This window comes from Patiria miniata, unplaced genomic scaffold (assembly GCF_015706575.1).
Source record: "Patiria miniata isolate m_02_andy unplaced genomic scaffold, ASM1570657v1 HiC_scaffold_1, whole genome shotgun sequence".
NCBI classification, from domain to species: domain Eukaryota; kingdom Metazoa; phylum Echinodermata; class Asteroidea; order Valvatida; family Asterinidae; genus Patiria; species Patiria miniata.
Window position 1 is genome coordinate 10989614 of NW_024037047.1, and position 124167 is coordinate 11113780.

The 124167-nt window shown below is 41.3% G+C and overlaps 2 protein-coding genes across 4 annotated transcripts; one reads left to right on the top strand and one right to left on the bottom strand.

The window, feature by feature from the left end:
• Positions 1 to 1986: 1986 nt before the first annotated feature.
• On the bottom strand, positions 1987 to 39064 carry LOC119723070. Its single transcript, XM_038193573.1, is given in 14 exon segments — positions 1987 to 3214; positions 3789 to 5744; positions 5747 to 6468; positions 7511 to 7571; positions 8870 to 9027; positions 12205 to 12330; positions 13405 to 13522; positions 15133 to 15222; positions 16490 to 17522; positions 19750 to 19902; positions 20052 to 20194; positions 20642 to 20828; positions 28067 to 28173; positions 38786 to 39064. Coding segments are annotated over 14 exon segments (5103 nt in total). The 5' UTR covers positions 38921 to 39064; the 3' UTR covers positions 1987 to 3100.
• A 72-nt stretch (positions 39065 to 39136) lies between these two features.
• Positions 39137 to 120722, top strand: LOC119723080 (adenosine deaminase 2-like). Of its 3 annotated transcripts, XM_038193604.1 has the most exons (10): positions 39137 to 39342; positions 56010 to 56099; positions 63837 to 64074; positions 83664 to 83892; positions 90208 to 90421; positions 91041 to 91171; positions 92222 to 92421; positions 100441 to 100598; positions 103202 to 103404; positions 120458 to 120722. In XM_038193604.1, exons 1-10 carry the CDS (start codon positions 39307 to 39309, stop codon positions 120555 to 120557), a joined length of 1599 nt encoding a protein of 532 aa, XP_038049532.1. In that variant the 5' UTR covers positions 39137 to 39306; the 3' UTR covers positions 120558 to 120722. The 3 variants fall into 3 exon arrangements, with proteins under 3 accessions (XP_038049532.1, XP_038049514.1, XP_038049523.1); XM_038193586.1 differs by lacking the exons at positions 39137 to 39342; positions 56010 to 56099; positions 83664 to 83892; ... (4 more) ...; positions 103202 to 103404; positions 120458 to 120722 and adding exons at positions 65692 to 66708; positions 68118 to 68614; positions 71157 to 71479; ... (3 more) ...; positions 74883 to 75066; positions 75980 to 76629 and having other exon boundaries at positions 63987 to 64074; XM_038193595.1 differs by lacking the exons at positions 39137 to 39342; positions 56010 to 56099; positions 83664 to 83892; ... (4 more) ...; positions 103202 to 103404; positions 120458 to 120722 and adding exons at positions 65928 to 66708; positions 68118 to 68614; positions 71157 to 71479; ... (3 more) ...; positions 74883 to 75066; positions 75980 to 76629 and having other exon boundaries at positions 63994 to 64074.
• The last annotated feature ends 3445 nt before the right edge of the window (positions 120723 to 124167 follow it).

Consider the following 124167-nt stretch of genomic DNA (forward strand, 5'->3'; position numbering starts at 1 on the left):
ACAAGCTCTACCTGTATCCCTCAAAATCAGAGTAAATAAGGGTTCATTTTGCATATCATTTGATTCTGTGTCACAACTGAAACCACTTTATTTCAGCAATGATCGCAACTACTATAAGAAATAGATAGTGTCATTTTTGGACTGGGAGTGGCACTTATTATTACTATACCTCATACATATTCATGATCGAGAGCCGAACGTTCACTGGTCAATTCACCATCACGTGCCAGATGTTATTCTTGCTGTTTACCAAACGCGCGCGCGAGGATTCACGCACATTGTAAATACGCATGCGTAGTAGACTGTCGCATGGGTTACCCGTGCGACAGTCTACTACGCATGCGCTTTACAGAGCAATCGAGGAACTGTCGCACGGGTGCAGTACGCACGCGCGAACATCGCACAGGAGAGATGCATGGTTGCACGGTTCGCGTAAATGTTAATTTCCAGAGCTCAATGATGCCGTACTGGAGAAAATGTATAGACCGTGTAAAGATGTCTCCTGTACAAAAGAAAGTTGTACACATTGCAAACAAATGTATTTACAACTGTAGTAACTGTATTATATTGCAAACAAACAGTACTAGTAATTGAAGTTGAATCTTTTGGTGAGCTGTACTTTGTAAGTTTCCCCGAATTTTGTTTTAGGTGCATAATAATAAAACAACATTCGGCAACTGATTATGTATGAGGTATAGTAAAACAAATATAACATGGTTTATTTCGGGTGGACAGTCGATATTAGCTCCCCTCGGTATTGGAAGTTGACAAACTAGTTCCCTCAGCTTCGCCTCGGGAACTAGTTTGTCAACTTCCAATACCTCGGGGAGCGAATATCGACTGTCCACCCTCAAACCATGTTATATTTGTATACTGCAGTTTAATATTGATTTACACAGTACATTTCATGAGAGAACACAAATACAAAATATAGAATTAACATGGCCTAATCACGTGGTTATGTAAAACGTCAATGGAATTTATCAAGTATTGCAGTCCAAGAAGGTTGGAAATTGCAGGTTAAGTGGATATAAAAGTTGTAAATATTTTGAAAAAATTGCTTAATCCTTGCATTCAAACAGTAAATGTTTTATAAACAGTACAAAGAAGCTACAATTGGGTCTAAGAAACAACTTTCCCATTCCTGATCCATTTCCAGCCTCATTCATTTTAATCAATTATCTTTGTTTTTGTTTTAATCTGTGTCGGGGATGGGGTACTTGGCAAAAGCATTGTATGGAAGGTACCCTTCCCAATTACTATATCAGACTATTTCTGTAATAAACACAACTACATGTACTCAAACAAGAATCATTACATTGATATACATGTAGTGATGCACAATGGTCACATTATGAGTCTCTTATGTGATAACTTATGCATAAAGAACCTATCGACGAACGACGAACGCCTTGACCAAGGCTATATCATTACCTATCTAACGTGCTTTATCATCAAACAACTGTCAAAAAGCAAAAAATGGAAATGAAAAAGAATACTGCACTTCACATTTACAACCATAACACATAAAAAAATATGAGAGAAATCAAGGAAGTTCCATTTTTTTTTAAAAAGTAGTATTTAAAGATATAGTTCATCATTTGTAATTTGTGCATTTTGTTCGTTTGAAGCAACAAAAGTGTTCAAAATCTAATGAAAGATACTGAACAACTAACCTGATGAAGTTTCAGCTAAGCTTCAGCTGTATATTCCGAGAAAAACAGCATTCTAGGATCTCAATTTCAAATCAAAACTTACTGAATCATGTTTTGAATTGTTTTGAATTGCAGCTATACGCGACGTCGCGCACTGATCCGACGATTTATAGCAACCGCGCGCGCGCGTGTGCGTCGTGCCAATGCTTGCGCGCGCTTCGCCGAATAACAAAACGAACTGCTAATTTAAATTTTCCTACGGTACGTCTTAAGACGCACCGTTGGAAAGGCCTTCTTTCGTTGATTACTTCAAAATGACAGCTTCCCAGAAAGAATAATTTCACAGGGAGTTTAGTTCCCTTACTATCTTTCAACCAAGTTTGTTTTTCAACAATAATTAGGCCAGTTACTTTTCGGATGGCTGCAAATAATGGACTATAGCAAGTTCATGGACATTTGCTCTGATTTTCGAATAAAGAAATATTAAAAAAATACTTCTGTGCACTTTGGCCATTGGTGGTTACAGTGACATGTTGCTATAGACACTGTACTCTATTTCATATAACAGAGTGAATATTCATTTCTGTGACATAAGTAATGACCACACACTTGTTATTACAGGATGAGTGCCTGCTGCCATAACTTGGGGAAAATATATTCCTTTTTTTCCCCAAACATCAATATTAACATTGCAAGGGAAATAGCAAACTGAAATAATCATTCATTACTTGATTAAAAAAAATGATCTCTCTGGTTTAAATTGCTCTTTAAAAATTAACAGTGTACGGTAGAAAAAGTATGATCAAGTTTTAAATATTCACAGTACAAAACTGGTATCATGTTTTCACAAAATTGCCAGCAATGTTTGTATTGAGAATATTGATCTAATACAAACCATATACACAATATAAGACTAAAAGTTAGCTACATGAAAGGTGCATTCTATTAATACGATTGTGACAAACATATTGAAAACCATTTGTATTAATTGCCACCATCTTATTCACATTAAAGAAACATCAGTACTTCAAAATATAAGGAGCACATTTATGTTGTAGGATCTTTCTATCATGAAAAGAGGTATGTTTCCTTGTCTACATCACCTAAAATCACCTTTCTGTATCATCTTAAGTATGGCCTATACATGTACATGTCTACACACATGCATACATGTGTGCAATATAAACTACACAAATTATGATTGGCTGACTTGTTCCCTAGGCAGATATTCACTGGTTATTTGATGAGCAACTTGGGATTTAAAACTTCAGTTGATCCCAAAGAAAAATTATCAAAATGAAATATTAAACAAAGATTTGTGAAAAAAAGATACCCGCCAACATCCCCCCCCCCCCAAAAAAAACCCACCCCACCAACTTCAAACTATGTGTTTGTGTGTACATGTACACCTACTCAGTAAGGCTGCCAGAGGTAAAAATGTGATGTCACTTGTATCCTTGCATGTGAGATGGATGTGATAACAAGGTAGGATCAAAAGGAACAGGCGCTCCTACTCCCCCAACAGGCTGGTTACCTAGTAATGGACTGCCAACACCATGCTAGAAAAGAAATGGATTAAAACAAATCAATACATACAATTTACACAACAGGATTACAAAAACGAGTAATTGAGTAAATGTACATGCATATTAGAATAGGAAATCGTTATATCCTGTCTTTGATACTTTTTTTGTAGTTTCATTGGTCTAGAACAGCCACGTTTCTAGTCCATAAAAATAACCGTTTACTTCATATACACTGCTTTGCATATACATGTAAATAACTTCATGTACACCACGTTGCACCTAATTTAACTCAAATTAACTATGTTGCGCACACTACCTCAGTGTTGCCTGCGCTTTTAGGGCCTGTCCACGCGCCTCATGACGGAGAACTACAAGCGCTCAGTCTCATGTCTGGTAGGAAAACTCGCAGTTATCAAAGATTACACTGCAGTGATTTAATTTATGTTTTGCATATATAGTAAGTTACAAGTCTTTATCATTTTGACTTATGGCACGATATAACACAACAATTGTTGACTGCTGTGATTTGAGATATGCCATTGTTTAACCCCCTCGGGGTGCATAGCGCCTTTCAGATGTTCAAAACACTGTATCTCACATCCATTACCTGTGTGTAGTAGGCCATGTCTGGATACGTGTGGGAAGGCTGGGGTCTGTAAGCTGTAAGCCCTGTACCCACACCAGCTCTGTGATGCATGTGCTGTTGATACTGTTGTCTTGCAAATTGTTCAGCCTCTTGCTGACCAATATACTGTGGGAACAGAGCATGACTTGGTCTCTGCATCCTAAAAACTGAGTGGCTGGAATATGGATGTGGTGTGAATGCAGAACTTGTTTGGCCGTCTGATTTCTGTCTAGTTGGAAGAAGATGATTTAAATGTGACCCTGATGGATACCCATGAGAGACTACACTGGCTTGACCTGCATGCACCGGGTGGTCAGTATACAGTGACGAATGTGCTTGGTTATATGCAGGTCTAGGCCCAGCATATCCCCTCGCAGCAAAATGATCTTTGTATCCTTTCATGCTTCTAGAGTCAGTTGTCAGCATAGAAAGAAAACTCTCAGATTTTCCAACTGGCATCATTGTTCCAATACCTCCACCTTTGTCTGCATGTCTCATTTGCACCTGAGACATGTTATCCTTTCCATGATCTGCGCGACCGGCTACATTACTCTGGTCTGAAGAGGAATGTGGGTACTGTGGAATAGATGCCACTTTCTGTTGTCTGGCAATAGATGTCTCTGCACCTTGCATGACATTCTCTGGTTGTCTTATTACTGACTGACTAGAGTTGGAAGCAGCAGCTTCAACTGTTTGATTAGGTAGTTGGACACTTCCCTGAAGAGAAGAGCAGTACACTGGGGGTACATATCTCAATCCCAGATGAGCTGGTGAATGATTAGACATTGGTTGCCTTGATCTGTTGGGTTGTTCCTTTTTGTCTGTATGACAATGTCCAGGAGCATCTCGATAATGGACATTTCCACTTGATGACAAGTTAAACTGCCTCATATCAATAGAAGCAATGCTATCATCTTTAGCAATGAAGTCAGGGTTATCCTGTCTGGCGTTCTTTTTGGATGACATGGACAACATATACAGATTTTTGGAGGCATAATTTGATTGCTGGTTTTCTGATGTACATATATTAGACTTTCCATGAAGTAGTGACTCAAGTATATTGCGACTTTGTGAATTGCTTTGGGCTGCCTTTGTGGTACCTTCTTGGGATAATTTCTTGTGATCTGGATGCATCTCATTATGATTTGCCATTGTGTGCATATACAAAGCTGACTTATCAGCCGCAGGATAGCCAGATGCACTTTTATCTTCAAAACCCAGTGGATGCCATAATTTCTGTGTCAGCTCACTTACATTAGTTCCTCTAGAGCTCTGGGATGATGGGGGTGGAAAATGTCCAGAATATTGGAAGGGATTGCTTGTTATATTTGTCGACTGTTGTTCGTTCCAGTGTGATGCTTGAAAGGAGTTGGATGAAGGCAACAAAGGCTGCACGGCTGGAACATGATGCACTGCAGTTTCTTGGATTGGTAACACTGTCAATGGTGCTGGCAGGTCAGGTAGATTTTCTGACTTAATGTTTGTAATTTGAGGATGACTTTTGGTCCCTGAGTGTGCAGATTGCTTGGAATGCTGAAAACCTTGATTCTGACTGGAAGGTACAAACAAATTTCCCCGAGGTACAGCTTGATTCAAGCCAAAGGAATTTTCACTGTGAAAAGGTATGTCTCTTTCACTTGGTGATGATGTCATTGGATTCAAAACATCAAGACGTCTGGAATTCAAATCTATCATTGCTGGTGGACCCTGAGATGTTAGTGTTGCTCTGTGCTGATCACGTGGTAAAGATTGCATTGCATTACCATCTTCAGAATGACTGTCGGGTACATATGGACGTACATTTTGGACAGGCTTGACACGGTTTGCCTTTGAGGTACTGGAAGCCTGCAAGGGAGCATTTGACATCTGACCCTGATTCTCTTTACAACCTAATTCAGTTGTAACAGCACCCAGAACATCTTTCCCACATTGTTCGAAACTTCTTTTTTATCATCATTGCATGGTTGTGTCTGTTGCTGATGTATATCTTTAACGGGAATATCGTCAACAGCTTGCTCTTTCGATAATAAACAAGGTGCAAATGCAATAACACCTCTTGGTTTGAAAGCACTGGCATCATTTTGGTAATCTTTTCTGGAAGTAGTACAGGTGGGGGATTTATCAGCATTCAGTTTATTTGTTTGATCATCATTCTCAGAGTAGTTTATTGTACATGTAGACAATATGGATGTTTCTTGTTTCATGTGACTATTTATAGTGGGCACGTCATCAGTGTCAGTGAGTGAGGAGACCTTGATATCATTCTGGTTGCCTTCATCATTGCCATGATCTTGCCTATCTTCATGCTGCTCCAATTTAACTTGGTGTTCACTCTTGACAGTTTCTTCCTTTATTTTATTCACATCTGTATCATCCTCCTCATCACTAGCAACTCTTGAACTATCCTGGCTTTCAACAATGCTAGACTCACTACTGCTTAGACCCCTTAGTCTAGCATACACCTTATCATCCATTTTTTCCAGTCGTGTATTGGCATTTCTTGCAGATTGACGCTGTGGAGGTCTTTGATGTACATAGTGGTCCAGAACACTTGAGCTACCATCACTGTCAATCCCATCACTGTCAACTTCCTCTTTTGGGAATATCTTGTCCATGTTGTACTCCAAACAAGATTTAAGATTCTCAGCCATCAAGGTGTATTCTGTTTTTAAATAATAATGAATACAACAAAGAAAGAGATGGATATAAAAATGTTTGGAAGACTTCCTACCTGAACCAAATGTTTACCTTACATTAACCCAAGTGATAAAGATTGCATATTATGTTGCTCCATACAGTATGTCCCCAAAAAAGTGACCGTCTGCCTTTTTTTAAACCCTAACCGTCCCGAATCCTTCAAAATCCTCTTTGACAAAATGGAGGAATTTGGAGGATTGAGGTTACATGGCAAAAGTGCGTTACTGATTTCATAGGATGTACTTTGTCAAGGTCTTGGGCCGGACATTGTGTTGTTTTTTGCTCGGCCATGCATAATTATAGGCATGGATTATGCTTGAAATCCTCCATACTGCTCCAGGATGTCACTGGCCAAGCCTCAACATATTGACAGTCACTGCCGCAGGATTTTGCAGGATTCAGGCAGTGGTCACCCCTCCACATACCATATTCAGGAAATAATGGAGGAATTTGCAGGATTGAGGCTATATGCTATATTTCCATGAGGCCAATTGGAGAATTTTGCAAGATTGAGGCTACATTCTTGCAAAAAGGCCTAGGGAGTTAGGGTACAACTACAAAACCATGAAGTCAATTTTGAAACTGTTTTGATTGTGCAGATACCGCTTATCCTTGGCCTAAACCCCACTGAGTGTTATTCAATTTCCATCACGCCTCAGTGCACAATGGTCAATTGATCACAACAACATGTGTAAACACTTTTCCCAAGTTCCTTGCCTTAATCAATTCCAGTACTGTGTTATGCAAGCTTTGTAAAATCCTGCCTGTTGTGAAAAAGGGCTGAATGTGGTTGGGGATTGGAATTATTTGCCCTTGAGCATTAAACTTAGGTCTTGTCATGATGACTGAAAGCCAGCCGAATGATTTCAAGAATTCAGAGTTACTACTTGTTTAAGTTTGTAGAAATGTTCAAGGTTAGGGTTTTTTATTCAGAAAGGAAGGGGGGTTGATGAATAACATTACTAACTGGCAGCCTGATGTATTTTTCTCTAATCACCAATACTTACCATTTCCAGGACCGTTGTATTCCAGACAGTTCGTAAATAGTTGGTTCATGTCTCTTTCAAACTATAGAAAGGGCCATGTGAAAGTAAATAAAGAATTAAATAAACATGAAATATAACTGTTACAGATGTGCTATTACGGCCAACAGCTTGTCTATGTAACCTGTACCCAAAAAAGTGACCGTCTGCCTTTTGACTTGTCTATGTAACCTGTACCGTAGTCATGGTATCTAAGATAATGCAGACTGTCCTCCCAAGCTAACTTCGAAACACACGTAGATTAGGAAACAGTCTAAGCACAGTCATAACTACAAAAAGCATTCTTTCATACTCAGTATTCACTGCTCAGAGAGTAGACTGCAATCAAAAATGAGAATTTAATGACCAGATCTACTGCCAAGCTCTAATTCAAAACCTTATGTAGTTATTATTCCAGTGCCATTTCAGAATGCTTATAATTCACTTCCCGTACCTAGCACGGGTTTATGTTCTACATACACAATTGTTACTTTCAATCATTTTATATACGCATGTAAATGCTAAGATATAAGTGGACACTATACAATTGTTGCCTGCTGTGGCAGGGTCCATTGTGTTTTGTACACCCGAGGGGGCAAATGGCACCCGAGGTGAAGCCGAGGGTACCATTTGCCCCCTCGGGTGTACAAAAGCCATGGACACCGTCACAGCAGGCAACAATTGTTTTGTTATACCACAGTAATAGATTACAGCTGTCCAATTCTGTCACTGATAACATGTGAAACTGTGGGGTCTCTTCCTGTTGCCGTGCAGAATTGGCAAACTTTTCGTACAAAATTGTCTGTAAAATATTTTTTGTCTTCATGCTGATGCTGTCCTGATCGAAAATCAAATTTCTGATCTCAACCTTTGAAACAAGAGAGAAACCCCTTATTGGAGGCGACCTGTTGTCATCTGCCGACATTATTACCGTGAAATTATGGTGAAATTGGCACAGTTAAAAAAAGCAGACGAACAGTAATGAATGATAACAATGGCAGTTTTAGCTAGCACAAATAGTGCTTCACTGTCCCCGGTGGCACATCTCACAGGAACATACATCAATGTACGTTGTACCAGTGTAGCTACAACCTTGTACCCGAGGTCACACAAATTTAATACAACGTGGTAGAAACGACACTTTTAACACTGCGGGAAAGATCAAGGTAATGAACCCCGTGGGGTAAATCTACTCATGTATCACAGAGTACAACGCTCATGTGTTTTTTGGGGCATGTCACGTGATCCACTCTCGACCAATAAAAATTCACAATCTATTACCGTGGTATAACAATATTTATTGGTCAACTGATTGAAACTAAAATGAAACATGACTACATGTACCTCATCTTTAGTCTTGTAGTCCCCTTTCTTGAGCTTCTCTTGTATGAAGCCGAGACACATTGGTTTGATGACAATTTGATAGTATGCAGGTGCATATGCTTCATCTACAGGATCTAAAAACGGCCAGGAATCTTCATGTTTACTGACTGCATCATACACTATTGAGGGTAAAACAAAAGGCATTACAAAATGTACTAAAATAAAGATCACATGCTAAAATCCGTAGTAGTACATGCAAGTCCAAAATGGAAAACAAAATAAACATGTCACCGGCAGGAGCGTATCCAACTTTGGATGGGGGGGGGGGGGGGGGGGGCAACCGCACATCTACGCCCAAATGTGGAAATGTTTGTTTTCTCCGGACACTTGACCTCCGTAAAATGAACAAGCGTTGGGGGGGGGGGGGGGGGGGAACTGGTACCCACCTTCAAAATGGGGGCGCTCTTCAAAACTGACCATTATTATGCATACCGCAAATTATACCCATTTTCACAGTGCATTGTAATGGCTTTTTAGCGGGTTTTTTTTGGAATTGATGTCAGAACTCTCTAACCATTTATTAAAATAATTGCTGAACACAAAAAATTGTGACAAAAATCTGCCGGGGGGGGGGGGGGGGGGGTGGGGGCAGAGTGCCCCCTCTGGATATGCCACTGGTCACTGGTTAATCATGGAGAAGAGGGCAACTTCATGTATAATGAAAACAAACATGGAAAGCTCCTCCAATAAGGCCCATAAAATACGTCTGCTTCCGGTTACCCGACCAACCCTATTTTTAGGCCGTGACCCTAAAAATTTTATCGGCAAGTACAAAAAAAACAAAACCAATCAATCAATAAATAAATAAAAACATTCTGTTGTCTTCTCTGTCTTCACAAAACACCTCTCAACAACCCTTTTGCATAAAAAATGCCTGTATTTATTTGTTTGCCTACTTACATTCACTATTTTTTTAGAAGAAACCTCCGTTGCTTTGCGATAACTAGTTTGCAATTCGATGTCGCGGTGACGATATAAAAACACGTGCGTAATGCTCAATGCAGCAATGACTGGTTCCGGCCGCGCACTAAAAGGGCTAAAAAAAGGCATGATGGAAATTTGGTAACCAGTTTATGCATTGCTGCAGTGCACTGCAGTGCACTGAAGTTGCAGGTCGGATTAGACATCGTAAAAATGCCAAGAAAACACCGATGGAGAAGGAACATTTTTGCACGTTAATTCATAGAACCTGATCTCTGTTGTCGGTGTATGTATGTGTTCATGAATTTGTTTTAAGGTCGTACTACACGTACGGTATTTGGAGTGATACGATGCAGCGTGTTTCCCCAAAATTTCCTACCATAAAAAAAAGGTTTGTCACCCGCCACACACGGTGTACCACACACGCTTATACTGCGCGATGTACGGCCAGTGTTGGCCAGTTTCCCGTCGCGTCTTGACTAGCGTTGTGCATAAGGTGTGCACGACCTGAATTTTCCATTATTTTTTTATAGCTTTTATAGTGCAATGGAAATAGTTCAGGCTGAAATTCGCATATAATTGAATACCCATTCAATCTGCACAAAAAAAAATGGTCCCCCCCCCAAAAAAAATGTCTGACCTACTGACCCTATTTTTGAAAGGTATGTAATCGGAAGCAGAAATATTTTTTTCTTGGCCTAATCTAATGTTCTTCTTCTTATTAATGAACAGAGAGTATGTGGATGCAATTTCCACACAAGCTTTTTCTTAATGTTAAGATATATAAAACCCAGGGGCAGTAAGTGAGCTTTCCATTGATATCTTGGAGGCATTTTTCTGTGAAAACCTTCTTTGGAAATTTTGGGTAAAACATCGTGAACACACACAGACATAAAAAAAAAATAGGTTCAAGGGATATTCAAGAAAACATGAAAGCAAGATTTCCATCAATTGATGATCTTGTGCCGCAGCGCTAGTTGCACTTTCGACCACAAAGAAAATGATACATTTTTCTTCCAACATCATTGGCGGGCACAAGATGGTGCCCCAGCCCGCTGACTCATTGGACAGAGTCATCGCACTGAATCATGCTGTGCAATGACCTCCAAGGCCACTGGATTTGACCTTGTGATTTTTGCTGTTGTGGATTTTGTTGTTAAGTTTTTTTTTGGGGGGGGGGGGTGGTATTTACAGTAAAATGTTTTCAGCAGTCCATCTCACAACCTGCTGCATTTACCACAAGGTGGACAATTTGCATGATCAATGTGCAATGGTGAGATAGGCCATGGAAGATTTGTGCCACCGATAAAGAACTTTATGTTAAAAGGGTAGGTGGACATGTGGAGGGTCATAAATGTAAGGTATGGAATCCTGAATGACTATGATTGTCAACTGATAGTAATTCTGTTTTGTTCATGTTTTCATGAAGTTGAATGTGTCTTGAACCTACTTGTCTAATGTCTGGATGTGCGCATACTGTTTTACCCCAAACTTCCTGAGAAGGTTTTCACATATTATTTTCAAGGCAACGAACCTTAATCCAGAAAAATGCATCCAAGATATATTTTCATGACCAGAAAAATGCATCCAAGATATCAATGATTAGATTAGATTAGATTTCTTTATTGTCATGCTCAAAATGGAAAGCCAACTGCCCCTATGCTCAATGGAAAGCTAACTGCCCCTAGTTTATGGAAAGCTAACTGCCCCTAGTTTATGATACAACCATAATGTATCCCACATAAAACCATAATGTATCCTACATAAAACCATAATGTATCCTACATAAAACCATAATGTATCCTACATGAAACCATAATTGGAACCATTTCACAGCTCAACAGTTTAAAGACTGCACCAGCCCCCAGGCCCCCAAAATTAAATGAAACAAAGGAACAAACCACAATGTTGGCGTATAGGACAGCTGGAATTTTCAAGAGTAGTAACATGCCTCAAAATCCTAATAATTACTCCAAAAGAGTAATGGTTGGCATCTCTGGTATTGGAGCCCAGAGAGGCCACATAAAGCTTATACTCGATCGTAACCCCATCTAAAAACACGCTAACATTGTGCAGCAGCAGGATTCCAGTCAAACCAGTGAGTTTGGCGGTTTTGAGACATCATCTTATATTGAACAAATTTCATGTTGCCGATGCGCATGGCTACAGCAACGCGCGCATACCAGAAACTGAGACTTTTTGGGGGGGGCCTAATATAAGTTAATACATGTTTATATATGTTTCAAGACAAAATATCTAGGGAGTGAGACAAGAATATTTCTTCTTGAACTAAGAATCTTTCTAATTTTAAAAGTGCACAAATCAAGAATCTGATTTGACAACTTCTTTATATCCAATTATTTAAATACACTTACCTTGCTGCAATGGTGCATGGATGCTTTCACTCGAGGCATTTACTTTCTTTACTTTCTTGGAGTCTGTTTGCTTTTTGTGGACAGAGCTCTGTGATGTTTTTAACGATTTGTCACCATCTACGTGCTCTAAATGAATCAAAAGCATTTCAGCAAAATCAAATAAGTATTGTTACTACTAAACATGATCTCTAAGAGTGCAATCACAGGTGTGTTACAGTGCCTGGAACATAGCTGTACACTAGAGGAGATTGACAATGAAAGATTGATCATTGAAATGTACAGTGCGTGGACAATGTATTCAAATTCACAAAAACACACCAGGGGCCATATTCACATGCTCAGTGATTACATATTCTTATCACTTGTGAACTGAATTATATCGGAAATTAGTTTTATTTATTGTCTTTTAAAATTGTTTAAATGAAAGTTGCCCATCACAATGCCCACGAGGGCTACACAGTAGGCCTGGGCAAGTAGTGGATTTTTCTACTTGAGTTCTCGCAAAAAAATTACTTGCGAGTACATGTAGTCCAGTACTTGCGAGTAGTTAACCAAATTTCCACGAAAGCAGAAAAATGACATACATGTATACGTTAGTGTGACAGGAAGTAACTACAAGCAAATAGCATGCAAGTCACACCACATTCTTCAGCACTGAGCTATCCTTACTGTGCGACGTTTTGGGTCATGTACTTGAATTTTGTTTGTTTTGGACGAATGGAATTCTAGCGAGAGGGGCGGAAGGAGTGATTCCCTGTTTGCAGGGGACGTATTAAGCTGTGAACCCTAAACCCTCAATTGCTACTCGCAAGTTCCTGCTTCTACTCGCGCCAGGACAAGTACTCGAGTCGATGAAAAACTACGAGTAGAACGAGTAACATAAACTACTCGCAAGTACTCGATTACTACTTGAGTACTACACATAGAGAAGAGAAAGAAAAACAAAGTTCAGAAATCAAATCAACAAAGGGGAAAGGTAGCTATGTAAATGTACAAGTACATGTATATTGCACTTCAGAAATTCCAAATTGAGGTAGTGCATGGAAAGTAACTGCATAAGAATATTTCACAGAATTTTTTTCAGCACAAGAAATATACAGGCCCGGGTGCAAAATCTTTCTGTAACTGGTGTTTTTACTTTATACAATGGACTATGAATATCTTCCTGTATTTCACATTGGTAATCTAACAGATAATTACCATGTTGATTTGGATGTTGCTGTAACTTGTTGCGTAGTTTCATCTTCTCCCGCTTCTCTTCTTCAATCTGCTGTCTTCTACTGGACTGCTCTGCCTCCTCAATGGATTTCAATCGTTCCTTTCAAAATATAATTAAAATGTGAGAATCACATCAACAACATATGTACAACATAGTACATCAGTGTTGAACCTTTCAAGTCTCTGGCACACACATACAGGGTGAGTAAAAGTAAAAAACAAAAAAAAAACGAAACCCAAATGTCAGGACTATTGTTTTATTGAAGTTCTGCATGTAGCACTTTCAAAATCTAGGACATTAAAGCCCAATTCATAAGCTTTTTTTTGTACAAGAATCATTCAAATTACTCATGTACTTTTTAAGTTACGGAATTTTAAACACAACCACCGTTTTAAAGTTCTGTCCATGGATCACAAAAAAGGTTTGCGTTCTTTCAGCAAAACGAAAACAATTCACACACATCCCTATGTGATTTGTTTTTATTTTGCTGAAACACTGCCTTTTTTTGTGATCCGTGGACAGAACCTTAAAATGGTGGTTGTGTTTAAAATTCCGTAACTTGAAAAGTACATGAGTGATTCGAATGATTTTTGTACTAAAAGAAAGCTTAGGAATTGGGATTTTATATCCTAGATTTTGAAAGTGCTACATGCAGAACTTAACTAAAACAATGGTCCCAACATTTGGGTTTCGTTTTTTTTTACTCACCCTGTACTTTGCACCTGATTCTGTTTTAAAATATTGAATTTAGAACTACATGTACAAATAGAATTTAATCAAAATAATTTTTTACAAAATAGCAATGAACAATGAACTTTGTGAATTAGCAGAGCTCAAACACACAACATGAAAGTTTGGAATCTCCTCCCACACAAAATGAAAGTAAAATAACTTAAAATAAAATCACCGCACGAAAAAACATCTTTACATAAAACACGACAGTCATCACACAATGTCAGGGTGCAGGGCTTGAAATCTCCCCCACTTACATTGTAGCTAACGCTAATGGCAACTTGTGCAACCATATATATTGGAATGTGTGTACATGTAGTTTCATTCAAAATAAAGTGTTACGTAACCTTTAGAAATCGCCCTTTGCAACCATATGGCTGGAAAGGGCATTGCACAGGCATGCCTGCTTCTACATTGAAACATTTATTCTATTTTTCCCAATATCTTTAGCTATCAAACTTGTCAGGTAGTGTTGTGATTTTTTTTATAACCACAGGGTTATATAAAATGATAGGGACTGAGGATTTACAAATATGTAAATCAACAGTACCTTTAGTAGCTTTACAAATATGCAACTGATGCTGTGATTGCTTATGTAACATGCTTGACATACGTAATCTGAGTAGTTTGACCCATTTTCTATTTTGCTTTTAATCCTAATCGTATTTCTTTTTCAGCTTTGTTCACAAACCTGATTTTAATCAAGTCGCTGCAGTTTTGATTGGTTAATCATCTACGTTCTGCACTTTGTAGAATAAAATGATTTTTTTGGGACTTATTTTGTTTTTAATCCATCTCATGTTTGAAATATGGGGAAAAGTTATTAGCAATGGAAAAGAATTGCGCATACATGTAAATGTTTACAACAGAATGCTGCTATAATGAATATCACTACATTTGTGTATCAACGTATCTCACTAGGTTCTTATCAGGGGCAACACAAAAGTGATGCTGATATGTCAAACAAGGCAAATTACCTCCTCTTCCCGTTTGAGCTGCATGATGACAACTCGGGATGATGCTCTTCTTGGAGCTAATTCTTGAAGTTTCTTACGCAGTGCTTTTTCCTAAATTGGGGTAAAATTATAAGCAATGGAAAAAAATAGAGTACTGCCAAAAATATGTTCTCATTGAATATAGATGTTTACCATAGAGTACTGTTATAATGGACATCACTACACATGAACATCAAACATTTGGCTATAACAAACACTGAGTAACTTCCAAATGTTATGCATCAGTTTACTGAGCATTGGCATTATTGTAAATGTACAAATATAAATGTTTCCTTATATCTCTAATGGATTCAGAAATTTAAAATTATTAGTTAGGGGGGCAAGATGCAGTCGAAAAATAATTATAAAAGTTTTGGGGAAATTATCTCAGACCAAAATAGTGCAGGCCAAGTAAAAGTGTGTGTGAAAGGCATTGGAGCACTTAAGGCACTTTTGACAATGGAGTACCGAAGTGTGACGTCATTTAGAAACAGAAAGTGTAGTACAAACGAATGGAGTACGCGCGCGTGTTGGTTCTCAAGCTGAATCACGCACTTTATGTCTTTCACACACATTTTGTGCGCGTGACGTATTCACTTCGGTACTCCATATAGTTAACACATTGCTTACAACCTGGACTATTCGTAGGGTAATATTCACCAACTAAATGTATGCATTTTATGTACGCCAATTGTTAACCCTCATGTCTTGGTTTCAACTCAGTTCTACATTGTAAACATAGTGTCTTCTTCATGTATTTTGTCCTCTCCTGTATCGAGAAAATTGCTCAATACACTTGCTATTCAGGCAAACTGTGGTGACAAACGTCAGTCTATTTCATTTGGAGTTCACTTGAATTTCTTAATAATGGTCAAGTTAAAAATTGTGCTTTCTTTAACCCCTTGCCACCGGGTTTTTACACTTCACTGCACAGTCTTACAAGCATCACTGCACAGTAGCCTCTGCGCAGTAGCTGCAGTAGCTGCCCACAGACGGCATTAACAAGGCATAGCCGTCAGCCGGCGTGAAGGGGTTAATGCTGCTCTCCTATTGACATATATATGTATTTACTTTAAATTGGACACTCTCCTCATGCCAAGTTCAGCCAACCACATGAATTGTGGGGAGAATAAATTTTAAGTAAAAGAGGAATTCACATGGAGCAATCACAAACCTTAACCTTCCTAATTTTTCACCACATACAATTTTACATCACATCAAATTTTTAATGCGTCTTTATTTTTTTAATTTAGGATACTCATTCTATCAAGTTTAATTCACTTAGAAAAGATACATAAACTTGTGGTCATACAATGCATATGATATTTTAATTCTTTACCTTAGCGGCAAACAGGCTGTGTATTTCTGGAAGGAAATCATTGGCAAGAGTCTTGTACAATTCTTTCTCACATTGCACTTTGCTCTTCTTGAAGAAATCTGTAAGTTGCTGCCAATCTTCTTGTGAATGGCAGACCAAATGCCATCGTGGTGGTTCCATATCATCTTCACTGTCAGTATCTGTGTCACTTGACTGTGGAACACTCGCACTAGATGACACGTCCTCTTCACTACTCCATGTAGTCATCTCACACACCTTATTGCAAGTTGTGGGAAGCCTGTTTGTTTTGGGGACTGTTTTGTTGGTTTGTGCATGAATTTGATCCTGTTTGATGTGATCTTTTGACTCAGAGCTAGCTGCTTTTTTTGGCTTTGTCTTCATCACTGTCTGATATTTACATGCTGAACGACTTTTGCTTGATTTCTTTTGATTTGCTTTGAACTTTTGAACATCCATATGAGATCTTTGAACTTTTGCAATTTTTGTCAATGGCTGTTCATCATCACTATCCTCTTCACTTTCACTGATTATTGCTTTTGACTTGATAACTTTGCGCTTTCTTGATTTACCGGGACCAGCCTGTAGAGACCTTGTTTCGTTGGCTTTATTCCGTCCTTTTTTAGAGGTAGATGCTTTTGTATCATTGTGGCTTTTGGCTGCTCTCTTGGCACTCTGCTGTATTTCTGTTTTTGAGGATTTACATTTTGAAGGAATGGCTCTCTCGCGTTTATTTGTACTACTCTTTTTAGAAGTTGTTATTTTGTGTTTCTTTTCATTTTCTGCTTTCTTCAGGCTTTGTTTCTTTGCTCCAGATTTCTTGGATTTGTCTACATTTTTCATCCCATTTTGATTAGGCGTGTTGTTATTGTTGAGTCTTTGTTTACTCTTTGTGTTTTTCTGTAGTTTGCTTGAGGGTGCTGATGTGATCTCACTGTTACTGGTCTTCCTCCTCTGTCCTTTCTTGACATTGCTACTATCTGTCAGGTTCTGGAGACGTTGCACAGTTACCAGTTCATGACTGCCTTCATCGTCACTGTCAACAAATAACAAAGCCAAACCAACAATCACTAAAATGAGAACTTGATCCATTCAATAACACACTACATGTAAAATGGCATTGTGTTCACATAAATATGCATGGCTGCTGCACATCTCTTAAAATGAACCAAAATTGAAACTGACATACATGTACACATATTTAGACATGTATGTATACGAAGACATCTGTATACAGGGTGAGTAAAAAAAAGCGGAACCCAAACCCCCAAAAATATATATCATATTTAAGAGAAAATGTAGCACCAAACATAATAATAACTGAAAAGCCAATTTCATAAGCTACTTTTACATGAAAAAAATTACAGAAATTGCTCAATCCGTTCAAAGAATATCACAATTTAAACACAATGACCCTAAAACCTCTTTCGTCCAAAACTGCGATTTCAAGAATTGTTGTCACATTTGTCTTCAAACAAAACATCACCAGCGATAAAACCTCAGTTTTAGAGTTCTTTTGGAGGCCTGTCTTAAAAAAAAAGGGTTTTATGAACCCCACTGTTTGCCTAACCAGGGTTGTTAATAAAGATATTGTGTACTACAGTTGTTGAAACAAGTATTCTGTGTCATTTTCTTTGTTGTTTCAAACAGTCAGAACACACAAAAACTGCTCTTTTTTTGAGGGAACAGATTTTAGGGTCATTGCGTTTAAATGGTGATATTCTTTGAACGGATGGGCAATTGCAGTAATTTTTTCATCTAAAAGTAGCGTATGCAATTGGCTTTCCAGTCATTATTATGTTTGGTGCTACCTATTTTTTAAATATGAAATATATATTGGGGGGTTGGGGTTCCGCTTTTTTTTATTCACCCTGTACATCTGTTTGGAATAAATCAAGTTATTTATCAGGAATACTCTACAGTCTTTGTTACTTATTGTTGATCAACTGGCTCAAACAATGTGCTGCTCTTGAATAAGGACCTTTCTCCAAGACTTTGTGCTAACATTAAAGACCTTTTGTTCATCTTGATGTAGTCTTACCCTTAGTGTTGCCCTACTGCCCCTACTGCCCCTACGCCACTCTTTGCTGCGTCACCCTTGAGAATTGCCACAAATTGTCACACTAAGCCTTCGAACAAACCTCTTCATTGGAGTCTGTGGTATATGTTTGATGCAGACTACCAAGAGTGGACTTCATGCAAGGTTTCATATTCCACATCCAGGACAGCAATCAATTCATGCTGCCTGGGTAGAAATCCTTGATACAATTGGTATATGTAAGTGAAGGATTGAAGGTGTTTTTTGTAATGGTTCTTGGTGTCTAAGTTTCGTTACTGATTTCTCCAATGTGATATTGCCACGTGCGTAGGTAGTCACACCATGGCTATCTGCTCCGTTCACAAGCACCCCATCACCGGCAAAGAAAGTACAGGTGGGGGCGACGACCGACGCCATCTTGCCTGACTGCAATTTTGCCGCGACGCGCGGCCACCACAAGCACTGCGTGTACATAGTACAACTGAATCCCCTGGTGTACAAAATGTACGTGCGTCGCACACAAGGAACGGTGCGCGTCAACCAGCAAAATGTCCCGCCCATGGGATGTCGTTGCTAGGTAAAGGGCGCCCTCTTTCCTTAGCGCACGGAGCCCATACATGTATGTGTTCTTGTTTATTACCATAATGATTATCCAATTGCAAATGATTATCCAACCAACTTGATTTGGTCTTTAGTTGGTTACATAATTTGGATGTCAGCTTTAAATTCACGTATGGTACTGTGATTACAATTTTGTAATGGTCAAATTTTTTTTTGTAATCACTTTGTTCTCTGCAGAGAAAATCTATGCACTGCTTAGCGTCAGTGCATAGCTTCAACAGTTATTCAGTGGACTAGCATTCCAGAGTCACACCCTAATACGCTGTACAACTACAGCTACTTGGGTCAACCAAAAGACATTTGCTTACAGAAAGGCAAACCTTACTGTTCAATTGATTAGAGTCTTAATTCTATATATCAATTGTCCCATTGAGCAAGCTCTGGAGTAGTTCCAAACAATGACTACCACTGATATTTCATGTAGCTCCAACACTGTTCCAAATTTCAACTATCATGTACGTAATTCAAATTCTTAGAATAGTTTGGTTCAGTGTGACTCTCAAATGCCAGTCTGAAATAGGTGAAAAGGACAAAGTATGTGGGCAACGTTCTGTTATGTCAATCTGTGTAATGAATTATTATTCACTTTCAAACAAGGTTTTACCTTAATTTGGAAGATTTCTTCTTCTTTTTCTTATCTCTGCCACTTCCCTTGCTCTTTCCCTTCTTTATCTTCTGTTTGTGTTTTCTCCTTGCTTCTTTCATACTTTTTATGGCTTTCAAACGGTCCTTTTTTTGCCTGCGCTTCTCTTTTAGCCTCCAGAGAGAAATAAAAACGAACAAATAGTTATGAAAAGCACACAGGTGATATCTACATTTTCTATGAATACAGTAGACAGGTAGAGCTAATGTATGTACATGTATCACTACAGACAATGTTTGGATAAACCTAAGTAGTAGGATTACTTTTGTTTGTGCTTTGCATTTCTTTCCTCTTGTGTCAGTTGTCTGTCCTCTTTATAAAGACGAGTACCATAGAAGTACCAATAGGTAGCACCTGCGCGGTCTGTTCCTAGTGGCTCTACACGCAGATTGTCACCATCATAGTCCTACAAAAAGTACAAAATATACAACCTCAATTTAAAAAAACAAGAACAGTATTTTTCAAAGGGTGGGATGGAATAGGGTGGATAGAGTAATAGACCTGTGGAATTATGTGTGCCTAGATGACTGCACTTTTAGGGAGTTGTGGTGGGTTTCTGGAGTGCATGGGTGGATGGGAAGCGACATTGGTAATGGAGGGAGGGGAAGGACGTTGAGATGGGTGCCAGGAGTGGATTAGGGCACTACAAGACAGTATACATGTAAACACACCTTTCTGAATTTCAAATGAACAAGTGGAAATTTTTCAGGATTTTACCCACAAAAAACATCAAAAGTTCACTGGGGGTGTTTATGATTCAAGCTTAGGATTCAATTTTTTTTGGACGTTTAAGTCAAAAGAAATCTTAATCACAGCAAATTGAATTTGATGTAATTATAATGTAAAAATGTACCTTAAGAACAGTAACATCTGCAGCATCAAGTCGATAGTCACACAGCGCATGTAGGATTTCTACTTTAGTTAGAGTAGGAAGCATCTTGAAAGTCACATCTTGACTGTTGAGTGGGTTGACCCGCTTCTCTCCCAGTTCCCACTGTTCTTTCATGACAGATCGTAGATATTCTAGGTGATCCTCGGACCTTGTACATATAGATAACAACATACAGGGGCTGTACCATCAATACACAGTAACGTACAGTATTTTATGCATATTTAAACAAAATATCCATTCACACTTACATTGTATATTATCAGAGGTGTTCAAGACCCCCTTATTAAAAATTAGTTTAATAGAAGGGCAATTCCATACTAATGGGCCCAAAAGTGTGACACTTGAGAAGACTTAAGTTTTGATGATAAAACTACGACCTTGGTCTCTCAATTTTTGCTGTACATGTACAATGTACATGTAAACATTGCAAGCTTTGAACAGATATCCTCACCTGCAAACGATATAACTGGTTTTGTATTTTAGAAATATAGTGGAACTGGATATTGTTTTAAAAAGTGTTAACGAAGGACAGACATTTTAGATTAAGTCACGAAGTAAGCATAACATTTAATGATCCCCTAATGTTGACTTATTTAAGAAGATGTACCCTGGAGGAATGCTATCAGTCAAAACCTAGAAAACTCAGAGTCAATGTGAAGAATTATTTGATATTTTATATTCAGGATTTATATGTACGAACAGACTGGACATTTGTCACAAAATGTCTGTCCCAGCTCGTATGTAACCCTTATCACATCATCAATTTGAAGCCAGTGTGAAAACTGTTATATTTTGGTTTGATAACAATGAAAAATGGCTTAATAATGTCACTGAAAATGCCTTTTTAGAAACTGAATTTGTCCTAAGCATACTTTTCCTTGCAGTGTGTCTGTCCAAGTTACATACACAGAAAAGATGCCTGTAATTTTTTCAAATAAAAAAGATATCATCTTTTGTCTTATCTTGTCCTAGTCACTTTGAACTTAGCAAGGTATAGGAAAAAAATGAAGAATACATGTATGTTGTAGCTCATCTTTCACCCTTCTTATGCCATGTATGCAACTTCAATAAAGTTATCTAATTGGCCCATTAGTGTGGAATTGCCCATAACCAAGTTTTCACAGCCGCTATTTGCTGACAGCAGCCTGGTTTTCAGACATGCCAATTAGCTGTGAAAAAAAAAGGACTTTTGCTGTCTTCATAGCTCTCATTGGCTCAGAAGCGGCCATTTATGACTGGTGTTGGTCGCTGAATGCATCAAAGTGCACCAGACTTGCTTGCTCAGTCCCTCACTACACTAATCCCTATATACAACATGTATACCGTAATTTTTGGAAGATAAGCCGCGCAGAGTATATGCCGCAGCACGCAAAAATCTGCAAATTAAGTTTTGAAGTCGGCGTATAAGCCGCACCGGCATATAAGCCGCACCGACTGCAGCGGTTTCAATTTTGTAAGGCCTCCAAATTCTAGTCAAAATGCAAAACCAGTTCCATTTACACTAAAGAAGCTATAAAAAGGGCCACAAAAGTTATATCAAATCATTTACAATCGATACTTTTACAAACAAATATGGAAATTGATGAGAAATAAACACCGGGAATTGCTGCCGGCTGCCCGGTCCGGTCCCCAGTCTTAAAAGTTAGTGCATGGCCCGACAGCCTGCGCCGCGCTGGTGAATGACAACATTTTCCTGCAGCACGTGAGAGAGTATGCAACCCAACGTGTGTTGTCTGACTGGAGCGCTACAAATCTTGCTTTGTGGCAACAGATGCTGATTTGTTTTGTCCAAAGAATAAACAGGTCCGTTTTTATCTCAAAACTTATCAAATTTTTGTGATTACTAACAAGTAGCATCGTTAAAAATTCCAGTTTCGATCATAACTTTCTTCGAAAATAGTCAAAACGATGCTAAAAATTTTATGGACGATTCCATTAATTTCGTAAGGGGGGATGTAGCCCCTGTTTTGAGTTTTACATCGTTTCTTGAATACACTTCAAGAAAAAAATTATATTGTGATGTTGAACAACTAATTATTGAATAAATAAAAAGTTTCAAACACCATAAATATTATTAGTCGTCTTTTTTTCTTTTTTTAAACAGTGGAAACATTGGTAATGATTGTTCCCAAGAAAGTACACCCCTTTATTACCACAAATGGTGTGGTCGGCTAACGCATATGGATATGGGGGGAAAGCATGCTGCATGGCATGCAGCACTTGTATCACGTACGGCGCGGCGTTGAAGATAGACTTGGCCAAGTCTGGGTTGCGCTCGGTCTGTGCCTAAATCATAGAGCTATAGCTCTATGGCCTAAATCCACTCCCAGTGCATATCGCATACGTCCTTATAGTACATAACGCGCGCCCTCATGCGTCAAATCCAGACCATCATGTTAAAAACGCACATGTTATTTTCAAGTGATGCAGCAACCCAGACTTGGTCAATCTGCCAAGATACACGCTGGTTTGTTCCACGTTTGTACACAGTCTGTGGAAATTAGTTTTTGCTGTGATTGGCTTCTACCGATTTCGGTAGAAGCCAATCAATCATATCACAGTATTTCAGGTAATGAGCATTTTTATTCTTAAAAACGCGCGCAGATTGTTTTGATAATATTCCTAACACGCAATCAGCGTTGTCTGCGTATTCGGGCATCCAAAGTTTCGCGGAGAACGCACACGCATCCCATTGTGAGGAGTAGAAACAGATATATGTACACGTACGTTTGAATGCTTTGAAACGGATCTGGGTACGCACAACACGAAGCGGTATCAATGGATCTCAACACCTTTTACAGGTTAACCCCAATAAAATTCCCTTTTGTTTTGAATAACATTTGAATGTCGTATTCTTTATTAATTCAATCCAAGAGCAGCTGATCTTAGCATTATCATCCCAATATAATGTGTTTGAAATCTACAAATTAAGATTACGTTTTTAAACTTTTGCAGATTGTTATCCAGCCTTCCATACCTACTGAAAATAATAAACGAGTCTTCGAAAAACGGTTACTTTGATTGGTCAAGCGATGTTGCTGCATATGCATAGAGATGGTGTTGCATATATGCATTGATGAATACAGGCGCGTGCACGCGAGGGGGGGTGCTGATGGCAGATTGATCAAGTCGGAATTGCTAACTTTTGTACTGGTATGCACATGCTCTGCAATACATGCACACACGTGTACGTGTAATACGCGTGTTGTACAATGTACATACAGTGTGTGCGCATTGTTATACGGCACTGAAGTGGAACGCACGCTGAAGTGTACCTTGTCGGGCATCTGGAAAGGCGTAAACTAAGTGATTTTCGCTACTTTTTAAAGATACCGACTTACATGTAAAGCAATTCCGACTTGAGTCAAGTCTACGTCGAAGACAGCTTTCACCGTACTTTTTACCGCTCAGTACCTTTACGTGGGACGCGGTTTCGGTTTGTTAATGACTTTCTTAATTGATAATTCATTGAGCAACAGATCTCTTTTTATACCAATACATTAAATACACATTTGAATTTCAAAGGTTCAAGGCTCAGTGTATAAGCCGCCATGTGTATAAGCCGCACTAAACATTTTCATGGGTAAAATCGACGTAAAAGCTGTGGCTTACATTCCGAAAATTACGGTAATAGAGATCCGTGCTTACTAATGCTAGAAGAAAGACCTTGTGTTGCTTTGTGGATAGCTCCATGGTAATGCGCATGCGCAGTTGTCATACATCGCCAAAAATGAATGATTTTGAAGTGTTTGTTCGGAGTTTGCTAATGCTGGCCAACAATGTGGTCAACACCACTGAAAAAATCATTTCATGACGAACAAAATACTCTATACCTTCAGTATGAAAGTTTATGAAATTTCCCAAGATATCACATTTCATAAAGGATGATTGAAAATTAAAATTTCTGAAAAGGCATGATAACATATTGGGAAAAAAATAAATAAATTCATCTTCAAATTACAGGAACAGATAGCGACTTTCAAGGACTAACAACTGCACACAGATAACTTGAATTTATAACTCACATCTAACAACTGCGCATTTGTTAAAACCTGTCTTGCCGTAATATATATTTTTCAAAAAATAGCAACGACGTGACATGACATAACAGTATAATGCAGCATATAGGGAGGTTGTTAGTTACCAACTAAAAAGACGGTGACGATCATCGTGTTCAAAGCCCGCTTGCATTCACATTTTGAAAGGTCCAGGCTTGCGGTCACAGTGCTATAGGGCGATTCCAAGCAAACACAGACATGACCCCAAAAAATTGAAATTCATTCCTGAGCTTGTTTTTTACTTTTAAGTTATTGCTAACACATGTAAGGATCAGGATATAAACTTTTTTCGCCAATCCTTCATCATTTTCTGTGAAAAAAATTCAGATTACTAAAGTTGTTCTTTGGTTGGAAAATATCAGCCTTTCAATATTCAAATGTCAAATGGTTGATTATTTTCACACAATACTAGCCTAACTATATTTTACTTTGATACTTTGACTTCAGATCTTCTCAAAACATTAACAAATTTTGGACCATAGCTCCTTGTATAGCAGTGTGGATGCAAGTTTGTTGCATTGGTTTGGGTGTGTAATGCGAGTAACCAAAAGATCAAGTTTTTGATATTGCTGCTGAATGATATTTGCCATTTCATATTTTGCTTCTTCCTTTAGTAACAACTATTGAATTGATAAAAGAAATGAAAATGATACCAAGCATGATGTTATCAGGAGGTGTTAAAAATTGAAAGGCGAGTAACCGGTAATATGAGTAATCACTGGAATGCGAGTAACCATATAACTTTCCATGATGATAATGAATAAAAACTATGACTTTTGATTTCTGATTTACTGGGTTTTTTTATAAGAAGAAATAATGTAAGTCCCTTGAAAATGTAAATTGATGCAGACTAGGATTTGTGGTACACATGTCTGAACAGTATTAGAATTCATAAGGCCTACAATGTACATCAGAAGTTTCTCACAAGTTGCATAAAATCACATTGTGTACAGTCACTCTAATGTTGATGTACAAACAGTTATAGAGCAAATTTGAGAGTTGATGAGGGAATGTTATCAGTAAATATATGCATAAATGACATTTTTAGAGTTATTATATTGTCATGTACATGTACAGTATCGTTCAGCATGTTCAATGGGCCTGTGCTGGGCACCATCAAACTTTTCTAACAAACTAAAATTAAGATTGAGTGGTAATCTTTTAATTATACTGATACTTAAAGAATGTATTAATTGATTTAATTGTATAGCCTAGCCATTTGTTTGTTTGATAAAATGATTTAGGTTGAATTAGACCTTTCCTGATTAAGATTTGATTTTGTTTCCAACCAAATGAACCAAATTGTAATGCGAGTAACCATAATGCGAGTAACCAAAATCCTTCTTTGGTTATCTTTTACTCCTTTACATTTTGTTGGTTTTATTTTGGTTTCAGTCCATACGTTTAGGGTTGTGCAACTCCATGCAGTTAAAATCTGATCAAAATTGTGGGGGTAAAATTTGTATTTAACCCCAGCCAAAGTGTCAGACAAACTGTAATGTGAGTAACTGTAATGCGAGTAACCAACCTTTCTCGCTGTATAATTTATATCTGATTTGGGTCTTCATTTAACCATTTAAGTTAAGTACTATGGTAGGCGTCCTGTAAATATATTAATTTGGTCATTGCACTTTCAGTTTAAGCAGACAGGGGAATCAAAACAGAGCCAATTTTTGACATGTCCTTTTTGTGTAATGCGAGTAACCGTTTTTTTTAGAAGAGTGCCATGATCTTGTCATGGTACGAACATACTTTTTTGCCATCAGGGTGAAGCCTTGAATATAGGTATATTTATGCAGCATAAGAGATAGATAGTCAGACTACTGCTAAAACCACAGCAATCGGAACACGAAAGGGTGCAAAAATGGTAATGCGAGTAACCGTGGAATCGCCCTATAGCTATGGACATTCCCGAGGGATTGGAATGTTAATGGTCAAAATGTAAGTCACCCAGACTCCGTTCATATGTCCATGCCAATACTATATTTGGAAATTTGAGATTTTTAAAAATTTATGCAAAACACTTTTGGCAAAAAAGTATTATCAGTGGGAAGTTATCTTTTGAACATATTTTGATTCAAAGCAGGGTACAACAAAGCACAAGGGAAATCAGTTTCAACACCATATATGTTTATTTATGCTTGGTCTTGGTCTCGGTCTCAGAAGTCTTGGTCTCTGTCTCGGTCTTCAAAAGTCTCGGTCTCGGAAGTCCTGGTCTCCGTTTCGAAAGAGCTGGTCTTGGTCTTGGTCTGGAATACCTCAGTCTTGGTCTCGGTCTCAGGAAATGGAGGTATCGACTACAACACTGTGCTGCACACTTACAAACTATCTTGGGATACTGTTTAGCTTCAGCACAAAGCACTGTGCAAATTTATGAAGCGTTTGCTGACTAGTGGTACAACTACAACACACGGTGTGCATGTACAATGTTGTGTTTATCAAGTCTATGGTATGTATGCACTTGCAATAAGCTTTTCATTCCATAACATCATATACATGTACTGGTACACTGCATTCTGTGAGCGTAGGGTGCATGTATACATGGTGTAGGGCCCACGTGCCTCACGACAGAACTGTAACCTCTCAATCTCATGTCTGGCAGGAAATCACTGTCATACCATAAAGAGCAAGGTGTATGTGTGGCTATTGTTTTAGGATTTAGTTGTTTGGTAATATCAAAAATAAAAGTATAACAGTTATCAATAAGTCATGTTTTTAGATCATTCCATTTACTCATATCATGTACAAAATATGCAAAAGGAAAAGAGGAAAGTAAAATATAACCAAAGAAGTTTTAAGTTTCCGATGTGTCTCAATTTAGATTAAATGCCAGCAAAGCAAGTTTTAAAACTGAAAACAATATTACCTCATAAAATGAGAGTAAAATCCTGATTGTAAATGCAGTGATGTGATGGGTTTGTTTTCTTTTTTTAATTACACTTTTTGAATAATACTTACACACCATCATTTTTCAATGAGCTACTGAACTTGGAGGATCAGAATCATTTTCCTACTGGCCCTGTTGACTACCACTAAATCACAGTCAAACCCATCGGCAGGCATGTAACTTTTTATTTTAAGGCCTAAAAATATTTGCACAAGTTTTGGGTACAAGTGTCATTGTTAGGTTTCCAAAAAATTCCCCTACCCATCCACTGTTTTCACTGAACATTCGGCTTGGATTGTCCATTGTTTTTTTTTCAACATGTATATGATGTACCAAGTCTCAGAGTGTCAAGTATGAATGCTACAACTAACATGAATGTACATGTACATGTACAAGGAAGATAGTCAACTGACTTAGTCCAAACAGTCCCTTTTCACTTACCTCATGCTTTTAATTCCATGTATGCCGCGAAGAAGTTGTACGACCAGATTGACGATAAAGTCGCTTTCCTCCACCCCTGCATCCAGGAAAAGGGCTTCCTCTAATTCCTAAGAAACAAAAGGCCCAAAGGGTTTATAATACAAAATGAAGACATGTTTCACTTCATTAACATACATACTGTACATACATACACGTAAACCTCTTTTCCTGGCTTTCAGCAACATATTTTAAATTTTTACTGTAAAGTCACCATGGCCGAGGACAACTGCCTTTTAAGCTAAGGTTAAAATAGTTGATTCTCCATTAGTTTTTACTTGCGTCTGTCTTAAACCACCAGTTTACAAAGGTTTTCGTCTGTATAATGTATTTGTTCAGCATGTTTTGTCCTCTATTGTGCCATGCCCATCCACACAGTTGTAATGCCCTAACTATAGTTGGGCCAGTCCAACTGCAACACTTTAGTTGGGATTGTTGGGGCATAACATCTCTACTGATATCTGAGAGTTTGGGTGTGAAATCTGATGGTTTTGGTAGGCAACATTTTTTGCCTCACCAATCATGAATCGTCCATACAAATATTGTACAATGTACACAAGGTACATGTACATTGTATTTTCCTTGAAATGGTACAGTGTGTATTGCTTTCTAAAATATTCTTACGTGTACCATATGTATGTGAGATATATACATGTAACACTAACATGTATGAACATTGGAGGATTCAGGACTATTCAGGATTAATAAATAAACATGCAAATGTGATAATAAAACTTGTACCGTAATAAAAAAGAAATAACAGCGTTGCTGTTGAAACCCCTCAGCCAGAGTCAACTTATCATTCGGAAACCATTAACCTTTAACTCAACATGGTGACCTTGACCTTTGACCCCAGAACCAGTCCCAACATGCCTGTACCAATGGGAAACCCCCTACCAAACTTAGACACCAAAATTTCATTTCTAACTCAAGTTATCATCCAGAAACCATTTACCTTAAACTGACCACAGTGACCTTAACCTTTGACCTTTTGACCCCAAAACCAATCCCAACTTGCCTGTACCTAGGGGCAACCCCCTACCTAAGTCAGGCACCAAAATCTCATTTCCAACTAAAGTTATCATCCGGAAACCATTTACCTTTAACTCACCACGGTGACCTTGACCTTTGACCTTTTGACCCCAAAACCAATCCCAACTTGCCTTCTCCCAAGGGCAGCCCCCTACCAAAGTTAGACAGCAAAATCTCATTTCTAACTCAAGTTATCATCCGGAAACCATTTACCTTTAACTCACCACGGTGACCTTGACCTTTGACCCCAAAACCAATCCTGACTTGCCTACTCCCAAGGGCAACCCCCTACCGAAGTTACAACCCCAAACAACATTTGTAACTCAAGTTATCATCCGGAAACTAAGCTGCCCGGACAGACGGACGCCCTAGGCGATGACAATACCCCTCGAGCCTCTCGGCTGAGGGGTAAAAAGTAATCAAACTGACTGACAATGGGACCACAGGCATGACAGGGCAAGGGACTCTCCACGCAATATTGGAGCGATCCTTGTCAATGATATGAGTGCGTCAAGCTGATTACCGAACACTACTGCTTGAAAGTCACCTCTGTTTTTAGGGCGACATTAGGTTTGTGCGCATGTCTGTGCTTTAGCTCGTATAAAAACCCCTCTTGTGGCCGAATTGTATCCAGTCTCGCTTTGCGTAAAAACAGCTCACCGGAGGACGTCTTTTCAATCACTTTTTTATATTACAAATAAGTTTTTGATATGCGAGATACATGTACAACAATAAATCGACAGAAATAGGACTATACTTTTTTTATCACATACCGGTAGGGCTGTGAATTTTTCGGCAAGACACTTGATGAGAAAACACCTCCGAAAAAAATACCTTTGATTCAACGTTTATCAGTGTGTCAATCGAAATGAAAATAACGTTCACGTTTCTTGGGATTTTTCACCATCTTGGAAAGTTTACTCCGAATCAAGAGAACTACCTGTACATGTACCATTGGAAAGACTAATTAAAGGAGAATACCACTGTGGAAGACTTATGAGAGAAAACCCCGAAGGAAGCACATACAAAGCTATTTAATACATACACTGAATGTAAACAAACGGCGCCATTTGTGCACAAATCCAAATAGCAGGCACACTACGCGTATGCCTGTCCCTGTGAAATGTATACATGCAGGGCACGGGCCAATCACGCGTCGGCGTGGTAGGCCTACTTGTTTGAATTGCAAACCCAGCTTGTTCAACTTGTTCGCGTTCACATTTTGAGTGGATCCAGTGCTTCATGATTGACTGCTAATAAAGGCTAAATGATTTTTGATGTTTCCTATATAGGCCTATATGGTGATGAAAATGGTAAATTTTGGCCGTTAAAATTTAAACCTGCATCTACATGTAGGCTGATGTAGCTCAGGTATAATTCACCCAAACTCCAATTGGCAAATTTTTAATGTCATTTTTTTTTTAAAGTGGGCCCAAAACACGGGGGAGGTGGGGTGTCATACCCCTTCACTAGTCAGTTTTGTCAGCCAAATCGTGGTGCTGTCGGCAAAATAGGAGAAAATGGAGAATGTAAATATTAAACACAGCTGCTCAAAACCCATGCATTTCAGTGAAACACTGTGCTCAGTGTCAGCTGTATTCCTCAGAACCCAGCCTGAGGAAAAGTAAAGCACAGCGGATACATGAGCATGTGACTGTAACCATTGCTCTACATGCTGTAAAGTGCTCAATCATCCGCTGAATCCGCCCGGAGAAGTTAGAAAGAGAAGGAAAACAACCGAGAATCTGTTCATAGTCAAATATACACTGGTTGCCTTCTGTTTCTGAGAAATCTGACCCTCTAATTGTGGGTGCTTCTAAAGGAAAGTTTTTCCAAAGAAAAAAAAGGGGCTAGGAGACTGGAATTGGAAAGAATGTAGTATCCTGACGCCACTTCCGTGGTTGTATACAAAGTCTATGGAGAGTTGATTGCATTTTCAAAGTGTTTTCTAACAAAACTGGAAATCAAATTAGGTTTTGCCCTTCACCAACGTTTAAACACTGTATACTCATTGTGTTACCTCCCGAGTGATTTTCTGCTCCCCTGGCAAAGGGACCTTCCACGCACTCGAGTATGTAGGTTTTGTGGCTGATAATATGGAGGTAGTCCAGTATTTCAGCCACATTTATGGGGCTATCTCATGAGATACATGTACAATGTACATGTAGGTGTACACGCTATTCACGCGGCTACAGGTCTTGCACAAACGATGATGGTTACTGAATACTTTAACCCTTACTCTCTGAGGGTAGTTTACTGCATGTCAGTTGGTTATGCCAATGCCCTCCAGCTGCAGTTTATTGGAGGATACTTCTATGTAGCAGTGAAGGCTCCAATTGGCAGGAGTTGGAGGCCCTGGAGGGTGCCTGATACTGACCAGCTGGGGGCACTCACTTTGTTATCAGAGGACTCTCATTGTTCTCTGTGGCATGTATTGGAATGCCTGTCCAGTTACCCTTGAAATGACATGGCAGATATTGGAGGGCCATGCAAAAAACATAGGAGATTTTCTTGAGGCACATATTGGCATGCATTGGAGGGTCAAGTAGGGTAAGGGTTAATGTACGTTTACTCGTTACACCAGGTTGGACGACGTCTTCATTGCATTACAACTGTCATCCAGGGTATTAATTCTACTACCAAAGCGAAAAAATTAAAACACATTTTTGTCATATTTTTACCTGATGCAGGAAGCTGAAATTTCGTTTACATCTTTTTGTCTCCAGAATAATGCAAACACTTGGTTTAACCCTTACCCTACTAGACCCTCCAACGCATGCCAATATGTGCCTCAAGAAAATCTCCTATGTTTTTTGCATGGCCCTCCAATATCTGCCATGTCATTTCAAGGGTAACTGGACAGGCACTCCAATACATGCCACAGAGAACAATGAGAGTCCTCTGATAACAAAGTGAGTGCCCCCAGCTGGTCAGTATCAGGCACCCTCCAGGGCCTCCAACTCCTGCCAATTGGAGCCTTCACAGTCAAGATAGTTTATCCTCCAATTAACTTCAGCTGGAGGGCATTGGCATAACCAACTGACATGCAGTAAACTACCCTCAGAGAGTAAGGGTTAAAAAACGTAAATATATCAATGGGCGATGTGTTTACCGAAAATTAACCGCAGATCACGCTTTCGTCTAAAACATTCTCAGTACGAACTCCCCGTTTGAAGACTTATGAGCATGTGCAACGCAGTTTAGGCCTTCTATGCAACGTGTATGCAGGCTGTGCATGCACGTGCGTTCTTATGCATTTGTAGTCTTCACACGACATGTTCGTGCTCAGGACATACATGCACTCACGTATTATGCACCAAAAAATCACTGGTGGATTTGGTCCTGATTTTTGCAAAAAATGATAAATACGCATTTCGTACTGAGCAACATGGAGAAGTTACACTTTCATGAAGATCGCTTGCGATTGACTTGCGCGCTTGCGCACACGGGTAGCATCAGATGGGCCAATCACAGTTAGTCTGGTTCCCTGACTCCATTGTCCTTTGGACTTCAAATATGGGGAAACAGTCTAAATCACAGTGCGCTCTGATTGGGCACCATCGAGGCACCCAATCAGGGAGCACTGTGATTGGCCCATCTGATGCTAGCCATGCGCGCACACGCACAAGTCAATCGTAAACGATCTTAATGAACGTATAACTTTTCCATGTTGCTCAGTACGGAACGCGGATTTTTTTCATTATTTTTTGCAAAGATCAGGACTGAATCCACCCATGATTTTTCGGTGCATAATACTTGAGTATGTCAAGAAGGGATTACAGGCAACTCGACCGTTTGCCATCTCGACCGTTGTACCAACTCGACTGTTGACCCAACTCGTCCGTTGACCAACTCGACTTCACTTTCGAACCAACTCGACCGTCGTACCAACTCGACCGTTGACCCAACTCGTCCGTTGACCAACTCGACTTCACTTTCGAACCAACTCGACCGTCGTACCAACTCGACTGTTGACCCAACTCGTCCGTTGACCAACTCGACTTCACTTTCGAACCAACTCGACCGTCGTACCAACTCGACCGTTGACCCAACTCGTCCGTTGACCAACTCGACTTCACTTTCAAGTCAACTTGACTGTTTGCCAACTCGACCGTCGGCCAACTCGTCTGTTATACATGTATGTACAACTCGACATAAACCTTGGGTTGCGTGATTTGATTTTTAGTGTGCATACTAAAAAATAAAAAGATGGACACTGAATCTGTGTAACAATTTTGTTTCGTTATAAAAATTACACACAATCTAACTGTTCTCACTTCAATGTGCCCTGTGATTGGTCAGGTGACCAATCAAAGTGCCCTGTGATTGGTCTGTCTGATGCTTGCCAGGAAACAGTCTAGCCAGAGCCATGCACAACTCTACATTTCCTGAATTCAAAATGGCAGCCGCAAACAAGGTGTTTGTGGCAAGGATGTTTCCCAAATTGAAGGTGAAATCCCTCTTTTTTTCCCAAAGGTATGTAAACCTAACCACCACCATTTGTATTTAAATTCCCACTGAAGCCTACAGGGGCGCATAAGGCAGTTTGAAGACTGTTTTGGGGTGAAATCTGAAGATTTTGATTGGTGGTACGAATGAATATGGTAAAAAAACATTATTAGTAACGCAATACGGCTATGTACCTAGGACTCTACTATCGCCCGACCATGTCCAAATGTTAAAAAAGGTGATTCGTAGAGTCCTAGTTACTCAGACTATCTGGAGCCCATATGCGCACAAAAATCATCTGTTGGTGGCAGCCATTTTAAATGTAAGAAGCGAAGACCGAGCATGACGTTGCGCTTATGCAAATCGATGTCACTCAAGCGCGCAAGTTGCGATGCGATGGCTGTTTCTTGTACAATTGATTCACCCATACTGTATGGCTGCGTGCTATAATACTATAGGTTGAGAGATTGTACAAGAAACAGCCGTCACATCGCAACTCGCGCGCCTGAGCGACAAGATCGATTTATATAAGTGCGACGTCACAGCTTTGTGGTCATCGCTTCTTACATTTAAAATGGCTGCCATCAACAGACGATTTACGTGCGCATATGGACTCCAGAAAGATTAAAAAATTTCTCGAAAAATTGGATTACACCTACCGTAAGCATCCCAGAAGTGAACAGCTGAGACATCATTATATAAGCACCTATCAAAGGGTCCCCCCCCCCCCCCTGCGCAGCCCCAGGTCCGATGTCGGGATTTGGTCACGTTTTTCAGGCCCCGGGGTGGGGATTTTGGTCACTCAAATTACATTGTTACCATTGCCGGGCTACATGGAAATGCATGTACTAGTGCACCCAATGTATGTATGTCGGGGTATGGTCGGGAATTGTCACTTAAATTTTGCCCGAGGGGTGGGGATTTTGTCACTTCAAAAGTGACAATCCCCACGTCTTGGGTGGGGCAGCCCGGGGGGGGGGGGGGGGGAAACAATCGATAGGTGCATTAGACCAACTAACTGGGGTGCTAGAACTCCTGTTTTGACATTTGGGATGTGGTCTGTCGTCAAAAAAGGAGTTCTAGCGCCCTAGCCCCATAAATGTGGCGAATTTACTAGACTACCTCTGTAAATAAAGGCCACACTTCCACCATGTACAAAAACATGTCGAACTTTGTCAAATTTTTATTTTCACATTTAGGCTTTTTGTAGTTTTTTTTGCTTTAGAACCATACTCACCCTCTTTAAAGGCTAATCAGAAAGCGCTGCCTTTTTCAGATGTCTATTTTTCGTGAAATGTCCAGATTCGTTTGCACACGTTTGCTCTTTAAAATTTCAACATGAAATTTCACAAAAATTAGACAGGTTGTGAAAAAGCCTAAATGTGAAAATTAAAATTTGACAAAGTTCGTCATGTTTTTGTACATGGTGGAAGTGTGGCCTTTATTTACAGAGGTAGTCCAGTAAATTGGCTTCTTCTAGAACTATGATGCTCCGCGGAGCGGAGCCTCATAGACAGCTTACCCCGCAAAATTGTTTGCTTCTACAAAACACCAAATAAGTACAAAAACGTCCATCACAACCAAGCCATTTCCCACAGAACCGCTGCACAGTTTGCCCCTAAACTCCGTACTATAACTCTTGACATTCTCACGTTATGTGCACCCAACAAACATCGGTGGATTCTGTCGGTTTTTAGGCCAAAATGATGAAAAATATGCCCTTTCCGCACTGTGCCAACCTGACACTTGTAACATGCACGCAGAATGATCGATCGATTATTTTCAGTTCGCTGGACTACCTCCGTATTATAAGTCACAAAGCCACGTACGGCCTGTGCGTGCGTCAATTTTGGCAAAGTGCACTGCGGCTGTTACCCGTCATTCCAAAATCTTTGGCGCTCTGTAAAGTGCCCGGATGCAATACGCGACCACGGATGAAGAGCGCACACAAGATGGCGCGCTTCACTGCAGAGTGCTTTAAAGATTTTGGAATGACAGGTAACAGCCACGGTGCGCTTTGCCAAAATTGACGCACGCTCAGTGGATGATTAAAGCTTTCGTCTGGTTCCTCGACCCCTTTAGCCTCTTGACTATTATTAGGGTGGCCGGGAAACAGTCTGGAGACGCCATGCTTGTCAAAAAACGTCTGCATTCTTTGACGATTTACCATGATTTTTGGATAACTAGACCTCTGAAGGTACCGAATTTAACAATTTTGTGCTATTTAGCAGTCATACTATAGCTGGGTTGATTTTCTGCTCACAAAATAATTTCGATCTTTAATTAATTTTTGGTTCCCCCTAGCAACGGGACGCTCCGCGCACAGGCCGTACGTGGCTTGGTGACTAAATACGTTGTGGGAAATGGCTTGGTTGTGATGGACGTTTTTGTACTTAAATGTTGTTTTGTAGAAGCAAACAATTTTGTGGGGTAAGCTGTCTATGAGGCTCCGCTCTGCGGAGCATAGTTCTAGGACTAGGAGTATAAATTGGCCACATTTATGGGGCTACTAGCGCCCTAGCTCTACTGAGTGGAGCGTTGAACTACGGTACCCTCCGTACAAACGCTCCACCAATTTGGCATACTTTGGTGACGGCTTCACAGTAGCATGATAGTGTACATACCCACGCGAGGACAAAAAGACCCCCAAAAAACGGTAAAGAGAATACAAATGAGAAAGACAGTAACCCTGGATAGATCCACACATTCATGACATTCCATAAGACCCCTTATATTGTTCCCAAACAGCGGACATTTTGAAAAAAAAAACCAGCAAAATAGTCAGAAAACTTACAGCTCAATGTGTTTGCCGTGAAGCTCAGACCTTGCTCCGACTTGCCGAATGAGGGCGTCTGACGTGACGTCACCGTCGTTGCTCGATCGAAGGAAAAACAAGTTGCGCTTAAGCAACGACTGTTTCATGTAGTCATATGTGTCCCGCGCTAAAAGCTCACACTGTCAGACGGCGCGGGGCACATATGTCTACATAAAACAGTCGTTGAGTAAGCGCTACTTGTTTTTCTTCAATGGTGACGTCACATACGCGCGCGACGAATTATGCATCAGTCATGTCAGTGATGGACTGTACAACTCGGCAGACACATTTAATTGTGAGCGGTAAGTTCAGACTATTTTGTTCTTTTTTTCAAAATTACCGGTTGTTTGGAACAATTTAAGGGGTCTTATGGAATGTCATGAATGTGTGGATCTATCCAGGGTTACTGTCTTTCTCACTTGTATTCTCTTTATCAGTTTTGTTTGGGCCTTTTGTCCTCGTGAGGGCATGCACAAATTGCATACCGTCATGTCGACTGTGTACCCATCACCCAAGTATGCCAAATCGGTGGAGCGTTTGTACGGAGGGTACCGTAGTTCAACCCTCCACTCAGTAGAGCTACTAGTACTAGCGCCCCAGTTAATAGTGCGACAACCAAATGTATTGTAACTTTTTATGTAAGAAACTTTGCGTAATTTTTGGAGCAATTCCTCAGTAGAGGGTGTGAACCTGGCGTGTGGCCAGAGATACAGTGCAGCAATACCGCGCGGTCCTACTAAAGCACGTCAACAAGCGTCAACAAGCGTCAATGGTCGTCAATGAGCATCAATAAATTTTGTGCATGCTTTTGAACATTAAAAGTAGCTTTATATGGTAGAAAAAAGCAATAAAGAACATCTTCTGCATATCAATTAAAGTTAAAATTATTCAAAAACTTGGTTTTTTAACGTGAAATGTACGACGAATTTGTCGATTAGTGTTGGCCGCCATCTTGTTTGGATGGCGCTGTACACTTCGCGCATGCGTAGTATGGCTCTGTACACTTCACGCATGCGTAGTAGGGCTAAGCTCACTGATCTCTATATAAAGACTGGATAGCAGATATCCATACACCAGTCTCACAGTAGACTTTGCATATTGACCAATTCGCCCCCGGTCTCACAAAGATGGTCGCGTATAATACGAACGTTCTACGCGTATATACGCGCGCGTTGTATCAACAGTTGACGTGCATTTTGGTCACGTACACATATTATGATGTTCTAAACAGGACACATTTCCGTAGTGATTATTATTTCCAAAACGCCGAAAAAGTGAACTGCGGCATTAAAAAAGTAAACCGGCACGACGTTAGAAAAATTGTAAATCTTGGTCACTTGTGGTGGTCAAAATATAAGTTAAGTGAACCGCGATGTTACAAAAGAAATCATGCCGTCTATAAAGACGGCAACTTGTCCTTTGTAGATCACCAGCCGGTCTCACCGGTCTCACCAATATGGCGTCAAATTCATTCATTGTGCGGCTCTTTATCCGCTATCCAGTCTTTATATAGAGATCAGTGGCTAAGCTTCACGTAAACAAGATGGCGGCCAACTTTAATCAACAAATTCGTCGTACATTTCGCGTTAAAAAAAACAAGTTTTTAAAAATTTTATCTTAAGTTTAAGATAGTGGATATTTTGCCGGAGGTAATGACGGCAAACTAACGTTTACTAAAGGTTTGCCGGCGGCAATCCATATCAACAGAGGGCGCTGTACTCTTTAAGATAGGGCTCCATTATAAGATGTATTAAATTCCCACCAAAAGTTGTGTAGCACGTTTGGTGTAGTGGTAAAGCAAAGGCTCTAGTAAGCGGGATGACTCGGGTTCGAATCCGACCGGAGCATATTTTTAAGGTTTTTTTTCTCATCCCCAAATAAATAAGAATATTCTTCTTTTATTATTTTAACATGTCTCAAACATTTTTTTGCAGAGTATTTAATTTTCTTTTTCAGCTTTGTGGCTCTGGAGGATTTTTTTAATAAAAGGGAAATAAAGTCCGAAATTATAAAATGGTCCGAGTCCCATCTTGTGAATACGAGGTTACAACGATAAGTTTGGCATGGAGCCAGACTAAAATTTGTCACCGGAAAATGTTCAAGTACAAAAAACCAGTAACTGCGCATGTTCAGTGCATATCCGGCAAACTAACGTTTACTAAAGGTTTGCCGTCTCCGGCAAAATATACACTGCCTTAGTTTAATTGATATGCAGAAAATGTTCTTTGTTGCTTTTTCTACCATATAAAGCTACTTTTAATGTTCAAAAGCATGTACAAAATTTGTTGATGCTCATTGACGACCGTTGAGTCTTGTTGACGCTTGCTGACGCGCTTTAGTAGGACCCATACCGCGGCCACACTACTGAGGGCTAACCCGTGACCTACCTCGATCTCAAAATCAGGAAGTGAAAATGTGCTTCGAAACAACGAGCAGAAATGTGCGATAGCCGGAACTTTCCAGCTTGATCGAATGTCTTCGATGGAGACATCTAACTGTCTCCCTTTCGCTGCTTCTTTCATATTTAACAATGTTTGAATATCCGCCTGACCATCTGCCGTGTTGAAACTCAAATCTCGTATTCGTAGGGTTGATAATATACAAAACTACGAGGAGACAATTTGAGACTATGCTGTGACTGTCGTGACTGTGTGCCGCGTATAGCGCGCTACATATCCGCCGTTTGCAAGTACATGAAGTACAAGTACTTTTGCACAAAGAAGCTGAGGACATAGCGCCCTCATTCGACAAATTAAAGTACCGGTAAGGTCACGTGTGCGCCGCAATAAAATCAGGAGTACTGTATTGTATGTAGTATAAGTGTTACGCATGATAGAGCCGGGGAGCTGAGTTGAGCTGAGCCTAAGCTGAGCTGAGGTCATTTGAGGAAGTTTGGAAAAAAGAGCCCATGTGTCAGCCTCCATGTCACTTTGTTAGTAACGAGGTAAGTGTATAAAGAATAGGCTTTGGAATTCTTACCAGAAATTACGGCAATTGTGTAGTAGACCGGGAGCTAGGACATTATTTGTAGGACTAGGTTGAGTTTAGCTTGAGTGAATATGTCAGCATGTCAGCTGGAGTTGAATCCCCCTGGAGTTACTGTCAAGTTAGGTTGAGTTTAACAATTTGAACACAAAAAATCTGAGGTCGGATGGGGGTCAGGGGACCATGGTCAAGTGTCGAAAATTTCGAGGAGTAAGCAGAATACCCCGCCACTCGGAAATACACCCCTAAAATCACTGGCTACGAGCATGGAGGAATAAGAACGAGGTTGGAATCACTGCAAAAGAAACAATTCAAGTCCATTGCCAGGTACGCGGATACTGAGTGGGCAGGTGGGGGTCCATTATTTGAGAACGAAGCAACACAAAATGAATGGGAGTTGCTGAAAACAATTCTAAGTCCAAACCAACCACCCTGTTGGCGGCTACGAAGCTACGGAGTGGGAGTCCCCTTGAATATGCTTGAGAAAGAAGCAACACAAAAGGAATGGGAGTTGCTGAAAAAAATTCTAAGTCCAAACCAACTACCCTGTTGGTAGCCCCATAAATGTGGCCTATTTACTGGACTTCCTCCGTAAACATAGGCCACACATCCACATGTACAAACAAAAATCGTGTCGACTTTGCCAAATGTTGATTTTCACATTTAGGCTTAGTTTGTAGGGTTTTTTTGCTTTAGAAGCATACTCACCCTCTTTATAGGCTAATCAGAAAGTGCTGCCTTTTTCAGATGTATATTTTTCGTGAAATTTCCAGATTCATTTTTACATGTTTGCGTATGAAAAATTTCAACATAAAATTTCACAAAAATTAGACATCTGAAAAAGGCAGCACTTTCTGACTAGCCTATAAAGAGGCTGAGTATGCTTCTAAAGCAAAACAATCCTACAAACTAAGCCTAAATGTGAAAATCAAAATTTGGCAAAGTCGACACGATTTTTGTACATGTGGATGTGTGGCCTATGTTTACGGAGGCAGTCCAGTAAATAGGCCACATTTATGGGGCTACCCTGTTGGCGGCTACGCAGTCACGAAGTGGGAGTGCAATGGAGCATGACGCATAGTACATACAAGTAGCGCTGAGAATGTTTATTGAGGTCAATCAGCCGTGACCTCGTAGCCGGCTACGAGGTGGATAGCCCCAAATGTGGCCAGTTTACTGGACTGCCTCCGTAAACATAGGTCACACATCCGCCATCACTGAACCTACTCGAACCAATTTTTCAAAGTGATTTCCACATTGCGACTTCAGACCCAGTTCATTTATGCTAACAAAGTTTGAACTTGCTTCCAGTGTCAGTTGCCCAGCTGCTGCGTAATTTACGATATTTTCTGGAGCCTTCTTGGCAACTTTTCGGTCCAACTGAACAATAACCTCGCGCAATACCTGACGGGATACGAACCAATATGCAGGGATTGTTCACCTGTCAATCACGCGTGCACGAGGCACGCCGCAGGTAGTCTGGTTCCCAGGCCTGACAATTATTCCTGACGCTCACGTCTAAATAATCATCAGGAATAGTCAGAATCTTTTGGTCTGGGAACCGGACTACCACCGGGCCTGCGGCGTGCCTCGTGCATGTGTGATTGACAGGTGAACGATCCCTGCATATTGGTTCGTATCCCGTCAGGTATTGCGCGAGGTTATTGTTCAGTTGGACCAAGAAGTTGCCAAGAAGGCTCCAGAAATAATAATAAATTACGCAGCAGCTGGGCAACTGACACTGGAAGCAGGTTCAAACTTTGTTATTAAGAGGGTGAGTGTATTTTTAAAGCATAAATGAACTGGGTCTGAAGTCGCAATGTTGAAATTACTTTTAAAACTTCGCCGAGTAGGTTCAGTGATGGCGGATATGTGGCCTATGTTTACGGAGGCAGTCCAGTAATCTGGCCACATTTGGGGCTACGAGGTGGATAGATCGAGTGGCGGGGTATTCTGCAAATGTGCCAATTTGGAGTTTAATTAACATGTCCCGCACAAGCGCCGTTTTTGGACTTAAGTGTTGAGATTGACCCCCTCGTACAAAAAATGCTACTTGAGAACGGAAAAAGTCAGATAAAGTTACTTAAGAATGATTTAAAGTCGATAAAGATTGTATTGATGGGTAATCCTTACTTTTAGGACACCTCTATTTTTTACAAGTTCTGTTCAAAACTGACTTTTGCAGATGACTGTCCAGCACCAAAGTGACTTTTGCAGGCTAAAGCAGTCTTTTTTCTTCATATAAACTCATGTTAGTTGTAGGTTTGAAAGCACTTTCGAAGAAAATGCGACTTTCCTACCTTTTTTCGCAGTCAGACGTGCATGTTGTAGTTCTCACACGCGTGAAAGCCCTACATAATGAAAGCCCGATGCTGATTGGCTGCTAAAAAAATTAATTAGTCTCGTTCCCAGACCAAAATATTCTGACTACTCCTGAATCTTTTGGTCTGGGAACCAGACTAAAAATAAATAAGTTAGTCTGGTTCTCAGACCAAAAGATTCTGACTATTCCTGAATCTTTTGGTCTGGGAACCAGACTAAAAATAAATAAGATGTTTATTTTTTATCAGCCAATCAGCATCGAGCTTTCATCGCAACGAGCTTTCACGTTTGCCATCTTGGTTTTTGAGTCTGTTTTCTGGTTGTCATCGTCTTTTCCCCCTGAATTTCCCTCATAAATCAAAGCCCTGCTCTCTTTCCACAAAATTAAACCTGCTGATATTCAAGAAGGTGTCATTGCCAATTGTTCAGATGTGCCAAGAAGTATCAGAATGTCAATTTTGAGTGTCATTTAGTCAACTGTTTTGGTGAGTCTTTCCCTTCCTATATCTATTAATAGCGCCCATTGGATAAACACTCAAGTTGCGTTAGCTTCCGGTTCCAATGGGTCTTTATATAGAGATCAGTGGTTCCAACGCTACTTAATGACCAATGGGCATGGTTTAGACTGTACTGACGTCACACTTACGAACCGGATAGGAACGGGGTCCTAAAAGTAAGGATTACCGATTTATGCATGTTTCTATGCTATGTATATAGGCCCTAGGCCTATACAAAATGTACTCTGTGTTACACAAAAAAATGTACACGTATATATCCTGGTCAATAGTGGAGCTCCTTACTCCTAGAACTATGAGGCTCCCTACGTGGAGCCTCATAGTTCTAGGAGTAGGAGCTCCTTAGGTCCATTATTTTTGCCCAAACCGTGCCCAAATTTGTGATAAGAGCATGAAATACGATGTGCAGATCCAAAATAGCTAGGATGATCCTAGTCCGAGTAACTTGGACCCAACTTATCGCCTTTTTAACATTCGGACATGGTCTGGCGATAGTGGGGTCCAAAGCTAATCCTTATATGCCGAGCAACACAATTCTGTCATTGACCCCAAAACCCAACATTGCCCAACAAAAACATCAGATTTCACCCTCAAAACGGCCTCCAAATTACTAAATACGCCACCTGAGGTACAACTAGACATCGATAATTAAGATGGTTGTCAATAAGTATAACTCTTTAGTTGATAGTTCGTGTAGTGTTTATTAGTCATCAACAATGACAACAGCGGCTGCAAAGTAAAGGAAAAGATTACATTATGAATCATAAATTCTATATGCCCCCAAGTCTTTGGGAATAACAAAGGCTAACAATTCTAGGAAGAAAAGATTCCAAATGTAACAGACATAACTAAGTAACCTAAAGAAATGCACAGATTGCAAAGGCGTGAACATGAACAATAAGCAAAAAAGATCGAAACAAGAATAAGCATAGGTTATAGGAAGTAAAGTGTAGCTGTAACTTTGGCTATATAAAAAAAAAGTCCAGAGTATATGGGTGTCCTATAGTTCATCCCGAAGCCTGGCAGGCGGTCGTGACAAGCGAGTGGATCGGCGAGGGGCAGTCGAGGGGCGGTCCAGGGGTGGCAGATCCACGGTCGGGGCCAGGTGTTCCTTCAGACCAGGAGTATTGTGTGGCAGGAGGCCGCGGAGTGCACGGGGAACGGAGCCTGGGTGGGACCGGCTATTGGGTGGACGCGTGGTGGCCACGGTGGGTGTCACAGGTGAGGCGGGAGTCGGTTCCAAGCCATCCGGGGTTGGAGGATGGTTGGTGCGGGTTGGCTGGGAGACGGCTGGAAGCATCGCAGGTGGTGTGGCTGAGGCGTCCTGCGGTAACCGGTTGTTGGCCTGCACCAGAGGGGTTGGTTTCGGGTGCTGGCTAGCTGCATGCAACCCCGGCAGCGAAGGTGTTGGGCCGGGTGCCATCAGGAGGGGCGCACGTGGAACGACAGGCAAGTACTTCCGCAAGAATCGCCTGTTGCGTAGGGTGACTCGACCAGATCCATCAACCCTCACGACATACTGGTCGAATTGCCTCACCTCCACCACAACCCCGGTCTTGTCCCACTTGGTCGGGTGCGGTCCGGTCTGGTTTTGGATACGCACGCAGTCGCTGACAATCAGTGGCGTGAGGGGACGGGTGTGCTCTGAGAGACGCTCTACAGCGCGCATGTGCCGGTTGCGCAGTGCCTCCTCGCGGGATGTGAGTGTCTCCCGCCATGTGCTGTGTGGGTGGTACTTCCCAGGGTGGATGGGTATGAAGTCACGGATGGGACGCCTGAAGATGCACATAGCAGGGGAGAGGTGTGTGTCATGGTCGGACGTGTTGCGCTACTGGAGCATGGCACGCTGGAATTCATCAGTGTTCAGCGTCAGTATTGTCAGTGATGAGGCGCTTCACAGTCTTGACGCCCACTTCAGCACGGCAGTTGCTGTGGGGGAAGGCGACGGATGAGATGCGGTGACACACGCCCCAGTTGCGGAGGAAAGCGCGGGTGGACCCTGCGGTGAACTCTGGGCCACCGTCTGAGGACAGTTCATCGCTGATTCCATAGGTCACGAAGGTGCGGCGCAATGCAGTAATGAGTCCATTGGCGCCGTTGGCTGCCTGTTCAACGATTGGCCAGTTGCTGTACCTATCCACCACCAGCAGGTAGTGACAGCCGCGGTAGGGGAAGTAGTCAGCGGAATGCATTGGAATGGATAATCGGGCTGGACGGGAGGCGTGGGCGGTGCGCCTGGCTGTGATGGCGCCATACGGTTGCAGGGAGAGCAGCGTGCCCATGTATTGGTGATGGCGGGGGTCATACCTGGCCAGAAGAATGAGGACTGGGCTCGTGCGCACATCATGGTGATGCTCTGGTGGGCCGAGTGTAGTGCTTCAAGGACCCGGGCACGGAGGGACGAGGGAATGATGACACGGTCATTGTAAAGGCATACGCCATCAAACTCTGACAGATTCTCACGGAATTGGTGGTATGGCCGGAGCTCATGGGGGAGGTCACCAGTGAGATTGGGGAAGCCCCCTTGTATCATCTCAATCAGTCTGCACATGTTTGGATCACTGGATGTGGCGAGGCGGACATCGTTCCATGTGACTGATTTGATCATCTTAGCAGCTGTGGTGGCAGACTGACTGCATACTTGGACAGGGTCTGGGCCACTGGTGCGGATAGCAGTGAGGAAGTCATGTGGCAGCACAGTGGTCGTTGGTTCGCTTGAGTCATAGTGCACAGGTGCGACATCATCAGGGAGCTGTAGCGGTGCGCCTTTACCAACGGGGTGGCGGGATACCCCCTCAGCTGCAGCGTGGCGTGCACCAGGTATGTGGACGATGCGGAAGTGGTAGCGCAGTGACTTCTCCTTGAGGTTGCGGAGGCTAGGGTTTGGGATGTCCTCGAGTGAGCGGTCACCAAACACCTTCAGGAGGGGCTTGTGATCCACCGCCACTATGAGGTCAGAGCAGCCAAGGACAAAGTGGCGGGCCTTGTCAAGTGCATCGATGACAGCAAGGGCCTCCCCCTCCACTGGGGCATAGCGGGACTCGGCACCTGAAGTGAAGCGGCTCCCAACCAGAGTCACCCTCCAACCAGTCTTGCAGCAGAAGGGTTTTGAGGAGGGGCAGTCGCAGTGCTTCTGGAGCAGCCAAAATCCCAGACCATCTTTGCTCCAGTCAGTTGCAAGGCAGGTCGGCTTGGTCTTGTCGAATATCTCCACCCCTTTGTGGATTTCGCTGACGATGAGGGCCTTTGATTCCTCGAATAGGCAGTCTAGCTCATCGGTCCACGAGAAGGGGGTACCAGGTTTGAGGAGTTTGCGGAAGGGCAGCATGCGGTCAGTCATGGCGAAGGCATAGGAGACTTGGTTGATAAGCCCGAACCAGCTTCGCACGTCTGTGATATTACGAGGCGTTGGGAATTTCTGGATCGCCTCAAGGTACTCAGGGCAGGGGCGTACAGAGGTCGGGGTGATCTCAAAGCCAGCAAACTTGACAGTCATCTTGGCGAAGGCGAACTTTTTGGGGTTCAAGGTGACGCCATGTCTGCCACAAGTGTCGAGCCACTCAACTGCCTGGAAGAAGGCCTCCTCGATGGAGTCAGACCATACCAGGGTATCATCCACGCACTTGGTCTTCTTCGGGATGTCAGACACAATCTCATCAAAGCGGCGGCTGTAGCCATCACCGGAGGCGATGTACCCCTGTGGGGCGACACAGTATCGGTAGCGGCCCCAAGGTGTGATGAATGTGGTGAGGTGGCGGTCCTCCTCAGCTAGGGCAATGCTGTGATAGCCATTCCATGCATCGAACACAGTTTTGCGAGTCTGGGGAGGGACTGCACGTGCTTGGTGGAATGGTGATTGTGTGTGGTGGGTCTCACGAACAGCGTGACGATTGAGTGACTGGAGGTCAACCGTCCGTCTGGGCTGGCCTGACTTCTTGGGGCAGATCACCATCTTGTGGCACCATGTGACAGGTGTGCTGACTGGGACTGGCTTGATGACGCCAAGGCGGACGTCGCGGTCAAGGCCTGCCTTTACATTGTCCTGCCAGTGGACAGGGATGGGGATAGGTGTGTGACAGGCGACGGGCCGAGCGTCAGGGTCCACCATGAGTCGCAGTGGGGGGCCAGCCATCATGGGGAGTAGTTGGTGCTCACATACATTGAAGGTGCTCGACTTGTAGTATTCCAGCAGCCACGTCTCAAGCTTCTCCCGGTTCTCCTCAGTGGCTGGGAATGGGAGGACTGCTGGAGGAGACGGTGGTATCTGGCGTCTTGGGCACTCGCATGTTGGCATGAGGCAGGCTGCTGGTGTGGGCGTCGGGGAGGTGGCAGAGGATGCGACGCTGGCACTGTCGGGCCTGATTGCCTCGCCAATGGTGGGGAACCTGGTAGAGATCATGCCCAGGGCGACGCAGGCTTGCTTAGACAAGAAGAGCCGGTCGGATGAGTCGGTGAAGTACACTATCTGCCGGGTCTCGAGTGTCTCTCCAGATTGGGAGGTGCCAGAGATGCGGAGGACCAGGGCACCTGCTTTGTCGATGCGGCAGTTGTTGGCAGCATTCATTTTCATTGTGACAGGGATGAGGTGTTTCCTTTCAAGCCCCAGTTTGGATAGGAGTTTCGTGCCAGCCAGGCAGGACTGGCAGCCAGTGTCAGCCATAGCAGGGTAGATGGCTGAGGAGGTGGTGCGGAGCAGGGGGGTAGGGAGGCCGAGGTCACGAGCATCCTCAGGAGTTGCTTTGAGAGAGACGTCCATGATGGGTTGGGGGTCAGATTCTCGCCTCTCCCATGCGTCGCAGAACTGATTGTAGATGTGGTGCTCTAGAGTGATTGCATTGGCGTCCATGGGTGGGGCGTTGTCGACAGAGCACAGGGTTTCGAAGACTGCGGTGGCATTGTGAGGTGACTCCTGTGCCTTGGGCGTGGCTGGCTGCTGTCTCCGCTGGGATTGGCGGCCCACACTCTCGTGGTGGTGGAGTATGCCACACTTCGCGCATGTGTGATTGTACGCAGGGCACTTCCTCATGCGCTCCTGTTTGCTACGTTCATGGCCCGCCTTGCCACAGTAGTCACACACCTGAAGTTTAATGTCGCGGGGCTGTAGCTTAGATCTCTCCCTTCGTTTGTAGGAGCTTGCAGCTGCAGCAGTCGTAGTGGCAGTGGCACCACCCTCGAGGAGGCGGCCGGCAGAGCGTTTGCCACTCTCTTTCGCTTCGACAAATTGAAGCACTTGGTCCAAATGCATGTCCTGTTTGGATTGTCCGAGGACATCCAGGCGGATCTCCTCATCCTCTAGTCCACGGATGAGGGTGTCCCTGACTATGATGTCACTGAAGTCAACGACTAGGGAACACGTACAGTCCTTCTTGTAGCTACAGACGCTAGCCTGGCCACGAAGGCGGGCGGCAAAGGCCCTCACTGGTTCGTCGCGGTCCTGTCGCATTTGCTGGAGCTGCACACGAGCCACCATGATGTTCTCTCGGCGAACTGCCAAGCTTTTGATGTTTTTGAGGATGGTCGGTTCATCCTGCGACGTCAGGGCACCGAATGTTCTGGTCAGGTCTTTCCTGAGTCGGTCGTCGCAGCACTCAAGCAGTTGGTAGACTATATCGGTTCCTGTGAGATGCGTGGCTTCTTTGTATTCGGACCATCGTAGCTCGAAGTAGGACCATTCTTCACTCGTGCCGGCAGCCATGACCGTAGGTCGTCTGACCTTCTCCACTTTGGCGGCGCATGAGGCGGGAGTAGGTGCAGGGGCAGGAACGGTTGGGTGGGCGGTGCGGGCGTGTAGGTTGATCAAGGCGAGCAGCACCTCTGGGGGTGTGTTGCTAGGCCAGGATGCCACACAGTCAGGAGCCGAGCAGTCGACGTGAGCCATTGGGAGGGGTAGAGCGTGCCAGAGAGTCTGGACTGTCGCTGTTGTCATCAATAAGTATAACTCTTTAGTTGATAGTTCGTGTAGTGTTTATTAGTCATCAACCAATGACAACAGCGGCTGCAAAGTAAAGGAAAAGATTACATTATGAATCATAGTTCTATAGGTTGTACTGAAGTTTACTTACAATCCGGATGGAAAGTTACATTTCCTGTTCAATTCCGAGAGCTCCCCTCACGATCGTGAACACGTTAAATTTCTGACTCGTGTTAATTAATGTTTTAACAACGCGATTTGGTCTTCGTGCCCAGCGTACATTCGATGGTCCCCGTATCCCGAGTGCGATTCCGTTACCAAGCGCGCGCGCGTTCACATTTGTAAACACAAGTGCATTTCGAATGGTAAAAGGGAATCGGAAACTAGCTTGAACTGGTATCCGTCCATAAAAGCTGCCCTAGTTCCCGACTCCCTATCATTGTTCGAAATGCACAAGTTTGTGTTTACAAATGTGATCCAGTCTAACATTGAAATCTTAGTGTCTAAACACACATTTTCAGGGTCAAAGAACGCAACTGAACCATTTGGGTTAGTGCTAAATGGTTAATTTGTCCAGATACATTGCGGTGGCCATCTTGGATTTTAAAGATGGCCGCCATGGAAAACCTATGTCTACCAATATCTGTTCTTCTAAGCCACTTAGGATTAAAATTTTGGCGTCCAAACATACATTTTCAGGGTCAAGGAATGAAACTATACCATTTATGACAGTGTCAATGATGTTCAGCTTGAACATTATTGTGGCTGTGGCCATCTTCGATTTTAAAGATGGCCGCCAGATAATAATTGCATTTACTGATATCTCAGTTACTGTACCCCTTATACGAATGGTTGACTGATTGCACAGAGAAAAATAAACCTGCCGATGGAGCAAAAGGGACCCGCGAGAGCGTGTCGTGAGTGTGATGATTTTCACCCGTGCGCTGGCCGACAGCTACGGCGTGCGTCGGGACTGTCACTCCCATGACTACGCGTACTACGGTAATGATCTTGTAACATTTATTGCTCTGATCTTGAACGTTTTTGTCCCACTAAAAGCGTGATATAAACACCGCTCATTTGTTATGGCTCGTCTGTTCAATCAATCATCAACAATTCGTTTTGTATTCGATAAATTTTACGAAATTATGTTTTTTTTATGAATAAAATTGCAGAAGTTATTTTGTTCAGATTCAAATTCCGTTTTCCGTTTCGAGGAGCAGATTCCGCGAATTCCGTCCGTTTTCCGCAATCGCGGAAAATCATTGGCCCTATCTAAGCCACTTAGGATTAAAGTTTTGGTGTCTAAACATACATTTTCAGGGTCAAGGAATGCAACTATACCATTTGAGATCGTGTCAAATGGTCAGTTTGTCCAGATACTTAATAGGCGGCTGTATGGTTTGCCGTAAAAGGACCAACACTGGCCCGATTCAGGCTTTGTCCTTTTTGCCATTATGGTTCGACTTGAAGGCACTGGCACCGGTCTCATTCAGGTTGTGTACCGTCTTGCCGTTATGGTTTCCCATAAAGGGACCAACACTGGCCCGATTCAGGCCTTTTACCGTCTTTTCATCATGGTTTATCGTAAGAGGACCTGCAATGGCCCGGTTCAGGCTGTGCGCCGTCTTGCTGTTGTTTGCCTTAAAAAGACCAGCACTTGTCCAATGCAGGCTCTGAACGGTGTTACCATTACCGTTTGCCACTCAATAGGGCGAGTACTAGACCAATTCCGACTCCGAATTCCGTAACAATTTTGGCACAATCGAGCCAGCATTAGCCCGCTTCTGGTCTTGTACCGTTTAAATTGTATTAAACTGTAAAAACCCATAATTAGCTGGTATCGGCCCAATATCGTCCTGTTTACTGGGTCAAAGCCATCTTTGAACCTTGGCAGGTAGAAATCTCTGGCACTACAGGATGTGATAGAACTCTGCCTCTCCACAACTACATGCATCTGAACCACTTTTGTAGCTCCATTTGATTGAGGCGGATCTGTGATCGGCTAGTCCTGGTTCTCAAGCGGCTGATAGTTTTCCATTGAACCCATGCTGATGTATCACCTGTTTGGAGGTTTTCCGTCGTTGTTATAGCATAACCACGACAATCGGTGGGCGTTTGCTACCAGTCGTTGCTTCCGGAAGTGCCTAATAATTTGAAAGTGGAAAAAGATGTGAACTTGCTTTCAACGGTGTTGGTGTCTGCCTGGATTGACCTTTCAAATAAAATAATGGGTGACGCCATGAAGAGTTGGAGCGCCCTCTAGCGGCAGGTTAAAAACCGCATTTTCACTTGATGTCTGTGGCGAAGTTTGCGGTATTCGCTTCAAAATTCATGAACATGATGACCTTAATGCAGACAAGACCTATGCGCGAAAAAAAAATTGATTACGTCATCAGATCGGAAGTTACAATACAAAGACCTTTAAACCTTCAAAAATTGCTAAAAAATCAACCGTGATAGATATAATCAAGATTTGACTATATATAGCACAGTTAAAATAGCTCTTGAACTTTCTGGTAATAACGTCACAATGACGTCATCAAGTATCATATTACAAGCAATCAAAGATTTCTAGATTTAATCTTTGAAAATCAATATAAAATCAACTGCTACAGATTTGATTTTGTTTTATATGGCAATCGATATAATATTGCAGGGTCGTAATTTTTGGTATAAAGTGCAAAATCACGTGACCCTTCCTTCCGGTCGAAACCGGAAGTGCCTTTTTATTTGAAATTGGCAGAAGATGCGAACTTGCTTTCAACGATGTCAGTGTCTGCCTAGGCAGTACTGTACAAAAATGTTACAGGTGACGTCATCAAATGTTAGAGCGCCCTCTGGCGGCAGGTTGAAAAATTCAAACATTGATTTTAACATGCATATTTTGAGTTGATGTGTGTGGCAAAGTTTGCGGTAATCCATGGCCCAGCACCGTGTGGTTGTTCCTACAACCTCTGGTTCTTCTTATTATTCTTCTCGCCATTCTTTTGCAGAACTGTTTGTCAAAATGAAAACATATGTGAACTTCAATTGTCAATACATGAATGCACAACCCACTGAGATTTGCTTTTTTGCAATTACATCATCACGACGTCATCATGGGTCACATGACGTCCCTTCAAAAAATAATTAATTTAATCTGTGAAATTCAATATAAAACCAACCGTGAGAGACCGTAACTTGAATTTTGCGGGAATCGACATGATAATATATGACCTTCATTTTAACTTGTGTGCGTCAAATCACGTGACCCTTCCTTCCGGTCGAAACCGGAAGTGCCTAATAATTTGAAAGTGGAAAGAGATATGAACTTTCTTTCAACGGTGTTAGTCTGTGGGTGGGTTGACTTTTGATGGTGTACAAAAGGGATTATCCCATGCTCGCTTCTTGAGTGTCTGGTTTTACGACTGTTGTATGTTAGGCCAAAAAAAAGAAAAGAAGTTCTGTTTCTGGTTTCCCTACCTACCCTATTCTGACAGCCCCTACCCTAATTTTTTTATGGGAAAAATGAGAAAAAAAACACCCAAAACCATCAATTTCTACCTTTTACCCTTGAATTCACGCAGACGCCTCCGTATGATCGTACACACAAAAATTTGCAAAACAAAATTTCTCTACCTACCTACCCTATTTTCAAATGCCATGTAATCGGAAGCAGAACTATTTTTTTCCCCCCTTAACTATTGAGCTGTTTGCAACGGCTGTTTGATGGACCAATGTATTTTAAGTGTTTACCAGTGTTTTGTACACGTTTATATGACAACTTCTTAACGGTAGCATATTTTTGACTTTTGATGGGTCAACGTCATATGAGACTCAAAAATTGGGCTTGCGAAAGCGCCCAATTGGGCACTTTTTTTAAATTGGGCGCTTTTTCTAAAAACATGTGAATCTCGGTACAGAGTGTATTGCCAGCAATATTTTGTATTACGCCAATGGTGTGCAACCTTTACTTTAAGAGATATGAGCTATTTAATGGGTTTTTGTAACGATTTTACTGGATATGTTTACACTACAGCAGCATACGCGTGCAGATCCTCACCCGACTCTTTTAAATTATCCTCTGTATGATTGATTACTACAGGCGCTTTTTTGCAACCCTCAACCCTCAACATCAACAATCAACATTAACATCAACATCAACAATCAAAAATCAACACCAACAATCAACAGTCAACATCAACTATCAACAGTTAAGATCAACAATCATGACAATTAACATCAATAACCAACATCAATAATCAACATCAACAATCGACATCAACAATCAACATCAACAATCAACATCAACAATCAACATCAATAATCATTAATCAACAACAACAATCAGCTATCAACATCAACATAAACAACAAACAATCAACATCGAAAATCAATAACAACAATCAACAATGCGAAAATGCCAAACTTCTAACCAACACTGTGTGTTTGTCCCTTCAAACTGTAGTTGTTATTATTCTTCTCGCCTAATTCATTTCCAGAACTGTTTGTCAAAATAAAAACATATATGAACTTTAATTGTCAATAAATGAATGCACATTTGTAATTACGTCATCGTGACGTCATCGTGGGTCACGTGACGTCATCGTGGGTCACGTGACGTCACTTAAAAAATAATAAATTTAATCTTTGAAATTCAATATTAAATCAACTGTGAGAGACCGGAACTTTGATTTTGCAGGAATCGACATGGTAATACATGGTCTTCATTTCATCTCGTGCGCGACAAATCACGTGACCCTTCCTTCCGGTTGAAACCGGAAGTACCTAATAATTTGAAAGTGAAAAAAGATATGAACAAAAAAATGATCGGTGATGCCATGAAGTGTTCGAGCGCCCTCTAGTGGCAGGTTAAGAAATGTCGAAAATGCACTTTCAGTTGATGTCTGTGGCAAAATTTGCGGTAATCGCTTCAGAATTAATATGATGACCTAAATGCACAAGACCTGTGCGTGAAAAAGAATTGATTATGTCATCAGACCAGAAGTTACAATGAAAAGCCCTCTTTTTCTTTGAAAATTCCTGGAAAATCAACCCTGAGAGATTTAATCTTGATTTGTGCTTTAAGTGGCAATTTTAAAATAAGTCTAAAACTTCCCCATGTTTCATTTCAATAAGTAAATTTGGAGATACCCTGCAGCCCCCTTGAAATTTGAAGTTGACCACGCCTACGCCTTAAAACGTTCATTGAATGCCACGTACATTGTACCGTTTTGTATTGTATTGCGTGTGTACAGCAAATGGGGAGCATTGCGTACAAAAGGGGTTTCCCCGCCAAACAGTGTGCTCGCCTCTTGAGTGTCTGGTTTTACGACTGTTTTATGTTAACTATTGAGGCACATGTAACAGCTGTTTGATGGACCAATGTATTCTTAATCAGTGTTTTGTACACGTTTATATGAGAACTTGTTAAAGGAAGCACATTTTTACCCCTCAGCCGAGAGGCTCGAGGGGTATTGTTATCGCCTACGGCGTCCGTCCGTATGTCCGTAGGGCCGTTCTGACCATACCCCCCTTGTGGGGTGATGTTCCTTTCAGGACACATCACCCCACTATTTTCACAAAAGAAAAACATCACCCCAGAAGAGAATCTTTAGAAAAAGGGATAATGGGAACACAATGCTATCACCCCACAATTCCGTCTGGCTGGAGCGTCCGTCCGGGCAGCTTAGTTTCCAGATGATAACTTGAGTTAGAAATGTTGTTTGGGATTGTAACTTTTGTAGGGGGTTACCCTTGGGAGTAGGCAAGTTGGGATTGGTTTTGGGGTCAAAAGGTCAAAGGTCAATGTCACCGTGGTGAGTTAAAGGTAGATGGTTTCCGGATAATAACTTGAGTTAGAAATGAGATTTTGGGTGTCTTACTTTTGTAGGGGGTTACCCTTGGGAGTAGGCAAGTTGGGATTGGTTTTGGGGTCAAAAGGTCAAAGGTCAATGTCACCGTGGTGAGTTAAAGGTAGATGGTTTCCGGATGATTACTTGAGTTAGAAATGAGATTTTGATGTCTAACTTTGGTAGGGGGTTGCCCTTGGGAGTAGGCAAGTTGGGATTGGTTTTGGGGTCAAAAGGTCAAAGGTCAATGTCACCGTGGTGAGTTAAAGGTAGATGGTTTCCGGATAATAACTTGAGTTAGAAATGAGATTTTGGGTGTCTTTCTTTTGTAGGGGGTTACCCTTGGGAGTAGGCAAGTTGGAATTGGTTTTGGGGTCAAAAGGTCAAAGGTCAAGGTCACCATGGTGAGTTTAAGGTAAAGGGTTTCTAGATGATAACTTGAGTTGGAAATGAGATTTTGGTGTCTAACTTACATGTAGGTAGGGAGTTGCCCTTGGGTACAGGGAAGTTGGGAATGGTTTGGGGGTCAAAGGTCAAGGTCACTGTGGTGAGTTAATGGTTTCTGCATGATAATTTCAGGTAGACATGATATTTGAGTTTAGAATGTCAGTTTGCCCTTTTCGACAAACTTCGGCTGAGGGGTTTCAACAGCAACGCTGTTATTTTTGACTTTTGATGACATCATATTATGAGGCTCAAAAGTTTGGCTGGCAAAAGCATATTTTTTAAATTGGGCGCTTTAAAAAAAAAAACATGCGCATTGGGGTAAAAAGTGTATGGCAAGCAATATTTTTATGCCCTGCGGCGAAGCCGAAGGGGCATACTGTTTCCGCCTTGTCTTTCCGTGGGTGGGTGTGGGTATGTGTGGGTGGGGGTGAGTTTGTCTTACATACGCAGTGTGGACTTCCGAACAAAAGACGTCCACATAATGTAGGTAGCACCGACGTTGTGTGGACTTACCCCACGTCCACACAGTGTTTCCCCATTTCTGGAAAACAGGTTTAGAGGCATTTTTGGGTTAGGTTTATCTGTAGCAGAATGAAGAGAAACACTAAAGGGAATCATAGAAAAAAAATTGGGTTGAAAGAGTTTTCACAGTTTGAGAAAAATGAGTTTTTTCACTGGTTTTTCTTAACTACACGAAAGCAATGGAAAGTCCACACTAGTCATGTGAAACAAGTATGTGTGTGTGTGTGGGTGTGTGTGTGTGTGTCCGGACAAATCTTGTCAGCGCGATAACTTGAGAAATACTTAACATATGAACTTCAAATTTGGTTTGTGTATTGTTCTTGGTAATCCTAAGAACCCTTTCGCATTTGGGGCCGAAAGGTCAAGGGTCAAGGTCACAGTGACTAAAACAAAAGAAAAGTTGTCAGCGCGATAACTTGAGAAATACTTTACATATGAACTTCAAATTTGGTTTGTGTATTGTTCTTGGTAATCCTAAGAACCCTTTTGCATTTGGGGCCGAAAGGTCAAGGGTCAAGGTCACAGTGGCTGAAACAATAGAAATTTTGTCAGCGCGATAACGTAAGAAATTACTTTACATGTGAACTTCAAATTTGGTTTGTGGATTGTCCTTGGCAATCTTAAGAAGCCTATTGCATTTGGGCCCAAAAGGTCAAGGGTCAAGGTCACAGTGGCTAAAACAAAAGGAATTTTGTCAGCGCGATAACTTGAGAAATACTTTACATGTGAACTTCAAATTTGGTTTGTGGATCGTTCTTGGTAATCCAAATAGGCCTATTGCATTGGGGGTCGAAAGGTCAAGGGTCAAGGTCACAGTGGCTAAAACAATAGAAATCTTGTATTTATTCTGAGATCAAAGGGATTAGGGATTAATTCATATAAAACCTACAGAAGACACTAATGCTGTCAATGAACGTTCCATGTGACCAAGGTACATAAGTTGATGTTAAAAGAGTGGTGTTATGTCATGGGAACAGTCACAGTTGCGGGGCATTTGTGTTTGTAAACACACCTGACTTGTTTTAGTTTAATATTTGTGTGTATTTTGTGTATTTGTTTTGGTTGCTTGAAACAGATCTGTATGATGATGTCTGTACCAAGATGGATGCTTTTAATATGCAGTCTGGTTGTAGTTGTCACATATTCTTCACAGGAATCATTGCAGGTATGGTGACAGTTTAAAAACCGTTTCAGTATGGTGTATCAAACTAAATTCACAGTGCACTTACACACAGTACCATTGTTACCCCTCAGCCTGGAGGGGTACTGTCCGTCCGTCCGGGTAGCTCAGTTCCTGGATGATAACTTGAGTTACAAATGTTGTTTAGAAGGGGGTTGCCCTTGGGTGCAGGCAAGTTGGAATTGGTTTTGGGGTCCAAAGGTCAAGGTCACAGTGACTTAAAGGTTAATGGATTCCGGATGATAACCCGGATGAGATTTGGGTTTCTACATGTAACTTCAGTAGGGGGTTGCCCTTGGAAACAGGCAAGTCGGGGTCGGTTTGGGTAAGTATTGCGCGGTTCCTTTGGTTCCCCGGTTGTAACCGGTTCCAATATGGAAACCGGTACCGCGAGTCCAATCTTTATGAGAACCGGGTACCCGCTATGCTCGGTTCCAGCTGCAATTCTCTGTGCACAAAATCCAGAGCCGGCTCCATATAAACTCAATGGCGTGAAGGCCCGGGACATTCACTCTGGCTAGTTAAAACAATGGCAGGGAAAACCACACGGACTCCCAAACGTCATGGAGAGTTGAAACCAAACGGCTAAACAGAGCTCCAGCCCTTTGCGGCCGCAAGGCATAAAGCATTGAACCCAATACTGGCCTTGTACCATGGATAATAAACGTTGTGAATTACACAATATTTCATGTTGCGTTGCCAGACCGATCGGGGTTACTTGGACAAGCGGTGTTGCGTGAATTTAGTTTTTTTGAAATACGGACTCATTGGTGATATTGCGCATGCTCATGCATAGATAATTAGGAAAAGGACCGATCCCATGAGAGGGTTTAACCAATAAAATGAAAAAGGAGTCCAATTTTCACAGGAGTCCCATTTTCATATCACAACGCTCTTGAGTCCTGGAATCGGCTCTGATGGACCCGGCTCTGAGTGCTGTGGCAATCAGCTCTACGGACCTGGGTACAGGTACAAAATACCCAGCTCCAAGCCAGTCACGAATCTACTGTTGCAAATTGTAAATGAATGAATCCTTCGTTTCGGTTCGTTCTAATTGGTGCACATTTTGAAGAATAAAAAGTCGTGCAGTTGCACACTAAAACTAGTGGGCTGCTAGATAATAATACTCATGTTCCTGCAGAAGACCTGGACAGTCCGTGACTCATATGGAACGGAGCCGGGTACTGTATTCGGGTTCATCGGAGCCGATTCCAGCGCTCGACTGGTTCCACACTACATGTAGTTGTGAAATGTACATTAAAGGCAGGGTACCAATGTACGGGCTTCGTACTTGTGCAGTGAATCATTCTATTCTCGGCGGCATGGCGGTCGTCGCGGTAAATAAAATCATAGGCAAGAAACAGAAAATAAAGCAATAAATGCTAAGCTTGCTTTAATAACACAACATGCATAGTTTCTTAGGAAAAAGACGCACATTTGAAACCAAAGAATTTGAAATAACTTGAAATCCATGGAGTACAGACCTCACAAGGTGACACCGTTATTCTTTACATATGTAATTTCAAGAGGTTATGTTTTTTTATAAATTTTCTGGTAGCTGGTTCCGACTCGGAACCGGTTGGCTCCAGAAATTTTAGAACTGCCCAAACCTAGTTTGGGGGTCAAAAAGTCAAAGGTGAAGGTCACCACGTTGAGTTAAAGGTAAATGTTTTTTTGGAAAGGTGAGTTAGAAATGTGATTTGGGTTTCTAACTTCAGAAGGGGGTTGTTCTTGCAGGGGTGTGAAATCTCCGCTATTTAGCGGATTTCCGCTTTTTTGTTCAGCGTGCCACATTTGTTTTCCGCTTTTTTTCTTCCGATGGTCCAGATTTCCCCCCGCTTTTTCCGCCGCGCGTAAGCATTAATTTTATTTCCGTTTATTTTATTTTCCGCCGCTGCCGAACGCACGGGCGTGATCCGCTCTCTACAACATACACGTAGCTCTGGGATGGGGTGCGTGCAAGCGAGTATTCAATGTACATGTACATGTACATTGTACATGTGTGTACTACTATACGATGCCATGTGCATGCATTTTTCAGCTCAAAGCCGCGTGTGTACGCAACGTGTAAGCAGCATCCGGGGAACCAACAGTCATTGCGCTGTGATTGGCTGCAGATAAATATGAATATTCACACATGCGCCATGAAGCACGTTGGGACTCTTTGCGGCCGTTCCTGTGTCTATGCATGTAGTGACACGCAATGATCTCCACAATAACTCGCTGTAAACATCGTCTTGTTGCAAATATAAAGCCTTGAAATAAGACTAGTAAATTGTCGCCGTGCCGCGCCGGTAGAGGGCATCATGCGGGGCAAAGTTCATGTGTGCATTTTAAGCCTGTTCGATATCCATTTATTTTTAAATCGGCATATCGTGAAACAAATATCGGATATCGCGATATTATCGTGATGACGTCATTTTTCCATTCATGGAACAATGGAATAACAAAACAAAAAAACAAAAAAACACGACCGAAGTCACGATCCACTGCCGCGAAAAAAACCCCAATATGTCCTGAACAAAATCGTCAATTTTATTTGAATAGAGTCTCATTTACTTTGCCAATTTAAGTAGAAAACAAATTCCACATTCAAATATCGAAAAAAAATTACCTTCAAATGTTGGATAAAAATGTGCAAATAGAAATCCTATCGCGAGGAAAGAACGAAGCACTGCACGCAATGCACGCCGCATTGATCCCCACGTGCACTCACAGTAAGACCGTGTACGGCCCACACCATTTGCGGCAAGGGTGTGCTTCATTGAAACAATTTACCAGTATTTCCACCTTTTCAGAATTACAAATAATATTTTTTTTAATGGAGTCCGAAATATTTCCTGGTTCAGAAAAAGTTCTTCATCGTTACAAACTAACAAAATATTTTTTTTTCTAAAGATTTTTTTCGAAAAACGATGTTAACTCTAAAATGAGGGTGAAGCAGCCCTTTACAAAAATTAATGGATCAGTCCAATTTCTTGTGATGCATTTTCTGTTCTGTGAACGAAATAAAAGGCACAATTGAACAGTTGGTTTTCGACGTTTTTTGTTACTGAAAATATGAACAGATTTCATAAGTTTGGGACAGTTTTGGCACTAAGCAAGTGTAAGTGCCCGGGCACAACCATGGAAGAGACGGAACGAGTCAGGAAAATACGTGCAGGAAAATTTGATCTAGTTCGCCCCCGCGGAGTCGGCCCAGCGGCGATTTTTTTCTTCTCCCAAACGACATCCGCAATACGCTATGGCGTTTTGGGCTTTACTTTTCTAAAAACATGAGAAGAAAATCAAAAATATAAATATATGAAATTCAGACTTTATTTCCCTTTTTAAAAAAATCCTCCCAAGCCTCATGTGCAATATCGTGAATCGAACCTGCAACCTCGCGGTGTAAAACACAAAATTTTTATTGACTGAGCTGTCGCACTGCTCGCCTTAATTCAGGGAAACTGTGCGCACGTATCATAAAAGTATCGTAGAGGGCGCTTAACGTGCGTATGCGGATGTCGTTTTGGCTGGAAAAAAGAAAATTTGCGGGCCCGGTGTGTCTCCTCTGGCTGCGCACCGAAACGAAACATTCACTTCTCAACGTCATCATCTACAATTCAAGTATTTGCGGTGTTTTGTCTGTCTGTACATGGTCTGTACAACTTCACATTTCCGTCAAAATAAAACAGGCACCGTATTTTCTTTGCGAAATGTCAGAGACTTTGTTTCCCTTCGGTTAACTACGCACGTGATTACGATTTCGGCACTTGGTATGTGGGGTGAAATTGTGTTGTTTGTACTGCATGCGACGTGGAAGACGCAAAATCCAATACACGTGAAGTTAGTCAGTTGGTTCCGCCCCTGAATAGGTAAGACCTCGCGGTACAATGTGGTAACAGTGAATTTGTGGTTTGCGGTTTTTCATGGGAGCGCTTTAGCGACAGTTTTAAAACTCAAAGGGTTGACTATAGCAAGTATATGGTTTAATACAAAAGCGGTACTACAAAAGAATATCGCGATATTTTTCAGCATATCGAATTCCACGATGTGCCAATTTTTTTTTATGAGGTCGATATGATTTCCGATATGCAAATCAAATCGAAATATCGTGAAACATCGTCATACCGAACAGGCTTAGTGCATTTCATTGCATGCACGCATCCTGCTGCGTATTCCGCTGCATGCTGATATGTACGTTAGTGTGTCGTTTCAAATGTTTCAAACGTATTTTGACATTATTAACAAATGTGTTATTATCCAAAAGAGGTTAGGAGTTTGATACGGACATTGACAAGACCGATCCTCAGGTTACGAATCTGTGGAAATGGATTTGGATGGAACACATGGTTAATGGGCAGAAATTGGGCGACTCGATCAGAAGCCGCGCGGAACACGCGATGACGATATCATCTGCAGTAAGGAGTTAAAATATGGAAAACGTGGTCGAATTTCCCAGTTTTCATATACAAGTTGGCCATTTAGGCAGTTTCAAACCAATATGAAGGAACTGAAGTTAACTAAAAAATATGCATAAATTGCAAAACATTTTTCGAACAACAATAGTTGGCCCAGGCATGCCAGGGGGCTTTTAAATGCACCACAGAGCATCTACATTTCAAGTTGAAATTTCTGGCAAAGATCACAGAACGGGCCGCTGCATCACAAATTCAAGACTATCTTTTCGAGAACAATCTATTGTACATGGAAACATGCAGACTGCATACAAGAAGCATCACAGCGTGGAGACGGCTCTTCTCCGCGTTCATAACGACTTGCTACTAGCAGTAGACAAGGGTCTTGAAGCAGTTATGATCCTCCTGGATTTTTCTGCTGCCTTCGACACGATAAATTAAGATATCATGCTTACCTGACTATCTCAACGGTTCGGTATATCTGGTCAAGCAATAAACTGGTTTGACTCATACTTTCGACAACGTTCTCAACATGTTAGTATAGGGGACGATAAATCCGCTGCCCATGTACCTGATGTTGGCATTCCCCAAGGTTCTGTGCTCGGACCGCTTTGTTTTATTATGTACACGTCCCCTCTTGAAGACATCATCGAAGCTCATGGCGTTGGGAAAATGATCTATGCAGATGACACCCAAATCTATGTAATCCTCAAAGAACATGATCGTCCCAACGTCTTCTCCAATGTAGAGCGTTGTGTGAAGGACATTTACACGTGGTCTCCAACAAATAAGCTGAAACTTAAAACGGACAAGACTGAAATCCTCCATATAACATCCCGAAATAGGAAGCGTTCGCTGCTTCCTCCAATCCTCGTCGGCGGTTGCCCTGTTACTCCTGTTTCCGTGGTTCGCGATTTGGGAGTCGCAGTCCAAAATAATCTACAAATGGACATTCACATCAACAACACATGTCGCTCCGCTTATTTTTCCCTTCACAAAATTGGACAAATCTGGAAATATCTTGACAAGCAAACCACAGAGAAGCTTATACATGCCTTCATCACATCTCATTTGGACTTCTGCAATAGCCTCTTGCATGGGCTACCTGAGTCTCAGATCGCAAAGCTACAATGTGTTCAGAATTCAGCAGCAAGGCTAGTCACGTTGTCACATCGTCATATGCATATATACCCCATTCTTCATAACCTTCACTGGCGCCCCATCAAGCTCAGGATAGTCTTCAAACTGCTTCTCCTCACCTACAAACGTCTTCATGGTCTCGCCCCTGCTTACCTCCAGGAACTGATCAATAGGTATGAACCACAAAGAAACCCCCGCTCCAGCTCCCAGTCCTTGCTCACCTGTGTCTCCCCATCTACAAGATCCTACGGACATCGTTCCTTCTCCGTCGCCTCTCCTGCCCTGTGGAATAAACTACCCTCTCACATCAAAGAAGCATCAACCCTTGGAACCTTCAAATCAGCCCTCAAAACACATTTGCTCACACGAAACTCTTTGTAATCTTTGTCTTAATATTGTTTTGTATTGTTCAGCGCATTGGGACTTTGTGTAAAATGCGCTTTATAAGCACTATTTATTATTATTATTATTATTATTGTAACTTCAGTAGGGGGTTGGACTTGGGGCCAGGCAAGTTCGGAGTGGTTTTGTGGTCAAAAGGTCAAAGGTCAAGGTCACATTGTCGAGTTAAAGGTAAATGGTTTCTGGATGATAACTTGACTCTGGCTGAGGGGTTTCAACAGCAACGCTAGTAGGGCCAGGCAAGTTAGGAGTGGTTTGGGGTCAAAAGGTCAAAGGTCAAGGTCACAGTGGTGAGTTAAAGGTAAATGGTTTCTGGATGATAACTTAACTCCGGCTGAGGGGTTTCAACAGCAAGGCTAGTAGCATAGGCGTAGCAACGTCATTTTTATTGAGGGGGTAAACATTTCTTGAAAACAGCACTTGCACACACATACTAGAATTTGTATCCTTGTGGAGACATTCCTTTGTACTCGTGTACCAGTACTAAGTTTTCGAGTTTCTAAGTGTAGTTTCAAAATGCTCTTATTTTAACCAGAATTAATTTCCTTTGCTGAAATTTGGACTTAATATCCCTTTTCTGAAACTCTTCCATTTGCGACTGATCAACATAGCTTGGAAATTCCTAGTTTTTGAGCGTGAAAACCTTGTGGAGACGTATTCATCTATAGAAATTGCCCTGCGGAGACATATACATGTACAATCTTTTGTTCCCTATTGTACACACGTCTCCAGAGGGTACAGTGTTTCAGATCATCCATGCTGAAATGTAGACAGGTACCTGTATTTTCCTCCAGACACTTGGCCTCTATAAAATCAAAGAGTTTGGGGGGAAGGGGTGCTGGTACCATCTTTTAATGAGGGTGCTGTTCAAAGTGGACGCTCATACACACTATTGGACAATATATAATGTTTTTAGGGAGGCACACGTGCAAAATTCCCCAAAATGGTAATTACAGCCACTAGTTAAAAAAGGCACTCATTGTTTTACAAAAGAAAGAGCACTTGTAAAAAAAGGGCACTCTTAAAAAAAGCCTGGCTCTGGTCATGGAAAGCTTGGCTCCGGTCATGGAAAGCCTGGCTCTGGTCGTGGAAAGCCTGGCTCTGGTCGTGGAAAGCTTGGCTCTGGTCATGGATAGCCTGGCTCTGGTCATGGAAAGCCTGGCCTCTGGTCATGGAAAGCCTGGCCTCTAGTCACGGAAAGCCTGGCCTCTAGTCATGGAAAGCCTGGCTCTGGTCATGGAAAGCCTGGCCTCAGGTCACGGAAAGCCTGGCCTCAGGTCATGGAAAGCCTGGCCTCAGGTCATGGAAAGCCTGGCCTCAGGTCACGGAAAGCCTGGCCTCCAGTCATTGAAAGCCTGGCTCCGGTCATGGAAAGCCTGGCCTCTGGTCATGGAAAGCCTGGCCTCAGGTCATGGAAAGCCTGGCCTCCGGTCATTGAAAGCCTGGCCTCCGGTCATGGAAAGCTTGGCTCCAGTCATTGAAAGCCTGGCTCCGGTCATGGATAGCCTGGCCTCGGTAATGGAAAGCCTGGCCTCCGGTCATGGAAAGCCTGGCCTCTGGTCATGGAAAGCCTGGCTCTGGTCATGGAAAGCCTGGCCTCAGGTCATGGAAAGCCTGGCCTCCGGTCATTGAAAGCCTGGCTCTGGTCATGGAAAGCTTGGCTCCAGTCATTGAAAGCCTGGCTCCGGTCATGGGTCATGAGTTGGAGTACCAGTTTAACATGTCTTGCAGACCACAGAGTCAGTAAACATTGAGCTTTTTTGTGCACATTTCTTTCAAGAGATACCTTGCCAATAGACAAGCAGTTGTACAAAAAGAATCAAGTCATCGAACTGGAGGCAGTCTTAAACTCAATTCGAAGGAGTTGCGAGTCAATCAATATCTTATGACTGTGAAGGCCAAGGAGTATGCTGCTGCTTTGCAAGGTGCACCATTCCCTCCAGCACAGCATTTCTTCAAATCTAAGAACCTGATTGAAAAGAGTGAGGTGTTTCAACTGATTCAACTACTACCAAAAGGTAAGAATTCTATGAACTTTTTCTTTTTGAATAATAAGAGTAAATGGCGCATCAGGTCCACATTTTGCAAGATGATAATGTCTAAGTGATGACAACAGACTGAATGATTTTCTCAATGTAACTAAAAGTATGGTACATTGTATATTAATCACTAAGTCATTAAACATCAGTTGATGAAAACTTTTAACATACATGTACATGTAGCTGAAACTCAGATTTCTACTTCTAAGCTTTCAGAACTCATTCAACAGACTAATGTACAAATACAGCATGTAGGGTTGTAATAAATATTAAGTTTCTCTGTCAATCGATGCTTAAATTTTTAAAATTTAATTTGTTGAAAATTATTCTGTGAGAATGGAGGTATTTTTTCAGAAGGTGCAAAAATTCTTAACAAAAACCTCCAACATTCCAAAGACAAAACAAAGATGGATGCACTTGCTCAAAATAATCAGGAGTGCAACTTTTCCTCAGATCAGCTGATTCCTCATTTTTCACTTCACACTTATGCCATTACAAATTTAAAAACACTGTACAAAGGCTTGTAAAGGTTGGAGTTTCCTCTTTTTTTGCTACTTAAAGTTGCATGCCTGAATAATGTTGAGACAAATTTTCTGAAAAAGTAGAATAAACTCCTGTTGTCCGCATACATTATATGTACAAATAGACAGGTGGCTGACAAACATGGTAAAGATGCAGTTTTCTTGACAGTTTTTGAAATGGTTTGCACATCAGCCTTAGGTATTAACATACCGGTATGTACCGTATTTCACGTGAATACGTAATGTAATGGCGGCCATGCTGAGGAAAGTTTATGCTGGTAGCTGCTTTATTGATCAATATGGATGAGTTTGGCTCAACTGACAAAGATAGAAAGGAAGGTTACACAATTAGTGAGTTACATTCAAGGTTTGTCATCATTTTGAAAGTATTTATAATTTTATTTTAAGTACGTATACACTTTAAATTCCTTTAAAAAAATTGAAAAAAACTACAGCAAAAGTGTATAAAGGAAATATGCATTATAAAAAATTTCATAAAGAGAAATGCTCAAATGGCAAATTTCAGTACTTCATAATATATAATGAATTATTAAGAGTGACTTCAAATATTTAATTAAGAAATAAAAATGGATTATAACAAAACTCTCACTGAAACACAAAGGATGAAGAGTTACTTCTATGTGTGGCATAACTAGGACACTTGAATAATCCTGTGTCGATACTCATTATTCTTCAAGAATTGTTTGAGAAAGAAAAATATCCATTCTAAATTAATTGGTGCCACTTTGCTAAATGCAAGTACATGTAGGAAAAGAAAATTTGAAACAACTGCTTTTAAAACTACAAGTGTAAAATCCGATTAAAGTATAAACAATTTTGTATGTTTTCATTACAATTTAATTTTCAATACATTATTTAATGTAGGAAACTGCCAAAAAATAAAATTTTGTTTTTGTTTTAAATTAAAATTAAAGACAACATTATGATTAGAAAGGTGTTTATGAACATGTGTACTTGTTTATGAATTATGTTGTATCAAATTATGATACAAAAGCATTATAAAATCATAATCATAGCTTGCTCTTACCGGTTCTTTTGTTTTTGTTTTCCTCAGGCAATCTTGTTTGCATTTAATTCAGTGATGGATCAGCACATCCAATTTCTGGGAAGGTTGTGTCGGTTATGTGGTAAAAGATGTATGTCATCAGTAAGATGCACTAAAAGATGCAGTGATCATGCCCAGAAACTATTGAAGACATTTCAGGTGAATGTCCATGAAGATGAAGCCAACATTCACCCGCCACATATGTGCCACCGATGCTACTGTTTTCTATTCCATTCAAAAACCAGAACTGCTGTTCATTGGCCAAAGCATCGAAGGACAGGCAGTTGCTTCGTGTGCACACAATTCATGCAACAGTCAAAACCTGGACGGAAAAAGAAATGTCAGACCAGGACAGGACGACCAAGAGCACCACCAGCATATTCCGATCATTTCAACAATCTACGTCCTGGCCCAACAATTGACAAGGGTAACATCCACCAATTTACAGCATTGTCAAACACAGCTGATGTAAAATGCAGACTTTGCAACCAGTTGCTTGACAATGCTGTGGAGACACCATGTATGCATTTATTTTGTTGCGAGTGCTTGATTGTACACTTTAAAGATGCTGGTCAGTCTATTCCCTGCCCAACCTGTCAAGCACCAGTACACTACAGGAATGTCACTTCACCAAGGGAGTACTTTGCGTCCTTATATTCGTCATTGGCAATGCAGTGCACTGTATGCAATATACTTGTTACTCTGGGAGATGTGAAGTTACATATTTGTAGAGGTGTCCCACGTCCAAGTTTACGACATGTAGATCAGCCTGTCTCAATGCACGATCATAGATACGCATCTCAACTACCCAATGATGCAATCAGCACCGTAGATCAGTCAATCTTAACTCATGACCATGGCTATGCAACAACAGCCAAACCACCTAGTGATGTGGTTCGCATCTTACATCGCCCCTTGACTGCTCCAGTGACCCCCCAGATGGAAGAATTAGGCACACACATCTTGAAGACCAAGTTGGCCCAAACTGAAGATAGATTCCTAGTCAAGTATAAGACTGGTGGCCTGGTGAGTATTTAATCAGAAGCACACAAATGATATCTGTTAGAGATTGTTAGGATTACGCTTGAAAGCTCCAGTTGAACTTAACAATAAATGAGGAACGACAAATATCACGTACTGTGTATCACATATCCATATCACGTAACATACAACACTGATCATGTAGCGCGTAGCACAACGCATGGTTTAATCTACAGAAAACAAAACAAAACAATAACAAATACAAATCAAGATTGATAAATCAAACAATGTAATGATATGACTCCACTGACTGTAGACACACACTCAACCAAGAAAGTCCCCTCTTAATACTTTCTTGTTTACAAAAACTACTGGGCACATCTTGCTCAAATTAGGACTGATCAGTACAGAAATTCCTCAGCAATCCAGCCATACTCTTTGTTTGGCCTAAAACAATGATAATTTGTACAAAATTATGCAATTTATGGCAAATGATACGTGCAAAGTGAGTGTGAACCACAAATTGCACGTATACAAAAGCACAACTGTTTTTGGTATCATTTGTCATAAATTGCATAAATTTGTACACATTATCTTTGTTTGGGCCAAATAAAGAATATGGCTGGATTTCTGAGGAATTTCTGTACTGATTAGTCGTTATTTGAGGGGTGCTCAGTAGTTTTTGTGGGTTACACAAAAAAGAATTGGAAGGGGGGACGTTCATTTTGGGTTGAGTGTGTGTCTACAGTCAGTGGAGTCATATCATTACATTGTTTGATTTATCAATCTTGATTTGTATTTGTTATTGTTTTGTTTTGTTTTCTGTAGATTAAACCATGCGTTGTGCTACGCGCTACATGATCAGTGTTGTATGTTACGTGATATGGATATGTACATTTGTAGCTAGTACCGGTACATGTGTGAGTCCCGAATGTACATCCACATTAATGTGTATTATATGTGTGTGTTCCATGTCTACGATGTTCATGTATTAAAGCCTATGTACATTTTCTCCTGTCTCATTTACACAAATTTTACCAAAACAATTAACACAAAATAAGTAATTAACAAAATAACAAAATGAGCTTGTTTTTAAACGTCTTACAATCATATTGAAAGATGAGGATTTTGAACACTTAGGACTTTGGGCTGTCCTAAAGGAACAAATTTCTGACAAAACGTTACGCTGACATGAAAGTTGATATTATCTGAACGTTTTGACATGACTGACTTGCTAACGGTGATAGGCAACATCGCCCTCTTTTGACAAAATACATATACGAAAGACAAGATCTCCTAATTAGCATAATACAAAACCAAAGCATTCTGACCTAACAGAGATTGCATGCGTACATTTCTTTCTACCTTTGTTTTTCTAAAGAAACTAGGAAAAGTGCAATATCATCTGCATTGCATTTTATAAGTATTCTCTTCTGTTTTTCTTCATTCCCCAGCCTCTTACCCTCGTTTGTATTCCCCAGGCTCGGAAGAGTAGTAAAGATGCTGCCTCTTTGTCTGTCCGAAACCGTTCTAAAATTCTCGATAAAATTCGGGGACTTCTCAGTATGGATGCCAAAGAGTTGCAACAACAGGATGAGCTGAAACTTTCGAGCATGAAGGATGAGTTGGAGAGCATCTTGAAAGACTTAAAGCTGAACTCTATCAGGATTCCAGCCATGAAGCTCCTTGCTGTCAAGACACACCTGGGAATCTCTTGGACACGTATTAGAGAATTAAAGAAATGGTTAAAAGGATATAACATCTTAACTGAAGGTGAGAATGTTTTGCGTCGACAACAAAATGAAGTTATTGCTGATAACCTCATTACCGACAGCTTACCTCTGTCATTCCGTGATGAAATCGACGGAGGAGTTGTCATTCAGCAAGCCCCATATGTTGGTGTGAAGTGTCTTGTCGCCAAGATCAAACAACAACTGGATCAATATCAAAAGTAAGAATTTCCGATACCTGTGGGTTTGTGGTTAGCATAATGTGAATGAATCTCGATCTGAAAAAGTGTGGTTCTAGAAGAACTGATGTTGAGAATGTGTTTTCAACATTTGTACATACAGGAGACTGCACACTTCTACAACATGTTCAGATGAATTCACTTGGTGTTACCTACATGTATAAACCTGACATGTGCTGTCCTGCCATTCCATCATGCAAGGCTTCAATACTTGTATATCATTTGCTTTGTTGATTCAGTGCTAAATTAGTTACTGTGCAATTCATACTTGGAAATTAATATTTTAACATTTATTGATGCAAAATCTCAATTGTGAAACTTCACAATTGTTTTCATTATTGTCAAAAGCTGGTACATCCTTAATTTTGTAAAATTCTGAATCATGGACTTCATATGAAACGCCTCCTACTTGTTTTTAAGTATGCCACTACAGGGAGACTATCACGGGGTGATGATGCCACTCGTATCTTCTGCTTTGCATACTCTTCTAAAATATTTGAACAATTTACTTGATTATAAATAAAAACATTCATTTTTCATCTTTTTATGATTTCAAGCATAGCTTTTCTGGTGACTGACGTAGTGACAGTCATGCATTTTTGCACTTTGCGAAAATTTTTCCCAAGGTTTCTGTCTAAAAGACTACATAATTTCAAAACACATCCCCCTGCTGGTTACAGTGAAAGTACATTTGTAATGTAACTCAGAACCTATAATAATGGAATCTTATATAGCGCACGTATCTACCAACAATTAGGTACTCAAGGCACTGGAAATTATGTCAAACTAGGTACCTATTGACATCATCATGACATTGATCATTGTAACTGGGTACCTATTGACATCATCATGACATTGATCATTGTAACTAGGTACCTATTGACATCATCATGACATTGATCATTGTAACTAGGTACCTATTGACATCATCATGACATTGATCATTGTAACTAGGTACCTATTGACATCATCATGACATTGATCATTGTAACTGGGTACCTACCGGTATTGACATCATCATGACATTGATCATTGTAACTAGGTACCTATTGACATCATCATGACATTGATCATTGTAACTAGGTACCTATTGACATCATCATGACATTGATCATTGTAACTGGGTACCTATTGACATCATCATGACATTGATCATTGTAACTAGGTACCTATTGACATCATCATGACATTGATCATTGTAACTAGGTACCTATTGACATCATCATGACTTTGATCATTGTAACTAGGTACCTATTGACATCATCATGACATTGATCATTGTAACTAGGTACCTATTGACATCATCATGACATTGATCATTGTAACTAGGTACCTATTGACATCATCATGACTTTGATCATTGTAACTAGGTACCTATTGACATCATCACGACATTGATCATTGTAACTAGGTACCTATTGACATCATCACGACATTGATCATTGTAACTAGGTACCTATTGACATCATCACGACATTGATCATTGTAACTAGGTACCTATTGACATCATCACGACATTGATCATTGTAACTAGGTACCTATTGACATCATCACGACATTGATCATTGTAACTAGGTACCTATTGACATCATCATGACATTGATCATTGTAACTAGGTACCTATTGACATCATCATGACATTGATCATTGTAACTAGGTACCTATTGACATCATCATGACATTGATCATTGTAACTAGGTACCTATTGACATCATCATGACATTGATCATTGTTGGCAGGAATACAAATCGGTAACTAGAAAGCACTGGGAGAGCGCAAACCTCGCCAAGGCTAAACATTAAGCCAGTTCAGTATTCCAACTGCGCATGCGCACATCAAGATGTGACGATTTTTCTTTCGGGATAAACATTTCATCGTATGCGTGCAAAAGCATAGCGGGGTACCAGCAAAATGGAAGAGATCGTCGTGTTATGAAGTAAAATTTTGCAAAAACGTTTTTAACAGCGAAGTGTTTTGAGGTGTCTTGTGTGTCCAAACTGTTGTGCAAACGAAACTTTCCATGTCTTTTCGATTGCATGAAAAATAACACAGAATGCAGATTCTGTCACCACGTCCCCCTTAGCCTTGTGTGCATTTATCTGCCGCGTTTATCCTGAACAGAATCCTCAAATCTTGTTGTGCACCAGATTATTTAGGAATACCGAACTGGCTTATTCCTTGCCATATTGTCAGTACACCCAATATAAAAGCGATACAAAAGAAATACGCGCATATATGGTGTAGAATCCTAAAAAAAACACCTGGATCCTGACCCTGATCCGGATCACTTCTGAAATCTAATGGATTTGTACTTGTAGCAAGGACCACCCCTAAAACACTTTTATGCAAATTCGTCCATAATTTTTTGAGTTACTTTGTTAACAGACAAACCAACCAACAAGCTGACCAACGCCGATGAAAACAACCTCCTTGGCGGAGGTAATAAGTGTTTTTCTTAGAGCCAATAATATTCTAATTACTTTTATTAAATTGAAACTTGGCACATTTGTTGTGTGTAATACAGGTATCAAGAGCTGACATGGCACGAAGGCACCATTCCACATGATGAGATTTGGGTGAAAATTGGAGGTGATAAAGGAGGTGGTACATTCAAACAAATGATCCAAATTGGTAATGTCAAGCATCCCAACTCCCTGCGTCACACCATCATAATGAGTGTCTTTGCTGGAGAAGACACCAGAGATAACCTCAAAACTGGACTACAGCGCTTCCGTCTGCAAGTTCCTGAACTTCAGTCAAGCTCTTGGCAGGGCTGTAAGTTTAGACTTTTCATGTTCGGAGACTATGAGTATATCTGCAGAGTCTATGGAATCACTGGAGCAAATGGTAAGTTTAGTTTTGAAATAAATATTTTTTTGGAGTGATTTAGTGACAAAACTTAGAATTTATGGAAAGGGGGATCAAAGGGGGGAGGGCGGCATGGAAATATTACTTTTTCTGGTCCCAATTTGTCACTGTGTAAGAGCCCTTCTGCCTCTCCCCCCCCCCCCCCCCCCTCCGGCACAGCCTCAGTCCCCTCAGTCCCCTCCCCCTCCCCCGGCAGTAACACCTCTGGATCCCCCTTGTGTACTGCTGAATACCATGCAAATTGTGTATACATAGAAGTTGGTAGGAGATGCTTATGTACATGTGCATCATTTTTGTGTGGAAATAGGACGTCACTGTTGCCTTTACTGTGACATCACAAAGGATGGCATGCGGCTGCCCTTAGCTGAAAGACCAGCATTGCAACAGAGATCTCTAGAAACATTGACCTATGACCTGCAGAGATTCAGAGTTCATGGTGCTCACCTCACTAAAGCAAAAGAGTTCAACAATGTGATTGATGAACCAATGTTTGCCATTCCATTGACACAGGCAAGTTTCCACAATTTTTGTTCAACTGTTCTTTGTTTTGAAGTCATTACAGTAATACGTTGCTAAAATGAACATCATGGGACACAGTCGTTTATTTCCAGAGTCTGATTTTTCAATACAACATTTATATGGCATATGGTATAGGCCTACATTTACTTTCCTTCTACTTAAAATAATGCCAGCATGTTAAACATCGAAGCCTTTTATGAGCTTTGTGTTTCATTTACTTTCCCTAACTGTCTGAAAGTGAAGGAAAACTCAAGCTTCATATAGTGTAATTCGCTGAACAAATTTACAAGCCATTTTTGCGGGGGCACCATGCCCACGCACATGCAACACACAATTTTAAAGACAAGGCGCACGTGTATTTTGGTAGCCCTTATGCATACTACCTCAGCGCGACTCATGCGAGCTTTGCAGTGCCACCTCAGAAAATCAGTCTGTATCTATAGCCACGTAAACAAGATGGTCAACATGGTCTGTACTGCATTGTATCAATGTGCGTGGACTGGCCACACCACATCACATAAGCTGTATCAAGCATGCATGAGGTGTTTGCTCAGATTTTCTTGGGTCGGAGTGCCAAAGTTCTGCAGATTTGATCTGATTAATCATTTTGATAATGTTCTCAACTGTCATGGGGCTCAACTGGGACCACCTTCATTAGGGAAACAAAAGACAAATCCAGTCTGGAACCAAGACTAGTGTGTCATTGTTGAAAGAGGTTTAGAGTACATGATGATCAAACGTTTCTTACGTACTTTCCTCAACTGTTCAAGGTTTGTCCTCCTGGCCTGCACATCAGTCTTGGGTTATACCTCAAACATTTTAACAGCTTTGAGGGAGCATGTCATGATCTTGACATGGAGGTTGCAGCAGTGCTTGCTGAAAAGGATCATGAAGAGTGGGATAGCCAGGTACTTGGTTCTCGGTATCAGACACTCATCTCTGTGTTGAAGCAAGCTAGGTGCTTAGAACAACAGGCCAGAGCATTAGATGAGGAGTTGAAATTGATGGAAGAACAACTGACAGATACCATCTTGACATCGGAGGAAGAAAGTACTGATATGCAAGATTACATCTCTGCAACAACGAAACTTGTGAAGAGGCAAAAGAAGCTGGTAAAATGTCCATCAATTTATTTGGTACTGAAAACATTCAACATAATTAAACAGTTGGAATCGCTGCTAGGGCCATGCAATATAGTTCTTGTTATTGCTGTTAAGAATCATATGCATATGAAGTTTAGGCCACATAAAGCATACATCCTGTAGGTCACAAATGACATATTTACAGTTGACTCTTGATATGAAATTGCCAAGGCAACCAAATTGTGCACATCATGAAGGGGACAATGTATATTGTGAATACAGACAGTACACGTTTTGGTTTAGACATACATTTGTATAGACCTAGTTGCTTGACAAACCATTGTCTGTGACCTTTTCAATGAGCCTTCTTTGGTAGAGGCTTTATTTGTGAGTGGGGCTGTTATGTTGCTGCATGTAGCTTGTAGGCTAATCCAGTGCTGAGGTTACCTACGTGTATTGTACTCTCGTAACTGCAATTAGAGTGGGTTTCATTGCAGCTGTCAATGTCAGATTCCGTTTGTAAACAAAACTTGACCAATCGATTGACAAGATCATTCAACTGTTAAATAAAAAAAATCAGTATATCAAAATAAATCTGCAATTGCAAAAATTTGTCCTGATTAAAATTTCTCCAAACTATTAATTTAGAATCACCGTCTAACCATGAGATGTTGTCCATCCGGCCTGTCAATCAAACAATGCGTACAGACCAATAAGATTATGACTTCTGGTCTGGTGACTTGGGTCAGGTGACTCGGTCGCTTATGGTTATTTTATCACTTATGGTTACCAGTTCATAGTTTATTTTCAGTTACCAAAAAATATTGTATACAGTTTTCTTATATGATGTTGTATAATTAATTCATTCATTTAATTGCACATACCAGGAGCCTTTGTTTGTGTTTTGAAAAAGAAGTCAGAGGTCAACGTTTCATTTATTGCAAACTTCAGTTACAAGTCGGTGACTGTTTACCATTATTTCTTGCATATGATCTGCAGTTTGAGGAGGCCAATGCCTTGCGTGATCAAGCAGCACTCAAACCTGGACAAGGACCACTAGCTGGGCAACTTGACATCACTCTGCAAGAGTTCCGTGTCAAGCGTCAGGCATTTGATGGCAAGAGCTTTGTTGGCAATCATGTACATAAATGTTGCAAGGTAAAGTTTCCTAAGTCCAGTATGTAAACATTGTATCTTGGATCCATCTCAGACAGAAAACGATTATTGCATGCATTTGATGGTCTTATTTGTTTCTTCAACATTTTTGCTTAACATCAATATTTTATGTATATAAGGGATAAGTCCTGCTGCAATTACATAATTTCAGGCTTTTGAAACATTGTGACCTTTTAAATATCACCACTATACTATAAAGCACAAAGGATGTGTACAATGTATGTGTGTGTGGGTAGGCTTACACTGCATTATGGAGAAGTTTTTTATTGTTAGGCAAATGAGGACCGAATTATGGGGACTTTTTGCTGTTCCTAAGCATTTTCCGTCCCCACAAATACCTACGAGTGTATGTCCCCACAACTACGAACAAGAATGTGTATGTTCATGTGTTATTCAAGGTTATGATTGATCGCCCGCAAAGTGGGCAACTCCCCCGCAAAGCTAGTGACAAGCAGCTTTGTAGCGGGCGAGGCAAAGCCTCATTTTAACATATTGATGTCATACATATGTGTACTGTGCATGTTTCTTTTTCTTATGAACCTCAAATTTGTTATACATTATGTCAGAGCTCGATTACATGCTTGCATATGTCATCTAAATCACAGAAAGAAAATATCAAGCTCCTAACTGATGCATTGGTCATCAAGACACAGCAAGTGTGTGCTTCCTTAGTTCCAGCTGCTGCATCCATTGCTGCCAAGTATGCCCAACTATTCCACCTGTTTGGCACCTGTCATCGAATGTACAACAGTGCATCACTATTAGATGACTCTGCTATAGATGCATTAGGTAAATGACTGACACTAACTGAAGACAAAAGAAAACTGACGTTACTAAATAGAACATCTGTAAATGGTGCCTGTACAGTAAACTCCGGCCAAGTCAACATCGAACAACTCGACAAATCACTTAAGTCGGTTGTCTGACGAAAGTCCAGATCATCTCCAATGCATTTCCATTGAAATTTGTATTTCTAAGTCGGCTTTTTTAAGTCGCCATTTCGCTCAAGTCAGTGTGTAACTCTCGGTCGCCTTTCCATAAAAAGCACATCAAAATCCTTTGTTTAAGTCGGCATTTAAAAAATCATACATTGGCATGGACTTCCTGCACTGCAGTTGGCAACATGTTCCACAGTGTACGTAGTCAAAAAGGGGTTTCCCCAATACTGCATCGCGAGCACATCAATACCAGTACCCCTCTAGTCCTACACGCATGCGCTCTGTCTATTTTGGGGGTCGTCCTATTGAATGATGCAGTCAATGCGTGCATTAATTTTATATCACTGTACACATACATGTATGTACGGATAGAATACGTTCACAGTCTGACTCGTGCAAACTGTACACTTACATGTATTATGTACACGTGGTCTCCAGTAGAAATGCTACGCTGTACGGACAGTATGATCAATACCCCAGTCCGAGATGATAAAAATCGAGGATTAATTTGCTGGAATCAACTCAAGCATTTAGGAGATAACCCAGGGTAAATCGAAGCCAATCAGTGCAACCATGTGCATAGGCCATTCATGTAAGTCGGCACTTACAGCAGATGTCGGCAGTCGCGTAAATCGTCACAAATTTTCAGGTTCCGAGAGTGTAGACTTGGCCGGAGTTTACTGTACATGTATTGGACTACATGTATTGGACTACATGTGGGACTATTCAGTGAATTTACTAATTTTTCGTTTGTATTCACACAGATCAGGCAATCAAGGACTATATGAACTTCTTCCGTGGAGAATTTCCATCTGAATCAATTCCACCCAAAATGCACTTACTGGAAGATCATGTAATGCCATGGATTAGACGGTGGGGTTTTGGTCTTGGATTTCATGGAGAGCAAGGTGGGGAGTCTGTGCACAGTCACTTCAACTGTCTTCGGCGTGATGTCCGAGGAATAAGTGCAGAAGTTGACATTCTGAAGTCTGTTGTCAAGTCTCAATGGATCATGACTAGTCCTGCTCATGCACCACCCATTACCTTTAAATAGTGACTTTAATAGATTAAGTCATTGATTTCTTCTCACATTCATCGAGGACTGTATTTGTGTAAACCCCTTCATGGTTTTGACTTAATATGCACGGCTTGAAAATAACAAGTCTATTTAGATGGTGTGAAAGATTTTCAATACTTGTGCCTTATTATTTCAGTGATAATGTCTAACTCAACTATTTTAAGGAGATATCCAATCAAAACCTGTAAATTTTGACCCGCGACATACATATTCATGCCGCCCGCAAATTACTGTATAAAACACGTATGTTCACTCAAAAATAAATGTCCAGGTATTTCAATCCCATTTTAAACCATTTTTCCAGTTTTATTACAAACAAATGAAATATGCCGCTATATAAATGAACAATTGTTCAAAATGTATTGCGAATTGGACATGGACAGTTCAAGACAGTCCGCCAATGTTTATTGTCGGTGCAACAGCGTACATTATCACGCCGCTATACCCGTATACCTGCCCGTGCTATTCTGACAGCGATTGTAGGGAACAGGTCAACTCGGACCCAGGTCAAATCGTACCCATTTAATCGAATGCAGGTTAACTCGTATCTAAGTCATGTCGCACCCGTATGATTTAACTGCAAGAAACGAGCTATTAACTTTGGGATGGAAATATACGAAACTGTCATACAGGGACATGGTCAAAAAAATCGCTCTCTGAATTCGTACCATGTTCAACATATATCTCGTACATGTATGTACGACATATGTATTTTAACGCATACGTACGAATTGTATGTCGTACCTACGACGTACGTACGACATGTAAGTCGTAAGTATAACATATAAATGGTACCTACATTTCGTATGACATACAAGTCATACATATGTCGTACGTACAAGATACAAGTCGTACTCACAAGATATGTCGTATGTACGACATAATCGACAAACAAGTCGAACTTACGAGTTAAAATTCATATGTTGTACACACAAGATATTAAGTCCTACTTATATACGACAAAGTCGTATGCGACATATATCTTACCCTGTCGACTCGACATATAAGATCGTACACACGACATATATGTCGTACCGGCACTTGTCGACATTACATGTATGTCATATGTTTGATATGTCATACCCTGTCGACAGTACCCTGTCGATATATTAGTCGTACTCTGTCAACATATATATGTCGTACCCTGTCGATATATTAGTCGTACATACGACATATAACTTATAAGTCGTTAAAATCAGTCTTGCAGAATAAGTTAGCTGAAGGAGAGATAATTTTTTTCCCATATTCCCTTGACAGCTTAGAAGAAATACAATGTATCCCCAAAAGTCAGCGGTAGATATACTGTACTCAATAGTGTGAGCGGTTTTTTTTGCCGCTGAACGAGAGAGCCCAGCGTGTCTTACCGCATGGTGCCAGCCGGGCTGGTGCCTACAGTGGACGGCCCCAACGTGGCCTCTGTGCACGGTGACATCATTATTGCTGGCGTGCAGTTTGTACCGTTTGCCGTTTTTTGAAGGTCTAATTTTTCATCCTTTTCATTTCGTTTTTGACCCAAACTATGTATAACTTTATAAATATTATTCTACTATTATTTAAGATTTTAAGGGGGTGTTTACAATAATTATTGTTACCACAGGCCGTCTGGTTTATAAACCTTTGGTCGCATTATGCAATTTAATAAATATTCATTTTTTTGTCAGCCATTATCCAATGAGAGAAGACTATTTACCATAGCGCGTACTAATTATCATATTGAGCCTACAGGGTTGCGTCAAGGCTATCCTCCGCCTCGACTTACTGTACGGCCGTTTGCAGAAGTGTATGTGGGGTGTACGTACATGCACACAAAGCACACGCAGGGGTCGTTGAGGCTAACGGTATAGTACAACTAGTGTGTCGCGGCGCGCGCTGTGTGCGGTAGTGGGAACAAGCTCGTATGGGAACAAGCTGATAGCCTTGGTCAAGGCTAAACAGAAGCGGATCACAATATTTGACCACCTGAGAAGTACAATTTTTTAATTGTAGAGGGAAAAAATCCCATCTTTTGGAGTATGACAAATTTGAGCATAGAAATTGTATGTAGAAATATAGGGAATTTTCGGTTTGATTACATCATAAGTGAAAATGCGCAAAATGAATACTGATTTAGTTAGAGAGGATACATGTTCACTGAAAAGTTAAAAGAATTTGTGAAAATAAAGGCATTTGTTATGAATGTTGAAGTGTTTGTATTAAACTATTTTTGTGTCATCACATTATTGTTAAAGTGTAATCTACACTTTACTCTGTGCATTTTTACAAATCGACATCAACAAGTAATCCTGTGAACCATTTGGAAGAAATTTGGTTCGTTTTGATTTTGATCAGGGTCAATATAATGATGTGCAAAGTTAAAAAAATCATGAAGTACGTATGAAGTACGAACATTTAAATTTAAAGAAAAGAAAACTGATCATTTTTTTTAACTTCTCTGTACAATAACGGATGATGTGACGATTCTGAAACCTTGCAAACTTCTTTGCGGTTGTACAAAGAATATCTAGGCAATTTTGTAAAATTGTAACGAATGGTTTTTAAGTTCAAAAATTCCATCTATCTTTTGACGTACCGCTAGAGGTCGCCCTTTCGTGTAAATACGTCATCATGCCCATGTTTGTGGTGGACATTCCTCACTAATTATTTGCATAATTTATATAACTAGTAAAATGCTTCTGTCTTCAAGTTATATTGAATTATCATTGCACTTCCGGTTACACCGGAAGTAAAGGTCAAATGGCTTTGCGCCTGGGAATCAAATATATTGCCAGTGGCAATGTCTCAAACAACAAAAAATGAGAACGCTACTCTATTCGGTTATTAAGTTATTATGAAAAGTAATTTCTCAAATTTGGATGTTAACCCGCTTGTAATTTGATACCCGGTGACGTCATGATGACGTCACAATTTTTTTCACATCTTCGGACCAGGTTTCAAGTTCCATCTAGGTTTTATAGTCGTCACGTAAACCGTTTGGGTGAAATGTGGTTCATTTTGATCAGGGTCGCAGAGTGGTCGGGTCGACAACTATTTCATTAGACATGGTCCAGTTTTATGTCAGAACAAAAAGGATCAAGAACTTAAACATTTCCAGTACCAATTATTTTGTACAAAAAGAATGCGTCTTTTAGGGTATGATAAATTTCAGTGTAAACATTTAGGTACACGCACAAGTTATTTCCGGTTTGATGACGTCATCAGTCAAAAAAGGGAAGGGAGGACACTTGTTTATCATTAAATAAAAATAACGCATGGAAATTAAGTGTATGTACATGGGCGTCGCGAGGGGGGGCAAGGGGGGCACTTGCCCCCTCCTGGAAAAGCAAAAGAAAAAAAAAAAAAAAAGGAAGAAAAAAAAAGAAAAGAAAAGAAAAGAAAAGAAAAAAAAGAGGCGCGAAGACAAAGTGGTGTAAATTTAATGAGTTGGGGGGGGGCAAAATGTCCCTGCCCCCCTCTAAAACTGATAAATCGAGAATGTGTTGAGAAATACAAGCATTTCTTGGCAAAAAATTTTTTTACCCCCCTCTAGAAAAAATCCTGGCGACGCCCATGTGTATGTAATAATAACACCCAACTTCCGGTTTGATGACGTCACAGTATTTGGAAGCAAAAGGTCACTATTAAGTGTAACATATGTCTTTTGGGGGGCAAAAAAAACATTAAAAAAAATATATCATTGTTCAATTCTCCCTACAGTAACTTGCGGTCTGATGACGTCATGATTATGAAACCTTGCAAATTCATTTGTGGTTGCTCACAGGATATATAGGGGCAATTTCATAAAAATTTGATGGAGGGTTTTAACATTTCAAAAGATTAAACTGTTTTGATGTGCTGCTAGAGGGCGCCCTTTCGTGGGATGACGTCAAAATGATGTTTTTGTGATTGGCATTCCTCACTTAACACTTCCATAATGTATTTGTCTGTAGTAAAATGCTTCCGTTTTAGAGTTAAATTCAATTTCTATTGCACTTCCGGTAACACCGGAAGTGAAGGTCAAGCAGTTTTGTGCCCGGGAATACGAAATGTTGCTCAAGACACCGTCTACAACCTCACGAAAAATGAACACGATACTATATTCAAGAGATATTGGTCAAACTATTTGGACAAATCATGCCATCAAATTGCTTGTAATTTGATACCTGATGACGTCATGATGACGTAACAAAATTTATAACATTCGTAATATGTTGCAAGTTCACAGTAGGTTTTATGATCATGCCATAAACTGTTCGGAAGAAATTTGCTTTGTTTTCATTTCAGGCTAATTTCTTCAATTTGATTTCACCTAACTTTGACCTTCCGGTAGACCAGGAAGTAATGGTGTATCTGATTACAGAATACAAACATCATTGATTACTTTGTTCAAGAGTTATAAGTGAAAGTAATTGGTCATTTTTTTCAGCTAAAATTGCTGGTAATTTGAGATCCGATGACGTCATTATGACGTCAGAGTAATATGCACCACTTGGGATGAGGGTCGATATACAGTGAAAGTTACAAGTTCATATCATAAACTGTTAAGGAGAAACCCGCGAATAAGAATTGTCCAGAAAAAAAGAAAGAAAGAAAGAAAGAAAGAAAGAAAGAAAGGAAGAAAGAAAGGAAGATTAATCGTAACACCTCCAAAGAGTGATTGGGTTGTGTGCCCGACCACTCAACAAAGAATAATTCTTACCATTTCAAATGGGTGCATACCTATGTTCCCCAATACCGATGTTCCCCAAAATCCCTACCAATAAACCCTAACCCTAGCCCTAACCCTAACCCTAATCCTAAAGATTTGGGGGAACATCGGTAGTGGGGAACATCGGTATTGGGGAACATCGGGTAGATCCCTTTCAAACAGGTGATCGGGTCGAACCCGATCACCCAATAAAGCTCTCTTATCCTAGAAGAATGGTAATTGTACCTTCACTTGCTCAGGGTTATAGTAGGTTAATATTGTTCAGGGGAAGGAAGGAAAGGCATTAGACTGTTATGGAAGGTATTTTCTGTTTCAGACACTCATTCTTGGAAACATTCAAAATGTTTTAAAATGTTTAATTCTGTAGAGTTTCAATAAGGGAATAAATGTGTGCTCCGGAGGTTTTTATCACTCGTTTAATACCGCTTAGAGTCTGGGTGCTGATAATTACCCGAGCCAGAGGCGAGGGTAATTATCAGCACCCAGACTCTAAGCGGTATTAAACAGAGTGATAAATACCGACCGAGCACATATTTATTCCCATTCATAAATACCTTATCCGTAAAAAAATATCAAATAATTCGTTCAAAAATCCCGATTTTGTTCAACAAGTTCACTTCATGCTTTTTGAAACATCCCTCTAGCAAAATAATGGAGTGTTCAGCTGGCGAGTAAGATGTAAACAACCCGTTTATGGAGATTGACGCGCGCGTAACATGTTCTGCGCGATGTCACGCAGAACGCACCTGGGGCATTGCGTTTTGAATTTAGAACTATAAAATTCTGACTCGCTTGTAGTGTTGCGCATGCCTACGTGAGGATTGTGAACGTTCAACCAATGAAACGGTAAGAGGCACTGGATTTTTAGGAGTCCACATTTTATTGTGACACTGGAAAAGTGTTTAAGACCAGCTAGCCATGTCTTTATCATCCGTTTAAGACCGGCCACGTGACGGGTTCTCGACCAATAGGAATAGCTAAACTGTCTGAGGTATTTATGAATGACTGTTAATTTCCAAGAATAGTTGCTTAAGAAATGTGCCTGTGGCTCCAGCGGCCATAATGAGAAGACATAACTGAGCTGGTGCCTCACTCACACATGTTCTTAAATTGGAGGACTTCATGCATTTTAGTGATGTCATTGATTGGAGTGGCATTTGAGTGTGTATGTTTGACGTGTCTGCAAGCATGGTGCCCCTCAGTAATAGCTTCTAATCATATTTACTGGATTAGTATACTCTAGACAGAAATGAGGATTGCCTTGTATATATATATGAAATCCTCAGTGCTTGTACTGTTTTGGTATTGTTGTAACCCAATTTCAAGTTTGCTATTTGAATTAAACTCATTTTCAAAACCTATAAGACTGAGTTTTCTACATCAGTGGTGCCTAGATAATTTGTTGTTGTACAGCCAAAGCTGTATTAGTTACAAGGACAGGGGAAAAACAGAAGCAAATTAAGGTCTGTGGAAAACCGCCCTTACGATCACCATCGTGTGCCAAAAGGGCTAGCAGAAAAATTGTGCTTATTAAGTACCCGTACCGAACAAGGGCCGATCCAGACCACAATTTTTTGGGGGGGGGGGGGCCAAAATGGTATACCAAAAAGTGAGTCAAAAAATTACGGCGAGGGGGCCCGTTTAAGGGCCCCAAAATTTTTTTGGATTTTAGATGCTCTCTGGTGCAATCCGAGGCAATTCCTGACCACTTTAACAAATTGTTCACATGTGCATAAGCCAAAATTCCCCATTAATTAATGCATAAAATACGCTAACCAGAAGCACGGGAGTTTCTGCCACAATAAGGGGGGAAGAGCTATGAAATTGGGCCCTGTGCAGGAATACTCTGTTGATGTCTTCGTGCCAGTGGTGAAGGTCACAATGCAGTTATTCACTGCTTAATACACAGAGTACACATACATACATGCACAAGTCCATAGCACCTTTGCACTGAGGAATGGTGCATTAGAGTCTGACATATACCTCACTTTTAGTCATTGTTGCGAAGGCCTTCGCTACGGAAGCGAATTTAGGACATAACCAAAAAAAACAATTTGGCCCCCTATTTCACCCGGGCGGATTACTATTTCGCCCGGGCATATTACTAGTCCGCCCGGGCGGATTACTCAGAGGGCCGAAAGAATATTTGGTCATGTCCTAAATACGCTTCCGTAGTTTGCGGTGTGTGCACAAAGTAATTTACATGTATCTTTTGTAAACTATGGTCCCAAAACAATTCAAAATAAAACATTTTCAGATGGAAAATGTCAAAAATGGAAAAAAGTATTTTTGTTTCCGCTTGAATAAAAAGATAAACTGAAAATTTGTTAGGAAAAAAATTGAATATGCTGAATGGCACAGGTAAAAAAACATTTTTGAACGAGTTGAACAGGACAGAAAAGACGTCACTAAATCTATTAAAACTTTATTTTTCCCTTTCTTTTCCAAAAAAATATACAGCTCATAGTGATGCATCTTGCTGACTGACTACTTTTCTGAAGTCTATACACTGTAATACCAAGGACACCAGAATCTTGAAAGGCAAAACCTTTGAGAAAAAAAATCAGTGCACATCATTCTTTTTGACTTTGTGCGGTTCCTTCTTTAGAGGTTCAATAAAGCTCTTTCCTTGACATAAAATGTCACAATTATCTGATGTCTAAAAACTACTTGTTTGTATCATCAGGTGCAGCTTTGCATTTACATGACATTTCAATCACCAGCCTGAACTGGGTCATAAAGAATGCAACATACAAGGCAGACTTGTACTTCTGTGTTTCAACTGATGCAGCTGGCTCTTTGCAGTTTGAGTTCTTCAGTGTGCCACCAACAGTCAAAGAATCTTCATGCGCTGTGCTGTGGCAAAGTGTTTCGCTCGCTCGAAACAAACAAGGGGCAGCTGTTTTTGATGAATGGTAAGTCTGAATGTAATTTTTCATACAGGATCAATTGCCTTTGATGCATTTTGTTCGTATCCAATAATCACCACTCAATATCCAAAACAGGATGTTCAAAACCTAACCTGTGGAAGTTTCAGCTGAGGGAGTATAACTTTTTTTCAGAAAACAATGCACAACCTTTTGATCATGAAACACGATAACGTCTATAGCACTCTTTATTTATAAAAAATATTATTGATTTTTGGAAGCGCCTATATTTCTGGATTTCTTCTAAATGACAGCATGCCCGACGGAATGATCTCACTGTGTGTTTAGTACCAGTATGATCTTTAGTCAAAGTAATCTTTTTGATAATAATTTGGTAGGTTACTTTTGGGATCAATGCAAATGATCCTATATGCCTTTCAGAAGATGTATAATGTGTGCCAATATCAGTTCTTCATACCAATAAACCTATCGCGGTAGAATCACATCAATGCAGCTTGTGAAATATTGTCCAATTACATGATATTGGAATTGACGCGGAACGCGCAAAATCTGAGACAAAAAAAAACTTACAAGAGTACAAACTTCCATAGGGTTGTCCAAGGGGCGTGGCTAACTCGCAAACGGCGATAGGTCAATTGACTGGGGGAAGACAAAATGTTTGAAGTCAGAACTTTATGGAATTTCTCCCTCCCCCTTCTTTTTGTTTTAGGTACATTCTAAACACCACAAAAAAAGAAAGTCCACACTGATTGGACTGAGGGGACAGAATTTTGAATCTGATCATCTTATGATGGCGTCATTTATATAGACCTTTGGGGAATTTTGTTGGCATTTTGATACCACATTTTGATACCACGTTTGCTACCAAAGACTATAAATCATCCAACATTGACAACGGTTTATAAAAATTGATGCAGTTTGAAAACTTGCAAGTCTACGTCACTCAACTTACCTGTAGAGCAATCTACTTATGCATATTTCCCTATACCGGCAGGTATTTAGGCTAAGTGTTTACACAATAGCGCCCTCTTCAGTCCTACCCATTGTGCCCCGCGACATGTGTGCCTTGTGAGCATCTTCTTTTCTCTTAGCGGCAGGTCGGGTAGGACGTGCAAAAAATATGCTCCGTATGTCTTGTGAATTTCTGCTAGCCTTATCGCGTAAGAGAAGAATTTGATTAACCCTAACCACCCTGAATCCATCAAAATCCATACCACTGTTTTGGAGTATTTCGGCAGATTCAGGATACCTCCATATTGAAAATAGGGGGATTTGATGGATTCACGATTGTAAGCCTAGCGGCACTGCAGGGTGCACATCTGTAAATAGGCCTAAACCCATCCGCCGAGCTCATGAATAAAAGTTATACCCTCAAAATATTCTATATTAGAGAGTTCTGAGAGCCATAACATTGGGGAATTGAAGAGATATGGCAATGAACCTCTGGCCTGGACTCGGGGCTTCCAATTCTGAGCATTTTGGATACAAATGGGCTCGAAAGTGGCGCTATTTTGCCATGTTGTGGAGGGATTGTTTTTCAAGATGGCTACCATTCCGCTTTGGGGAAAATAGGAGTCGTCTTCTTTGGGGGAGAATTTCTCAAAAAGTCAATGGTCAACCCACCAAAAAATGAAAAGAAATTGAAAGATGACATGTCGATCATTAGTATTTTTAAAAGAATTTTGAAGTATGGGCATTTAGCACTAGTGGCTATGGGAATTTTTTTGCACTGTTGCACCCTGCAGGATTTTGATGGATTCAGGATACCCCCATACTGAGCAGTCACTTGAACACCAAAATTGTTGTGCACGACACAATAGGTGGATTTTGGCAGAATTCAGGACACTTTCTAGTAAAAGTTCTCAAGGGGTTAGGGTTAAAGAACTATGTAGTAGAGTTATAGTTTTGTCTTATTGAGTGATTATCTCATAGTAATGAAGCGTTTGGAAAGAGCTGGTCTTGTCACAACCGGGAGAAATTCCTCTTCCACGGGACGGACCGAGTTCTCGGGGGACTCTGCCATTAACGCTACATCGTTACTGCGGCAGCGGTCTCCTGTCAAGCACCCTCTGCCACTGCCGGCTGTGAGCACTGGCAGTTCCGTTGGCCTACTCGGTCGCCTTCTCCGGTCAGTCCAAACGGAACAGCCAAACAAAAGGGGGCGCTCCGGCAAGGTTCCTCTAAAACTTATTTCCTGTGCTGGAGCTGAACCTAAAAAGGGAGGCAGGGTAAATGTGGCTCTGCCTGAGGCAGCCTGAGGGGACTAGCCTTCACGCTTCAGTGGGCTTTAGTCACTTGTGTCCTCCCAGCACAGTGCCGAACACCACTGGGTGCTGGGACAGACTATTGTACGGGCCACCGGACCAGACAACGCTCGCCCAACCCATTGGGCTTGAAGCACTGTCGGCCGGTATGACATGACATGAGCGATGCAGAGCGGGCCGCCCTGGCAGGCTCCATATTGTCTTGCTATGGTGAGGACTCAGTCTCTATGGCTGATTTTCTGCAAGCCTTTCTGTCGATTTCGGCTTCATTATCGACCGTATCTGCCACAGTGGCGGTTCTACAGGTGGGCTGGGGGGGGGGGGGCTTTAGCCCCCAATTTTTTTCTAGCCCCCCCCAAAAAATATTGCACTAGTAAATGTAAGAATGTGGCGTACTACTTTTCTATCTACTTTTCAGCACGCCTCCCTATAAAAATTCTGGATCCAACCTGCTAGCCCCCCCAAAATATTGGCTCCATAACCACGCCTGATCTGCCACCCGCCAGGTGGGCACCGTTGGTGGCCCCCCTGAGGCAGCGAGCCACGCCCCCCAACCCTCAATTGTTGGTCACGGTTGGGTGGCTCAAGAACAAAGAAACATACTGCATACGCTTAGCCTTGCTCCGTTCTCCCCGTCTGCAATGAGCATTCTGCAGTCATCAGTCATTGGCCACGGTTGGGTGGCCAAAGGACAAAGGGACATACTGCACACATCCCTGCTCCAGCACTGAGCCCGCCCGCACTGAGCCTGACACCTGTCTATGTCCATTGTCTCCGAGGGAGTTTCTCAGCCACCAACTTGTGGCTCTGTGCAACTCACCCCTCCAGACGGCTCTCGTTCACTAGAGTCAACTCGGCCCTCGGCAGAGTCGGGTTCGGGTGATTCATCTGATAATGACGAGGAGTCAGACCAATTACAGCGGCTGTCCATTGCAGAAACAGAAGTCCGTTTGGTGCAAAGGGACATGGTTCAGGTACTAAAGCTACCCTCCACCGATTAGCCCCCTCTGTCTGAGCATACATTTTTCAAGCGCAGGACGGGCTCAACAACAAACGGCGAAAAGGTGTTCCCTATACTTCCTTTGGATCAGCTGTGCATGGAACACATCGACAAGATTATGTCTGCTGACAAGTGGCGTCCATTCTGCAGTCGAGAACGGGATTATTATCGCTTCCACCGGGGGGATTTCAATGATTTTTTCACCCCAACGCAGTGAAAGATAAGCTGGCGTTGGATGAGGCAGCCTCGACCTCCAAGCGGCCCTTCCAGGACAAGACGCGCAGCAAGCGTGAAGACACTCTGAGGAAAATGGACTCAGCCTCCCGTTTCGGCTTGCATTTGACCTCCCTCTTACTCCTCATGGAGTATTTGGCCGTAGGTTATGAAGATGACTCGATATTCCGGCAGACATGATGACCGCTGCTCTCACTGCCATTCAAAATATTCGATGTTTTAAAGTTTTGATTATTTGTTCAAAATGTGGGTGGGTCAAATTAATTTATTGAAATTTTTGTTAATCAAAATTCACTTTTTTCAATTAAAAAGATAGAAGATAGCTCTTTTGACTTGCCAATTCAACTCTCTGCGTTCCGACTTCGTAAACCCCAGCTTTTCCTGTACTGTACAGGTACAGTATGCATCCGGTACATGCACAATGTACCGTGTATTGTGTATACCTACATCGGAGCACCATATGCATGGGGACCAGTGAAGTTAGACTTAAAGCATGTGTAAATCAGAGTGCCGTGCAAATGGAGCAGGATACCAGGTTAATTTTGTCTTAATACACGCCACGAGTGTCGGTTACTAATCACAACAACGAAATAAACCTACTTGCATTCAAGACTACTTAGGCAACCTGCATGAATACGCATGGTATATCTGCCTGCAATGAAAATGCCACCCATCTTGAAAGCACGAGTTGAGAGTTCCATTTGCTTTTTTCTACCAAAAACGACTGACATTTCTAAATAAACTTCATGAATAATTGGAGTCATTACACCTCTTTACGCCAAGACAAATTTTTTTTTTTTTTAGAGGGAGCTGATAATTTTTTTGACCATTTAGAATGGACTAGTTTTACATGTTTGCAGGTGGATTCCCTATACATACGGAAATGCTAGTGGGCCGTGTTGACAAGGTACTGTACACGGACTGCAGCTGCATTCCGCCGTCACTGAACTGGACATTCGTTATGTTTTTTATTGAATGAAAAATCAATATTTTAAGATCAAAAATTGGGGTTGGTGGGTGGGTCAAAACAGGCACTGCACCTGACATGCTGGGTGCTGTCACACAGGCCTTTCTGCGAGCTGCAGCTATTGCAGCCTGCAGTTGAAGAACATCAACCAAAAATATTTATGACGGTAGATTACGCCATTTTTACAAGTGGTGTAGAAGCTAGCTCTGTACTTCTGTAAGAGAGGTTGCAGATTTCCTGGTATGCTTGTTCGAAAGTAACCTCGCTATGGCCAAAATTGAAAATTACTGTTTGGCCATATAGCTATTCATGAAGGCTTTCCAGACAGAACTTTGGTGTCAGAGAGTCAAGCTCTCAGCCAGCTAGTCAGGGGGACGTTTGTTTCACCCCCCCCCCCCGAACATGTAGGCTGGTGCCTACATGGGATCTCTTCAACGTGTTATCCACGCTATCGAGAGCTCCATTTGAACCAATGGGCAGTTCAACTTTGTTACACTGGTCCATTAGAGTTGCCTTCTAGTTAGCAGTGGCTACATCCAGATGACATAGCGAGCTTCATTCCCTTACAATAGAGACGGGCCTCATCCGGTGTGAACAGGGGGGGGGGGGGTCCATCTGATCCCTAAAGTAGGGTTTTTGGCTAAGAATCAGTCGGAGTCCTTTTTACCCTTGGACTTCTTTGTCCAGGACATTAAATCTTTCTCGTCTGGGGCCCGCCTGGGGTTACGTCTGATATAACACATGCCCCTGTAATTATGCAATAGCATCTCGCATGACCCGCCGCCTATTCCACGGTGCTAGTCTATGCAAGTTTATTGTTCTACAGGTAAGTAGAGTGACATAGACTCCCCCCCCCCCACAGAAGTGTGGATGGGGTCTACAAACGAATATTTACCTGTAGAGCATCCCTACTACCCCACTATCCTCAATGTCATGGGTGCTCCAACTTGAAAAGAGGACGCTCACAAAGCATGCATGCATGTTGTGTAAACTCTTAGCGTAAATACCTGCCAGTCTAGGGAATATGCATAATTAGATTGCTCTACAGGTAAGTATTTGTTGGTAGACCCCATCCACACTTCTGTGGGGGGAATTTAAAGATTACGCGAGGAGACATTGCTAACAGACATGCCTCTTATTGGCCCCTATCGACTGCACAGTGCCTGAACAAAGCACGGGTCGTTCGAATAGCCCGCGTGCCCCCATTCATACAAGCACTGTACGATCGATATTCCCTGCCGTTCGTTTCAGGCGTTGAACAATGGTGAAACATTGTACACATTGTGCAATTTCCACTTGCGTACTCTTTAAATGTGCAACTTTTCCAACTGCATCATTTTTCATAAACTGTTGTCAGTGTTGGACGATTTACGGTCTTTGGTAGCAAATGGGTTATCAAAATGGAGCTAACAACATTCCCCAAAAATCGATATAAATGACGTTATCATAAGTCAATTAGATTCAAAACTGTGACCCCTCCAATGAGCGTGGACTTTCCTGTTTTGCAGTGTATTTATCAACCTTGAATGATAGAGACGTGTATGTATGTTGTAGGTTTTGAATAAAGTAAAAGTCTAAAATAGCCATTAGACATAACGATGTCATACTGTGTTTACATGTACGCTTTCTTATGGGAGCGTGGTTGCTCTGGAGTCCACAATATGCATTAAATTGAATTGTGATTTTTTTTATGCATTAATTTTTGCATTAAGTTTGACTAAGGATACAGACTTTTTCCACCTAGTATTGTGAAAACGTATCTTTAGCATACCTCGTCATCATCTATAATTGATTTTGGGCTTGACATGTATATCAGTCAGCCTTGGTATTTTTTATTGCATCATACATGTAATAGAACTTCCATTGTTATTGTACAGGCTCTTCAACAAGATGTCAATGTGGACCGATGACGATCCAAAGAAGGTGTATCCAAATTCTACTGCTGCATGGCAGAAATTTGAATCCAGCCTAGGGCCAGTGTATGATTTGGTGCGCAATATTGGTGTTTTTGAGCCATACCTTTGGCAGGCTATGACAGAGTTCATTCAGGATAATGTACAGTATATGGAGATACGAGGTTTGCTACCACCAGTAAGTTGATCCTTATCATGCTCATTAATTAACAGCATTAACAGAGGATTGTAACAATTGCTTGATCTGCTTCATATCACCATTTCAGAGTCTTGCCAAACCAAATAATATAAAACAATAAAGACATCACTCACTTTATTGGACTTACAGTTTCAGACACTAAAGATCTTGTCATCATAAATACACTCTCTGCCGTGTACATCATGTACAGGTAGACTGTGGGCAATCTTGAGGTCACATACATGCAAGTTTACATTTAACATATTGCAAGGTGTATGATAAATCATCATAATATGGCATAGCTACAGCTGTAGTCTTAAGTAGGTTGATGTCTTTTCATGAAGTGTTTTCAATGTTGTTCATTAATGAAGCTATCACTACTGGTTCTAAGTGGAGTCAATGATTGATGCTGCTATTCTGACTTACTGATACATGTACATCTTTTAATTCACATGAAAGCACCTTTTTATGAAAAATGTACAAGTAATTAGGCAAAAAAAATCCAAGTTTCTCTCTAATAAAATTGGAACAACTATTTTTTACTGGATGTTCATTCCTCTCCAGTTAATGAAAGAGTAAACTATTGGTCTTTTCCTTCATTTACTATTCCTTTCTTCAGCTGAAAACATCCAATGGAACCCAGTTGTCAAGAAACTACACTATGCAGAAATATGCAACAATATTTGACAAGTTTGTCTCTGCATATCCCGGCAACTTCTCCGGTGCTAAGTATATTTTTTCGTCCAAAAGGTACTATTATGCAGATCACACTTTCATTTAAAGTTCAAATAGTATGATACAATTTTTTCTCTATCGGGATTATAAGCTGCCTCCTAAGATGTTTTTTTGGAATGAAATGTTCAATTGTTGGAAATGCTGGCCATCTGTAGTTGCCATTAACATTTTATTGTAGCAAAGTTTAAAGGGAATGTACAACATTTGCTTTAGCTGCAATTTTCAGAAATAAATGGGTTTGGAGGATTAGTATCATAGAGCACATAAAATGACTTGTTTCGCGTTTTGGGCTTGTAGATGTTGGAAAAACCAAGAAAACCAATCATGTTCTTGTAGTCTGGTTCCCCGACCCCACTTAAGATGAAACGGAGCAATTTATAGACTTTTGGGAATTTTAAGTCAGATAATCAGTCTAGCAGGCTTGTACCCCTTCACAGGTGTGCAATCAATTGCACAGAAAACAATGAATAACTAATTATGAAAAATTAGAAGCAGGTTTTGAAAAAAAGCCAGTTTTTTCCAACGCTGGTCGGCCGACCAGCGTTGGAAAAATACCATTTTTCTTGAGAATGATAGCACACTAGGAGCCACGATTTTACAGGATGCTTTAGACTGTCATTCCCTAACAATCCAGTAAGGTATTTCATGATAATTTGATCATTTCGTTTTGTGATGTTTGCAAATGTTGTATCTTCCCTTTAATGGTATGGGGAAAAAATAAATGTGACGTTACTTAAGACAAAATGCTATATGGATCCCCCTATCGTGATGGATTCTCAACAATCACGCTTGAACTGCTTTTGCAAAGTATTCTCATTCCTGTATACTATTCCTTGAAATAAACAGAAAAAAAATTCAACTTATATGAATAATCTGTCTGTAATGATTGATGAACATTGATTCAGAATTTAACTTGTTAGTAAAGATTTTGCTATTTGTTCTTGAGATGTTCTGTATGATTTGTTGAGATTGAATAATCTTACTGTGTAACCATGCTCAGATCCATTTCTAATGAAACTTTTATAGAGACTATAAGTGATAACCATGGCATATTTCTTCCTGCAGACATGTTGCTGAGGAGATTGTGAAGTCAGATGTCAGCTTAGCTCTATCCTTGCGTGATACTTATCCTGATCATTTTGCTGGATATGATCTTGTTGGTCGAGAAGATGCTGGATATCCTCTCATTCATTTCATTCAGGAGCTTCTACTTCCATCTCAACTCAATCGCAGTCTTCCATACTTCTTTCATGCAGGGGAGACTGGTAAGTAGCAAGCAGTTATATCCATTCTTCTGTCACTTTTTCATACTTGTATGTTTCACGTCTACTCCGGGAGGGGAGGGGGGAGGTGCCTGAGCCAAGTGCGTACGATGGTCTTTGTGCCTCATCCATTCATAAAAAAAGGGGTTGTGCAAAATGGTAATAATTGAAATATTCCTTTTAAAGTCGTTATTGTAACTCTTTCTGTTTTCTACATACATTATTCAAGCTCTTGTTCTGTGCCAAGCTTGTATATTAGTCCAGTATCGAAAGACCAATTGTAGAAAAGAATCTGTATTTGCTTCGTTCTATCATGCAGTGAATCCTGCACTCGACTACGTGCTCGAATGCACTTACCGTGTAGTAGCACCTTCAATGACGCCCCTACAATTCCCCCACAAAAATGTTGTGAAAACGTTTTTTAACATTTTGTTTTTATTCCTTGAAAGGATCATCAAAGGTTTCATCTTTACTCCATAGTTTAAAGGAAATCCCTCAGTTCAACATGACCGTTTTTTTCTGCCAAATTTATGAACATGCCAAAAGTCAAAATTGTTTATCCAAACGGTATTTTCACTGAAGCACAGTCGCGTGCTTGGCTCAATGAGTGAGCCATAAAAACATTTGTAATTAGGAACTCGACAGGCTCAGCGTGTCGTGATGACTGTCTGTGTGTGGTCAACCGCAGCCGTTGAGAGATCATAATAGTGCACTGTAGCTAGCTAGCTCTGTGTGTGTTGTGTACAATACATTGGGTTTGAGATACGTCCCAACGTTGGTGGCGCGACCCCATCCTCCTACCCCCCTGTTAGTCCCTGGGATAAGGCCATTTAATCGCAAAATTTTCTGATAAGGCCAAAAAAAATGAATAGTTCTGCTTCCGGTTTCCCTACCTACCTTATCCTGACAGCCCCTACCCTAATTTTTTTATGGGAAAAATGAGAAAAAAACACCCAAAACCATCAATTTCTACCTTTTACCCTTGACTACACGCAGACGCCTCCATATGATCGTACACAAAAAAAAATTGGCAAAAAAAAAAATAATTTCCCTACCTACCTACCCTATTTTCAAATGCCATGTAATCGGAAGCAGAAGTATATTTTTTTTGGCCTTAATCTTAACATTTTTTTCTGTTGTAGTATACCTTGGGACATCCGAAAATGGTGCTCTTAACTTGCACAGCCGGTTGTTTTGCCTTCCAGCTCCAAAAAACTGTTATTTTTGAAACTTATTTTTTCAAAAACAGATAAAATCATGTTTTCGGACTTTGCTCTCTCAAAAATGGTCCCGTCGTGACCTGTTTGCACTTTTTATCATCTTGATAGGATGGGTAAAAAAAAAAAAATGGTTAGTCTAAGGTTTATCCGCATTTGTGTTATCTGGGGGTATATTGCTTCGAGGACACCCCCAAATCCTGTGACTTTGCCCTATTTGGGGACAGAAATGAGTTCGAAACTCTACTAATTTTTAAGATACATACTTTCTTTGTAATTGAAACACTGCCTGAGACCACAAGCTTTAATTTGAGTGGTAGATAAGCTTTCTTTCTGGAACATTGGGCTCGCTATGGCCATTTTTGCTTACCCTACCCCTAAATCACTCAAATCGGCTGTGTAGTGGCTGACATAGCAAACCTACTGTGCGTTTTATGATAACAGTGCCAAATTTGGTACAGAGATAGACCAATATCATATCAACAAATCTGGATATTGGACCATCACAGATCTGGCCCTTGACAGCCGTGGGAGCCATCATTTAAAAAGTGCTGAGTCATGCTGAGTCAGCACTTTTTGTTTTCTCGTGCAGAATGGAGGCCAACATTTTTTTCTGCCTTTTTTTTTCAAACTTGAATGCAAAACAGGCATAAACTAGACTGCTGTTTGTGAACAAACACAGGGCTGTTTCGGTAACTTTTTTTGTGACATATGTGACATGTGAAGTTTAAAGTTTAAGTTCCATCCAGGAAGGATGTGTAGTTCTGTTTATAATAAATGGTGGCATATAAATATGTGATGAAATTCTCATAGGGCTTGGAATTATGACGTCACATGTCACGTGATGTCATGATGACGTCACATCAACTTCCGTCTCTAATCATCTATAAAACCCTGCCGCTAGAGCGTGCTCTAACATTTTATGACGTCACCGTTAGTTTTTGTAAAAAACAACTTAGCCAAAGCGTACATCGTTGAAAGTAAGTTCACATATTTTACCAATTTTAAATTACAAGGCACTTCTGGTTTCAACCGGAAGGAAGGAAGGGTCACGGGATTTTGCACATAACATCAAAAATGAAGGCCCTGGATTATTCCCGCAAACGTCAAGTTCAGGTCTCTCACGGTTGATTTTATATTGATTTTCAAAGATTACATCTATTAATCTTTAACGTGACGTCACGGACCCTTGATGACGTCATCGTGACGTCACTTCAATTTGCATCTGTAACACATCCCGGTCTAGGTACATACCAACTTTCAACCCGATCGGACATGTAGTTCTGTAGATACAGACCTTCAAAATATGCATTTTAAATATGATGTCACATGTTATGTGATGACGTCATCATGACATCACTTCAATTTTCATCTATAACACATCCCGGTCTAGGTACATACCAAGTTGCAACCCAATCAGAACTGTAGTTATGGAGATACAGACCTTCAAAATATGCATTTTAAATATGATGTCACATGTTATGTGATGACGTCATCGTGACATCACTTCAATTTTCATCTATAACACATCCAGGTCTAGGTACATACCAAGTTGCAACCCAATCAGAACTGTAGTTATAGAGATATATGCCTTCAAAATATGCACAGGTACTATATTGTGACATCATGTGACTCGTGATGAAGTCAATGTTCGGCACACAGCAGCAGGTGCTGGTCAAAGTGTGTGCCAACTATAAAGTCAATCGGATTGATTTTAGTGCCAAAAGTGGCGCTGACAAAAAAACGTGTACAAAGTCTATGGGATTTTGGGCGTGGAACAAGAAGAAGAAGAAGAAGAAGAAAGAAAAAAATCAGAACAAAAACAAAGGCTTTTCCGCAATTTTGCGGAAAAGCCAAAAATATTAAAGCTATAGTCCATCATTTGTAATTTGTGCATTTTGTTCGTTTGAAGCAACAAAAGGGTTCAAAATCTAATGAAGGATACTGAACAACTAACGTGATGAAGTTTCAGCTAAGCTTCAGCTGTACATTCCAAGAAAAACAGCATTATAAGATCTCAATTTCAAATCAAAAGTTACTGAATCATGTTTTGAATTGTTTTGAATTGCAGCTATACGCGACGTAGCGCACTGATCCGACGAATTATAACAACCGCGCGCGCGTGTGCGTCGTTCCAATTCTTGTGCGCGCTGCGCTGAATAACAAAACGAACTACTAATTTAAATTTCCTACGGTGCTTCTTAAGAATCACCGTTGGAAATGCCTTCTTTCGTTGATTACTTCAAAATGACAGCTTCCCAGAAGGAATAATTTCACAGGGAGTTTAGTTCCCTTTCTATTTTTCAACCAAGTTTGTTTTTCAACAATAATTAGGCCAGTTACTTTTCGGATGGCTGCAAATGATGGACTATAGCTTTAACGAAAACAAAGGCTGTTTTGGCTGGTTGCCGAAACAAATTTACAAAGTACATTTAAATTGTAAAACAATGATGTCATGGCAAGGTCTGACACCTTCCACTAACATAACAGAAAAGACTCACTAAAAAGTTATTTGAGTTTAGCCACAAAAAAAGTGTTGAGTCAGCATTTTTTAAATGCTATTCTGTTACAAGATTCGGTGACAAACAAAGATTACTAGGCCGACAAAAACCGACAAAAATCGCTCAAGTCGGCAGTCTGACTGTAGTCCTGATTGTCCGTAATGCATTTCCATTGAATTTTTATTTCTAAGTCGGCTTTTATAAGTGGCCATTTCGCTCAAGTCGTCGTGTTACTCTCGGTCCCCTTTCCATAAAAAGCATTACAAAATCCTTTGTGTAAGGCGGCATTCAACAAATCACGCATTGGCATCGACTTCCTGTACTGAGGTTGGCAAAGTGTCGAGTGAAAAGTACTTGGTTTTGCACGGCCCGTGATCGCTGCATCCCCGGTGTCGAAAAAGGGTGTCCTACTGCATACATCCCATATGCATCGTGAGCATATTGTGGCGGGAACCCCCGGGCCAACCCAAGTCTGTTAGGATAAGTCTGACTCCTAGTGGGGTGAAGACAATCTTCCCAAACCAAGGCTCTTCCCTAGACGAGAGATCACTCAGAGCGACCTTCAAGGCTAAGGGTGCAGGTCCGTTTTGGTGGAAATCTACCGCCCGATTATGAATGAGTGTTGATTATTTATCTCTGTTAATTAATTGCACAATAAACCTGTAAACATAAACACCGGAAGCAGAATTGTCGGTAATCTCAAACAACAATGATCGTAATTTATTCAACAATAATCAAGTACAACAATTAGGATGTGATTCGGTGGGTTGTTTTATTAACAGGGTCCTTAGTTACTGGAGATAGCCCGCTGCTTGCCTATGCAACAACGAACACAGCATTAAGCACTAGACAACAATGGCAGCAATGAGCAACTATGCACAGCGCTAGGAATGAATCACTAAGTTAGCCAAACACAGCGTCACAAGCACACAACAGCCGCTTAGCAATGTATACAGTCCGTTAGCAGGGTACCCGCTACGCCGTGCGTGTAAGCCAGAATTCAGCTACACATACCAGCGCGACCCCAGTACAGCTACACAGACTTTGTACACAAATCGCCTAAGCAATTATACACGCAGAGTACAAGTAATTTACCTACTTCTCTGCCCGCTGTCGCAGCTACGCTCTAGCCCGCTACCTCCAGACACCCGGAACTCAACACTCTAAACAGATGAGCCCCGATCCAAGCTAGACACACAACCAGTATCTCACCCAACAACGATTGTCACAACTGTATCAATCAGTCCCAACAATAACACCAGTGCGCGTTCTAAAACCAAACCGCTAACTTCTAAACTTCTAAACTTCTAAACTTCTAAACTTCTAAACAGAGCGCGCTCCCCAGGCACGCATTTATATACCAGGTAAATGTAGACGCTACGTCATGTCTACAAACCATGTGCGTGTACTAATCCTATGGTGCGCTAAACCTATGGGGAATTATTGGCCAATCATGTACGCGCAGCAGCCCACGGAGCTCGTAAGCTCCGCCCGGTCACTGCACACAAGTGATTAAGCGTTAGTGCTATGGTATGACGTCACAACTAAACACTTTCCGCCACAATATCAATACCAGTACCCCCTCTAGGCTGTACGCATGCGCTCTGTCCATTTTGGGGGTCGTCTTATTGAATGACTTCTGCTGCAGTCAATGCGTGCGTGGTATATACCGGACCACACACGCATATAATTTGTTACTGTGCACGTACATATGTATCGTGGTATCCACTATCAATACCCCAAATGTGATGATACAATTCGAGGATTAATTCGCTGGATTCAACTCAAGCATTAAGGAGATAATCCAGGGTAAATCGAAGCCAATTAGTGCAATGAATCATGTATGCAAAAGACCATCCATGTAAGTCAGAAAAATGACGACTTACAGCAGATATGGGCATTCGCGTAAGTCGTCACAAATTCTCGGGTCCCGAGAGTGCCGGTTTAGCCTGAGTTTACTGTACATATAGATGCATTATATTCTTAATAAATATGCACTTTTTTGTCCAATAGCTATCCCTAACAGTCCTGAATCCTCCAATTTCAATATGATTTTGCACACCCCTATGGAGTTAGGGCTATGTGCAATTTTCGGGGTTAAGGGTGGTACATAAGCAATGATACATGAACACCATTTTGGAAAAAAACCCAAAGTACTGTATACATTGAGGCACATCTGGTAAAACAAATGGTTTCTCCGTCAAATAAAGTGCACCTTTAGGCACATCTTGTAAATATAGCACTCACTGGTATAAATTATGGGGGTGGGTGGGGGGGGGGGGCAACACCCCCTACCCAAAGATTATCTGAGGGATATGTCCTTTCCCCATCGCCACCCATGGGAAAAAAATGCATTTCAGCCTAGGCATGTTGTTAATACAGGTCCAACTATTAACAGTTAGACTTGGAAAAGATGGCTAAATTGGAAAAGTCCCAAGTAGGGAGATTTGAACCCAAGGATTATTTTAAAATTGTATCAGCAAACATTCACAAATAGGTTGGGATTCTTTTGGTAAATAAATAAATCGGACTGAACGAATTATTATAATTATTGATATTTTTTTTTTTTTTTTAGATTTGCTGTTAGAAGTTTCGAAGTACTAACGGATAATGCTGATCTGATCTTATATTGTTATACACCCCACTTCCTATATCTAATATGACCTCTACCTGGGAATATTGTACTTCTGATCCCACATTTTTATATTATGTTGTTGACTTTTCTGCATTTATATCTCACTTTCTTGGAGGGGAGGTCAAGGCCGGATCCAGAACGCAATTGTTTGGTGGTTGGTTTTTTTTGGGGGGGGGGGGGGGGGGAGGGGAAAGGGGGTCCCAAAAATATTGTTCCCTAAGAAGTGGGTCCGAAAATTGTCCGCCCAAAATTTCATATGAAAAACCAAGGGGAGGGGGTGCAAATGTATTGCTTTTGTTGAGTTTTGTTGGTGGTGTGCGCAATGGCTGCCTTTTTGCGACGTTACTAAAAATAAATAAAAGGGGGGGGGGCATGGCCCTCATTGCCCCCCCCCCCCCCCCCCCCCCGATCCGCAGTTGGAGAAGGTTAGTTTGTGGGGGCCATCCCCTACTATGCCACTTTTTGTCATCCGTTGGTCTAAACCAATAGAAGTGATGTATATTTCTAATTCATTGGTTTTATTTGTTTTGCTTATTTTGTTGTTTGAACTGAAAGCAATTTCAAAAGGTTTCTGTAGCTTTTAGATGTTGTTAAGTTGGACCTGTAGACCAACATGCTCGGGCTCATTTAAACACGTGAAAGTAATTCAGGACATACAATGTAAAAACAAATTTTTCTATGGACACGATCCGAAAGGGGGGTCTTGTGGGGCATGGGGGAGGGAGAATCATGGGGAAAGGGGGTTATTTTAACCCCCCCCCCCCCCGGAAAAAAATTATCCCAGTGCGTAGGCCTGCATGTGTATTTCTTTAGCAAATGTATCTAAATGTGCTTTGTATTTTCCCTAAATGGTGTTCCCATAACATATTTGCACCCATTTGCACATAATATACCTCAATGCACATAAATTGTATATTAGGAATGTGCGATGAATATACAAAAAATATAGATATCATTGATAGTCCAACCCCCCACCCCACCCCTCCACTTACCTTACACTTCCTTACTTCAGTAACATTTTCTAAAGCATACAAGTGACTGAATAATTATGAGGACATATTAGCAATCCAAAATGGCTACTACTACCTTTTTTTAAGAAGTGCCCTTTTTTCTGAACAAGTACCCTTTTTTTTTTAATAGAAGTGGTGCCCTTTTTTGTGTCGTCAGCCGTTTTGGGTGCCTTTTACTGAATTTCGCACATGTATGGCCCTGAAAAGCCTCATATATTGGCCGTTTGTGTGCGTAATTTTCGGTTTTGAACAGCGCCCCCATCGACAGATGGTCCCCCCCCCCCCTCACTTTTTGAATTTACGGAGGCCAAGTGTCCGGAGAAAAAAACCTGTCTACATTTTACCATGTAAAATGTGCAAGTGCCCTTTTAACAATTGTTTACCCCCCCCCCCCAATAAAAATGACCGTGCTACGCCACTGTCAATACTTGCTCAAAAAGTAACCACCTCAAGCTCAATCCCTCTAAATGCAAGGTGATGCAAATCTGTTTCAAAAAGCATCCTCCCACCCCACCTGATCTGGAAATTGCTGAGGAAAAGCTTTAAAAAATAAATGTACAATGTATTTACGTTTGGGACATTTTACAATTTGTTCCAATGCCTTGAATGAGATTATGTATAGATGTGTTTATATTCTGCAATATTTTCTGCATGTTCAGATTGGGAAGGTACATCTATTGATGAAAATTTAATAGATGCACTTCTACTAAACACATCTCGAATTGGCCATGGATATGCAATCACCAAGCATCCAGTTGCTATGGCAATGGCGCTATCACAAGACACGGCTATTGAGGTCAACCCTATCTCAAACCAGGTACAGATGAAATAATATACTTACAAATATCTTTATTAAAGGTTTGACTCATATCCTGGGATGTATTGGAGCTAAATTGGACATCTTGGTCTTGTAAAGTTTCAGACCTTTCTCATGGACCTGGGGTTGTGTCACAATATATATCTGCTACTTTCTTCAATTTAAATAATGAAAGGTTTGTGCGAATAATTTCTCAACTAAGAGAATGGTTCTGAAAAGAACCAGAGGTATAAACTTGACGTTCCGGTCAGTATGCTCTGACCGTCTTCAGGAGAATGCCTAAACTCTAAGAAGGAAACACTTATGTAGTAGAAGCGAAAGCGATGAAGTTGCATCCTGTGTGGATGCCAAGTAGCTGGGATCCTAGAGCAAGCTTACTGCCCACTGAAGTGGAACAGTAGGTTGCAGTCTCAGTAGAGGGAGGACCTAGGGTATAGGAGACCCATCAGTCTAAGGTGAAGGTTAGTGACCTAGGGTATAGGAGACCCATCAGTCTGAAGGAGTGGGAGCCAGATGTCGTTGAGGTGAAACCCGATGTCTTGCGGAACTGTGTTGTGCTTGAGGATCTCGATGGCTTCCCGTATGCGTCTTGGATGCCAGAACTGGATGGGTGCGATGAGTTCGGGCGCATCCCAATCAACTTTGTGGTCGTTGATGTGGGAATGTTTGACAATCGCCGATTTGTCAAAATCTCCTCGCCGTCTATGTGCTCTGTGTTCCTTGAGCCTGGTGGGAAGGTTCCGACTGGTTTCCCCGATGTAGACTTTGCCGCATTCACATGGAATGCGGTAGACTCCCGGCTTGGAAGAGGAGTCCTGCTTGTCTTTGTGAGTGTGGAGGCTGCCTTGGAGCTTGTTGCCTGATGAGTGGTACACCTTGACGCCGGCTTGTCGGAGGATGCGTTGGATATGATGAGAAGCTGGACCTATGTAAGGAAGAGTGACTGAGGGAGAAACATTGGAAGGACCTTGGGTAGAGGAGACCCGTTGGTCAGGTTTGCTGATCTTGATGCGGTCGGATTTGTAGCCATTCCGTTGTAGTGACGCCTGGATGTGCTTGAGTTCGCGCTTGAGGTTATCTTGGTCGCAGACATCAAAGGCTCGCTGTACTAGGGTCCGGTTGACCGATGACTTGATGCTGGGGTGATGAAATGACCGTTGGTGGAGATAGCGGTTGGTGTGGGTTGGTTTCCTGTAGATGCTGTGTCCCAGGGTGCCATCCGGTTTCCTGGAATCTTGACATCCAGGAAAGGTATGGTGCCGTCTTGTTCTTGTTCCATGGTGAAGCTGATGCTGGTGTGTTGCTGATTGAGGTACTGGAGGAAGTCTTGGAGTTTGTCCGGGCCATGGGGCCACACTAAGAAGGTGTCATCAACGTAGCGTAGCCACAGGCTCGGCCAAAGATCCGCTGTGAGGAGGGAGGAAGACTCGAACTCCTCCATGAAGATGTCGGCTAGGACCGGGGATAAAGGAGATCCCATGGAGGTCCCAGCCGTTTGCTCATAGAACCACTGAAAACAACTGGAAGAAATACATGTTAGTAACAGATCATGAATTTGGTCGGGGGACAGGTCTGTGCATTCACCAAGAGTGGTATCTTGTTCAAGTCTTTCCTTAGCTAGTTTGCAGGCCTCGCCTGTGGGGACATTAGTGAAGAGTGAGACAACGTCAAAACTGACAAGCAAGTCAGTGGGTTGGACAGTGAGGTTTCTGGTGATGCTGACAAACTGGGAAGAGTTGGACACATGGTGTGGTGTCTGACCCACCAAGGGTCTGAGGATTTTGGCTAGGTGTTGGGCTGTGTTGTAGGTGGGGGAACCTCGAGAGGCGACTATGGGGCGCAGAGGGATCTCAGGTTTGTGAATCTTCGGTTGACCAAAGAACCTGGCACAGATCGAACTGGAGGGTCTGAGACATCTGTAGAGGGGGGCAGATAATGCATCTGCTCGATGCAAGTAGAGAAGTTGGCTGGCAACTCGCTTCTCGATGGCAGGGATGGGGTTCTTGGGGAGTGGGCGGTATGAACCAGAAGAAAGTATGTCTTTTACCTTGTTGCTGTAGTCCTCCCTGTCCATGACGACGGTGGCGTTTCTCTTGTCCGCTGTGAGGATGTGGATGGAGTTGTCTCTGCGAAGGTCACTGACAGCGAACCTGTAGACCCTAGGTCCTTAACCTTCACCTTAGACTGATGGGTCTCCTATACCCTAGGTCCTCCCTCTACTGAGACTGCAACCCTACTGCTCCACTTCAGTGGGCAGTAAGCTTGCTCTAGGATCCCAGCTACTTGGCATCCACACAGGATGCAACTTCACACTTCATCGCTTTCGCTTCTACTACATAAGTGTTTTCCTTCTTAGAGTTTAGGCATTCTCCTGAAGACGGTCAGAGCATACTTACCGGAACGTCGAGTTTATACCTCTGATTCTTTTCAGAACCATTCTCTTAGTTGAGAAATTATTCGCACATGGTGTTTCCGCAAACCTTTCATTATTTAGTATCTCCACCATGCAAAGCCTCAAATCTTACTTTTCTTCAATTTGTTTTGTAAGCAGTGTAGACGTGCAAAAATGTTGAAATAAATGTAGAGCTATGTTTACCATGTAGGTTCTTGGTTTAGTTGATGATCTTCGCAATCATCCAGCAGCCACACTCATCTCTCAAGGTTTTCCTGTTGTGATAAGTTCTGATGATCCAGCCACTTGGAATGCAGGGCAGTTGTCATATGATTTCTACCAGGCGTTTATGGGTCTTGCTGGCGAACAGGCTGATCTAGCAACATTGAAACAACTGGCCCAAGACTCCATCAGGTAGGCAGGATTTGATATCTTGATATTCAAGTACCAGCATGGTGGTTAGTCTGTGTCAGTTATTCTCTCATCTTTATATTGCGTTGTGACTTTAGACTTACCGGTATTTGTTAAAGCTCAATTTTCCTTTCTTTTTCCTGTAAAGGGCACATATTTCAAGGGACACAATCTAAAAAAAAAAAAAAATCAGTTTTGGACACAACAGGTACCTTATTCTAAGAAGAGGCATGTTTCCTGGGAATATCTGGGTAGTTTCTTTAGTTTCTTGTTGAATTTATTCCATCGTTTAAGAAAGTGATGATGGGGGTATGATAAGAATGTTGGGCACCAAAAATAGAGGCACTTTGTTCCTCTGATGTTATTAACCCAAAAGCTTGTGTGCTTATATACATCATCTTTACTAGACATGCTACAGCACTGTGTTTCAACTGTGACATTCTTCGGTGTGTCCAATGAAACAATTGAGAGCTTTTGTCATTTTGATTGTTTATACATTGTTACCCAAGACATTGGCCTGGAAATTGTTGTTCACAGGGTGATTTAGATAAGTTCATATTCCCCCAATGCACCTTAGGTGTACAGTCGACTCTCGTTAATACAAGCACGGTTTAGACGAGATTTCGGTTTAGACGAGCATATTTCATCAGTCCCGACCGAAGTGTGCATATTACTATGAGGGGAAAAAAATGCTAAATACGAGCTTGGGTGATACGAGATGATGGTTAAGACGAGCACTTTTTGCAGTCTGGTAAGTGCAAATCTATTGTTATCTGTCTATTTCCACGTGCGTTTGGGAAAACAACTTGTCAGTCAATGAACCTAGCTACAGTCGACTCCTGTTATAACGAGCTCGGTCATAACGATAACCCAGATGTAACGAGCACATTCTCCCAGTCCCGATCAATTTGTGTACATTACTATGGGGAAATATTTGGTTATTACGTGCACGGACATAACGAGACTTCGGCTATTACGACGACTTTGGCTGACCCAATGCGAGGAAAAGCATTGTTCTCAACCCATTTACAACGACATCTTTTCAAAACTACGGGCATTGCAGCTTGTCAACGACGGACCTTTTGTCCCGAAACGGGTATCATGCTCCCGTCTTCCAATTCAAGCAACACACTTAAGCTTCACCCATCAATGTACCTTTGTAAAGACTTCAACCCAACGTTATTTCATCTCGCCGATCTTTATAAATAAATTCAATGGGACTGTGATAATCGGCGCAGTGGACCGCTGGTCTAGTCGCTAATCCCCCGCTGCGGTTTCCCTTAGCGTGACCAGGTTTGAAGTTTGTTTACGACTGCGGTACCACGTTTCTATATTATTACAAACTAACAATAGGGGGCGCTCAGGAGTGAAGTGTTAACATTGTAAGGAATAGCCTTTAGTACTGCCGCCCGAACATCGGGTGCGTAATTGCTCCCTATTGTAACGGGCCGAGCAGGCTGGGGCGTGGCGGGGCTACTAATTAAAACAACAACCAAAGAAAACACACAGTGAGCAAGACAGAATTCGGGGGCGCCTCCCAGATTTTAGTTTGATAATATACGCAATAACTATTTACAAAGATAAACCAAGAGTAAATGAATAAAAGCAGATAAATATGATATTGGGTGAAACTTACAAACTATAAGACCAGTGCAGTGGCGTGGCTGGAGGAGAGCGCACAGCAAACGGAACTTCAACGTAACAGTGTGATAACAAAAAGAAAAGAATGACCAACGCCCAATTGCGCGCACCGGCCTTATATACTCGTAAGGTGCACCCGACCAGAAAAGGTATTAAAGGAATGCAAGATATGTTTGGAGCTTAACCGCTGTGTTGCACGTGGCGAACAGAGTCTTTGTTACACCACCTCCTGCTCCAAAAAGACACGTCCCGTGTCTGTGCAACAAAAATTTAGCAATTATTACAAAAAGTGGGACCTGAAGAACTTGTATTAATTTTATAATTTCAAATATATAATTCTTCAATAATCATTAAACATCTTTGATTATCAAGTAAAAGTCCATAAACTGCTTTTAATGTTTCTTTGTTTATAAATGAAACTCAATTTTCCAATTCTTAACTTTTAGCAATGTCATAAAAACGTCGTAAATCTTTCATCAATTCCATAATTAAATTACCTTTAAACGTTTAAATATTTCTAGGAACTTTATAGTTTTTCTCTAAAATTCCATTATCAAACGTTTTATGGTTTTTGGTGTGTTTTTGTTCTTCTTCTTCAATTAAATCTTTCACGTAAAAAAAACTATCAGTATCGGCATATTTTGAAAACATTTGTTCAAATCGTTGGTTTTTTTTTTCAAAAGTTTAACGAAAATATACTAGAAAACAATTACATGGGTCAACTAAAATTAACTCAGTAATAAAACAAAAATCTCATGGTGTGCTCTACAGATGTTAACATTCCAAATTCACCGTAATGTTGTTGTTTTTTTGTTTTGTTTTTACACAATGATTAATGGTACAGTTTTACACAGAATCTCTAATTACTTGGGACAGTTAACAAGATTTATCACAGAAAAAGATACAGAGAACAGGGAATTTAAGTTACAAAGTCTCTCATCCAGTTGGGAGGTCGCTTTACTCGTCCAGCTCGGGTCCGACGATGACAGAAGGTGTTGTCCTCTTGAGTTGGATCCCCGGTTGTAATATCCCCAACGACTTGGCCAAAATCGTCAGAGTCAGTCCAGCTTGCGAATTCTCCATCGGTAGTTGCGGACCAATCGGTTGGCTGTCTGTCAGCCTGACTTTCGCCCTGGATCACGGGATTGTCGCCTTCCCTCAGAGTACACGGCTTCAGTCTGTCAAAGTGGACGACTTGACGCTGGCGAGTAGTACTCGGCACTTGGACTAGGTAGTTCGCATCAGAAAACTTCTTGAGAACTTTGCAAGGTCCCTTCCACTGACTTCTGAGCTTTGGAGAGAGTCCGATGTATCTCGCCGGGCAGAACAGCCACACGCTATCTCCAGGCTTGTATGGACTTCCATACAAACGACTGTCATACAGTTTCTTGTGTCGTTTCTGCTGCCCGTCAACATGCTGTCTCGCCACCTCAAAGGCCTCCTCTAACCTTGTCTTGACCTCCATAGCGTAGGACTCGGGTCGCTGTACTTTTGCGTCTGGTACTGGACCTGCAAGTATATCTACAGGCAAATTAATCTCCCTCCCAAATACTAAACTATTCGGGGTAGCTCCTGTGGTTTCTTGTTGAGATGCCCTGTATGCCATTAATACATATGGTAAATGCTGATCCCAGTCACTTTGATCCTTGCTACAATACATGCTAAGCATTATTTGTAATGTTCGATTAAAACGTTCCACTAGACCATCTGACTGAGGGTGGTAAGCAGTGGTTCGAGTTTTATCAATTTCCAGTAACTGGCATAGTGTACTGAATAATTTCGACTCGAAGTTTGTACCTTGATCGCTATGAATTTGATTTGGTACGCCATATCTACAAATAAACTGTGTAACCAACACAATCGCTACAGTTTCAGCTTGTTGGTTTGGTAACGCATAGGCCTCAGCCCATTTGGTGAAGTAATCCATTATTACGAGTACATATGTATTACCATCTCTAGTAGCAGGAAAAGGACCCATGATATCTAGGGCTATGCGCTCGAATGGCGCGCCAGCTGGTGCTAACTGCAGAGGTGCTTTGTACTTTTGTTTGGGAGTTTTCCGCGCTTGACATGCGAGACAACTTCTGACCCACATTTCGACTGAATGGCGATAACCTACCCAATAGTAATTCTTCTGGACCTTTATTAGGGTGCGTTTTTGACCAAGATGACCACCTGTACGGGTGTCATGACTTTGTTTCAAGACCTCTTTTTGCAGACTAGACGGAACAACCAACTGAACATTGACTGACCTGTTTTTGAACTGACATCGACGATAGAGAAGACCATCTTTCAACAGAAGTTGGTCCCACTGGAACCACAAAGACTTTGTTTCTCGTGACAGACCTGTGACTTCTTTACCAGAGGGACGTTGCCTGTTGTCATCGCTAAGCCAACGCATTACTGGTGCCAGGATGGGGTCCTCACACTGTGCTTTACGGACAGTCTCATGGTTCCAACCTGTAGTAAGAAAAACTCCACAACAAACACCATGAGTAACATTGGAATTACAATCAGGTTCATCGCTCGGGCGTCTGGACAAAGCATCTGCATTACGATGCTTACGTCCTGGGCGATGTTGGATCTCAAAATCAAATGTACTAAGTATCTCCAACCATCGTGCCATCTGTCCTTCTATTTGTTTACTATTGAATAGCCATTGCAATGAAGCATGGTCAGTGCGCACTGTGAATCTTCTACCATAAAGATAATGTCGAAAGTACTTGACATAGGTTACTACAGCTAGTAGTTCTTTTCTAGTAACACTGTATCGACGTTCAGCTTTGGTCAACTTACGACTGGCATAGCTAACTACATGCTCACTCCCGTCTACCTGCTGAGAGAGGACGGTCCCAATACCATCATTACTAGCATCAGTGTCCAAAATAAATGGACGACTGAAATCTGGGTACTTAAGTATGGGAGCAGATATTAAAGCTGATCTTAACTGGTAAAATGCTTTCTCACACTTATCATTCCAAACGAACTCAGTGTTTTTCTCAGTTAAGCAATGAAGAGGTGCGGCTATCTGGGCAAAGTTATCCACAAAACGCCTATAATAAGAACAAAGCCCTAAAAAGCCTCTGAGTTCTTTTACGTTAGATGGTATTGGCCAATCTCTTACTCTTTGGATTTTCTCAGGATTGGTAGAAATTCCATTTCTAGATACAACATAACCAAGGTACAACACTTCAGTTTGCATCAGTGTACATTTCTTTGGCTTTAGTTTTAAACCTGCCTGTTCTAATGTGTGCAGAACAGTGCTAAGCCTAGCGAGATGTTCATCAAAAGAGTTTGCAAATACAATTACATCATCAAGATATACTAGACATGTTTTCCAATGAAGACCTGTTAGAATGCGCTCCATCAAACGCTCAAAAGTGGCTGGAGCGTTGCATAAGCCAAATGGCATTACGTTAAACTCAAAGAGGCCTGTGCCAGCTGAAAAGGCCGTTTTTGGACGATCAATGGGATCTACCTCCACTTGCCAGTACCCACTAGCTAAATCTAGAGTACTAAACCACTGAGCACCATGGAGAGCATCTAAGCTGTCATCGATTCTTGGAAGAGGATATGCATCTTTCTTCGTAATGTTATTGAGTTTACGGTAATCTATACAGAATCTTAGACTACCATCCTTTTTACGTACTAGTACTACAGGGGATAGCCATGGGCTTTGTGATGGACTGATAACTCCTTTGTCTAACATATCATCTATCTGATCCTGAACCTCTGATCTTTGATGGTAAGGTACTCTCCTAATAGCTTGTCGGATAGGAGGGTGGCTGTCACAATAAATCTTATGTTGTTCCTGATTAGTACGACCAAGTTCGTTTTTTCTTGCAAACACAGATTTATGGCTACGCAGTAACTCACAAACTTTTTGCTCTTGATCTTTTTCAAGTTTGGCACATGTACGATCTAGTAAATCTTCGAAGTCTTCATCTTTACAATCACTTAATACCTCATTGGTCTCGATGTAGTCTGCTAATTGTGAAACATCGTGAGCAGGCTGAAGTAAAGCTAGATTGGTTTCTTTGTAGATTACAATTGGTTCTGGCTGTACATTAAATACTCTCACTGGGACATACTTGTCTGTATGAACCAAGGAACGGGCTACACAAATGCCTCTGTCTCTAGTCACATTACAGGTTGGTTCAACAATGCCCGATTTACTAAGTGCATTTCTTGTCCTTACTCTGCCGGGGATAATAACCTCTTGCCCGGGCTGTACAGTTACAGTGTGATCTACAACAATGCGACAACAATGAGAGGAATTAGCCTCTTTAACTGTATGTACTGTTACACCGTCTACTGTTAGGTAATTCTTACTCGCATTGATCATACATTCATGGAGGTCTAGGAAATCCATTCCAAGAATACCTGCTGGATTTATGTCGGCCACTACAATATTATGCGTGGTTTCTAGCTTCCCTATTTGTAAGCTTACTGAAATCTGCCCATTTATTCTAATTGACGTTCCATCTGCAGTAACCATTGACAAATTGCATGGTTGAATTTGGTTTTTGACTTCATCTGGGAAAAGTTGTAAAACCCGTGGATGAATGACTGAATAAGACGAACCAGTGTCAATAAGCATTTTTACGGCAACTCCATACATAACAGTGAATACATATAGACTGGTATTGGGTTGAGTCTTTTGCATACTGGGTGGTTGAGCGTCGACTCCACGAACAACCTGATCTAGTTTAACGCTTGACTGTTAGTTGTTTCAGCAAGGTTTCTATCTGTGGGCATGACATTCGATTCAGATTCCCTTTGTTGTGGAGGCAACTTACAAAACCTAGGAATGTGACCTGGCTTTCCACAATTGAAACACCTCCTATCTTTACGTTTCAGAGTTTCTACCAAACCTTGAACAATTTTGATATTCTCTTCAAGTTTTTGCTCTAATCTACTGATCTTTTCATCAACACTCACTGATGCTGGTGAATTTGGCTCTTGTAAGCTTGCAACGCGCTGCTGCTGCAGAGCAGATGTTGTCATGCCTGTCGCGCTAGCTTCAGCTTGTAAAATGTCTTCTTCGCGTTGTGCTGCATGAAGAGCGTCTTTAAGTGTATGTGGGTTTACGCGCCGCACTTCTGCCCTAATGGTTGAGGGACGCAGTGCATCAATGAAGTAGCTAACTGCTAAATGATCAGTGCTTGTTGTCTCCATTTGCGGGTATGCATGAGAAATAAGACTGCGTATATCTTGAGCGAGCGCTGCTAGCTTTTCACCTTGTTTGCGTTCACGCTGCTTGAGTTGTGATCTATATGTATCTACGCTATGTGCTGGGCTAAAGCGAGAGCGCAGTTCACCAACAACAAAATCATAATCATGTTTATGTACATCTGGGATATTTCGATACAGTCTAAGTGCTTCACCTCTTAAACTGACAGCAAGTTGGGTAATTTTATCACCACCTTTCCAATCATTGACTTCACAACACAAATGAAAATGTACAATCCAATCTTTAAAATTTGTTGTCCCGTCAAAATTGCCAGGAAGACGCTGTTTGGATTTATCTACATACACTACACTAGCATTACGACTGTGATTTGTCTGTTCTGTTGGGGGGTCATTCATTGAACAATTTTTTTCTCCAACATCACGGGAATTGGAACGGTGCTGTCCTCGAGCCACTCCCTGCACAACTTCACAATGAATGGTACTTATTTCAGCCTCTAATTGAGCGATTTCATCTTGAATGGATTTTACATGAGTTGGTGTGGATCGTTCTAAACGAGGATGATCCATATCTGAAAGGTTCACCCCAGAAGTCTGCCTGCTATCCATAATTTTAATACATGTGCTTAAAACATAAGTTTCAACTCGGATACGAGATCCGGGCCACCGCTGCCACCAAAATTTGTAACGGGCCGAGCAGGCTGGGGCGTGGCGGGGCTACTAATTAAAACAACAACCAAAGAAAACACACAGTGAGCAAGACAGAATTCGGGGGCGCCTCCCAGATTTTAGTTTGATAATATACGCAATAACTATTTACAAAGATAAACCAAGAGTAAATGAATAAAAGCAGATAAATATGATATTGGGTGAAACTTACAAACTATAAGACCAGTGCAGTGGCGTGGCTGGAGGAGAGCGCACAGCAAACGGAACTTCAACGTAACAGTGTGATAACAAAAAGAAAAGAATGACCAACGCCCAATTGCGCGCACCGGCCTTATATACTCGTAAGGTGCACCCGACCAGAAAAGGTATTAAAGGAATGCAAGATATGTTTGGAGCTTAACCGCTGTGTTGCACGTGGCGAACAGAGTCTTTGTTACACTATTGTTGGCTTGTGGCTATAAAAAAAAATACGAAGTAAAGAACACAGCATCACAAAACAAACGGCTCTTTTCAGAGCCACCACAACTTCCAAAAAGAGATAATTCAGTCTGTCTTCGAAAAATAAAGTTGAAAACATACCGTGGTTCCCACCCCCAAAAAAGAATCCGAAGAATAAAAAAATAAAAATCTTAAACAAATTAAGAACCCCTCCGGCCCCGCCGAAAAAAAACAATCCCAATGAAAACAGGTTTCCAAGATCTTCAAACGCCCCACCACATATACATTGTACAAATTTTAATCCAAAATTATTACTTTTGTTTATTTATTATTTTTATCTTAAAAGAATCCCTCCCGACAAACAATAATCACCAATTGCTGCGAAATTACACATGGAGACACTTAAACAAGGAAGTAATATTAGCGCCCTCTCTTGCCCGATTCCAGCAAATGCAAAACGAAAGCAAAATGTCACTTGGCACGAATGTGCACTATAGTTAACCGAAATAATTACAATTTCAAAGAATCCCTTCAGAAACAATAATACCCAACTGTTCCAAAAAGTCAACAACCAAAAGGCATCTAAGGATCAGGAGTCATTAAAACCCGGACGTAATGCATGTATTGGCGCCCGCTCTTGCCCGATTCCAGCAAATGCAAAATGAAAGCAAAATGTCACTCGGCACGATTTGTGCGAGTGACCTACTTGCCTGATTCTTCTCAGCGATGATGCCTTTTCCTCCGGATTCAGGTCCTCAAATATTGAACAATGTTCCCTTAAAGGTATTTTATTTATTTCATTTATTCATCACCATCAGTTAAATATTTAATAAGGGAATAACGTCGAGGTCCATTAACAGCGGTCACCCCCACACCCGGTCATTATCACGCAGTGAAGACCGGATTCTCACACTGTTATTCCCATTAATAAATACCTTTTAAACGAAATAAACAGTTAAAATGCTGCAATTTTGTGACTTTTTTCGGGGCAATATTTCCAGACTTTTTGTGTTCATGTTCATGGGCCATATTTTAACTTAACAGCTATAACGACGTAAACTCAACTTCAGAAACTGCTGCCGTAGCGAAACAAATTACAACAATAACTACTGCTTAGAAGATATTAGTTCTGAGAAGAACTTGTCCTGCTTATTATCAACTTGCTAAGTAGTTTTTTGGTTCTGTTTAGAACAGTCCTGCTGTAAGTTCTAAAAGAACTTGTCTTTGGTCTCAACGTTTCGACTAGCCTGCTCTAGTCATCGTCAGGAGACTGACGATGGTGTTACCGCAAAACCCGAAACGATACCGATACCCCACCATGCAAAGCCTCAAATCTTATATCAGTATGCTCTACGGGGAGCGCACGAAAACCCTTGTCAAGTTATACCAACGCTCTTGTACCAGACGTTGCAAACTGATCAATAACCTGACATTTCTGAAGAGATGTAGAGATGCGAACGTAGTCCCAAAGAGTCTCCGCCTACGAGACCCTATCAAAGAAAACAATTCTGCTCGAATCATACATACTGCCAATAAAGCCCTACTCCGATCACAAATTGCCTCCACCCGATGTTGCCTATATCGAACCGATCAAGAAATAAAGAGCAGCAAGGATAGTCTCCGCACGACTATGCAGCCCACAGATTATGACAAGATATCCGCCCTCACGGATAAATCTGTATCCCACACTTTTCATGCCACCCAAAGGAAACAGATCCGAAAATTCCAACGCCTCATTTCTTGTGGCAAGAAGAGAATGGACAGAGCCTCACGTAACACGTCCACAAACAAAGGGAACAATGATGACATGAAAAAAGCGAACTCAGTCATAAACCTCAGCCAACGCCAGCTATCTAAAACGGAATCGAATGTCCTAGCCTTGGGTATGAATTTTGCCACTACCCCTAGCAAGATCCCGGTGGAAGAGTTCATACAATCGATTGAACCTTCTATCCGCAAGATGGATAAAGAAAAGGCAGACAACATCCGTATCCAAATACACCAAGTCTTGAAGCACTCAAAGCCACCCAAATCCAATATAACAAGACTTGAACACCAGGCTATCAACAGCCTCCGCAATGATTCTTCGATACACATCCTAAAGGCAGACAAGGGTAATGCAACTGTCATAATGGACCGCACGGAGTATGACCATAAGGTTCAGGATATCCTCAACACAGATACCTATACTTGCCTCAAGAAAAATCCCATTCCAGCAGTCGAAAGGAAAGTTGCCGCCAAACTACTCTCCTTAAATCGTAGCTCAGCCTTACCGACTCCATTATACAGGCATCTTCGTCCATCCAGCTCGAAATGCCCAAGATTCTTTGGCCAACCGAAGATTCACAAACCGGACAAACCGCTCCGACCTATTGTGTCGTCAAGAGGTTCCCCAACCTACAACCTCGCACAACACTTAACAAAGCTCCTACACCCACTCGTGGGCAACACGCCTCACCATGTACCCAATTCAGCAGGGTTCATCAACACCATAAAGGGAATTAAATTGCAATCCGCAGACATGCTAGTGAGTTTTGATGTCAAATCTTTATTCACTAATGTACCGACCGAAGAAGCATGCCTCGTAACCAAGTCGATACTCGAACAAGATGGCACACTCACGGAAAGAACCAGCTTAACGCCAGATCAAATCTATGATCTTCTCCTGACTTGCGTAAAGTCTACGTACTTCCAATGGAGAGACAATTACTATCAACAGGCTTCAGGCACTCCTATGGGGTCTCCAATTTCCCCAGTCCTGGCTAACATCTTCATGGAAGATTTCGAGCAAAAAACTTTGGCAACAGCTCAATTCCAACCTAAGTTATGGCTTCGATACGTAGATGATACATTCATCATATGGCCACATGGCCCGGACAAGCTTGATGGTTTCCTCCGCCATCTCAACCAACAACACCCGAGTATACAATTCACCATGGAAACTGAGACATCCGATTCTTTGCCTTTCCTTGATGTACTCATTTCCAAACGGGCCGATGGTTCACTTGGACACTCTGTGTACAGGAAACCTACACATACAGACCGATACCTCAATGCTCGTTCATTCCACCCACCATCAGTGAAAACCTCGGTGAACCGCACCCTACTTCGAAGGGCACATATCATCAGTGATGATGAACACCTACAATCCGAACTGAAGCACCTCAATAAAGTGCTAAGAGACAATGGGTACAGACCTAAGAATCACAGCCTCGCACCGGATTCGAGCATGTCTCAGACCCTGAACACACCCGATATGCCGGTTGCAGTCCTTCCGTATATTGGCCATGCATCACACAAGATCCAGCGAATCCTCCGTGAAGCCAATATTAAGGTCTACTACCGAACTCGCAATAAACTCGAAACGAAATTGTACACCCACAAAGACAAGCACAACCCGAGAAGTCAAGCAGGAGTTTACCGAATTCCTTGCTCATGTGGCAAAGTGTACATTGGCGAGACTGGCAGAGACCTCACTACCAGGCTTAAAGAACACATAGCTCACGGCCGCAGAGGGGAACTTGACAAATCGGCAATTGTCAAACACTCTGCTGATCTGGATCATGTTGTTGATTGGGAACAAGCGGAAATCATAGCCCCAGAGAAACACTGGTACACCCGTCGTATCAGAGAAGCTATTGAGATCCACAAACATGACACTGTCCCACAAGATATCGGCTACTTCATAAGCCACATATGGCATTCAGTTATTCCAAGTTGCAACACCCGTGGCTCACAGCCAACTGACACACCTGAGCGAGCAGGACGCTCAGCGGGCATCCCTCAACACAATGCCCAAGGCTCACAGCCAACTGACACAGTCGAGCGAGCAGGACGCTCAGCGGGCATCCCTCAACACAATGCCCATGGCTCACAACCAACTGACACACCCGAGCAAGCAGGGCATGCCCAGCAAGCACTCCTAATCCTAACAAACCCTACTTAAGGAGTAGCATCTCCAACTTTCTTCAGTCTCCTGACGATGACTAGAGCAGGCTAGTCGAAACGTTGAGACCAAAGACAAGTTCTTTTAGAACTTACAGCAGGACTGTTCTAAACAGAACCAAAAAACTTCTTCTCAGAACTAATATCTTCTAAGCAGTAGTTATTACCACATGGTGTTACCGCAAAACCCGAAACGATACCGATACCCCACCATGCAAAGCCTCAAATCTTAAATTACAACAATGTTTTCATATCTTTACCTGATGGAGGAAGCTGAAATCTTGTTTACACATTCCTTGTGTCCGGAATTACAAAGATGCTTGGTTTAGGAAAGGTAAATATGTCGGTGGGTGGAAGTGTTCAAAGAAAATAAATCGTAGATCTACGCTTTCGTCGTAAACATCCTCAGTATATACTGCACTGCTGTACGATCCCGATGTCGTTTCAAAACTTCCTTACGCGCGCGCACGCACGCATCCCTAGCAACTGTGTTGCGTACGCGCGCGTCAGTCTCACGCGATGGGGGTTGAGCGCATGTGCAGTGCTCTATTGTTACAAGCTACACCGCAGGACTGTTACTATATTTTGACCAATCATTGGCTTGCATGGGGCTGAATGGGGCTTGATCAATGCTGGTTCAGGGGCCATTTATTCGCTTGATCTTTGAAGCCGGTCCATTATCACCGTTAATGCCCGGCCACGTGATCGAGTCTCGACCAATCAGAAACCATCAACTCTCCAAGGTATTTATTAATATACATTATTAACAGACGTACATACCAACAAATGACCATCTTTTCATGTCTTCGGACGTGCGTTACACGATTAAAACACGTACGCACATGTACCGTACCTTGTGCACAACGAATGGGGAAAACTGCGCTCCGGTTTTAGCGAGGTTCCGGCTATAACGACAGTATTGTGAAAGTCCATCGGACCTCGTTATAACGGGAGCCGACTTAATTGGCACTATGATGATGCTTGCGAACTTCAGCGCTGCCAAAGCACACCATTCTTTGTGTTTTCACACGCTGCATGAGGTGGCTAAAAGTGGACAATGGGCATTTGCGGTTCCCGGGCTATCAGAGGAATTCTTTATGAAGGCTCTCGTGCCGCCGGAACGAACAAGTAGTTGGGGATGAATATAGGGTTCCCATGCACCCCCTGGCCTTTTATATTTTTTTAACCTACTTTTTGTAATCCTCAAGGTGTCTTGTGAACGAATTTTGATGTTCCCAAGATCAAATATTGTCCCATGGGGTTCATTTGGCGGCCATCTTGGCGGCCATCTTGGATTTCGACAAAAATCGGTTATTTGACATAACTTTTGAACCAGGCATCATAGGAAGACAAATAAACATGTTTTCCAGGGTAATTTGGGCGTGAGAAATTGATTAAAAAATTTTTTTTTTAATAATTTGGCAGCCATCTTGGCGATCATCTTGGATTTTGACGAAAATCGGTTATTTGACGTAATTTTTTTAACTAGGCATCATAGTAAGAGAAACTAACACATTTTCCTGGGTAAATGGGCATGAGGAATCAATTGAAAGCATTTTTTTTCTTCATAATTTGGTTGCCATCTTGGCGGCCATCTTGAATTTCGACAAAAATCAGTTATGTAAAATAACTTTTGATCTAGGCATCATACTGTTAAGATGAGTGAACACGTCTTAGGGGTAATTTTGGCATGGCGAATCGATATAACACAATTATTTAATGATAGAAACAAGTAATATACCTTAAAACTTTTAATTTGCACTCGGACTCCTGCAAAACAATAGACTAGGCCTACATGTATTCCAAACAGAGTTTGAAACTCTAATATTCCAGGGGTAAAAAGGTTAGGATGTGCTGGAGTGGAATGGCGGATTGAGCTGCTCCTTCCCCATTGAAGTATCCCATTGTATAGCACAGTGTCTCACCATTAGCCTCTCTTAACCAAATACTACTGTCTGACTTCTCGTGCCAACCTTATTTGTGCTGAATGGCAGAGGGTGTCGGAGAGTCCCTCGTACTATAACAAGGTTGCTCCGGGTCGGTGGAGCTCGTTAGAATTGGTTATCACTTAAGAGAAGGACAACTCTGATCACAAACCCTACAAAATTAAAGTTATAAAAGGGAACGAACAAGACTGTTCACTGGAACACAGGCTTGTCCTCTTTAGGCGGACAGGCTAAATACCCCCTGTTCACTTACCGGGAGCCGCTTTCAATTGAGCCCCTCTTTTATCGGCTCCCGCTTGAAAAGAAAGCGGGTGACCTGTTTCTACAAACCGTCCCACGGTTGGCACTCCCGGCTCCCGCTACAAATAACTATTTTTATAACAATGAATCCTGCGGTTTCATACCCATCATTGGCGGCTTCTACTCACCGACCGCAAAGACCTGGTACATTGCTAATCCTCTGATCTTTTGTCTGCCCTAAACATACAAGCCCCCACTGCAAACCGTCACCATGCACGGCTGTACCGTGTGCGTTCATGCGTGGACCGTCTCCCGCTTTGGCTTGAAGGGTCCCACACTTCCTCAATAATAATACCGTCCCACGGTAAATGAACAGGGGGTATTTAGCCCGCCCGCCTTACCTGTTACTTTTTAGGGTTTTTATAAAACCCTAGCAGGTAGAACTCGTAAGCCAGGGTAGGCATTCTGCCTAGGAGAAGGAAAACTGATCACAAAACGGCAGGTTGGTCGAGCTCGTTAAAGTCTTGGTTGACAGTCTACCTCTATTTTTAGCTGCTGCCTTGCGGATAGCCCTAGGAATGGTAAAGGCTAAGGGGTAAACCCCTAGGGTGGTTGGTGGTAATACAAACCATTCCCTCGTAGCCAGTTACCAGTAAAGTGAGGCTCGTACCAAAAAAGCCCCACCACACCAAGTCTAGGGTCACTGCGAATCACTACCTGCTGTATCAACAACCCAAAGAGGACTTAGCAGTTTGTTGACAGTCTTGGAGAGGCTCTGGCAGAACCTACAGGCGGTGATTGCACTGTGATATGGAATTCAAGTGGTCCCACCTGCGTGATGATTCACGACCTCGCCACTTCTTCCTATGGGAAAGGAGAATGTAGGAACGCTCACTGGTACGAGCCTAATCCTTGCCAACAGAAGGCTCTCCTTGCCCACAAGAAAGATCCCAGTCCCAGCACACAAGATGCTCTCAGGGCCGCAAGAGACCAGTGATGTAAGAAGTCTGTATTAAGGCATCATCAAGAAGGCAATGGCATGAATGGGACCGAATATCTCGAAAATGGCACTGCTGAAGTCCAAGACAGGAGAAGTTATCACCGATCAAGGGAAACAGCTGGAACATACAGTAAACTCCGGCTAAGACGGCACTCTCAGGACCAGAGAATTTGTGACAACTTACGTGAATGTCGGCTTCTGCTGCAAGTCGTCATTTTGCCAACTTACACAAATACACAAATTGAATCACGGAGTGAAAAAAATAGATTGAATTAATGGCCTATGCGCATCTGTATCTGGATCATGCAAACAAGATTCATGGCTAAATTTCAAAGGCTTTGATTTGCCCTGGTTTATTTCTACATCCATGGTTGATTCCAGCAAATATATCCTCAATGTTTATCATCACAAACAGGCTGTGGTATAGATCACAGAAAGTCATGCATGTACATGTACGTACGTATGAAGCAAGGACGAGGCGGCCGGCTAGCGTTAACAGTGGTACGATATACAGATCGCTTGCATACTGTACGTCCATGTACATGTACATGTAGTGTAAAAAAAATGTGTAGTGTAAATTCTCTGTAAAAAAATAAAATACCCCCTACCCCCCAAAAAAATGCACTTACCAAAAGTAGATGAATCAATTTTACAAAAAAAAGTCTGAAAATATTTAAATACCCTCCCAAAACCTCAGCTAATTTAAAAAAAATTAATTAGTGTTAAAAACAACAAATCCTTCATAAGTATTAAAATACCGTCCCCCCCAAATGTATCCTAGAAGAATTAAAACTTTGCAGTATATCAATTTTTTTTGGGAAAGTTGAAAACAAGAAAAATAGAAGAAAGTCGCCCCCACTTGAAGCGAGATACGTGAAATCCCCATTTTTTTTTTAACGAATTATTCTCCCATCCATGCTCTAAATCTTGATTAATTGTTTAACAAAGTCGCCCCGCTCAGCTCCCGCTCACCAACTAAAAATGTTAATGTACTTAAGTGCGTGCCTTCACCATGACAGGAAGGCTGGTGACATCACATCAGTACAGTACGTGGGTGGCGACGATTCCGCTTGCCCCGTTGTTGGGTTGAAAGTCAGTTTATTGTTTTTTCTTTATTCTTCTCAATTACTATACAAGTTTTACTGTTACATACTGTCGTGGCTTCATTTGTTATACATCATAATTTCATGGAGAACATAATTTCACTTTTTAAAGGGAATATACAACATTTGCAAACATCGAAAAATAAAACTACCAAGTTTTTGCGAAATACCTTAACAGGATGTTGGTAAATGACAGTCTAAAGCATCCTGTAAAATTATGGCACCTGGTATACTGTCATTTTCAAGAAAAGTGGTATTTTTGTATCAATTTCCAACGCTGATCGGCCGATCAGCGTTGGAAACAACTGGCTTTTTTTCAAATACTGGCCCCAATTGACCATTGCACTTGTTTGCAATCGATTACAAACCTATAAACGGGTACGAGCCAGCTAGACTGGTTCCCTGACCTTACAATTCCCCCAATGTATGTAAACTGCTCTGTTTCTTCTTATATGGAGTCAGGGAACCAGACTACAGGAAAATGATCGTTTTTCTTGGTTTTTATAGCATTTTCGAACCCAAAACCTCCAAAAAGTTAGTGTAACTATATTTGCTTTATATTTCCAACCCCCCAATTCCATCCATTTCTGAAAATTACAGCAAAAGCAAATGATGTATATTCCCTTTAAGGCAAATTCATTACAATTTCAACAAGAGCATGTGGCCTATGCATTAGCTACATAAACAATCCATGATGCATGTCGGCGAGTGCGCGAAAAAATGCCCGTCGCTTAAGATGAGGTATCGGATAATACGAGGTATTGTCAGAAGTCCCAAGGACCTTGTATTAACGAGAGTCGTCTGTACACGCACACTACACTTACACTTGCATAGATGCACAATACATGTTTGTCCACACTGGGTTTGTATGTTTTTATTTACAGATACAGTGCGATGTCAAATAGTGAGAAAAAGGCAGCCATGCAGCTGTGGCAAAAGAAGTGGGATTCTTTCTTGGATGAGATTCTGTCCAGCATCAAGTGACTGGAAATTCAGACCAAGCAAATGAAGCACAAATAACAAGAAGAGTAGGTTGTCAAAATGAATTGGGATTATCAGTATTTGAGGACATTGTGATATATTAACAAGTCCTCCCTGAGAACTTAAGAGTGGTATACAGGGTGAGTAAAAAAAAAAACGAAACCCAAATGTCGGAACCATTGTTTTATTGAAGTTCTGCATGTAGCACTTTCAAAATCTAGGACATTAAAGCCCAATTTCAAAAGCTTTCTTTTAGTACAAGAATCATTCAAATCACTTATTTACTTTTCAAGTTACGGAATTTTAAACACAACCACCCTTTTAAAGTTCTGTCCACGGATCACAAAAAAGTTCAGTTTTCTTTCAGCAAAACGAAAACAAATCACATAGGGATGTGTGTGAATTGTTTTCGTTTTGCTGAAAGAACGCACACCTTTTTGTGATCCGTAGACAGAACTTTAAAGCGGTGGTTGTGTTTAAAATTCCGTAACTTAAAAAGTACATGAGTGATTTGAATGATTCTTGTACTAAAAGAAAGCTTATGAATTGGGCTTTCATATCCCAGATTTTGAAAGTGCTACATGCAGAACTTCACTAAAACAATGGTCCCAACATTTGGGTTTCGTTTTTTTTTTTACTCACCCTGTATCTGGTGTGGTTCTAGGTTCATCACCATACCACTCATGGGAGTCTACTAACGACATGAAGGAACAATCTTTCTTTGTTTTCATTCATTTGTAGATATTCAAGAATGTTATTATTACACAGAAGCACTGTTGATTAGTCAGGAGATACTAGCAGCATTATTACACAGAAGCACTGTTGATTAGTCAGGAGATACTAGCAGCATTATTACACAGAAGCACTGTTGATTAGTCAGGAGATACTAGCAGCATTATTACACAGAAGCACTGTTGATTAATAGTCAGGAGATGCTAGCAGCATTATTACACAGAAGCACTGTTGATTAGTCAGGAGATACTAGCAGCATTATTACACAGAAGCACTGTTGATTAGTCAGGAGATGCTAGCAGCATTATTACACAGAAGCACTGTTGATTAGTCAGGAGATACTAGCAGCATTATTACACAGAAGCACTGTTGATTAATAGTCAGGAGATGCTAGCAGCATTATTACACAGAAGCACTGTTGATTAGTCAGGAGATACTAGCAGCATTATTACACAGAAGCACCGTTGATTAGTCAGAAGATACTAGCAGCATTATTACACAGAAGCACTGTTGATTAGTCAGGAGATGCTAGCAGCATTATTACACAGAAGCACTGTTGATTAGTCAGGAGATACTAGCAGCATTATTACACAGAAGCACTGTTGATTAGTCAGGAGATACTAGCAGCATTGTTATACAGAAGCACTGTTGATTAGTCAGGAGATACTAGCAGCATTATTACACAGAAGCACTGTTGATTAGTCAGGAGATGCTAGCAGCATTATTACATGCCTTTTTACATGCCTTTACATGCCTTTCATGCGATTACATGCCTTTCAAAATAGCGTTGGTAGGTCGGAAAATTTATTTCACCACTTTTTTGGGGGGTGCTGATTAATGGAGAATCATGATAATATTAGTATAGAGCAAGGAATCATGTTTATTTTGTGCCTGGATTATTTTCATTTGCGCCACGAAAATTATCAAGACTGGCCATCAAAATTGATTAAAACTTGCCTTCTCACCTAATATATTTGAGGTGGGTGATTCCACCGCCATCATTCAGTCTGGCCGGCCGTACATCGCGCCGTGCACACAGCGCAGTATCTTTGTGCACTGCACTCTGTGCGGCCCATCCCACGTGGCCGAAACTCATGCACTACTGCAGAAACACGCTACGATGTTTCGCCACAAGTTCGAGCTTTGCAATCACATCATTTTAATAGAAAACACATATACAGAAAATAAAGATCACGTTCTGTGAATTAATTCGCAGAAATTCTCTTTCTCCATCGATGTTTGTTTGGTATTTTTACGATCCAACTTCGGCCAATTGCACTATCATCATTCATGAACATGGGCAGTAGTCACTGGTTCCGGTCCTTCATCATAGACTTGATTCCGTTAGCACGCGAAGGGAACCAGTGTACCATGCTGTATGCGCTGCATCATGTGCTGGCGGTCGACAGAACCCGTTATCGTGTGCAGTTTGATCACACATGCATCAGAAAAACAGGATTTTTGTCAATATTTTGCATGTCAAGATGAAATAATGGCGTATGTAACGATTATAATGTGCATTTTAATGGTGTGTATAATAATTACATTGTGCGTATCGGGGGCTGAAAAAAAGATGTGATCGGCATTTTTATCGGCATATCGGGCCGCAATTTCAGCGTATGGGGCCGATACGCAGTACACTTTGTACGTGGGAGAACCCTGCCGTCCATCGGCCAGGCGCACCAGTTCACCCCGCGTTGTGCAAAAATAATCATACTTCATGTAGTTTGAGAATTCAAGTTTTTAAATCGTCGCGATTTTTGCACGAACACAGGTATGTTTGTGTCAAATCATAGTCAGTGACAAGTGTGGAAAATGGTTTATGTTCGTCGCAAATAATTAAAAGAACTTGAAATGTTTGCAATTTGTTCATTTAAAATTATCAGTATCAACCTTCAAAATGGCAATAAAAAGTTTGAGGTCTGCAATTTGGCCAAAAAATTCCAGGTCGGTCGGGTTACCGTAAACACACCAATTTTTTTGTTTGGCCTTAGTCAGGAGATACTAGCAGCATTATTACACAGAAGCACTGTTGATTAGTCAGGAGATGCTAGCAGCATTATTACACAGAAGCACTGTTGATTAGTCAGGAGATGCTAGCAGCATTATTACACAGAAGCACTGTTGATTAGTCGGGAGATACTTTTGGTTTCTGCAGAATCAAGTGTCTTTAAAAATGCAATAATTTTTATATTGTATGGCTACATTTTTTAGTATTTTTAAGAGGCAGCTTATATATAATATGGATGGTTAGTGTGTCAGCTTTAATACGGAACCAAATGTATGAATTCTCAGGTGTTATATTCAAAATTGAGGTAATATTTTAAATGTTTTGCTGATAACACACAGGCCTTAGCTTCCCAGGATGTTTCTGGGGATGTAATGTACTGAATATAGGATTGATGGCCTTGGAATCATACAGGCATGCATACAAGGTTTTTATTAAGTTTTAAAACTGAATCAAGTATAAATTACTCTAAAAGTGTTTTTTTTTTTTAATTTTGTGTAATGTCGAAACCAGATGTAAAGGAAACTGTATGTACAAATCATAATATCAATGCACAACTCTAGTGGCACCAAGCAATGTTCTGTGTTATGTACTGCACTGTACCTGTGGTTCAAATGGTGATATAACACCCATAGATCTCTTGACACTTGACATATAGTATTTCCCCTAAAGATATAAAACATGGTCTTCTTTCATATACAAATGTACTAGTAACATGTATGACCACGAACCTGTATCACACACGAACACATATGACATGCAAAAAAGTAGTCACTATATGTATTCAAGGGTTAATATTCTATTATTGAGTGGTCGGGCACAACCCGACCACTCTTTGGATTTGTTGCGATTAATCTTTCTTTCTTTTTTTTC

Bases quoted from the DNA above. Each gene is read 5' to 3' on its own strand.
- LOC119723080 (XM_038193586.1), top strand. From the start codon at position 65,719: ATGGATCAGCACATCCAATTTCTGGGAAGGTTGTGTCGGTTATGTGGT. The intron at 73,132-74,100 runs GTAAAATGTCCA...TATGATCTGCAG, and splicing joins TGAAGAGGCAAAAGAAGCTG to TTTGAGGAGGCCAATGCCTT. The intron at 75,067-75,979 runs GTAAATGACTGA...GTATTCACACAG, and splicing joins CTCTGCTATAGATGCATTAG to ATCAGGCAATCAAGGACTAT.